This window comes from Hypomesus transpacificus, unplaced genomic scaffold (genome assembly GCF_021917145.1).
Source record: "Hypomesus transpacificus isolate Combined female unplaced genomic scaffold, fHypTra1 scaffold_61, whole genome shotgun sequence".
In the NCBI taxonomy this organism is placed as follows: domain Eukaryota; kingdom Metazoa; phylum Chordata; class Actinopteri; order Osmeriformes; family Osmeridae; genus Hypomesus; species Hypomesus transpacificus.
Window position 1 is genome coordinate 251,172 of NW_025814034.1, and position 140,265 is coordinate 391,436.

General features: G+C 44.3%; 10 protein-coding genes, 2 long non-coding RNA genes and 7 other non-coding genes across 25 annotated transcripts; 5 read left to right on the forward strand and 14 right to left on the reverse strand.

The window, feature by feature from the left end:
* Positions 1-1,979: 1,979 nt before the first annotated feature.
* LOC124465953 lies at positions 1,980-3,849 on the reverse strand. Of its 2 annotated transcripts, XR_006955863.1 has the most exons (4): positions 3,585-3,849; positions 3,113-3,429; positions 2,305-2,893; positions 1,980-2,106 (listed from the first exon to the last, which is right to left on the reverse strand). It is a non-coding gene; the product is annotated as an uncharacterized LOC124465953 (long non-coding RNA). The 2 variants fall into 2 exon arrangements; XR_006955862.1 differs by having other exon boundaries at positions 2,305-3,429.
* A 6,295-nt stretch (positions 3,850-10,144) lies between these two features.
* On the reverse strand, positions 10,145-14,036 carry LOC124465952. Of its 2 annotated transcripts, XR_006955860.1 has the most exons (5): positions 13,641-14,036; positions 12,895-13,501; positions 12,160-12,692; positions 11,863-11,961; positions 10,145-10,281 (listed from the first exon to the last, which is right to left on the reverse strand). It is a non-coding gene; the product is annotated as an uncharacterized LOC124465952 (long non-coding RNA). The 2 variants fall into 2 exon arrangements; XR_006955861.1 differs by lacking the exon at positions 11,863-11,961 and having other exon boundaries at positions 10,169-10,281.
* Positions 14,037-15,650: 1,614 nt separating this feature from the next.
* Positions 15,651-18,418, forward strand: si:ch1073-15f19.2 (T-cell surface protein tactile). The gene is made up of 5 exons (XM_047017497.1): positions 15,651-15,778; positions 16,053-16,394; positions 16,795-17,355; positions 17,666-17,768; positions 17,956-18,418. The coding sequence occupies exons 1-5, from the start codon at positions 15,721-15,723 to the stop codon at positions 18,047-18,049; spliced, it is 1,158 nt and encodes a 385-aa protein (XP_046873453.1). The 5' UTR covers positions 15,651-15,720; the 3' UTR covers positions 18,050-18,418.
* A 1,839-nt stretch (positions 18,419-20,257) lies between these two features.
* LOC124465871 lies at positions 20,258-25,687 on the forward strand. 2 transcript variants are annotated; one of them, XM_047017504.1, is made up of 6 exons: positions 20,258-20,477; positions 21,523-21,636; positions 22,101-22,146; positions 22,282-22,364; positions 22,909-22,979; positions 23,576-25,687. In XM_047017504.1, exons 1-6 carry the CDS (start codon positions 20,471-20,473, stop codon positions 24,122-24,124), a joined length of 870 nt encoding a protein of 289 aa, XP_046873460.1. In that variant the 5' UTR covers positions 20,258-20,470; the 3' UTR covers positions 24,125-25,687. The 2 variants fall into 2 exon arrangements, with proteins under 2 accessions (XP_046873460.1, XP_046873461.1); XM_047017505.1 differs by having other exon boundaries at positions 22,909-22,970.
* Positions 25,688-28,175: 2,488 nt separating this feature from the next.
* rabep1 (rabaptin, RAB GTPase binding effector protein 1) lies at positions 28,176-40,733 on the reverse strand. Of its 2 annotated transcripts, XM_047017507.1 has the most exons (19): positions 40,579-40,733; positions 38,995-39,123; positions 38,379-38,582; positions 37,856-38,016; positions 37,504-37,623; positions 37,196-37,331; positions 36,593-36,771; positions 36,154-36,261; positions 35,199-35,669; positions 34,734-34,838; positions 34,249-34,365; positions 33,954-34,052; positions 32,751-32,891; positions 31,945-32,134; positions 31,727-31,738; positions 30,812-30,867; positions 30,381-30,479; positions 29,906-30,022; positions 28,176-29,161 (listed from the first exon to the last, which is right to left on the reverse strand). In XM_047017507.1, exons 1-19 carry the CDS (start codon positions 40,622-40,624, stop codon positions 29,060-29,062), a joined length of 2,592 nt encoding a protein of 863 aa, XP_046873463.1. In that variant the 5' UTR covers positions 40,625-40,733; the 3' UTR covers positions 28,176-29,059. The 2 variants fall into 2 exon arrangements, with proteins under 2 accessions (XP_046873463.1, XP_046873464.1); XM_047017508.1 differs by lacking the exon at positions 31,727-31,738.
* Positions 40,734-44,874: 4,141 nt separating this feature from the next.
* LOC124465865 (SLP adapter and CSK-interacting membrane protein-like) lies at positions 44,875-48,713 on the forward strand. Its single transcript, XM_047017495.1, has 5 exons — positions 44,875-45,025; positions 45,894-46,009; positions 46,548-46,608; positions 46,992-47,071; positions 47,281-48,713. Exons 2-5 carry the CDS (start codon positions 45,898-45,900, stop codon positions 47,484-47,486), a joined length of 459 nt encoding a protein of 152 aa, XP_046873451.1. The 5' UTR covers positions 44,875-45,025; positions 45,894-45,897; the 3' UTR covers positions 47,487-48,713.
* Positions 48,714-48,953: 240 nt separating this feature from the next.
* Positions 48,954-54,072, reverse strand: derl2 (derlin 2). Its single transcript, XM_047017494.1, has 7 exons — positions 53,923-54,072; positions 53,323-53,388; positions 51,198-51,271; positions 50,533-50,626; positions 49,972-50,167; positions 49,749-49,839; positions 48,954-49,524 (listed from the first exon to the last, which is right to left on the reverse strand). The coding sequence occupies exons 1-7, from the start codon at positions 54,013-54,015 to the stop codon at positions 49,419-49,421; spliced, it is 720 nt and encodes a 239-aa protein (XP_046873450.1). The 5' UTR covers positions 54,016-54,072; the 3' UTR covers positions 48,954-49,418.
* On the forward strand, positions 54,070-58,590 carry mis12 (MIS12 kinetochore complex component). The gene is given in 4 exon segments (XM_047017456.1): positions 54,070-54,074; positions 54,577-54,647; positions 54,650-54,733; positions 57,833-58,590. Coding segments are annotated over 4 exon segments (792 nt in total). The 3' UTR covers positions 58,465-58,590.
* Positions 58,591-58,867: 277 nt separating this feature from the next.
* LOC124465862 (collagen alpha-1(XXIII) chain) lies at positions 58,868-99,936 on the reverse strand. The gene is made up of 29 exons (XM_047017493.1): positions 99,195-99,936; positions 98,838-98,907; positions 79,282-79,326; positions 76,232-76,239; positions 75,932-75,958; positions 75,197-75,223; positions 75,018-75,044; positions 74,860-74,886; positions 74,740-74,766; positions 74,176-74,235; positions 73,527-73,643; positions 72,634-72,669; positions 72,490-72,507; positions 72,328-72,381; positions 72,184-72,228; positions 71,924-71,989; positions 71,779-71,823; positions 71,529-71,564; positions 71,342-71,431; positions 71,031-71,084; positions 70,884-70,940; positions 70,748-70,774; positions 70,544-70,612; positions 70,297-70,350; positions 70,010-70,036; positions 69,867-69,920; positions 69,594-69,680; positions 64,108-64,146; positions 58,868-60,570 (listed from the first exon to the last, which is right to left on the reverse strand). Exons 1-29 carry the CDS (start codon positions 99,477-99,479, stop codon positions 60,568-60,570), a joined length of 1,581 nt encoding a protein of 526 aa, XP_046873449.1. The 5' UTR covers positions 99,480-99,936; the 3' UTR covers positions 58,868-60,567.
* trnav-aac lies at positions 59,205-59,277 on the reverse strand. Its single transcript has one exon. It is a non-coding gene; the product is annotated as a tRNA-Val (tRNA).
* Positions 60,780-60,852, reverse strand: trnav-cac. Its single transcript has one exon. It is a non-coding gene; the product is annotated as a tRNA-Val (tRNA).
* Positions 61,014-61,086, reverse strand: trnav-aac. The gene has a single exon. It is a non-coding gene; the product is annotated as a tRNA-Val (tRNA).
* trnav-aac lies at positions 62,242-62,314 on the reverse strand. Its single transcript has one exon. It is a non-coding gene; the product is annotated as a tRNA-Val (tRNA).
* trnav-cac lies at positions 62,838-62,910 on the reverse strand. Its single transcript has one exon. It is a non-coding gene; the product is annotated as a tRNA-Val (tRNA).
* Positions 63,929-64,001, reverse strand: trnav-aac. The gene has a single exon. It is a non-coding gene; the product is annotated as a tRNA-Val (tRNA).
* On the reverse strand, positions 64,855-64,927 carry trnav-cac. Its single transcript has one exon. It is a non-coding gene; the product is annotated as a tRNA-Val (tRNA).
* Positions 99,937-102,441: 2,505 nt separating the features above from the next.
* On the reverse strand, positions 102,442-109,595 carry LOC124465883 (dual specificity protein kinase CLK4-like). Of its 2 annotated transcripts, XM_047017518.1 has the most exons (13): positions 109,448-109,595; positions 108,488-108,648; positions 107,147-107,393; positions 106,341-106,431; positions 105,870-105,936; positions 105,626-105,742; positions 104,630-104,796; positions 104,100-104,194; positions 103,853-103,982; positions 103,634-103,716; positions 103,441-103,520; positions 103,085-103,175; positions 102,442-102,845 (listed from the first exon to the last, which is right to left on the reverse strand). In XM_047017518.1, the coding sequence occupies exons 2-13, from the start codon at positions 108,646-108,648 to the stop codon at positions 102,696-102,698; spliced, it is 1,479 nt and encodes a 492-aa protein (XP_046873474.1). In that variant the 5' UTR covers positions 109,448-109,595; the 3' UTR covers positions 102,442-102,695. The 2 variants fall into 2 exon arrangements, with proteins under 2 accessions (XP_046873474.1, XP_046873475.1); XM_047017519.1 differs by lacking the exons at positions 106,341-106,431; positions 108,488-108,648; positions 109,448-109,595 and having other exon boundaries at positions 107,147-107,229.
* An 11,258-nt stretch (positions 109,596-120,853) lies between these two features.
* Positions 120,854-126,952, forward strand: si:ch211-247j9.1 (rho GTPase-activating protein 24). 2 transcript variants are annotated; one of them, XM_047017500.1, is made up of 7 exons: positions 120,854-121,233; positions 121,525-121,732; positions 121,976-122,108; positions 122,283-122,356; positions 122,543-122,664; positions 123,146-124,208; positions 124,553-126,952. In XM_047017500.1, the coding sequence occupies exons 1-7, from the start codon at positions 121,140-121,142 to the stop codon at positions 124,788-124,790; spliced, it is 1,932 nt and encodes a 643-aa protein (XP_046873456.1). In that variant the 5' UTR covers positions 120,854-121,139; the 3' UTR covers positions 124,791-126,952. The 2 variants fall into 2 exon arrangements, with proteins under 2 accessions (XP_046873456.1, XP_046873457.1); XM_047017501.1 differs by having other exon boundaries at positions 121,979-122,108.
* Positions 126,886-136,499, reverse strand: LOC124465868 (glutamine--fructose-6-phosphate aminotransferase [isomerizing] 2-like). Its single transcript, XM_047017499.1, has 19 exons — positions 136,380-136,499; positions 135,745-135,852; positions 135,421-135,516; positions 135,136-135,261; positions 134,558-134,616; positions 133,977-134,111; positions 133,217-133,278; positions 131,713-131,792; positions 131,165-131,276; positions 130,624-130,787; positions 130,341-130,436; positions 130,090-130,187; positions 129,581-129,701; positions 129,294-129,451; positions 129,080-129,194; positions 128,650-128,777; positions 128,280-128,447; positions 127,819-127,980; positions 126,886-127,625 (listed from the first exon to the last, which is right to left on the reverse strand). Exons 1-19 carry the CDS (start codon positions 136,384-136,386, stop codon positions 127,581-127,583), a joined length of 2,040 nt encoding a protein of 679 aa, XP_046873455.1. The 5' UTR covers positions 136,387-136,499; the 3' UTR covers positions 126,886-127,580.
* Positions 136,500-140,265: the final 3,766 nt, after the last annotated feature.

Below are 140,265 nucleotides of genomic sequence, written 5' to 3' on the forward strand. Positions count from 1 at the left end.
ATTTCCCCCATACCGATTGACTGTCCCAAATACTAAACATGATAGCTACGTAAGAGCCGACATGAGCACAAAGCAGTAGTGATGTGTCGTTTGTGAACGATTCTTTCATTTGAACAAATCTTTAGTATGGGAGTAAGAGATTGATTCATTTTCTCGTGGCAAACAAACCTACAAGGTCCGATGTTAGGTTTGGGCTGAGTCCCGAATGTTAACGTCTGTCAACAACAGCATGATACATTTCCTGATATTATGGTATGGCTCTTGATTTTGGTGTGCTACCGGTCTGGCCACCCCTATGAAAGATTTCTGGAGATGCTACTGCATCTTCGGGTACTGAACACAGTCAGGAGGTGAACGAATCATTTCTGTTTCCCCTACCAGTACTGATTTCTATTTCTGTAAGGCATGCTTAACTCAAGTCTGAACTTTTAGTGGCGTTGTCCATATGGGGCATGCAGCAAGATCACAGTTGTTGCACTTCAACACCGGCTCCAGCCTTATTCGGCACCAACATGAAGTTGTGAAAGTATCACATTTGTTAGTTGGCCATTTTCAGGTATTATAATTCCTAAATATAAAATGTTATCAGTTTTACGAAGGTTTAAGTTTTACTGATAATCTTGGTAATACAAGTAAGTATAGTGCAGTACATGTGTAACCTGATCTCTCTTTTGGTGTGAACTACTGCATGCCTTCTTCCTATAGACAACACCACTCAAAGTTCAGACTTAAATAAGTGTCTTACAGAATTTTCCACATACTTTTTATATAATAATCTAAGACTATTTAGCTTCAATTGTAAATTTGTGTAGCAGATTATATTAAAAAAAAACTTTATTAAATACAGTACAAGACGGTTTGTATGATTTGAAATGGTCATAATCACACTGGCATTCAATTATCACGGCAAACAATTACACTGCACTAAACTGTAAGTAAAGTTAAAATAACTAAAACCAGTCATTATCACTTGTGAACTAACGAATATCATTCACGTCTTAACGGGCAGATTTATCTATGGGCGACATGGGCAGTCGCTGAGTGCAGCAGAGGGCACCCGCACAAAAAAAAAAAAAAAAACATCCGAATGATTACATTTGCGCGATCAGTGTATTGCCGGTCACGTAAATGACAGCCTATAATGTCACCACGTGGGACAATTCACCTCGCTGGGCGATGCAAATTTGTGTCTATTGCTTCAGTTGAACTTACCAGCACAAGATGGTTGACAGGACGCGTTGAGGCAAAAGTAATAATTTTGCCAGTAGTTCTGACATGAGGGGGCACCACATCAAAAACCCACTGGGCCTTCCATATACATTTCTCCCTTTAGCCGGCAACAGGGGCGGTGCTATACGGGGGCCTACAGGGGCCAGTGCCCCTGTACAAATGTCCCTGGCCCCCCCTGTGTCCCCCTTGAGCTGACTGATTTTGTATTAAAATCTTTTACACGTTTTTATTCTGGTAGTCATAATGAAATGAGGAAGGGACATTGCAGCTTTTTTGTGCCCGTAAATAAAGTGACAGAAACTATCAAGGTATTGAGAGCTGAGGAGATGGAATAGGGAGAGCCAGAGCAGTTTGTATGATTTTAATGTAAAGCAAAATTAAAGTATTATATGTTTAAATATCATTCGTTTCAGTTTTTGCCCTCTGATTAAACACTGGTCCCCCCTTGGCCCCCCCAGTAAAGTAGGTCTAGAACCGCCACTGGCCGGCAACTAAATAACCAGACATCCATTGGCCAAAAAACACTAATGTCCAATATGTTAAGAAATAACTTGCGTAGCAATTGTCATTTCAATTTAATGTCTTAGTAATAAAACTGTACCCGGCACAAAGCATTTTCTTACGGGTTCTAATTTTGAACCATGTCTTGGTTCAAACAAATCAGCAGCATTTGTTTATGGCCCAGTTAAATAGTAGTGAATGCTACGAACATCATGCTTCAAGAATGCCAACAGTTCAGAAATGGGGTGAATAGAGTAAACATTTATTCAGAATGTTTCAGTGTACTTCAATATAGAACACATGTTTAAGTATAGCTCTGTTAAAACCTAGCAAGTCTTGCCATCAGTGTGGCAGATAGAGCCCTCAGCCAACAGTCTGGAAAGCGAGAACGGAAAAAAGGTTAGTCAACAAGATAAGCCAAAGCCCTTAACCTCTTCTTAAAATTCACTCAGTTCAAGTGTAGAAAACATCATGAGGTACATGTCAAAATGCACTTCAGAGGTCTTGGGAAGTCATCATTGTGAAAAGACAGTTTTGGATCAAGTAATCATTTAGAAAAATGTCATTACTCACCTTATAAACGTCTTGCGAACTCTGCCTCATTCTTTAAACGTCTTGCGAACTCTGCCTCATTCTTTAGGACTTAAGATGGTGACAGAAAAGCAGACAATTAACGCAAGTATTCTGAAGCGTCAGATCTACCAATACTCAGTATGGGAGCAGTGACTCCCCTACAGGATATTCTGTCAGTAAAGCCAGTCAGCAGGAAACCTGCCACAAGAACTGTGACAGGATTATAATAATAACTCATGACCTTTCACACAGGATATCTATTGAAATGTAAGTCAGTGGCATTTTACAATGAAAGTCCAATATGGAAAGGTTCAGAGGTCAAATATGCATTTAACTGGGTTGCCAATATGCTGGTTAACTAACAAGCAAGTTGGCAACATTGGGTCATGGAGCAATTAAATAGCAGTGAGTTTGTGCAACAACATGAGCCATGATCATACAACATTCAGAAATACTGGGGAAAGGAGGGGGGGTGTGGATGGAGTCAACATTAACAGTGGTATTGTACACTGAAGTAAAGTAGAACTGCTGCAACCCAGCAAGTCCTGCCATCAGTGTGGCAAACAGCAGAGGCCTCATCCAACAGAGCCTACACAAAGGGAGAGAAAAGGTTAGTCAACACAAGATTAGTCAAAGCACTTAGCCTGTTCTTGACCTTCACTTGACCTTCACTCAGTTCAAGTGTAGAAATCATCATGAGGTACATGTCAAAATGCACTTCAGAGGTCTTGGGAAGTCATCATTGTGAAGATAAGAGACAAGTTTTGGATCAAGTGGGTCCATTAGAATATGTAAAATTACTCTTTACCTTATAAAACGTCTTGAGAACCCTGCCTCATTCTTTAGGACCCAAGAGGGTGACAGCAACCATGCCAGAAAGGCAACAAAAAACAGGCTGCTGCTTTCATAGGTCAAACCACTTCTGACTGATTTGCCTTTTAAATTAAAGTGATACACCTGTGTGAATAATCATAGAATGCAGAAGAGGCTTGTGGTAGTTGGGATACAAAAAGTGAGTTTCTAAACACCCATTGCACTTGACTGAAGAGACGCCCACACCGACTAGGGCGAGAAATGTCATCAGCCCACAGCAGTTCAGGACTCCTCAGTTTAACACTGGACATCCTGAGGTACATAAAAAAAAAGCACTTAACAGTGGTCTTGTAAAGACGAAAAGTGAACGTATGAGTCTTGGATTATGTGCTCATATGACAACTAGCAGGAGATTCAAATAAATACCTAAATGAATAGATTTCATTGGAACGTGAAGAATTGCTCACCTTGAAAGACATTCACAAAACAAATGCTGCACTATTCTTTCTTCAAAGCCAACCAAGTTAATAACGGCAGAGCAAATATACTTTTATTTGCTTCCCCTTACCAGCCTTGATAAGGAACCGACAACAGAACACTTAAAAGTGCCTCTTTCATAGAAGGTCACACCACTCTTTGCTGATTGGATAATTGGTGTCAATATTAAACTGATGCACCTGTGTGACCCATCATAGAATGATGCAGAACAGGTGCAGAGAGAGAGAGGAGAGAGAGAGGAGGGAGGGAGGGAGAGAGAGAGAGAGAGAGAGAGAGAGAGAGAGAGAGAGAGAGAGAGAGAGAGAGAGAGAGAGAGAGAGAGAGAGAGAGAGAGAGAGAGAGAGAGAGAGAGAGAGAGAGAGAGTGATAAACTCTTAATAGAGAAAAAAAGAGGATGTCTGTGTGCATACTTCTTTTTACGTTTCTACTTGACATTAACATTCATCATAACAAAATGTTTGACACAATATGATCTATGAGCTCAACCAAGCTGTCAGAAAAATAAAACTCACTGACAAATGAGAACATGATATGAGCATATCTCAAATTCACATGAATTCAACAAAGTTTTCAATGACGAACTCTACTATTGGTTACCAGTAGTTCCCAACTGACTACCCTACTTTAGAAAAAAAACAAAGACTACCAGAAGGTTGAATGCTTTTTCTGTTTGTGTTTATATAATGTTGGGAGACCTCAAAACATATTCTCTCTGGGATCAACTTTTTGGATGGGTTCCTACCCCAGACAGCCAAAGCAGGGCTGTAGAAGATGAGAAGGAAGGAGAAGATGACGAGCAGGGAGACGACGAGGAAACACACAAAAGAAAACTGTGTGTTGAGCAGACAACTGCGAAAAAGAAGAAAAAGAAAGGTATATTGGGAGAAACCGAAGGTAAGCAGGCGTCGCTTTAGCTAATTCTTGAATGGAATTGTTATAAGCAGGGACAAAAGTAATGCAGGGACTGACTCAGTGAGCATAGAAAGGCGAAAGGCTCTCTGCTGGTTTTCTCTAGATCAAAAAAATGGGCAGCTTGGGGAGAGCCAGGGTGAAGGAATCCGCTGGACTTCCTCTCTGGACAGGAATACCAAAGACCTCCGTAAGTCTGGGGCAGGAGAAGACCTCTCTAAAGAGAGTGAAGCAGCTGCAGGTGCAGGTACTCCCACCAAACACACGATCTGCACACACACTCGATATGAACACACACACACATAACATCTATTAAAAGACTCATGCATTCATAACTTATCCACACACACACATGACACAGTCATGGTAGGGTTATCTTATACTCTAATGCCACTGTCTCTTTGTCTCTGTTTGCATATCATTAGTCGAATGGAGTTTGACAGTCAACCTGTCCTGTCTGCTCTCTCAAGTGAAACGTGTACGTGCACAACACCGGATCAACGTGCACGGCAGTGACGTACCCGACCCGCTGTGCACGTTTGCGGAGTTGCAGTCGGAGTACCGTCTGAGCCGGGTGTCCTTCAGAACCTGCGAGAGGCGGGGCCCCTGTGCTTAAACCGCTGCTCCGTGTTCTTGAATGTGACAATGTTTGTCTCAGGGTTGTGAGATCCTGGCTTACGCTCCTACAGGTTCAGAGAAGAACCTGGCTTTCTGTCTCCCCCTGCTGGCCCACCTCCAGCAGCCAGCCAATCTGGGCTTTAGGGCTGTCATCATCTCCCCCACCAGAGAGCTTTCCAGCCAGGTACACACACACACACACTAACACAGATGCACACACCCAAACACACATGTGCACGCACACAATCATGCTTGCAGACACACAAACATACCCACAGACACACAAACTTATTCACAGACATTGCAGAGCTCCTGTAATGCTAGATGGTCGGTGGTGTACGACTGACTAACTGTTGTATTCATACCCACAGAGAGCTGGTTCGTCCGTCGGAGTGGACAGGTTTCAGGGTCCAAATCATCGACGAGGCTTCCATGGCCTCAGTCCAGCAAGAAATATGATACGCCATTACACCGCCATACTCGCACACTCTCTATCGCAGGCTTTCTCTTTCGCACTCTCTCCCTCACTCCCTACCTACTTCTGTCTATAGATATCCTGGTCAGTACTCCTTACAGAGTCGTCTTCCTCTTGAAACAAGATTCTCCAGCACTGGACCTTAGCAGGTAATTAACCACCTCAATATGTATGTAAGCATTTGTGTGTGTCATAAACAAGTTGTCCTTCAGTGCCTCGCAAGCTCTTGCACCTTGAAGTTATTTGTGTGTGTGTGTGTGTGTGTCAGTGTGGAGTGTCAGGTGGTGGATGAGTCCAACAAACTGTTTGAGGATGGCAAGAGTGGCTTCAGGGAGCAGCTGGCGGTCGTGTTCCTGGCGTGCTCTGGTCCCCGTGTCCGCCGGGCGCTCTACAGCGCCACCTGTGCTGTGGACGTGGAACAGTGGTGCCGCCTTAACCTCTGACGACAAGGGGTCAGATGGCTGAGCGGTTAGGGGGTTATTACAGTTTTTTACAGTCGCTAGGACCCATTTCTCAATACTTAAGTCACGTTTTAAAAACTCTTAAAGCAGTTGTCCTAACCAACTTTCAGCTCGGCACAGCAGTTAATTTCACATTCAAAATGCACTAAAACTACCAAATCACTTCATACATGTCTCAAATCAACTCATTTCTCCATAACACTAGCAAAGGATGACAGCCAGCAAACATACTTTGTCACCCACAAAACAATGACCTAAAAAACACTAACAACAAGTAGCATTATACAATGTTTTATACAATGTAAAACCAGGACAACTCTCTACTGTTTAGAATATACTGCAATATGTGTTACTGGAATTAATCAGACATGATGCAGTATGCTTCAATGTGTTGTATAGCTTTCTTTTTTTCCCCACTAGTAATTCCAGAATACAAGAATTTGTATACACACCATCCACTGATACAGATACAATAGGAATGCTACTGTAATATTCTGCATTTGGCCATAGGTTCTCATCCACACCACATCTTATGTCATCTAAGGCAATACACCTAGGAAAGAATCTTCTGGCATGCCTGATCCATCCCTGGCAATGTCCAGGCATCCAGCATTCATTGCGTCCAGGAGGGACATTTGATCATGTGGTGGTGGTCATACAGTAAACCTTCCACCTCCATGAGGAAAATAATGTATTCTATGGGGTTGAGGAATGGAGAGTAAGGTGGGAAGAAAAGTGAGACCATTCTGGAATGGGCTGCAAACCACTTGGTGACTGCACTGGAGTGGTGAAATGCCACATTGTCCCATACAAATGTTGGCTTTCTTCTCTCTGCATCCTTTTCCTCAACTAGCACAACCCTTTCTGGAGAGATCATTTTATAGCACAACCCTTTCTGGAGAGATCATTTTATAGCATTAAATTTTTTTATTCTAAATATATTTCATTACAATATTATTGTAGAAATGTAGCTAATTTCTGTCTTATTCAGTTTTGTATTATGTTATTGTTTTGAACTGAAGTTTAACAGTTTTGAAAACAGTATGTAAGCATGTGCAAATTGGCCTGTAGGTACATAGAGTTTTGGCAGCTGTTGTGTCGAAGTGAGAAAAGAATGAATGAAATTTGAAAGATGTAGTCATTGAATGCATTTTGTGCCAAAGCAATGATAAATGGTTCACAGTTTAGCCCACATGTACTTCTGTTATGCTCGCTGTGTGAAGAGTTCTGAAAACGTGACTTAAGTATTGAGAAATGTGTCCTAGCGACTGTAAAAAACTGTAATCAGAAGGTTGCCGGTTCGATTCCCGTCTGTGACAAATGACATTGTGTCGTTTGGCAAGGCACTTCACCCTACTTGCCTCGGGGGGAATGTCCCTGTACTTACTGTAAGTCGCTCTGGATAAGAGGGTCTGCTAAATGACTAAATGTAAATGTAACCTGGTCTCGGTCAACTTCGGGCACAGGTACGCCCCTACCTACAACTTATCCAGGACTACCGCTTGTTAAGCACTCCACAAGACCTCAAGACCTCAAGACCTCACGGCTACCAATTTGAAAAAAAGATGAGTCATTAACACCCCTTTCGACCATTTTGTTTCCTTACAGGAACATGGCAAGAGGTAAAACAGGACTTGCTTTTTGTGCGGACAGAGAATGGAAAACTACTGGCCATGAGGGACATCATCAAGAAAGTAGGCAGCACCAAGGAGGATGGAGCCAAAACATAAGCGAGGGAAGAAAGTTCCTTCAGCTTGGAGGAACGATATTTTCTACGCAATAGGTTGATGAGAGGATTTGACGGTGCTAAAGGAGCATTTCATCATTCTCCCTCTGTTTTTCGTGCTCTTCCACTTTCTTTCTCTCCTTTTGTCTCATGGACATGGGTTTCTGCCACCCATACTGGTGTTTGTGCAGTTGATAGAGCGAGAGCTCTTCCATGAGCTGGTGTACGAAGGCATCAACGTGGACATCATGCTGACAGTACACAGCAGCAGGTACGCACACAGGAAGGACCGCTCCTGCAGCCCTCTTCAGGGTTGAGCCATTGTAAAACATTTAATACCAAATGGTATTATCATACTTTGTCTTTTTCTCTCTTTTTGTATGTATCTCTTTACTTTTCTCTCATTATTTCTCTCCTTCTCTCTCCTTCGCCCTCTCAGAAAGAGAACTTTGTGAGTAGTTTCCGCTCAGGAAAGATCTGGGTGTTGATCTGCACAGCCCTGCTGGCCAGAGGGATCGACTTCAAGGGCGTCAACCTGGTGCTGAACTACGACTTCCCCACCAGCGCCGTGGAATACATCCACCGCATCGGTTAGTCCCTCTGTACGGCCTCAATATCCGGTCTAGTTTGGGCTCCTGTGTGTGTACATTACCCATGACACCTACGTGTACCCTTCAAAACTCCTCTCCTCATCTCTCTCCTCCGTCTCTCAGGGCGAACGGGCAGGGCCGGCCACACAGGGAAGGCAGTCACCTTCACGGAGAACGACAAGACGCCGTTGCGCAGGTGCAGCACAAGAGGGATTTAATCGCTGTCAACACAGACGTCTCCTTTTTTCGCTTTCTAATTTTCTCCCTCTCTCTCTCTCCTTCCCTTAAGCATTGCCTATGTAATTACGCAGGCCGGCCGGCCTGAACCAGACTACATGGTCGGCTTCAAGAAAATCCACAGGTGACCTTTAGACAGGAACACTTTAGTTTTTTGCTATCTAATTGAAGGTATAGGAACTAGGAGCATATACTGAATAATATATATTTTTTGATTGTCTGGAAGCCTAACAATATTGTCTGCATAATAAATGTCACAATGCTATTATAGTAATACAGGTTTAAACTAGGGCTGTGAAAGTTGACGCAAATTTGCTTTGAAAGCACACCCGTTGCGAAAATAAACATGACATTTCGAACAAAGTTGTGTTGCCCTAATACTTTAACTAGGATGGCAACTAGCAAGCAATGGATAAGGAAAAGGGTATTGGGAATGGCAGGTTCAGATACAAATCCCTGCCAGATGGATCTGTTGACAAGAACAGTTATAGTTGCAGTTACTGTCGATGTAAATTGAGTTACCTCCTAGTCCTACATCTAGTCTTAAGAACCATTTGCTGGCCAAGCACACAGCGTATACAGCTAGACCCATTAGCCCCAAAACATGGTTGATAGCATGTGAGGGAAATCCATTTGCAAATCTACCATCAGCAAGCTTTCAACAGCAACAGCTAGATGGGTAGTTACAGCTGGCAGGCCAATTAACATAATGGATAATGCGGGCCTGGTGAAATAATAGTTTAGTAATAGTTTGCATCCAACAACTGCACTTACAAATGACCTTCTAGGATGAGTAAGTGTGATTGATCTTTGATCTATACTGGTCTAATTTAGCTGACCATTTTACCTGTTGTACTACGAGCTGTTAGTAGTCGAGACCGTAGAGGGTCTGGTCCTGGTCCTGGGGAGCTACCTGCCAGTAAGTTTTTGCAAAAACCAACAGACGGGTAAAAAAAAATATATATATAATGATAACACCCCAAAAAGTTGTTGCATATCAAGTATTTTCAAGAACATCAAAGTTGCAGTACTAGAATAAACCGTGGGTGACTTAAAGCCACTGACGCATTATCAATTGTAATTTCCTCCCAAAATAAAAGCAATACTTTGAAGATTTTACAATAGCATTGCTCCTTAGTAGTTACTTTATGTTACAACATTTTATTTACCTACGATTGTCAACTTCTATAGAAGGATTGGCAAAATATTTATGCGCTAGCTAGCGTTTTTGAAAATCCATCGGCCATCTTGGAATTTAAAAAGTTTTGTTTCACTTAAAACAACTGGCCAATGGGTAGCAGTGTATGGGATGATGCAAAAGTGTCCACTACAGTGGCTGATGTGCAACTAAACCACCAAAAGCCATGCGTACAAAAGAAACTGAGTTTTGAATAGCTGTCCACTGTAGTGAGCACTATGCGTGAAAGGGATAATAATAATGATTTTATTTGTAATGCACTTTACATTGAGCTACATCTCAAAGTGCTACAGGTTAAAAACAAGAAAGGGCGCAAATGGTGACAGTTTTCCACTCCGCCGACTTTCTTTTGTCGCTAATACCCGATGAAAGGCCGCCAAACAGGACACATTTTCTCGCCTCCACCTCTGTTGTTGGGACTCTAAACTCTGTTCCGCCGACTTCTTCTTTGTCTGGAAACAAACTGAATGTCATTGATGAATGTAGGGTGAGTTCAGGTAATGTGAGACATCAGGTAAAGTGGAACAGTTATGCATTTTGATGATTTGATGTGTGCCAAACCGACATCCAATCACCAGAGCTGATCTTGACTCAAATACAAAACTTCTAGTCACTACGCAGTGGTTTTTATTTGTCTGACATTGTGATATGGGTGTGGCTCCAGAGGGTGTGACGGTAAGGCCACACCTAAGGCTTGTGCCAATATAACTGGGTGTGTGCTTGTAGGGTCACATCTGTACTTGAGGTCCACGCCGGCAGCATTGTTCGTCATCCGGGCTGATTGCAGCGAGTGTCGGGAAGCAGATTGTGTCGTCTTATCGGCTTTCTGTGTTTTGGATGTGGTCTGTCACTGTTTCCTTGAGCGGTTAAACGCTGTTGTTAAATACCCGATCTACTACTGAGCCTTATAATAAAATCTATATTTGTATACTAATTCTCAGTGCCTCTTTGGTGAGGGAACCCTGGGTGTACTGGGCATTACAACATCATCTGATTATGCGTGATCTGGCTTGACAGGAGTAGCCTGGTCCTAACCAGACCCTCGTACATTTCATTTGTACAGAGGGTCTGGGATGGCTCCATTGACGAGCGTTAATTTCCTTGAAGGGTAACCAATCGCTAGCGTTCGCCTTAGCCAGCTCCTTCACCACTACTGTAACGGAGCTAGCTGCCGTAGCTACGCCGCCATTACTGAAATACAACTCAAACTAGTGCACGACATTAACGTCATCGTTCTCAGCCACTCCCTCTGTTCGCTGATCTGTTCGCGGTTTCCGAAAACCGACTTCAAAGCCAAACTCCCAGACCTAGGACAGAAGCAAAATCCAAATTGAGTGGACGTACGTAGGAGGGCAGAGCCAGGCTATGAGAGGAAGTCCGTACAGAAAAAACGCATCGAAAGTTGCAGACTGACGCCAATTGGCAAAACCAGCGCACGATGGCAGCACCCCTATCCGGCAGATTTTTGCTTCTTTTGTGTAGCGGGAGGATACGGAAATGCGTCAGCCATTAATTATTCTGTGTTCACACCGAATGCAAAGCAAATGTTTTTGCCGAGCAAAGCAAATTTGCGTTTATCACTCCAGTTGAACATTTTCATCACCAGTTGACACACCCCATCTCCACAAGGTGGTTGACACGGGGTGAAATACGATTTTGGTATGCAAGTCAGCGGTTTTCACATGTGGTTGACATGAGGCACCATATCAAAAACCCACTGGTCCATACATATCTGCCTTTAGCCAGCAATTAAGTAACCAGACATCCATAGGCCAGAAAAAAATATTGTAACGGGTAATATCAACTGTCCTGCATGTTAAGAAATTACTTGTTTGTAGCAATTGTCAGTTTATTACTAAAGACACTAAATTAAAACCTCTTTTCCCTGTGTACCCGGCCCTCGGCATTTTCTTACAGGTTCTCATTTGGAACCATATTTTGGTTCAATCCTACAAGTCAGCAGCATTTGTTTATGGCCCAGTTAAAATAGCAGTGAATGCTACAAAACACACTCCAAGAAGAAAATAGTTAACCTTTTTTCAGAATGTTTCAGTGTACTTCAATATACAAGGTTGAAGAACGGCTCTACTAAAACCCAGCAAGGCCTCAGCATAGGCCTCATCCAACAGAGTCTACACAGAGAAAACGGAAGAAAGGTTAGGCAACAAGATAAGCCAAAGCCCTTAACCCGTTCTTGAAATTCACTCAGTAAGTGTAGAAAACATCATGAGGTACATGTCAAAATGCACTTCAGAGGTCTTGGGAAGTCATCATTGTGAAGAGCCAGTTTTGGATCAAGTAATAATTTAGAAAAATTTAACATTACCCACCTTATAAACATCTTGTGAACTCTGCCTCGTTCTTTAGGACCCAAGATGGTGACAGAAACCATGACAGAAAAGCAGACAATTAACGCAAGTATTCTGAAGCGCCAGATCTACCAATACTCAGTATGGGAGCAGTGACTCTCCCTACAGGATATTGTGTCAGTAAAGCCAGTCAGCAGGAAACCTGTCACAAGAACTGTGACAGGACTCCAATATTAACCCCATGGCCTTCACATAGGATATCACATATATAATTTAAGTCAGTGCCATTTTCCAATGAAAGTCCAATATGGAAAGGTTGAGAGGTCAAATATGCTGGCTAACTAACAGGCAAGTCAGCAACATTGGTTCATGGAACAATTAAATAGCAGAGTCAACCTGTGCAACATCATGCATCATACAAAAATTCTGAAATACTGGGGGTGGATGGAGTCAACATTAACCATGTATTGTACACTGAAGTAAAGTAGACCTGTTACAACCCAGCAAGTCTTGTCATCAGTGTGGCAGACAGCAGAGCCCTCATCCAACAGAGCCTGCATGGAGATAAGGGGAGAAAAAGTTAGTCAACACAAGATTAGCCCTTAACTTGTTCTTGATCTTCACTCAGTTCAAGTGTAGAAAACATCATGAGGTACATGTCAAAATGCACTTCAGAGGTCTTGGGAAGTCATCATTGTGAAGATAAGAGCCAGTTTCAGATGAAGTAGGTCAATTAGAAGTTGTAAAATGACTCACCTTATAAACATCTTGAAAACACTGCCTCATTCTTTAGGACCTAAGATGGTGACGGTAACCATGACAGAAAAGCAGAAAACCAAACAGCTGCTTTTATAAGTCAAACCACTTCTGTTGGAAAAATTGAAGATGTAACTGTTATTCTGTATACGAATGATTCTGTGTTCAGTATTACTTGGGTGCAAAGAAAGGCCTAACCCCAAATCTGAATGCTGAGTAAACATTTAAGACCCTTATCTTGGGGCTAAGGACTAAGAGGGGGGTTTTGTTGTTTTACGGAGATACTGTGTGACAAAGACTATAGGTGGAGACGCAAGGGCTTCCTTTTGTTGACACCTAATGTGACGGAGCTTTAACGACCCCAGGACCGGAGATCCTGTTGTTGTGTTTCAATCAGGGTTGATGTCGTAAACATGCACACAAACACGCGGGGGGTGATACACATGTGAACAATCATAAAATGCAGAAGAGGCATTTGCTAGATGGAATACAAAAAAGGAGTGCAAACACCCATTGCACTTGACTGAAGAGACGCCCACACCGACTAGGGCGAGAAATGTCATCAGCCCACAGCAGTTCAGGACTCCTCAGTTTAACACTGGACATCCTGAGGTACATAAAAATGCACATGAGACATTGTGGAGAAGTGGACGTACGAGTCTTAAGTCCTGTGCTTTGATGACAGCTAGCAGGTGATTCAAAACAGAATCTAATGAAAATATTTAATTGAAGCGAAGAACACTCACCTTGAAAGACAAATGCTGCACTGTTCTTTCTGTTAAGCCAACTCTGTTTTCCATACTGTCTACTCGTCGTCAGACGGGTGAAGCTGCACGGACGTGTATACTCGTTTCCTGCCCTCTTTTTCTTTTCCTACCGCTCGACACGCCACAGCTGTCAACACGCACGTGTGCACGCAACACACACCAAAACCCCAGCATGTCTTGTTATCTGTATTAAGTGACATCTCCTGGCCGTTTTAGAGTACTGTACCCTACGGTACAAAACCCCTTCATAAAATTGCTTGAATTTCTGTGTTACAAAAAGCCATCACAGATCTTGATGTTTATGATGCAACACTTTTCTCTGTCAGGACCAACCCTGACAGAATCAAGCCCCACCACCAGCCTTCCCAGTCACACAAAGACCAGAAGTTACACTGACACCAATACCAATGTGAGTATGACCTCTGGTCTACACACCAACCTCTCAAATCCCACAACCAAACTGTCTGACGTCACCACTGCAGCAATGAACCACAGCCTCTCTCTGGATGACATCACTTCCTCTTCTGAAGAAACAGACATGCCCACCACCACGCTCCCGGTCACCCAAACAGTCCTGACCCAGTCAGTCAATTCCTCTGATGACCCGTTAATCAGTTAATGACCGCTTTGAAAACATAATTTTTCCCTTCCAGCCTTGATAAGAAACCAACAACAGAACACTAGGAAGTAAAAGTGCCTCTTTTATAGAAGGTCACACCACTCTTTGCTGATTGGATAATTGGTGTCAATATTAAACTGATGCACCTGTGTGAGCCATCATAGAATGATGCAGAACAGGTGCAGCTCCCTTTTCTTTTGTTATCCCACACAATGGTCAATGAAGTGAGAAGATTTTCAATTATGTTGGATAAATTGATAATGGAAAAACCACACAAAATAACAGAGCTCCAAAAGATAAACTTCTATATAATGTGAATGTACAAAAGCTAATCCAGACAGTAATACTCTATGATCTTGTCCTGAATGGCAGGGACCCTAGGATAGACATTAGGAGCCGCTATGATGAGGGCAAAAATAAAATGCCAGCATGTCCCTCCAGCATCTTGAAATAAAAAAAAGGCAAAATGGCAAAAGCTTTTATTATGTTTTTGTGCATTTGTTTTTTTGTGTTTTCTTTCAATACGCAAACTGATCAGAAATTTTTGGGGAAATTATGATTAACTCAGACATCCCAAGTCACCCGGAAGTTCTGCATTCCCGCATTTCAATAGCGGCTCCCGGACACCCGCAAATGCTATACAATCTCCCGTAATTTGGGGATTTTATATTTAGAGCGAGCGCGAGTCTGTGCAATGGCCGAAACAAGTGCATATCGCGCGTCCTGAAAGTGTCCCGGGGGGGGGGGGGGGGGGGGGGGGGGGGGGGGGGGGGGGGGGTGTACGAGCTGGTTGAGGGGGTACATCATGCGTGCGGATTGCATTTCCTCCCGGAAATAAGTCTCTGCAGGTTGGGATGTCTGTTAATTTTCCTTACAGCAAACAAGCCATAATATGAATGGATGGTAGAGAATGGAGTACTGTCTACTGAGAGAGAGAGGACACTTAATAGAGAAAGAGAGAGGATGTCTGTGTGCATACTTCTTTTTCAATTCTACTTGCAAATGTGTTCTTATGGAAAGTCCCACAGACTGGCTGGTGTCTCAACATATCATTATGATGATGTTCATCGTAACAAAATGTTTGACACAAAATGATCTATGAGCTCAACCAAGCTGTCAGAAAACACTTCTGACAAATGACAATATGATATGGGCATATCTCAAATTCACATAAATTCAACCAAGTTTTCAATTACAAACTCTACTATCAGTCACCAGTAGTTCCTAACTGAAAGAAACGGAATACCTTACTTTATAAACCATTAAAGATTACCAGAATCCACACACATAAAGACACTCCTCCAATGTTCTGAGACTAGCTTTCTGTATGTCTTTGTGGCTTCCTGTGCAGTTAGGCTACAAAGCTCTGTTTTGACCTCAGTAGAGATTTGAACCAATCTTTCAGTTTAAGCTCAGCAGTTGAGTGCAGGAAGCTCAGACATGGCTGCCACTGTGACTGTGACCGCCGTCTCTCTGTTCCTCTTCGCCTCCATCCAAGGTAATCTAATGCTAGGGCTGGTGTAACTGGAAATATCAGGGCTGGCTTTTGCCCTGGACACACATTTGATGCGATGAAAAAGTATAATAAATTGAGCTTTAGGCACATAGTCTGTTATGGCCTGTGTTTGGTAAATGTTTTCTTACATTGCTTCTGGGTATTGTTTAGTATTGATCCACTTGGTAGTATTTTGACATTTTAAAAGTTTCTTATTTGGAGTTCTCATGCAACTCCTTTTATTTTGGGGATCTCCTCCTTCATATGTATTTGACAGGGTTTGCAGCTGATCCAGTTCTGCTGACAACAGCACTGGCAGGCGAGAACGTCTCTCTGCACTGCACCCTAGACAACCAGAGCCTTAACATCACCCAGATTGAGTGGAGTAGAAAAGAAGAATTTATAGACCACAAGATAATAATTTATCACCCCAATTTCGGAGTTTATCGGTTTTGGGCCAATGTGACGGTGGAGGCAGTAGAGGATCAGGGGGGGAGGCTGAGGGGAGCACATCTGCACCTGTCAGGGGTCCAGATATGGGACACCGGACTCTACAACTGTGACCTCAGCACGTACCCAAAAGGCTCCATGAGGTTGTCTAACAAGCTGGAAATCAGAGGTACTGTATACACCCTTGTCTCTATGTAAATGTGATGATGTATGTTTGTTACGTGTGTGTGTGTGGGGGGGGGTGGGTTCTCTCTGTCTGTTTTCCATCCTGTCTGCTTGTCGTCAGACTGATGAAGCTGCACGGACGTGTATACTCGTTTCCTGCCCCCTTTTACTTTCCTACCGCTCGACACACCACAGCTGTCAACACGCATGTCTGCACGCAACACACACACACACAACAAAACCCCAGCATGTCTTGTTATCTGTATTAAGTGACATCTCCTGGCCGTTGTAGAGTACTGTACCCTACGGTACAAAACCCCTTCATAAAATTGCTTGAATTTCTGTGTTACAAAAAGCCATCACAGATCTTGATGTTTATGATGCAACACTTTTTTCTCCGTCAGGACCAACCCTGGAGACCCCTCTCTCAAACAGTACAACAGACGAACACCGGAGCCAAAATGGGAGCCTGACAGAATCAAGCCCCACCACCAGCCTTCCCAGTCACACAAAGACCAGAAGTTACACTGACACCAATACCAATGTGAGCATGACCTCTGGTCTCTACACCAACCTCACAAAGCCCACAACCAAACTGTCTGACGTCACCACTGCAGCAATGAACCACAGCCTCTCTCTGGATGACATTACTTCCTCTTCTGAAGAACCAGACATGCCCACCACCACGCTCCCGGTCACCCAAACAGTCCTGGACCAGTCAGTCAACTCCTCTGATCAGTCAATCAAGACTGGCGAGGCAACGCAGGGGTCAACGTTCAGCTACCCCACCCACCGTCAGACCACCCACCGTCAGACCACAGCGCCGCCTCCGGTCCAATCAGAGTCCACCTATCCATCCACAAACCAATCAGACACCTCTCCGTGGAATATGAGTGTGTGGAGCACAGTGGGTTATACAGGGCAGAGCAGTGACCCTAACACCACAAGTGTCGTCATAGAGGATGGTATTGGAGCTAACCGTACTACAGCCACCTGATGCAGGATTGATGTTGTACAGTTTTTCAGATCAGAGAACCCCAGTTCTTTACTGTTACATTCTTTACTATTGTTTTTTTCAGCATTAATTCTGCCCCAGCAACACCGATGCACCTGGGGAAACAGTTCCTGTTTTGTATTAACTTCCTAACTCCTCTACCCCACCCTACCCCCCTCTACCCTACCTCAAACCTTTCTCTCTCTCTCTCCCTCCCCCTCTCTCTCTCTCTCTCTCTCTTTCTCTTTCACCCTCTCTCTGCCTCTCTCTCTCTCACTTAGCGTTGGATGGTCCTCAAAGGTATGCAGTGTTGGTCATCCTGCCTATCATCGCCCTCGTCATCCTGCTTGGAATTCTCTACAGAAGATACCAAGTCCAGAAAATGTGACTGTCTCAGCCCCATCCTAGTAAACATAAAATGACAACAGATTAAACAGCAATACCTGACTTCTCTCATGGCTTTCTATTCTTCTCTTTCCCCCTGCCTCTCTCTCCCTTTCTCTCTGTCACTTAATGTTTCATTATTTCTCTCTCTCTTTTTTTCTCTTTATGTCTCTCTCTTTCTCTCTAGGATGGACCTTCCTCCTCCTTTCAAGCCCCCTCCTCCTCCCATGAAGTATTCATCTGTGAGGAGTGAGATCCCAATGACTGACATCCTCACCTGAAGATGGAGCTAATGACTGTGGCACTACGGATCGTTCTCTTAATTTGTATCTCTCTCTTTCTCTCTCTCTCTCTCTCTCTCTCTCTCTCTCTCTCTCTCTCTCTCTCTCTCTCTCTCTCTCTCTCTCTCTCTCTCTCTCTCTCTCTCTCACCTGTATTCCATTTCTCATGTCCCACCTTTAAAGAATATTGAACATTCATTAATTTCATGTTTTTTTACATGGTACCCATTGACGTATGTTTTATCATGTATATTGCTTTGCACCAATTTATATCAATGTTAAATACAAGGGTTTAACTTTTACTTCATTAATTTGCATTCAAACATAAACTAACAAGTAACAAATTACTTGTATTAAATTAAACAAATCTGTTTATAAATATATATATTTATATATATTTAACAAACTCTAAAGTATCTGTACTTCATAACAAGCTGTAAATATTTATAATAAATAAATGCATTTTTACCATCAACTAAGAAAATGTGCTTGAGTATCACACAGTCATTGAGAAACTCTAAAGCTATCGTTGACTAGATAGCCATCAGTAAAGAGCAGCATGGTGGAACAGATAGGAGAGAGGTTTCTCCCACACTGGAACCATACAGTGGCACACCCCCCTGACCAGACAAAGGTCAGCCAGTGGCACAACGGTGATTAGTGCTCTGCTGACGGAATCTAACATTAAACAATTCCAGGTCATACTAACTGTCTCCACTGTCTGCCTTTATGTCTGTTCTTCACTCTCATAGTGCAGGTGGTTGATAGATGAGAGTTTATCAACATCTCTCTCTCTCTCTTCTCTCTCTATCTCTCTCTCTCTCTCTCGCTCTTTCTCTCTTGCTCTCTCTCTCTCGCTCTCTCTCTGTCTCTCTCTCTCGTTCTTTCTCTCATCTCTCTTTCTCTGTCTCTTCCTTAGTAGATTAGGAAGCTTTAACCAAATGGTTTGACCCACTAAATATCTTGTTTTATTTTTTACTATGATATAAGTATGACTATGATGATAAGTATAAATTAAAATGAAATTGTCCGGTAGATTCCAGAAGTGGTTTTGTATGACAACAAAATACAAAATGTAACAGATTTTAAAATGGAATATCTCTTTAAGGACTCCGATTTGTACCACTTCTCACCTTTTTGATTCAGTACTCATTGTTCCAGCCTGAGGGGTAGCCCTGGGGTCATATGCCTGACTGGATATATTTTACCCAGAGTCAACGTCTGTGTCCTTGCTGTACACACTATACCACAGTAAACGCTATTGGCAACGTGTTGCACATTGGTTGGGGTTGGTCGGCATCAAAGATGTTTACAGCAACCGCAGATTGTCATTGAATGTGTGAGAAGCCCTAGCAACAGGTCACAGCCACAAACCACAGGCATCTCGCTGACCAGCTGAGACCATCCAGGCTTCACCTGCACACACACACACATACAAAAAACACACACAAGCACACACACACACACACAGGCATGGATAACTTTTTTCTGTGGTTTTTGCAGTCAATCCAAATATTTATATATTTTTTATAGTTTTACCAGTAATGCAACATGAAAGGAATTACGACATGTTGTCGTGCCTGCTTGCGGTTTTTATAGAGTTTATGGTTTAACTAAACAGCGTGTTTCACTGGGACATCCTGCTCTGTACTGGTCGGAAATGGAAAATAGAAAAAAAGTGATTGATTGTGCGTGTGGTTTACCTGTGTGTGTGTGTGTGTATATGCGTGCATTCCTGCATGCATGCATGCATGCATACCTGATGTGCAACTGCCGTGTATGTGTGTTTATGAAATAAAGCAAACATTTTATTTTCACAATTACATGACATGACCATTGCAATTCAGACGGGTTATTGAATCACAATTACATGACATGACCAATTTGCGGGTTATTATTAATTATATTACATTACACAACGCAGACGAGAAATAATGACTGACTAACCTTTGCTACAGTTAAGCATTTATATTTTGGTATCTACACAGATCCAGGTGTGCATGTCCCAAACTATCCCTGAATTCCAAACTAATAGCTTTACATAATCTGTCTCAGTCTAAGAGAGAATGATATTTCTGTATTTTATTGTCTTGCCATCCATTGTATGCAAATTGTGCAAATGTGTGTACTCCCCATACAGTGTCTCTCATATCTGGTCTGCCTCATGTAATGTGAAATGAGGTTGACACATTTCCTGTTTGTAACAGAAAAAGATCTGGGAGGTTAGACTACGCAAGGTATCTATAGAGGAGAACAAGAAAAGCTAAATATAGACTGTGAAAGAGTGAAACCTTTCAGACAGCATTCGACAAAACCCCTCAGGATGCTCTTTGGCCTGTGAGACACATAAAGAAAAAAGAAGTGTGAGAGAGAGTCCGGGGGAAGGACAATACTCATCCCATATTTTAAATTGCTTGAAGAATGACAGGTAAGGTCATGAGGCTCAAACTAACCAAACATGCTTTTTCACATGATTAACACCTTACGTTCATGTAAATGTGCAAGGTAGTCTATTGTTTTTATTTTCTGCTGTTCAACACTGTGTGAGTGAAAACGTGTATTTTGCATTGATATTTCGATAGGAAACAATAACAATAATAGTCTTAAATTATAGCGTACATGAGCTCAGAGTCAGGTTTCCAAGTGAAGTGTTTTCATTGCTGCATCCTGTTTTAAAACCCTGCCATCTTGCTGCAGAATACGTCAACCTAACTTGTATAAATTATATCAATTCAATCAGAAACACCATTGCACTGTAAAATTGTTTTGTAATCTGAAACGTGCATGTCATATTCTGGTGTGGATGGGGAATACAGAAAGTTTGTACATTTTGAATGACTTCATGACATTTTTGTATATAGGCTACCGAGTATATATAGAGTAAGGGCACAAAATAAATTTTAGTTTGTACAAATGTACTATTATATTGTGTGAACAAAATGAAACATCCTTTCAAAATATTTTATTGATACTATTCATAAATGTTTCTGAGTCTGAACATGGGATGACAGTTCTCAAAAATGCTCGATTACCCTAACTTAGAAAAGTACAAAATACAGATCCAACCCTATCATTTGAAAATATTTTTATAAATTTGGATTACTAAGGAGTAAAACGTTACTGACTTTAATAGAACCAACATCTGACACATGAACAATTAATTTAGAAAAGTGTAGGCCTGTAATCATTCAATCAATGTGTCTGTCAATGTATCAGTAACAAACAAATGCACTCAACTACTATAGATTAAAATGTATATATATAAACCTTTATTTTTCAATACTCAACTTTTGAATTCTTGGGTTCTTCCCAATTAATAAAGGTATTTTCCTAGGATAATTTTTCAGGAAGGTATTAAATTTCAGATCTATAATTCTTATACACAATACGATTATTTGAAAAAGAGCCAGCTTTAGTTTGAAACAGGGATTAGCATGTGAGCGCTAACACATTTGTTTTGTGTGTTTCAACAGACTGTAAAATGTTTTGGGTGGGTCTGGCTCTGACCGCCACAGCTCTACTCATATCTTTGTGTCTGAACGTTGTCTTCTGCTATCTGAGATGCAGAGAGAGGTTTTACAGAAAAGGTACGTTACCATCATCCCTAGCTGGCTTTTGACACAGCCCCAGAATGTGTTATTCAATATAAAATAAGAATCAGACCTTGACATTTAGCAGACGCTCTTATCCAGAGACTTACAGTAAGTACAGGGATCTTCTTCCCGAAGCAAGCAGGGTGAAGTGCCTTGCCCAAGGACACAACTTCATTCCGCACGACCGGGAATCAAACCGGCAACCTTCTAATTAATAGCCCGACTCCCTAACCACTCAGCCATCTGACCCCTTGTTTTTCATTTTGCACCAAATCACTCAGTGTCTTACAAGGACTTATTAAGGTTTTTTCTTCATTTTCTTTCATAGTAAAATTATTTGAATCAAAGAAGCTACTAAAACTACAGGATACATGTTTATTCTTGGGCACATAGTGTGTTCTTACAAAGTGTACTAAATCATGTTGCTTAATGTTCAAATCTTTTTCTATTTTTCTTAGACACTGACGATGATCTTTTGTACCCAGAGTCCCCCCAAAGAGAAAGGTAAATGTGTGTGTTCATAAACATGTGAGCTCTCTCTTGGAAGTCGCTTTGGATAAAAGCGTCTGCTAAATGAATAAATGTAAATGTAATGTAAATGAATGGTGTACAAATGTAATGTGTATCTATATCTTTCAGTGGGTTCAGTCCCTTGTTTGTGGAGGACCAACATCAACAGCAGGAGAATCCCATTTATGGTAACATCAACACAGACAGAGGAGGTAAGACAATAGCCCTACGGTGTTATACCCTTCTGAGACCCAACAATTTATTCCCATCCACTTCAGTCGTCCACAATTATTTTGTGACATTTCTAATCCTTAAAATATGTTTACTGGTCAAACCAAAGACCCATGTTACAGTAAGTAAAATGTAAAAATGTAAAAAAAAACTTTTCATCTGGGTCTCTGGTATAATGTGAGTGTATTCAGAGCGGACACCAATTTCACCTGGTGGCTTCATACCGTCTGAAGCTTACTGTTCCAATCATGTTGTAAATGTCACAATATGAAGATATAATTAGAATGTTATGGTAAAATATGAGAACTCAACTACTTTCCATGAGCATGTTCAATGGCTACCGTGTGCAATCATTCCAGGTCAATTATGTTTGTTTCCAAATAATGTCTCTGCTGCTTTGTTAAAATGGCCAAAGGGGCTGAAATAATGAGCTTAAGATCCCAGCTCATTTTATGGTTTCATGCTTAAGTTACTCTAAAGGTAAAACAAGTGAAATCAAGAAGAGTGTCTCTGTTTTTTTCACAGTCCCAGAGGGCAACTTTGAAGAAGTATGCTACGAATCCATGACCATGCAACGTGTTCGAGAGGTGGGAGAGGTAGCTCTTTTTGTATCCATTGTGTTAGTAATGTTAGTTTTTGCTATACAAGGGGTATTAAAATATTATATAAAACATAAGACATCACTATATTTTAGATGTTCAGTCAACATCATCTATGAAAAGCATATACTTTATATAAGGAATTGCCAATAAATGTTTGTTTGCAATGAAATGATTCAATATACATAATATGAATGTTTCCAGGGTATTTGTCAATGCCACGATGGATTGAACAAAGTATCTAAGTATAGAGCTGTGGTCTGTACCACATTGTAAAACTTCAGCCCTAAATATAGGCCAAGCTCTGTTGACTTGTTTGAGAATGTACGGGACAGGATGTCAAAGCTAAAAGAGAAATGACTCTAGTTTTCTCAGCAATGTTTGATTGAATCTGCTTGACATATTTGCATTGTCCAGTAACCAGTAAACACAATTCTATCACACTGTTGCGAAATGGCATATTTTGTTATATCTGCTGGCAATTGTTAAAAAATAATTTGATTTGACAGTTTTAGCATGATACATGTCTGCTAACTGGCTAACTCATCACTCTCACGCCCATCGCCACTTCTTCATCCTGCCCTCCTTCATAGCCCATTACGCCAGTGGAACCTGATCTGAACTATGCCTCTCTGGACCTGAATATGGCTGCTCAGAAACGCAAGAAGCGTCGCCACCAGCAAGGCCAGAACCAGCACCAGGCCCAGGCTCGCCTCTCCCAGCCCCAGTCTCAAGCTTCAGCCCAGATGGGAGGCTTTCTAGAGGTGGAGGCCATTGTGGAGGCCACCCTCCCCTCCCGCAGCAGCAGTCCCATGGCCTCACGTCACAGTATCTACCTCAACAGCCAACAGATGGCACTGGAGACGGAGGAGAGGGAAAAGGAGAAACTAAGGGACGTGGAGAGGGAGAGAGTGAGGAACTTGTCAGATGAAGGTGGGATGCAGTGGGATGTGGATGCACAGTGGGAGAGAGCAAGAGAGAGTGAGTGGAACAGGGAATATGGAGTAAATGTGGGTGAGGCAGAGAGAGAGGCAGAGATTGATATGAAGACTATTCATGAGTGTTCAGATCATTTTTGCAGCAATTTGAACCATGAGCCGATCAGTGAACCTGATGAAATAGTTAAACGTTTGGCACATTAGGGAGTTGTTTGCTGTTAAACCCATGTAGACTCAACAGTATAATAAAAAAACTAAAAGTGTATCCAAAATATTTAAAATTTAAATATTTGTTATGTATGTGCCTCATTACCCCCCGTTAAGTACCGTATTTTTCGGAAAATAAGACATATTTTCTATAAACCGCACCCCACCAGAATGGGAGCTTTGTGTTTGTAAATCTGAGTATAACCACACTGGAATATAGTCCACACTTGACACGGGAACAATGAAACCAAGCAATGCACGAATAGGCGATCTTACAGCATGCCATTGTGTAACACACTTTGAAAACGAAAGTAAGTAAGTGCGTAATGTATGCATTAACTAATATTTAAATAGCATTCACAAAAAAAGTGTTTCTATTGTTGTTTTGTTATAAAAACTTGATATAAGCCATATTGAAATATAAGACGCACCACAACAAGAAAAATGTAAAATCGGGGTAAAAACCGTGGCTTTATTTCCCAAAAATACGTTATCTTAACATTGCAAAGTGTTGGAGTCACTCTTACTTGTTCTCACAATGGAGAATATAACACTTACACTGTAGTGTTTGTAGGTTAAAGGTCACCAAATGGAAGTTTTGAGTGATTTTGTTGCGAAAGAAAATGTTGAGGCAAACATCAAAGCTTATATCAGATACTGTTGTTGAGTGATTGTTTCTGTCGATGCTGCTGTTTTGAGGTTTTCCTCTATTATCACTTCACAAATGGAAAATAACTGAAATGGAGCAGATGGAAATTTGCACAAAGGTGTGATATTTATCTTATCTCTGACTTTCACCAATATTTTCCTATGCTATTTAGGACTGTATGTCCTTTTTCAGTTGCTTGTAAAGAAACATGAGATAATGTTTGTGCAAACTCTCACAGCAAATGGACAAAAAATAAACATTTACATGCACAGTCACAGTCAATGACTATGATCTACATCTATGCAAACTATTTTATAGATGAATTAGAGCTTGACTCAATCATAATTTCTTTTTTCATGTTCTTTGTCGATTATGACTAATCAAATGTATGGATATTCAGTATAATCAAAATTTTTGTCCAGTTGTACTTGAGCCAACACAATGGTATTTTGTATGCATTTTTTCTATTTATATACTCCACATACAGGTGAATTACAAACTGAATGTATTTTTTACTTGCCAGTGTAACCTTGATTATAACATGGGTATAACTACCAATGAGTTGAAGTCTTCTGAGTCAATGTCACAAGTCACATGGGTAGTAGTTTAATACAAAGCATTCCAGAACGGAGGAACAAAGCAGCAATAACTTAATAAATAAGTAAATAAATAATAAAATATATGAAAAAAGGAATTAAAACAAATATTGTTAGATGTCATGTTTATGTAGCAAATTAAGTACCATATTACTATGAAATGTAACTTTTCACAATAATATTAACATATTGTATTTCAAAATACAACATTTTATTTATGGTATATTTCATCATTGTATAAACTTACATTTAGTCATTTTTTTTACATTTAGTCATTTAGCAGACGCTCTTATCCAGAGCAACTTACAGTAAGTACAGGGACATTCCCCCCGAAGCAAGTAGGGTGAAGTGCCTTGCCCAAGGACACAACGTCATTTGGCACGGCGGGGAATCGATCAGGCAACCTTCTGATTACTAGCCCGACTCCCTCACCGCTCAGCCACCTGACTCCCGCAAACTTAACTTCATGATGTCCTTTTATCCTGTTATTTGTTTCTGAATTCCATATTTGGCGTAGGTGGGCATGGTCCATAGATACTTTTGTCTAATCATCCCAAGAAGACTACAGTTGAATCTGGACATGAATTCTGACAATATTAGCTGAGTCAGCAGTGGATGAAATAGCCATCGATGAAACAGTATGCCCCAGATAGCATGTGACTGAAACTGAAAATGTATGTTGAAAATGACCAGTGACCAACTAAACTAACCTTAGGCTCCTACTGTTATCATTTGTGACAGTGTAAGGTCAAGATTTTTTTTTTTTTAAGAAAATATTTAAAATGACAAAATAAAAAAAATCGATAAATAAAATTACTGTAAAGATAAATTGATGAATACATTATTTTGAAAAAGTGACTCTACATAAACAATTACCCAGGCCTGTAGTGGAGATTTTAAGTCTGGGGACATACAGTATTTGTTGTAATGAAAGTATATGTTAAGATAACTCTGGATCATTTGTCTTTTCTTTTTGGGGGGGGATTATGGTTAAGCGTGCTTTTCATTCACAAAAATTGCTTATCATACCTGAACATTGCCTTTACCAAGTGTATTTCCCTTAAGTGTTATCTTTCCCATCACAATATGACCATGCCTGCCATACTGAGGACACAAGTCCTTGTTGCTGTGCAAGTATATTTACATTTTGGTTTATTAGTTATATGCATAAATATGTACAAAGTACTGTACAGAAGTGTTGCAAAGCAAAAACATTAGACCATGCTAACAGACAGCTTGTGTCCTGTTTAAGATAAGATTCCTAACAATACAAAAGAATGACTGTGTCTTGCGGAACACATAACATATATAAATAATCAAAAACAAGCCAATTTAATGTTCATTCTAGTATTCCAATTACAGTTTGAGCCCTCAATAATCCAATATTACATTTTTACATTCGAATCACACACCGCTATCAAAAGGCACCTTTGCAGATATGATCAAGTGACGGTGGATGCAAAGCCTTTGTGTGCATTTATTGAAAAGCTCAATGTTTTGTAATTCAGTTGTAATTCGGTACAAGTGACCAAGGAAGGGGGACAACTGTCCAAAGCTCACAGCCTGAAGAGTCAAATTAGACATTTTAACATCCAAACTTCAAGCCATGACCAATCCTACATTGTATCTCAGTGTCAGTCTGACTGATTCACACCTTTGTGAATCAGACAAATAAAGACATAACATGTTTTATGGTCATATAACACAATAGATTTACAGTTCAAACGTATATGTTTGTTAGAGATGTTATACAAGCAAGATAAAGAATCTGTGATTCAAATATATCCTTAAAATCACATTGTCATGTGTTATGTATTTATATTCAGGAGAGATAAGCAGCAGCGTTAAAACACATTTCTTTATGGATAACTGAGTCATGCTTTATGGTTTTTCAGAGAGCCACCTCAAGCACTGAGTTTACCAGTTACCTCATTGGAGAACCAACGCATCTGCCCACAAGCCCACACTGAAGGACGTTCCCAGGTCTGACCACCACTTGCAATATAAGAAATAACTTTAAGAAATCATAGCTCAGCAGTACATATCCACTTTCTCAAAACTACTGTCCAACTTCCATCATCTAAGTAATTGTGGAGAACAAATGGGTTTTTCCAAAAAAAAAGGTGGTCCTATTCAATGAAATAAACAATTTTTTAACAAGCGATGCACTTGACTGATGGAGATTCTGATCAACACTGACGTCAAAATTAGATTTTCATGGAACACAAATTTCAATGAGTACATCTCTGAAGAAATCAGGTGATTTCAATTGTTTTTCTACTGGAGTTTAGTTAGGTTTGTGATCATGTGCTTAACTCTTCAATAACACGCAAAATTAACACAGAAAACAAAACATCAAACCCAGGTCAAGTCATTAGTATTTTATCTAACTAAATGAATGACTATAAAAACAAGAGCATCTCTCAATATTCAGCAGTCCTGTCACACACAAATTATAAACATGTCAATTTTATTATAAGGAATATTTGTATTTTTTTCTCAGGTGTATCCGTTATCTGTCTAAGAAATTAAGTCAACAGCATCAGTAGCTTTAGTTGTAAATAATCTTTACAAAAAAAAAATGCTCCCTATTTATCCCTATTTAAAAGGTCATTGTCCATGATCCTGTGTGTGAAAGTGTAGTCTTAAATAGTTTCCTTATCTCAGAAAACGTACAAGGGTCGTCGAGCAAAGTTGTTGCTTTATACTGCTGGTGGACCTGCCAGAGGTTGCAATGTGGGGGAAATGAAATGAGAGATGCCCCACTGCGCAGCTGTAATAAAGTCTTCCGCTTGAGACACAGTACAGTTCTGAAACCACAGGCTTTATTGAGGCAGATCATACCAACCAACCATCAGAGCTGGGGGTGTGGTGGGAGCAAACCATTAATCATGTAGCAGTAGTGGTAGATTATTAGTGAAATGGTTAACGTGGACTACAGAAGGAACACGGATCTGATTATTATGATGGGGGGGTAACAAATGACTTCATCAATGCAATAATATATATCCAGTATACATCGTTATGTACAAATATGTTCAGTAAATCTCCTTCATTAAGTCGTTGCTGTAGGCAAGTTGAAATTACGAAGAAGGAAAAAAAAAAAAAAAAAGTTAGAGAATGAAAGAGAAATAAGGAGAGAAAGATACATAGATGGTGAGATAGAAATAAAGAGGGAAATTCATCTGCTTGTTGCCAAAACAGCAGAGAAGAGTGCAGATCCTTTCGATCCCATTTTACCTGACAGAGAAGTTGTAGATGAAAAAGTGCCTCAGAAGACTACAAACTCCTCTTTGGTTTAGCTAACATGGACAGTCCCATATCTACAGTAGAAACCAGGGATAAACAGACACACACACACACACACACATACATACACACAGAGGAAGGAAGCTTCAATCCACCATAAACAATTATTTTGTTATTTACAATCTCTTAGTAGTAATGTTCCTTCACTTCTGAACAGACAAGCTCCAAATCCTCTTGTACAGAAAAAGGCCTTTCATCTCCTTACAGACTGATTTTTTTCGTCCTCCGTCTTGGACATTTTTCCCCATCCCCAAACCATTTCATCATACAATTCTGTGGTAGTGATGGTCAGGGGTTGGGCTTGGGAGAATGTCATTGGGCCAATGAGACAGGTGGAGACTGGAAGGCGGGCGGGGGATGCAGTGTCAACCAATAGTATCATGTCTCTGGAAGATGGCTGATGTCAGTCAAGTTGGTGTCATTAAGAATTGCTTTGATGCGTTCCAGAGAGTCGGCCTGCCGGATTCGCTCCAATTGGACCTGAGAGTATGAAGAGAACACCAATTGGTTTACTTTGTTGGTCAATATATAAACACACACAGAACTCTACTCTACTGAGAACTACTACACCAATTACTGCTACAACTACTGTGGTAAATCACTATATTCATATTGTCAATGGGTGACTACCATTTCAAAAGCGTTCACACTTACCAACCTTATTTTGGGAACTTTTAAGGAAAGCCATTAAGTACGCAATATAAGTTTGTATTTAAGTTAATGAATACTAGGATTTTCATTTAATCTGTAATTTCTGCATTTTAGCCCACATTACTGATAATGTTGGAATTTTTACAATTTATGCCCACTCTTTTTTTACCTGTGTTTTTTTGTTGAGAAATGGAGTAGACAGTGCCATACACTGAGCGTTCCAATCCCTTCTGATACACTATCTTTACCAGTGTATTACAGTTGTGGCTTGACAGATAAACCCATTTCAACTACAGTTAACAATACAAACATTTGCTTTTTCTTGGACACAAAGGTAGTAGCAGTCCACTAATAGCATCATAAACGGACGTAACAAATCTCAATATTAAAAACATTTCGGAAGAATTTCTCCAGCTATAAACTCCACCAGTCCACTAATAGCATCATAAACGGACGTAACAAATCTCAATATTAAAAACATTTCGGAAGAATTTCTCCAGCTATAAACTCCACCGGTACAAACGACATTTGGTTTCAGACCTGCAACCTTGCTAACTCTGACTCTGCCGTTACCTGCAGGGTCTGGGAAAGCTTGACAAAGTCCCGCTGCACCTGCTCACTGACGTCCAGTTCCGTCTGTAACCGCTGGGCCTTGTCCTTCTCATCCAGCGCCTGGCTCTCCAGGGCGGTCTGTTCACCAGCAACACACACACACGTACCAGACACCCACACACACGCAAAGGGAGTCAGTTGGCTGAGCGGTTATGGAATCAGGCTGGTAATCTGAAGGTCGCCAGTTTGATTTCCGGCCGTACCAAAATGACGTAGTGTCCTTGGGCAAGGCACTTCACCCTACTTGCCTCGGGGGAATGTCCCTGTACTTACTGTAAGTACATGACTAAATGTAAACCAATATGAGATGAGGTCAGGCAACCGTCGTCCCAGGGGAGTTAGGCGCCCTCTCACGTGTCAGGAGTTAACAAACGTGTGAGTCAGCAGGGGGAAAGATGGTTATACCCGTGTGTTTGTGTGCGTGTTGAACTCTGACCTTGGCTGTGGTGACCTCCTTGATCTGCTCCTCGAGGCTGGTCTTTAGGCTGTGTACGCTCTCCAACGTCCGGCTCCTCTCTGCCAGGTTTCTCTCCAGCTGAGGGGAGCGTCGACGTACTGTCACCAACTATCTATTTATCAGTGTCCAGTCCACAGTATTTATGAATAAGCATCGTCACTAAAACTTTCTGCTAGAGCCAATTCAACAGCATTCCCCGGGAAAAAAATTATGGTATGCATTAAAATGTCTTCTCCTACAAAACATGTGTTTGTCTACTTAGCCTTGATTCGACACACTGTCATTTATTCCCCTTTGTCCGAACTTATCAACGTCACAGTGGATCTTATTCACAGAGGTACACTCCCAGTTCCACAGTTGAGGGGAGTAAGTCTAACTGTAAGCTTCCCGCCTATGTTGGGAAAGTGTACCTGCTCTTTCTCTGCCTTCACTCGCTCCAGCTCAGTCTTCAGGCTGGAAAAGGACGCTGGGTACAAGAGGAGACGGTGATACAGACTTACTACAGAGCCATGACAAAGATAATGTGAATGTCAACCCCAGACATGCGTTCAGGCTTCTTAATGAGGTGCCTGGAAAACTGAGTCTGCAATTCATGAATAATTGATTGGAGAGGCGTGTTGAGGGTGGAGGGGGAGTGGTGTGTGTATGTCTTAGTAATCTACAAAGCAATACAAAACAAAACAGCCCTAAAAAGGTATAAGTATAAAAATACACCATTACTTTAGTGTAAATAACATCCTCCAAAACTAGATTAATTATGTAGATGTAAATATGAAGTATGTATATATTTGAAGCTACAAGTAAATGTAGAGGCAAATATAAAGGCATCACACACGAGTGCAATCACTCTTTGCAAAAATATCCAACTCACCAATGTTGATGTTTTTTGTTTACATGTGTAATTATTTAGCGTAAACAACAAACTATTAAAAAGCAGTGTCAATTAATTTACCTGTGAAAAGATAACTAACCTGTGAAAAGACAACTAATCAAGCCACTATGTTACATCCTATAGGTGGTATAATTAGTGGTATTATTAGCCGTGCACATCAATGGCACAATTTTACAAACCACATATGCCGCTATGTACCATGACAGTTTTTGGTCAATGCACCCTTCATACCCATAATGCACCCTTCATACCCATAATGCACCCTTCATACACATGCCATGTCCAAACATCAAAGTACAAAAGCAAACATGAAAAGCAGTGGATGAGTTTAACTTCCATTCCATCATTAGTCTATCGTGTCAAGGTACTAATGCGCACGCACACACACACACACACAGCCAGAGTGGGCTTGTTTCAGAGTGTGTTTTCATACCTTCCAGGATGTCTGAACAACAGTCACCAATGGGCGAAGAAAGGAGTGGAGGAAAGAGAGGGGACAAAGAATCTTCAGACTGTGTAAAAACCCAACCTCCCGGAATCCAGTTCAAAAAGGTCAAGAGAGGGACCCAAGTTGCACATAGGCCAAGAGCACTCTGCTCCCACTATAACACTGGCATGCCAAGTCCAGTGAATGAAGGCGTGATGGCTCACCTATCTCCTCCTTGCAGCCCTCTATCTCCAGCTGCAGCGTGTCCTCCAGGTTGTCCTTCAGACACTGCTCGGCCTGGATTTGCTCCTTCAGGAACAGGATCTCCGCCTTCAGCTTCTCCTCCAGGTGGTCTGCTGCCGTGCGCACCCCCACAATGTCCTCCCGCAGCTGTAGTACCAGGGGCTGGAGCTCCTGGTCAAAACAGATGGTGTTTGATGGCATACTTGAAAAATGTATATCATGTAACGAAACACAAATCACAAATCCGGTCTCTTAGATCTACCAAAATCTGCTGTCCACGCCACGCACTCGTCTGAAGACATGTGGGGATAGAGCTTTTGCCGCTGTGGCACCCAGACTCTGGAATGCTTTGCCAACCTGCATTAGGTTTGCTGAGAATGTTGAGAGTTTTAAGGGACGAGTGAAGACTCACTTGTTCAGGTTAGCTTTTGAGTAATCTCTGTCTCTGGTCTATTGATCATTTTTATCTGTTTTTATTTATTTGTATTATTAGACTTTTATGTTATATTGACAATGTACATTGTAAAGCACTTTGTGACCCTGTCTGTGAAAAGCGCTGTATCAATACATTTTACTTAGAGAGAAGAAAAACTCCACTCCTGCGAGATAGTAAAGAGAAGATTGGATGAGTGGCTGGCCCTTTGCCCCAAACATCTTTGCATGACTTAAGTCTCAGCCTTTATTCACAGCGCCGTGGCAATGACTCGTTCCACATTACATTCTCAAAGCCCTCCCTCTCCCCTCAACACACACACACACACACACACTGACAACACAGAGCTCGTACTTGCACGGTGTTGGGTAGTTTAAAGTCTTCTTGCTGCTGGAGGGATGAATGGAGACTGTGTTTGCCCTGTAGGCTGTCGTTGTCTTTCTGCAGCCTGCTCAGCTCCTCTGCCACCTGCTCTCTGGACTGCATCAGCACTGCCTGGGACACAGCAGACAAACAACATCGAAATCACGTGTCACTCTCGCTACAGTTGTCAAGTCTTTGGAATTTTCAGGAGGTGTAACATTTCTGTGGGAATATTCACAATGATTAGGGCATATTCAGAAACTTGTAAGAATTGTGGGGATTTAATGGAGAATATTGAGAAATAAACATGAAATGGGGATTTTTTTGAGACGCTAAGACCTGTGTGTACATGTGTTGCAAGAATGAACTGCTCATATGTTTATTGTATGCACCTTCCTACCAAAGCAAATTCCTTGTCTGTGCAAACTTTCATGGTGAATAAATCCCTTTCTGATTCAGATTCTTCTGATTTCTCATGTCATGGAAGCATGGAGAGGGCAAGCAGTGAAGTGCAATACCACTGAATTTGTACTAGATGGGGGTGTTCACGTGGCAAAGACTTTTCACAAAAAAATATATATAGTATATGTATATATAACTACAGTATATATATATATATATATACACACACACACACACACACACAGTATATACTGCAACTTAGTTTAATAAGGAGGTTAACATAGTTTTTGTGTTCATTATTATTTAGTCAAATAATATATTTAGCTTATTGAGTTAATGTACAACGGGAAATATGCAACCGTTTTATTTATTTTCAAGGAACATATTGCGAATGAAAATTCCTGGAAACTTTTCTGACATTTTCAACCTCTTAACAGTATTGTAACCTTAACCGTATCCCTATTCTTCCCCATAATTCTATAAAAAATTAAATAAAATTGTGATTCATTGGGGAAAAATAGGATGACCATGTGGTTGAGCCAGTCAACTGGCTTGATATGTGTCGGACTTGATTGTCTCTCTCTCTCTCTGGCAGGAGAGACATCATTTTCATTCAAGTTTCTTGCATCAGTAAATCCCATGCATATGCATAAGATGCGATGTCTTGGATAAATAACTAAATGTAATGTCCAAATGCTTTTGGCTGATAATGCGCCCTGGCTGGATAGGACTGTTCAGAGACATTATAAAAGCCTATATTGGGGCTGGTTGTGATATGGGATAGGTGCTCACCATCTGTTCCTGGGTGTGCCTCTTGGCTTGACTAAAGGCCTGTTGTAGTGTGGTTAGCAGCGTCTCAGATTCCTGCACTTTCTGTACGAGAGCCAAGACCTGGAACAAAACAACCAGTCAGCAATGAGGATCATCACAGTTACATGCAAATTCTTTGTCTATTCTCCAAAATTGAACATAGAAAGCCTGTTGGCTTGTTTTCAAGCAACTCATTCTGCGTAACAGGCGTAAAAAGCATTAAAAAAACGACACAAGCGACAAAAAGTGTGTGTCGGTTGTACAAGGGGGAACAGACCTTGACAGTGGTTTCCTCGTTGCCCTGTTTGACGGAGTCTTCCAGCTCCTGTTTCTCAGCCATGGTTCTCTCCAGCTGGTCGTTGGCTTGCCGCAGCATCACCTGTAGCTTCTTTACCTGACAAGACGCCAGACCACAGCTATGTGAATGGAACAGGCGGGCACAAGAACTGGCTGGCACAGGGACCAACTGTCACCAAGTTAGTCACCGTTAACAGCGCCAGGTCTATTCCACTCCGCCAAATTTGAGGCTGCTGGAATTTCCCAGACAACGAATGGTTTTTTGTCTGCAAACAGATGGCATGTTTTATCGGCCCAAAATGATTCCGGAACAAAGGTGATTCCTACTTTTCCCCCGACACACGCGGCCAATTTCATACTCAGTCGGAAGGCTGAAAGCAGCAATCAAAATGCTACAGTAGCTGAGGGAGGGAAAGAGAGAGACAGAAAGAGAGAGTAAGAGAGAGAGGGGGCAGGAGAGGTCACCTGATCTTTTGTCTCCGCCTCTTGGCCCTGAATGACCTGCAGCTGTTTCTCATAGTTGGAGCACATGTCGCAGCGTCTTCCCAGTTTCCTGCCCGCGTTCTTCACCTAGCAACAGACGGCCAAGAACGCTCTCAGGAATACGACAAAGGGAATCAAACCGACAAGAGCACCGACACCCATGAACAACTCACGGTAGTAAAGAAGTTGTTCCGCTAGCTAGCTTAAAAATGTCAATACTAAACACAGAATTAAGTCAATGATAGGAAAAACAGCAGTAGTAGACAGGGGAGATACACAGACACAGTACTCATATGGTAAACATTTGTGAACCCGTACACATCATATCCTGCACATTTCCAGAAGAATCTGACATTGGGATCCTTGGGTAATGGCACGCTAGCTGATGAGCAAAATAACATATAACGAGGAAAACACACGAGAGAACCCCAAACCCTTCTGACAGACCTCTTGCTGGAGCAGGTTCCACTCGCTGTCGCTGACCAGCCGGTACCCTGAGGGGGCTAGGTAAGCCGTGTCGGGGGCATGGGAAATACTGGAGAGCAGCGACGCCGTCTCTTCCTGCTCCGGCGTCATGGCCTTGATGGCCTTCTCCTGGTCCTTCGTCAACAGGAAGTGACCCGCCGTCAGCTGAATGGAGCTGACGGAAACCGTGTCCCCGAAGCCCTCGATAGCCCCGCTGTCCGCGCCCACCAGGGGCCCAAAGTCCGACTCGTCCAGGTGGCTGGCCGACTTGGCTTTGTGGTTGTGGCCCCCGAGGCCCTGCTGCATGCCCGGGAGGGCCCCGGAGGAGGAGCCCAGGCTGTCAGTGGACTGAGCCCGACGGAGGCTGTCCTTGTAGGGGTCCAGGGGCCCCCCGGCCACCACCTCGGTATCTAAGGAGTACATGGAGCCATGTCCGCTGTGGTTGGTGTGGGGCTAGAGGAGAGGAGAGACAGAACAATGGGTCACATATTCAGAACTGTGGTGATTTGCATGAGATTATGTGTAATTTAACTGTCTGTTTAAGAAGTGGGAGAGATAAAACAATGCCGTTGGGGAGTGCAATACAAGTGGGCAGGCTAACTTTTAAGTAGCTCTTTAAACTGAATCAATTTTAAGTTGAGGCACTTGTAACAATGCATGTGGTTGAGGTTAAAAACATAATTACAGCAGAAAGGCACTCGAGATTATGGCATTCCAGCATTTAACTACTAAGTTTTCAGTAGAACGGTTAGCCTTTAAGCATGTGTGTTTAGTCATTGCAAGCTTGTGGTATCACTTGAGGTGATTTTAAGACCCTCTCCTATTTGCCGTTCAAAAATCGGAGGTCAGAGGATGAAGATCTACTGTCCTGGAAGATCCCATATCGGGAGGGTGCGTATGCGAGGTCGGGGTATTCGGGGAACCCTATCTGCCTCACCTCTTCAATGCTGAGGCCGAGGAATGAGTCGTCTAAAGGCTCGGTGAAGTCGCCATCCTCTTCTTGCCTCTCCTTCGTCTGGCTGATCATTTCCTTCTCGTACTCCTCCTGGGGGGGAGGGGGGGATGACGACACACGATGTGTTAAACACACAACTGGAGCAGACTTGGTGTTTCGTAGCTGTGCACACACACAAACACTCACAATCCCACACCAACACACCCACAAAACATGTCTGGATCTGTGAAACATGCACTGAACCTCAAATGACCTCTGACAACAGCCACCCTATTTCCATGTGCCCCTATATCCCTACAAATGTAATTAACCCCATTACGCCCAACCACAACGGCAGCATTGGCTTCCCCAAAACCAAACCGCATGCTCCAATCAGAGCCCAGGGCCAGGGTTGCGACGGGCAGCGTGCCAGCATGGGTACCTGGTCCCTCTTCTTCATCTCCTCCACCTGGCGCAGCTGCTCCGAGGAGAGCACACTCTCGATGCGCTGCATGTCCCTCATGAGCAGCCTCTGCGACTCCAGGAACTGGTCGTTGGCCCGCTGCCAGGTGTGCTTCAGTTGGTTGTGCTGCTGGCGCTCCAGCTCCAACAGGTGACACACTGACCCCCAGGTGGAGAGAGTGGGAGGAGAGAGGGGGGGGGGAGTGAGAGAGGGCGAGGGGGGAGTGAGAGACAGGGGAGTGAGAGAGAGAGGGGAGAAAGAGTGGTGACGGAGAGAGAGAGGAGAGAGAAAAGGCAGAAAGGAAGGAGTGAAAGGGAGGGAGAGGAGAAAAACAAAATTTTAGACAGGGGATGAATATTAAGGGCTACTTAAGTATTTTTGTTGAATTATTGTGTCATGGTGAACAAAACTGTGAACTTTTATTTCTCGGATTATGTGCTGCACTGCTTAGCACTATTTGTTCATCCCTTTGGACAAAAGTGTCAAAAGTAAATAAAAAAGGATTAACTCTGAAATGTAAGAATTTCAAAGGCACTAAACTTCCCTCAATGTCATTGGACAAAACAGGGCATTATGAGTCACCTTCATGAAGTTCTTTGCGTAGTTTCTCAGCGTCCTCCTGCAGTACAGACTTCTGCGTGTTGAGCACAGCCACGTACATCTCCAGATCTGTGCGACACGACTTCTCAGCCTCCAGAACATGGTTCAGCTCCTTCACCTATAGAAAGAAACCACACTCTAACTGGTAGGTCTTCAGTCCCAAAACAATGGCCGTGTAAAGTCTCCTCTTCCAGCAATTTGGTAGATTTCAAAAACTGCTTTTATGACATTAGTCACACTGAAAAGTATAACCAATGTGTATACAAATGTATGTATGTACGTGTTTGCACCTTGGAAGCCTCCAGTTCCTTCACCCTGTCCTCTGTTGTGGTGAGCTTGGCTTTCAGAGCTGCTATCTCCTGCTCCATAGGCATCACGACTGACCTCAGCTTCTCAGCATCCTCCTGGGCCTGACAGGAGAAATGAAAGACTTTTAACAACTTTTAACAAAATAAAGTTATGAAACAAACCCAGTTTATAACCTTATGCTATGACTTATGACCTGAGTTAGCATGCTAGTGCTACATTGACATTTCAACAGGAAAAACAACATGAGAAGGGGATACGTGGTACTTTCTGTCTCAATGAGGAGGAGACCTCCATTTGAGAAACCCGGAAGCATCCGCAACTCGGCCAACGCACCTTTTTCATCTCGTTCTCCAGGTTCTCCTCCTCCTGGCCCTCTGAGAGGCGGCGTCTCAGCTCGGCCATCTCCCTCTCCACGGCCTCCCTGTACTGGGCCCACTGCGCCCTCTCCTGCTCCAAGCGCTGGTGGAACTGCACCTCGTACTCGGTCACGGTGTCTGACAGGATAGGGAGAGAGCCTTGACTGGACTGTTTGTTGTTGTTAGCACTGTTTGGTCGTGTCACCCTGCCTGTCCAGCTCGATCAAGTGTCAAGTGTTTTTTTCAGGCTTATTGCTGGCTCGCTAGAATGCCAGAACTCAAGCTCTGATGCTGTGTTAACCGCCAATGGTGTAACTCAGTGTAGAGTGAGATGATATTCTCGTTCAAATAACTTCCTTCAACAAACCTTAGTTACCTATGGCCCAATGGGAAACTATAACAGCAACCGAACTTCAGTCATAACAGTCCATAACATAATCAACTGCCAACGTGGGATGCCGCGATAGGGATAACCAGCCTTAGCTTCGTCGCTGGGCTACCTTTCATGATGGCCTGCAGCGATGCCACCTCCTCTTGCCACTGGCCTTTGACCTGGTCGATAGCCTCCTGCTTGGTGCTCTCCGACACGGTCGCCACTTCCTTGATGTTCTCCATCTCGGCCTGGGCCTGAGTGAGCTGTGTCTGAACACGACCCAGCTCCGCCTGCGCACCCTCCAGAGATGCCGCCTGCCTCTTCAGCTCCTCTGGGAGAGAGTGTAGAAGAAGAAAATAAAAAGGGGAGGAGGAGGAGGGGGGGAGACAGAAGTGGAAAAGAGGGAGGTGGGGAGGGAGAAAGAGGAAGAGGCATGGGATGGAACCAGAGAAGTGTGTTAAGTAAAACCGAGAACTGACTCAGTGGCCTGTCAAAGAAGGAATTCAGACATGATACACTGTCCAAACAAATACAAATATTTGAACTTCTCTACTCTGAAACGCAACAAAGGCTTTGCTATTTTTCATTCGTTTAGAAAAAATGCTCCACATTTCAGCTGTCTGAAAAATAAAACATCTTCTTAACTAGATACATTCTAAACACTGTATGAGGAAAAACTGTATGAATCTATAAGGCAGTTCCATTCCAGTAAATGAGCGAATAAAACCGTATGAAAGACTTACCTTCTTTTGACAGGTAGAGCTCCTTAAACTTGGCCCGTTTCTGGTTGAACTCCAACTCCAGCTGCTGTTTGAGTTTGATGAACTCGGCCCGCTCCTGCTCCAGTGCTGCAACACGCTTCTGGAGCCCCCCTGAAGAACAGTAAAAAGCTCACCTAAGGATACCCGTTTTGGTCTCCATGTTCCTTAACAAGGCTAGCTTAGCAAATGGTCGCTAACTTCGGTAGCTGACTTTGACCCAGGATTAAATAAAAGCAATGAAGGGTTTATTGCTGAGGAGTGAGGGCAATGCTTCACTCATGTGACCAAGTTTCAGGTGACTAGAAATAGTGTACTTCATGTAAAAACCACCTGTTTATTTCAGTCAATATTTTAACTAGTCCCCCCTTGGAAAGGGGAAGTGCATTTTATTTTGCAGTCAGTTTAATAGTTTTTTCAGTTCAGCATACTTGAGTTTAGTTAAGCATGTATGAGAAATAGACAATTGGTTTGAGGCTGTCAATATAACAATTCAGCCAATCAAACCAAATCCAGATTATCTTGTGCCAGACAGTTTTGCTGTCTGAAAATCACTTCTTTATTATAAGCCCTTTTCTAGCAGATTTCTAGTAGATCCCTCTGATGCGTCTTTTTCCCCTGTGTAAAATACAATGCCATTCAGAATCTATTATAAAGAAGTCTAGCAAATATACCATGTAGAAATTGTGAAAACCTAGACTTCCCAACTAAATCAATACATGTTATAATGTTACACGTACAGAGATCTTGTCCTGGACTAATAATTACACAAATGCTTTACATTGTTGAACATTGAGGCCAAGAAAAAAGAATATAACTACCTTGACAAGCAATCTTAAGAGGATAAGGCATCCAAATGAGCCATTTCTAAAATATCCCCATAGAAAATGAATAGGGCAAAGTGGATTGAAAGAATGATATGCTCACTGGAGTGATGACATGCAGATAATTGCAGAAACAAATATACGGTTGAGTCTAACAAACGAAATTATATGAACTGTTCAACATTACCAATTCACCCACACAATGCAAGCACACTGTATATCAAACTATATGGATAGACACAATTAAATGCATCTGGACTGACATTGCCTGCTAGGAAGCTAAACAACAAGGATGATCAATTGATCAGACTTCCCAGTAGTGCATGTGGTTAAAAGGGTCGATCAGAAGCTGGAAAATAATCGTTTTGGAGTTTCTCTTCACATCAACTGCATAGAGAAACTCCCTGACTGTCATTGTTGTTGTGTTTTGAACTTGACAATGACAGGTAGCTCTCTGGCTAGCGGTTAGCTATCCAACGGATAACAAACAATCCAAAGGTTACGACAGATCTCCAATCACGTCATAATATGTAGCTAAAAAGAACACTATGCGCATATTGTATGTGGTCTCCAAATGCATGATTTTGTCCACTGAGAACATAAAAAGAATATCCACACTACCACCTTTCAGGTAGCACAGCGAATGGGCTATTTTAGCTCGAGGATGCACAGGCCGCTGCCCTGGATTAGCTCGAGACCACGCGAGCTACATTACTAATACTTCCAAAAAGAGAACTATGTTTACCGTCATGCTGGGACGGCCGGGCGGATCCCGAGGCCTCCTCGGCCATGGTTTCCTTGGGGTGGATTGCAATAACCGGCGGGGTGAGAGAAAGCTAGGAGTGTCCAAGAAAACAGGCAACTACATGGAAGGCAACGTTATTGGAGATACAGAGCCAACCACGCATGTGCCAACGGGAATATAAGGGAGGAGTTGGGCAACATGGATTGTGCTGATGAGGGATGATGATGATAATGATGATGATTGTATGTATTATAAAGATAATACAATAGTGTAGGCAGGTACCCGATTAAGCTAAGAAGCTTTGTTCTTTCTCTCAGATAATCACACCCAAACACAGTGGCCAAATCGGGAGCGACATACATCATGTGTTTGCAAAGCTTGCTGGGCCTTGACATAAAATGACAGCGAACATAATTTCAGAAGCCTAAGTCATATCATCAGCACAGGGGGAAGTGTGAACTAGTTCTAGCGAGGTGAAATCACTCTATCATTCTGATTGGATTTTAGGACAGATTGACTGCTGTAAAAGAGGGGGATATTGACATTTAAAATGTTCACCCCAAAAAAGCTTTTACAAATATGAAATGTGCCTTATTGTGATTACAGTATAATTTTCTCAAATACTGTACCTGCAAACTTTGTAAAACACATGTGTCATTGCATTGGTGGCCACTGACCAGTGAACTATTTTGGGGTGGTAGTGGAACATATATAACTTACAAAAATCAGCACCATTGCAATAGAGTGGAACACATTTATATAACCGTTTTCACCCCACATATTTTAATATGTAACTAAACACTCCAACTTCAGCCATACATTACATTTATTTATTTAGCAGACGCTTTTATCCAAAGTGACTTCCAAGAGAGAGCTTTACAAAGTGCATAGGTCACTGATAATAACAACAAGATAGCCCCAAAAACATTGCGGGTAGCCAAAACACTTATTGCACAAGCACATATTGTGAACAACCAAAATAAGTGCCAAAAGGAAGAACCATAAGAACATGTACTTAAACAAGTTACAATTAAACAATATAAATCGCTGTAAGTGCAAAGTGTACTTGTAGAAAAGCAAGCAACAGTGAAAAAAAAAAAAAAATATTTCACAGCAAGAACAACAATTTAAATCAGTTACCACTAACCAACAAGAGCAACAAGTTTCTTAGCAAGAGTCATTGTGATCCTTGAGGAAACTAACATTGGGTCCAACAAACCATTCCTAAGTACCGTTGTACTCCCAACAAGTGCGTCTTGAGCCTTTTCTTGAAGGTGGGGAGACAGTCAGTGTCTCTGATGGAGGTGGGGAGTTTTCACCACTGGGGGCCAGAGAGGAGAAGAGCTTGTGATGGGACTGGGCGGTCTTGAGCGGTGGGACCAACAGGCGGTTGTTTGAAGAAGGCCGTAGGTGGCAGGTAGGGGTGTAAGGCTGCAGGAGAGACTTGATGTAGTTGGGTGCAGTCCCGTTCACTGCTTGGAAGGTCAGTACCAGGGTCTTGAATCTGATGCGGGCCGTGATGGGTAGTCAGTTGAGGGCGATGAGGAGCGGGGTAACATGGGAGCGTCTAGGTAGATTGTAGACCAGGCTGGCCGCTGCGTTCTGAATCCTCTGAAGAGGGCTGGTTGCGCATGCTGGGAGACCGGCGAGCAGCGAGTTGCAGTAGTCCAACTTGGAGAGGACAAGTGCTTGGACTAGCAGCTGGATGGAGTGCTCAGACAGGTATCTCCTGATCTTCTGGATGTTGTAGAGGGTGAATCTACACGACCGGCAGACTGCAGCAATGTGGGCTGTGGGGGAAAGCTTGTCATCCATGGTAACCCCAAGGTTCCTAGCAGAGGATGAAGTGGTCACCGTTGCAGATCCCAGGGTGATTGAGAGATTGTGGGAGATGGAGGGTTTGGCTGGGATGATGAGAAGTTCTGTTTTGGCAAGGTTCAGCTGGAGGTGGTGCTTGGTCATCCAGGCGGAGATGTCTGTTAGGCAGGCCTCAATCCTAGCTGAGATCCCCGGATCGGTCGGGGGGAACGACAGGTACAGCTGCGTGTCGTCAGCATAGCAGTGGTAGGAGAAGCCATGGGAGGTGATCATGATTGGTCCAAGTGAGGTGGTGTACAGAGAGAAGAGGAGGGGTCCAAGGATGGAGCCCTGTGGGACACCAGTGGAGAGCTGGCGAGGGCCTGACAGTTTGCCTCCCCAGGAGACCTGGTAGGATCTTCCCGACAGGCAGGATGAGATCCACTGGAGTGCAGTGTCAGTGATGTCCATCTCAGAAAGTCTGGAGAGCAGGATCCGGTGGTTAACCGTATCAAACGCTGCAGAAAGGTCCAGCAGAATGATGACGGATGACCTTGAAGCCGCTCTGGCAGACTGGAGGGCAGTTGATGAAGAAAATTACGATACCCTGCTGAAAATGATGGAGATGGGTTACATTTATGGAACTATCTAATTGAAAAGTGAATGTCTCAATTATTCCTTATATTATACTCTAAGTTGTATTATGGGAAATGTGATGCTAAGCTCTGACTAAGTAAAAACAATAGAGGTGTGAAACGTTGGTTTTAGCAAAGGAAGATAGGGAAGTACCACTCTAAGGAATGCAGAGGCCTAGTTGAAATTAGAACGTACACATAGGGCCAAGCTGCAGGAAAACTCCTCCAAACCAAGTCTGAAACTGTCACCCAGGTCAGGCCTAGGTCTGTGTCTAGGGGTTTTCTATGTTTATAAAGCACAAGCATCCCATACCAACTAGAAGAAAGTCTAAGATATGTGTGCACCCAACACAAGCCTGGACATGGTCAGATTTATGTAAGGACAGAGATGCCAACGTGACACAACTTCTGTAATCAGAAACCCTAGTATAGGGGCCAATTGGGTGACAAAGCGTAGAAATGGTCATCAACAGAAAGGTACCAATAATGTGAGGATGCATAATGTATCTGTGACCAACAGTGTTGTACCAATAGCAAAAAATGACACAAATAATAGGCAGAAAATACAGTATATAAGAGGACGTTTGGAGAGAACTTGCCAGTCTGCTCTTGGGAGCTTACTCACTTGGATACCTTTTTTTACCCTGTGTTGGAATAAACCTTTGCATCAATACTCTGAGTTTCAGTGCATCTGTTGGGACTTAGCCTGATTTTTGACTGGTTTGGACTTAGAATAATTTTCAACGTTGGGATTTAGCCTGATTTTTGACGGGTCAACACTTAGAATAACTTTCATCGTTTGGACTTAGTTTATTTTTCACTTGTCTACACTTGGAATCATTTTCAACCTTTGGACTTAGTTTATTTTTGACTTGTACGGACTTAGGATTTTCCTCACTTCGACACTCTGATTTATTTTCACTATACACGGGAACTGGAATAATTATTTACGACACAGTGGTGACTGCCATAGTCCATTCATTCTCATGGTGCATCCCCACATTTAAGCAGGGACGCAGCGAGGGGAGGCGGTGAGTTCCAATACATTATCAATCAAATGGAGATTGAGGGGAGCCATGGTGAGGAGAGTCAAGGCAATGACAAAATTCAAGAGAGTGAGATTCCATGTGGCGCAGAGAGGTTGAGAAACATTTTCGGGGTGTGGGGGATTCAACCAAAAGAACCCTATATGGAACACGTGGTGTCCACATTCTTGTCGTCTTTAATTCTCCCAGTGCTGTATAATTTGTTGTATGATTTAAGCCCCCCAAAAAACTAAGCCTTAAGCATCCAAGCCATCACCACCCTTTCATTTGTATATTTTAAAACAGACAATGCAAACAAGGACCTATTAGCTTGTCATTCAGTGAGGCAATGTCGGAGGAACAGGAGAACATTGATCAATGCTATATCTGCAATCAAGGCCTTACACAAGATCAACTCGCTTCATACCCCTTTGTTACAGATAACATACACCAGTGCAAAAATCAAGGAGAGTTATAACTTAGACAAACTCAGATATAGAGTTTTTCTCCTCTGGAACAGACTTTTTCTTTTGCAATCAGAGAGGCTGATGTTGTCCCTGTGTGAGGCCAAATTAAAAACCTTTAATTTGAGACACTTCTGGGTTTGATATGTCTGCTGATCTGTGGACATTTGTGAAGCGCTCTGTGGCATTGCTTGTAAAAAAAGGTGTTTTTTTCATTGTTTTTGTACTCCTAATTGGGAGCTAACACAGCAAATTGTACAATTTGTCCATCCTGCCTACGCCTAGGCCCAAATAGGGTGTGAAGACTGAATACAGGATGAATCAGTGAAGCAAATAGCCGGGTGGGGGCAGGGGTTATGGTAGTCTCATTTGGACTTCCTTAAAAAAGACTAAAGGGAAATGAGTTGGCTCAAGCAGACCAGACCTCGAGATTAATCATGACCTCAAGAAGAAGCTTCCTGTCATCTACATTTAGCTTTTAACAGCAATATCAACATATCCTTAGTTTTTCATTGGATTCCGTACGGTAAGAAAGCTTCTGTCAGTGTGAAGTCCCTTGTGTTTAGTGAAGAGAACACTGTAATGAGGACAAGCAAGCATTGTTATGTTGTAATGGAAATACATTGTTGTGACAATGGAATACATTTTGTGTTTGATGTCATAATATGATTTTTTTGTCACCCAGGTTCAGTAATGCCAACATAATTTTTGCCATTTCTTTCTTTCTTTCTTTTTTTTGAAAAAAGCTTGGGGTAGAACAGATAAGCACCTATGCAATCTAGATTTGGGGCATTGACTGGTGCCTTTCTTGCTTTGTACATGTACATGTCAGGAAGTCATTCACTTGACACTTCTAAAATAAGAGCTGCAGCTGTGAGAGGATGCAGTGTCCTCGATAAACATACAATTAGGATTTGCACAATACTCTGCTTAAAGAGTTGTTCTGTCACAATGGTAACAGTGAGTTCATGAGAAAAATTCAGATTAAAGTTCATGGGGGGTAAGATACAGGTAAAGGCTACTTTAGTGCTCAGGACTATCAGCAGTTATGAATAAAAAAGCAAGCGAGTGTGAGACTGTCGCTTGTAAGAAACTTGTCAGTTTACAGTAACAGTACAACCTAGCTTATGATACTAGTGAACTGGGAAGTGGTCCACCACAAACAACTATTCATCTTTTTTTTTCTACAGTTTTTCAAAAATGAAGCCATTGTTTCTTTCAATTCTTTCTGTTGAAAATCAGAAAGTGTATGTACCAATGTCTAAGTGTTTTACAAATGTGTAAGACAGTGTGATTGTGAAGCTTGGTTCACAAATGTATGTACAGTATTAAATATCCAAGTACACTGCATATAAACTCTTTCATGACTTTTGGTTCTTGTTTGGTTTGTGTAGATTGATGGATCTATTACGAGAATACTTCTGGCTATGGATAATCATTGGAATGATTTTTGTCTCTGTGGTGATTGGGCTCACCTTTTACTTTATCAATAGGTGGATCTCCAAAAAAGGTATTTAAACATTATATCCATATAAAAAATAATACTGCAGATACTTTAAAGGCAGGATAGGTAAGTTTTGCGAACCTAGCTATTTTAGCTTGAGTTTGAAAGGATTCAAACCAAAATATCTCACCCCTTCCCTGAAACCCACTTCTCAAAAACACATGAAAACTGCTGAGGTACAGTGGGTAAGTAGACAAACAAGGAGCCCGTCCATTCATTGCATTCGGTCCAAATGCTTTCCAATCATTAGTGCTGGTCCGACCTTAATGATTGGTCATGTTTATTACAGTCCTGCGATGCCCACAGATATAGGATTAATTTACTGTCAAACCTTTAGATTCATTGGTTATCAGGATGGGAAGTTTATTTCAGCAAATATGACAAAAAGTGCTTCTCAACATCAATACCTACTCTGCCTTTAAAGTCAATGTTACTTTCAATCAACACCTTAGCACTACAATCCATTACTATAACACTCTTAGCCTACATAGTTATATACTGTTGTATTAGTTGTTTTAACACACAGTGTTGCTCCTCTTTACAGCTGAGGTGTTCCGAACAAATTCACCAGATCATCCTTCAAATTCCCCCGAATTCTATGTCCAGTAAGTAATTAAAAATACTTTAAAAATAAAACTTTTTTCTTCATCAAAGTTAACACATGGAGGTAATAAAATAAAATGTAGAATAAAACACAGTGTATTCAAATGGTAAAGATTTGTTATTCTTAGCTCACACAAAAACGCTAGTCCAGCCACTTTTATGATGTTGGTTTAGGGGCTTTCCATGTAACAAAACGCTTATGGTGCCTTAGTACAAAGACTGTAGGCCTAGAGAAGTGACACAGCTCTTCAGTATCTATTTCCTTTTTCCAAAAATGGCTAATCCTACATGTCGCCTACATAGCATGAATCTAACTTCTAAGAATGAGACGCAGCACAGTTAGAGGAATATTTCTCTCCTTTCTTTTCTCTCCTTCCCTCGTCAGAAACAACTCATATCACCCAAGAGACATTGAAAACGATCTGCCTCCTTTACCACCAAGAACACAGTTCAAAACATGTCCTGGTAAGCATTTTCAATACAGGAAACTTGTATTTAGTTTGCAAGAAAAAAGACAAAGGGGTTGTGTTGTGCAATGTCCACTAATTGACCAAGGCCTGAAACAAATACAATTATTATATATATATATATTAACTGCCAACATATTTCCAGTACCACAATTGCAAACGCCAACCCAAATATTTTTGTTGTTGATGTGTCTCTGTGCTCCACAGAAGCAGACTGCTACGAGAACCTTGCTGAGCCACCTGATTATGTGTCCTTGGATGACCAGATTGTGCCTCCTCCGTACATAAAAAATTTGAGTCAGGAGTGTTGCTATGACAAACACAGCGTGTCCTCAGAAGACTACGATGATATCGGGAAGAACGATTGTAACGAGGGTAGACAGAGTGAGGAAGACTATGATGATGTAGGATAAACCTTGGTGGACCTAATGGCCAGGCTAAACCCAGAAACCAGGGAAGTGTCCTGATACAGGTACAGATGTCTACAGTTTTCTTTTCCCAATTAAAATGGAAAGGGTTTAGTGTAGGCGTCCAAATCATGTTATTTAAAGACATATCTCTTTCTAGGAATTGAGGGGAAAAAAGGATGCTAACATTATTATATCCATCATCTGCTTAACTTAATAGTTCATATTAGCTATACTTAATAGCTAGCTATACTTACTATTATAATATGTTGTGAGCCTATAGTATAAGAATAATATTTAGTATGATCTGTTCATCATATAGCATTGATTGCATTTGTTTTCAGTATTTCCTCAATGTTTAGGATATGTGAAGTCCTATCAGTTAAAGATGCAGTTATTAATATATTGGTTCTTTGTTGAGGCACTGCACATCAGCTACAGTTGGCAGATCAGCCAACTGTCAAAATAACTCAGTAAAACTGTAAGCTAACTGTATATGTAGTAATACACATCAGCACAAAATGTTTCCTGTAGATAGTGGAAAATGACAAATGATAATTTGGTCTAGTGATGTAGTTGCACTGTAGTTATTTCAACAAAACTTGGAAGCAGCACAGAACGGCAGGAGGAAATTACTGTCAACTCGCAATGCTGTACCCTTTTAAGCATGTTGTGCCTCTGCTTAAAACCAGTTTCCAAGAAATGACAACAGCAGGAATATATTTTCCTTGAATATTGTTTTTTTTCTTGGCTTAGCCATACATACCATTATGGAAACCATACTTACAAGATTTAAGTGACACTAAGGTTGTTGTCTTACAATTTTTGCAAGAGTGGAACTGTTACTGCTTAGAGTCTTTAGCCAATATAAACATTGACAATATTATTTTGTTTTAATGACTGAATACAAATTTTGAGATACAAACAAGAGGGAGTGGCACCAGTGGGCAACTGATCATTGACTTGGGTGGAGAACACTTCTGTCTGTTCAGAAGAGGCCCTGTTTCTCTTCAGATATGCTGTTGGATGTTGAAGTCAGCGTAGGTAGAATGAGCCCATCAACCTGATGTCATTAGTACTAGGAGCATGTTGGTGTATGATGGAGTGGATGTTCAAAAATGTCTAAAGCCCTGTTTTACTTTTGCTTTGTCATTATGGTTGAGAGTATGTAGGTTGAAAGGATAAAATAAAAATAATCTATTTCAGAATAAAAGCTTGTAATGTGCCCTGTGACAATTCAGTCTTTTTGTTTTTCAAATATAGACACTGTACTTCACCCAGTGTTATTTTAGCAACAAAACATACACAAGCTAAATGTTAAACACTTAAAACACATGCGTGTTTGACAGTGCCAGAAGGAATATACGTTCACAAGTATTAAGTGATTAAGAATTCAATTAATAACTGTGCATCTTTGATGTAATTTCCACAATTGATATGCTAAATTAGACCAATTGAAATTATACCAAAAATATACTCCACAATTATTCTTGCTTGCCACACATTTATTCTTAAAAAAAAAAAAAAGAAGAAAAAAGTAAAATGGAAAAACACGAGATCTGACCGGAATTCATCAATTCAATCAAATATCCTTGTCCTCTTGTTTCTGCTCATCTGATTATATTTTCAGAGATAAAGACATACGCCAACAATACAGCCAAAGGTTTGCCCTTCAAAGTCCCCTCTCCCTGTTGTTGCCTCGTCACAGATGGTCTTATGGCAACAGTCCGGCTTTTAGAACAGTCTTTGAGGGGGATGTAAGCCACATACAGTACACAGACAACTGACGAATCTCCGGTAAGCTCAGGTAGGAGATTGGCCTTTTTCATCCAGAACTATAGTGAAACAAGTTGAATAAAGACCACATAATTTGTCCCCCTAGCCATCCTTTGAGGGAATGTCCATGAAAGTGATCCTGTAATGATGACAGGTGCTATGTTAACCCCCGAGGCGCTGACCTTCGCCCCATCCAAACCCTCCAGGGCGTTCCTCTGGGAGAGGGTTGTAGTTGGCGTCGTCTTCTGGCGTGTCAAACAGCATCTTACTGTGTGGAGGACAAAATAAAGAAGGATACATTCATATCCCAATACAAATGTGAAAGGTGGTATGCTATGTCATCTGATTCCTAGGCTATAAGCAACACATTACAAATACATTCTAATGTTTCTTGGGGAAAAAAACTGGAACTACAAATATCACAATTAAAATCACTTGATTTTTCCATCAGCGCAAACGGATAGACTGCAACAGAGAAGAACACAAACTCACAGAAATGAAGGAGTCTTGAGCCATCTTCCACCGCCTGGTTGGTTAGGGAACACGTCTTCCAGGAAAAAGTATACATGACCTACAGCAATACCTTAAGGAGGAGGGTAAGCTAAAGTCAACCATCCTCAACACAAACAGAGGCATTTTATCACATTGAATAGACAGTACAATTGGTTTGCAATGATGCGAGGCCAATGGGAGGGATGTAAATTGCAACCGGTACCTAGTAGATCCACAATGATGGAGTTGCCCAGTAACAAAGAGAATCCCATCAGAACCCAGGGGAGGAAAGGTGCCTGGAAGTTCAGCAGGCCAAAGAAGTTCATGCGGACATTGGGATTACGTCTGCTCCACACGTACACTAGCATGATGGTAAAGGCTTGACCCAAGAACACAAGACTCACAAAAGTGCCAAATATCTGTGATGAAATTAAGAAGATTAATGTGAATAGATTATGATGTGGAGAAAAAGGCTATATTGGCTGTCTAAATGTAATGTGTTAATTATACAACAAAGGAAAACACATACATGGATCACTACCAAAATTACAGCAGGTGACTTGGTCATAATCACATATTTTACTCGTATTTGTAATAAAACAGGAAATAACATTTCCTAACATTTGACATTTCTCCTTTTAAAATCAATCAATAAATTACATAGCCTAAACCCAGTATATAAACCCATCTGTCAATCTATAGAAAGCCTATCTAATTGAATTTAATTGAATTCACTTACAGTGACAATTAATTATATTGAAACAAGATTAGGGTAAAAGGATACAGTCATCAGAAGGCCACCAAAGAGGAACATGAAGACGAAGTCAGCAGTGCGACCCCTGAAAGAACCCTCTTCCAGCATACGACAGTATCGATATCTGAAAGTCACGCTTAAGGACATCTCTCCACCATAAAGCAGCTGGTAGTTCATCTACCAAAACAGGGGCCTAATTCAAAGCAAATACAGTATTCCATTTCCTTGTGAAAATGGAGGACCTGTGACAGCAAGTCTGTGTGGATAACTTTGTATACATGTCTACAACTAGTTCAAGTTCAAGTCTTTTATTTGTCAGGTACACAGAACAACACAAGGTTAGACTGGGCACTGAAATTCTTAAGACAAGACAACGCAAGCACCTGGCATACCATAACATATAAGTACACGGAACAAATTTACATCTATGCTGAGCTTAAATAAGTGAAACTTCCTAAATATACAGATAGCAATAAATAGTACACTATACTAACCCTAAATGCACATAAAACCTATTTCAACCCTATAACCTATTCTAACCTAAGTGGAGTACAGTACAATAGTGCAGATTTGCAGATCAGTGACTATGTCAATGACCATACAGGAGCCTGGTGGCGAGGTAACTACCACAAAACAAACAACAAACAACATATGCAAATGCCGGTTTTCAAAGAGGCATGTGACTGAAAGGATACAAAAATATCATATTGAAAAGGAAGTTGAAGCCAACTGGGCCAAAAAATAGAAAGTTGGTTATGATTCGCCATACCTTGGAGAGAGAAGAGAGAGAAGTCAAGTCTTGGAACTGCATGTAGAAAATCTGTAAACCTAGCCTAACATCTGAAGACGTATAGTGAAGGAGGGAGTATAGATCAAGTATTACAAATGTAGGCTATACTTCATTAAGTTGGTTCTGTTTTTGGGCACAAAATTAGTCATGTTAGTGATTAGTCATTTCTATGGACCTCATTGACTACTGTAATATATATATATATATATATATTAGTGCTGTCAGTTTAACGCGTTATTAACGGCGTTAACGCAAACCCAAATTAACGGCGTCAATTTTTTTATCGCGCGATTAACGCTCTTTTTGACCTAGCAAACTTTGTAGTTTTTTTTCACATTCTGTTGCAACAACCACTGACGTTAGAAAAACTACAATACCACACCGGATCTAGCTAGACCGGAAACAAAACAACAGGCACGCCACAACCACTTGTTTGGGCTTGCGAGCCGGCTAAACAGTCGTAGCAGAGCCCGTTTACGGATATTAGACATTCTCTGGTAGTAGGCTAACGTTATGTTTTGAGTTTATTGCCAGCGCCAGACGCCGAAATGGATGCCAATAAGATTCTGAATGGAAAGTTTACTTTTAAAAGGTTGCCAAATGGTTCCATTGACAAGACCAAAGTGATCAGTGTGTTCTGTCGTTGTGAACTGAGCCGGAGGGAATGAGCTATCATCGCAGCACGTCGTGGAGTCGAAAATATAATTTTGATGGCACACAGCCAAGCACACAGCTGATGCGAATTCTCCGCCTGCTCGTCAAAGCCAGGCGATTGCAATGTTGTTTTCAATTAAAAAAAAAAACATTTGCACGAAGCAATCCAAACCACTTTTCCATGTCGATAAGAGCATTACAATTTGAAAAAAGAATGGATGAAAAAGAAATCAAGGGACATTTAAAATAGATACAAATGTGCGATTAATTGAGATTAATCGCGAGTTAACTATGACATTAATGCGATTAATCGCGATTAAATATTTTAATCGTTTGACAGCTCTAATATATATATATTAGCTACTAATATGTCAAAATGACATTAAATTCTGATTGAGCACATTTGTCCAAACTGAAACCACAAGACATTCTAAACAAAAATTCTAAACTGAAAATCAACTACCTCCATCAAAACAGACAACTTACTCCAACAACATATGTTTTCAATTAATCATTATAAAGTGGCCTAATAAATATTAACAAGAAGTGTATTCATACTTTAACACAATAAACTTGAATACATGTTGCCATTTGCTGATACTATAATTATAATGTGTACCAATAAAATCTAAAACACATAACTACATGGGCTGTGTTCATTATTTCCTAAAACTAAGATAACTTAAGTAGAATGTCACTGAAGGCCATGAATTATATGGAGATGTTTTCTAATTGCATCCCTGTTTCAAATATCCCAGCAACAGGGGATATATATATATTCCCTAATATATATATATATATTAGCTACTAATATGTCAAAATGACATTAAATTCTGATTGAGCACATTTGTCCAAACTGAAACCACAAGACATTCTAAACAAAAATTCTAAACTGAAAATCAACTACCTCCATCAAAACAGACAACTTACTCCAACAACATATGTTTTCAATTAATCATTATAAAGTGGCCTAATAAATATTAACAAGAAGTGTATTCATACTTTAACACAATAAACTTGAATACATGTTGCCATTTGCTGATACTATAATTATAATGTGTACCAATAAAATCTAAAACACATAACTACATGGGCTGTGTTCATTATTTCCTAAAACTAAGATAACTTAAGTAGAATGTCACTGAAGGCCATGAATTATATGGAGATGTTTTCTAATTGCATCCCTGTTTCAAATATCCCAGCAACAGGGGAATACTGTAATTCAGACTAATGACAACATTATCTCCGAAGAAACTGCCCATGAAATGTATAATGTCTTAGGACTTTCATGGAACCTCAAGTTTTCGAAAAAGCTTTTCATTTCCTTAAAACGATTCAACTCGTTTGTGTCACCAATTTGAGTATTGCTTACTCACCTGATAATTCCTTAGTATCAAATCTGGATTGAAGTATAGTTGGAAAGGTGTGATGAGTTCTAGTTGCTACGGGAGAAAGAGCAGCATAATAAAGAAAATAACTTAAGATATATTTTTGCCCATATTCAAAAAATGGTTACAGTCTTACCCTTTTCGAATAAAACAGAAACTAGAATCATCTGCACAACATTTGTACAGTACGTAGTTAGTTCTAGCTTGATAACTTGCTGAACTGCTGCCGGGTGAGACTCTAGATAACAAGACTGAGCCAACAACCAAGAGACTTGGCTAACTAGCAAGTCTGTCAATCAAGACGCAAATGTGATGCACTACGAGGTTGTGACAGCTCACCATTAATTACCCTGACTAGCTAGTTGTCTCCATGAATGATTCGAAATCGGTTCGCCGATATAAATAGAGCTAGTTGTTAAGATAGACTAGCAAACCATTAGCCTAACTAGCAATACCTAGCTGCTGTGCTGTTTTGCTGAGCTGACAGCTACTAGCAAACTAACATGAAGGAGACTGTCACTAGCGGCTTGTCATCAGTGACATAAACATGACTAGTGAGATAAATATATTCTAGAAAGTGTTTCTTACCACTGCAGCGGTTGTGAGAACACATGCGGTTGTGTATGCCCTAGTAACAACAGGAATCTGTAAATATTCCTGCTGAAATGTCTGGTAAGCCATCTTGGAACAACTCAGACGCTTCCGGCACTTGCTTGACACGTCACCACAAGAGTAATGGCGTAGCATGGAGTGATCTGTTATTGGCTAGATAGCTTTTGTTTATGTTTAGTGAGCGAACCAGATATATGTCACTCAAAGGCCCAAACTGACTGTGAAAGGATGTCAGAATTCGATTGGTCCGCGTCAATATTTTCAGCGAATAATAATAAGGGGCGGGTCATCTGTTTGTTCCATCTATAACTATTCATTTTTGTTTACTGTAGTGGACCTTGGTTTTAGTATATTCTTTTTTTATTTTTTTTTACTTGTAACTATAATTTGGAGTTTACTAACAGAAATAAACAGGTTTCGTTAAAAAGTATAATGTATTTTAGATACCAGAGGTTTATAAGGATCCCAACCAATCCTTTACAGCCTTCTCAGTTGTTTCCAGATGTGTTCCTTCTCAGGCAAGAAACTTTATCAGGTCCATGTCTTAACATGGGTTATCTTTTACGTTTTAGTATACCTCTTAATATGCTTGCAGTTTTATAATTTGTAGTGTTACTTTTTTCCTTTTAGTGTTAGCATACGTCCTCCTGAACAGTTGGTGGCGCAAGCGCGTAGAGTCGCAATTAATTTACTTTTACAGCAAACAATAAAACATGGCGCGGGAATTTCAATAGCTCCGACCCTCGGAATTTTGAGTTGATGATGGACGAGAACCGAGTTGGTGAAGGTAAAGGCACGTGTTCATAGATTTTCAAGAACCATTAAAAAAAATTAAATGTGATATATGTTAAATGTTTCCATATTATCCCGTATGTAGCAGTATTTAACACTAGGGATGGGCGAACGATGCCTTGTGAAGCTTTGGTGGTTTCTTCCGGATTGTGCCGGCCCAAAGCGCCGAACTATCGGCGCTTTGAAAATGAACAGCGTCATCTAGCAGCCGTTTAAACTATGGAAGCAAATCGTGACCAAAATTCAAATGAAAATGCATTTCCAGAAATGCATTTTCATTTTAAGAATGTGGCTGCATTATTTGACTCATAAATCAAATTAGTATTCAATCATCCTATTTGCATTTTCATTTTCTTCTTTAAGACTGCTCATTCTTTCCCTTAATTAAAATGAAAACGAAAAAGACATTTGAAATTTAATTTTCAAAATATGCCCCAGCAAATAGATACCAAAATTCAATTTGAAATGTAAAATTTGAAAATGAAAATGCATTTCCAGAAATGCATTTTCATTTTAAGAACGTGGCTGCAAAATCGTGACCACAATTCAAATTCAAATGCATTTCCAGAAATGCATTTTCATTTTCAAGAACGTGGCTGCAAAATCGTGACCACAATTCAAATTCAAATGCATGCGGAAATTCAGATTTTGTCTGAACCAGGCCAAAGGTGAAACAGCTTGCTTTCACAGGAAAAAGTAGACCATTTAATAAATAGTTCTCGATGGACTCGAACGGGATGTGGATGGTTGGTCGTCCCCGTCCCATTTGAGGCTCCACAGCATCCAGCCGTTCCAGGACTGAAGAGAGGTTTACTATGGCAACCTCATTAATGTGTACGTCTGTGACGGCAGAGTATGCAGCCAAGCTCTCTGTGACTTGTTCTACTCGGTCACGGGCATCAGACTCAGATATATTATTAGTTTCTACCAGCTCAGCTAATTCTATCAGTGTCTGCACAATTTGAGGGAGCGCCATGATCTGTGATGCGTCCTCTAAAGACCCGGCAATTCAATCAATTTCCCGGCACATTTGCCATGTAATGCAATGGGTATGTGCACACCGCCCCCTACCGAACAAGATGGGTAGCTCGGTCAGCAGGGAGCTGAAGAAGAGCGGCTACTGACGTCACTCAACTGCGCCGCTCAGAATGCATTTTCGTTTTCGAATTATGGGCAGTTCTTTGCGGGCAGAACATGAAAATGAAAATGCAATGTCCGCTCAGTACTAATCAGTACTAATTTGATTTATGAGTCAAATAATGCAGCCACATTCTTAAAATGAAAATGCATTTCTGGAAATACATTTGAATTTGAATTGTGGTCACGATTTTGCAGCCACGTTCTTAAAATGAAAATGCATTTCTGAAAATGCATTTGAATTTGAATTGTGGTCACGATTTTGCAGCCACGTTCTTGAAAATGAAAATGCATTTCTGGAAATGCATTTGAATTTGAATTGTGGTCACGATTTTGCAGCCACGTTCTTAAAATGAAAATGCATTTCTGGAAATGCATGTTCATTTTCAAATTTTACATTTCAAATTGAATTTTGGTATCTATTTGCTGGGGCATATTTTGAAAATTAAATTTCAAATGTCTTTTTCGTTTTCATTTTAATTAAGGGAAAGAATGAGCAGTCTTAAAGAAGAAAATGAAAATGCAAATAGGATGATTGAATACTAATTTGATTTATGAGTCAAATAATGCAGCCACATTCTTAAAATGAAAATGCATTTCTGGAAATGCATTTTCATTTGAATTTTGGTCACGATTTGCTTCCATATTAAACTGGCTGAATGAGGCGTAGTGGTTGTCTCCGACGGTAGACTACCCTACGTTATTCAATATTGAATTAAGGCTACATGTGTTCATTTTGATCTGATATTAGTGCTCACACATTAAAATGTTGTGATACATCCGTAGGCCTTTAGAATTATGTCATTTTCTCACAGTAAAAGTTAAAGAATATCGTACAAAATTCACTAGACTGGGGCGCGAACTTGGGATCCCAGATTCGCATTAACAATATGTAGTCGTATAACGCTTTAACCAACTACACCACCGAAGAGATCATTACTTGTTAAAGCGTTTGGACGGACTTTATACGATATGGTCTTTATATCAATTAAACTAGATAACACAGATTTTTTTCTTAACATTTGTTATATGTAGGTCTATTGTGAACTGGGGGAACTTTATTTTTACAAATTATTATTACTGTTGACAATGTTGACGAATCATCAACATTTGTTTTCTGGGCACTGTATAGACCTACCTAGTCCTATCATGTTACGTTTCATTTCAATAAAATAACACAACACAAATGCACGGATTTATAATTATTACTATACGGATTTGGCTAAATAATAATGACTGATGGAAGAAACTCTAGCGATGCCTGGTGCTGCTTCTCTGACAATGTGAGATTTGTCTTTAACAAGAAACGGTGGCTTCGTTCCTTCCATGGCTCTGGTTCAGAAGAGCGGCAAAACTTCGAACCAGTTCGTGACGTTTGAAGCATTGAACGTCATCTGTCACGTGGTTTCGTAATTTGATACAAGCTCCAAAACACTTTTTCGAAACTGTGCGTATTGGTTTTGCGACACAAGCATCGATGCGTCAGTGCCATACGTCCCATCCCTATTTAACACTCCGTAACCCACTATGAATCGTTCCTGCCTGGAGCTGGCTTCCTACTAATAGTCATGCCAAGATTGCAATGCTAGCGAGTCAACTACTGTGGAGACCGCATCAGCATCATTGCACTCAAAACAAGTTGGTATAGCAACAACAACAAAAAAAGAAAGTTGGCTGGCTGGCCGACTAACTAGTCTCTAGTTAACTAGCTAGTACACAATACTACAGCTCTTTGTAAAATAATAACTAATAACAGCAGGGACTACAGTAGAATGACTACCGGAACAATAGCTCCAAGTTTGCTGAAGTGAAGTTTGCATGGCCGACTGTCCATCAATTTAGTAATGTTGTTGACTTTTCAATAGTTGACAAATGTTAACTTATGTAGATTGTAATATATTCATATTGATGCTGATGATAACAAGAAAATGTAACATTTTGCGTCGGGTTTTTTCAGAGGGGGTTGTGTCTCCCCCATCTCTTCGTCTGTATGAAGCACAGTTCTTTGGATTCACCCCTCAAACCTGCATGTTCAGAATCTACAGTGCATTTCGAGACTGCCTATGCGAAGTGCTGCTTGTCGTTGAGGAAGTGTGTGTAAGAAATGTAAGTGGAACTGAACCCAATGAAGATCTTCGTTTAAGGGCGAGGAAATGCACCCAAAAGCTGCAACTGTTCCTCCAAAAGCGTTTCGAACGCTTATCAGGTCGCATGGAAACTCAATTGCTCACTAACGTCTTTTCAGTTCCGCCTAATGTGTTGTTACCAGATGACAAGCCACATCAAAGATTCACTGAAGGTTTGCCAGAGGTTCTGAAGCTAGAGTCGTGACTGGCTGAACTGCACCATTCATATCAAGCAGAGGTTTGTGCCCAGCAGGCCTTGTTAGCTGAGCTGGAGGAGCAGAGAGAGGTTCAGGAGCAGCTGGATGGAATACTGAGGTGGATTGGGGAGCTGCAGGCTACTTGGCTGAAAGAAGGAATGGGCAGCTTTCATGACAGTTTCCGGGTCATGGTGCAGTCGGTCAAGAAACTGCAGGATGTCATTGGAGAGATAAGTAAGAAAAGCAGAGAATTGGATGAAGACTAATACATGGGATGGGACCTCTTTGGCATAAAGAAAATAACTATTGTCAGGTCCTTCTCAAATCTGAATAGTAGTAACAATTGTTCTGGTCAAATTGAATTGTGGCTTGTAACCTAATTAATGGAAAAACACAATGACCTGATTTTTGTTGGTATGAGTAGGCCTTTGATGTGTACATTTTTAAAGGTGCTTTGTATACATTTATGGACTGGATCTAATCACCACAAGGGGAAAGCATTGTATTATAATTGAAAATAAAGGCAGGCTGTCTGTGCTGTTGGACCACTATGCATTTGTAATTAAACATGTCCTTTGATATATATAAATTTATTTTTTTCATTGTACCATAATACTTCCTATACTACATTGAACGTATATATTTGCAGTAATTGTCATTAAACCTTTCTTCAAGTGTTATCATTAAAAATATTTTATTAAAAAATGTCATACATTCCTATAGTTGAAAGTATAGTATGTTATATATTTAAAAGCATTTTCAAACATGTACAGTGCTTCTGTAGTATGTTTACAGATTTTATAAATTTCACACAGAAAACAAGCCTCTTCCTAAATCATATCTGATACAGACAAAGATACAGTTGAGATGTATTTCACCGGTGTATTCATTTCCATAACACTACAAAATCATAACCTATTATAACCGAGGCTCTAAAAGTTGAAAGAAAAACTTTCAGTATTTATTTTCCTTTGAGGGGAAAGAGCTAGAGTGAAATTGAAAAGCATGTTTCCGCCCGGTCTCGAACCGGGGACCTTTCGCGTGTTAGGCGAACGTGATAACCACTACACTACGGAAACTGTGAGAGAGAGCACTCATACTACAAAGTATACTTGTACAAATATGTTAATTTAAAACTTACAGTTTCTATAGTGTAGTGGATACATAAAATGGTAACATTAGAAAACATACTAATACATTTCATGAATAGGTCTGTAATGCTGTTATTGTATTGAAATGCTTACACTTGAAATAACAACATCCAACTGAACAATCAATCACATTTTGGTGTAAAAAGAAAAAAAAATATATATATTATCGAGGATATGCCACCAGGAAATAAAGACAAAAACCAATATATTGGTATCATACAACTTAACATTATTAAAAATATTCCTGCCCATACAGTACAGTTTAACATGTTGAATATCTTGGTATATGATAAGGTACACATTTCTCATATTAAAAGTAGCATGAAGGAAAGCCAGATAGATTATGCTACTGTCTCTATGTTTATCTGTTTTAGTGCTTCCTATTCCAAACATTAATAACAGTACTTGATGAACTAACTATTACAATAACCAATAACCTACTTGTTAATGTAAATATGGAGCATACATTAATCTTTGATTTAATTAAATGACACTGTCAACCAAAACAAATGTAAATATCTTTCTACATTTTAAGTACTTTCACATCTCATCACATTTGATTCAATGCAAACAATTTGTTGAAAGTAAAAAGCCTTTCATAATGGTACAATGCTAGTTTCCCAAGATATTTGTTGAGAAAAGTGCCATTTCCAAAGTATTACCAAAATATATATTTTTAGCCAATATTTGTGAAACTGTTAATGGAACTAGTTTATCTCTGTTGCTGATCTGTTTAATGACAGATCAATTATAACTGAAGCAGCTCCTTGTCAAGACATTTAATTTACTCAACATTTAATAAACTTGAATGATTCTGGTAAATGAATGCCCTTGAGACCCCCCTAACCATGACAATCATGATTATCAAAACTCATCAAAATTCCCGGACTTTCTAGATTATCTGATGCTCAGGAAACTTTAGACCATGGGGATTGAACATGTGATTCCTGTCAGTGATATTTTGAGTCAAAACATATTTCCCATTCCATTTCTTATGTTCATGAGTTCTGGAGTTTACCGCTTTCAAATAAGTTTCCGTATACTATCCTTATTATTCTTGGTACTCCTTCCCATATGCAAATGTTTTAAGCATAAAAATGTCCAACAAAAAAAACTCAATATATTAAATAGGAACTAACAAAAAAAACTACAATTTTGTAGTTGAAAAAATATATATCGATATATACAAATTCCTCTTCTCTTCTGGGTTGTTCATCATCACTGAAAGAAGATGAGAAACGTTAGATGCACATTGACCAAATATATTGTAGCAAAATGTTAAAAAGAACTAGTGGAATATTTGATGTATAGTTTTTGTCTATCTTAACATAATTATATTGACAGCGATCAAGTAACATACCAGGCCCTAAAAGAATGCCAATGCCAAAAATGACAACACGTGAATGAATGCTTTCTTCCAGAAGAAAACATGTTTCCGCCCGGTTTCGAACCGGGGACCTTTCGCGTGTGAGGCGAACGTGATAACCACTACACTACGGAAACTGATGATTTTCATTGACCAATATTTCTGTTTTTAAATATGTATCTATGAATATGTATCTATGAACAATACCATTTACTTGATTTCAATAGTAGACTTTTCAGCACTCTTATATTGCTTAAGACTCAAGAAAGAGGGAGGGGTGGGTGAAATGGAAAAAACCTGTTTCCGCCCGGTCTCGAACCGGGGACCTTTCGCGTGTTAGGCGAACGTGATAACCACTACACTACGGAAACTGCTGAAACTCAGTGGTCAATATTTCTGTTCACAAAGGTATAGCCAAACAAACACAGCTAAACAACCACATTTTAAAGTCTGAAAATGTCATGTTTTGGATATAGTACCCATTTGTTATCAATATTTAAGCAATTAGTGCTTTGAATAAGAAATATGGTAGAATATTACTACTAATATTATAAACCATATGCTGCATCAATACAGTAGCTTCACTGTTACAATTATATAAAGCCATGATAAGCATGTATAGTTTAAATCTTTGAATGCGGTTTATATTATACTGTTTAATACACAGTACGTGTGTACATTTACCTTTATTTTGTAGTGGGCTTAAAGGGGACAGAATAAAGGGAAAAAATCACTGTCTAAGGTGAATGTTAATGAGTATAGCTAATTACTCCTCTGCTTGACTAATTTATACTTTTCACGTCATGTTAGTGCACCATATAAGGATTTTGAAATTGAAATTTTTTAAGTAATGTTCGTAGAATAATCAAAAAATATTGTTTTATATATTTGTTTATCAATACATGATGAAGTGGGCTTACTTGGAACCCCCATCTTACGGTAAAAGGTACGTTAGGTACCCATTAAGCCCATGCCTGACTTTTGACATATGTTAACAAATTAGACAATAAAAACATTAGAAACAGCTGTAGATAAAGTATTGATGTTTCAAACATGAGATTAGACCTTCATTTGAACTGAAATGTTCTCCCTTAAATTGTGGCACGGTATATACAACATTTCTGAAAGCGGATTTGGTGGGCTTAATAGGGACGTTTACCAAAGTTAGTGTATGAAATGTAATGATCTGTTCTGTCATCAAAACACAATTTGAGATCTAACAATACTGTGAAATTTGAGATCATAATATTTGTACTTAAAAATTATTTGGCAATAATTAGAAAACCCTAGTTTTAATTAGTACCATTCCCAGGACAGAAGTGGAAAGAGGCAGTGGTGACCTAAAAAAACATGTTAAATCATATCTGATACAAAGATACAGTTGAGATGTATTCACCGGTTGTATTCATTTCCACAACACTACAGAATCATAACTTATTATAATAACAGAGGCTGTAAAAGTTGAAATAAAAACTGTTCCAGTTTTTTCTCTACGGGGGAAAGAGCAAGAGTGAAAATGAAAAGCATGTTTCCGCCCGGTATCGAACCGGGGACCTTTCGCGTGTTAGGCGAACGTGATAACCACTACACTACGGAAACTGATGAAACTCAATTGTCAAAAATTCTGTTCAAATATCGACAAATATTGTTTAGGTACTTACAGTTTAATTTGTTATACTCTCTAATATCTTACATAGCACTAAAGAGGGGGGGGGGGGAGAAGTAACAAGTAACAACAGAAGACGGAGGGATGAAATAAGAAAAACATGTTTCTGCCCGGTTTCGAGCCAGGGCCCTGCGCGCAGGAGCCAAATATGGTTTGTCTTAAATTTCCTTAACTTTTCCAATCCATTCTCTATGGTAGTCCTTAACTCTACGGATGTACTATTCAAACAGCCTCTGGTGGTGCTGTTCTGACTTTCCCATAGACACCCATTGAAAAAGAAAGAGGCACTGTGTCATCAGTCAGTTTATCTCACGTAAGCAAAAACGACACCTAGAAGAGCGAAGATCACCGTTTCTTCAGATCTGACCCCTCCTATAAATCCAATCCCCGACCCATTCCGTGGTCCGTGTCGAGGTGCCTCTCGAGGAAAAGGAATGGGATGAAATAAGAAAAACATGTTTCCGCCCGGTTTCGAACCGGGGACCTTTCGCGTGTGAGGCGAACGTGATAACCACTACACTACGGAAACTGATGACTGATATGTCGATATTAGTGCATCAATAGGTATTTTAACACATTAACACAACTTTTCGATATCAACATTATTGTATTAAATTACACAGTTTGTGACATTATAAGTGACATATTTTGAATATGCTGGATCAAAATATCTATGGGGAAATATTTCTCACTCTTTTAACTACATATTGATTTATTTATATGACCTCACCCTCTGTTGCACTTATTTATTTGGTTGAGTGTCAATAAAAGGACTTGATTTCATATAAGTGGTACTATCAATTTATGTTTTAAATGTGTTAATTAACTTGTCAATCAAAGTATTCGTTAAGTTGTAAATGTATTAACATATTAAACTGTTTATTTTTTATTTTTTAAATACATCATTCATTTCAATATAATATATTTTTTCTTAAGAATTTTAATCTGGACAGGGCCTTTTGATACACACTCAATAGGGGTCAGCATCTGTACTACATGTACTACAAAAAAAAAACGATATAACTAAATAACCCATTACAGTTGGGTATGACTTTTCCAACAAGCTGTACGATTCCCAAATCCCAAATATCACATAGTAAGAGAAATTAGATCAATTTTGACGCAACTAGATTTTTATTATTATTATTTTGCTACATGAGCGTGTTAACCACTACACTACGGAAACTGATTATATTTCTCTCTTCAAATATTTTTCTATGAACGATACCATTAAGTGCATGTCAATAGTGGACTTTTCAACATTGTCTTATCTTGCTTAATGCTGGGGACACAACACAGGATAATCGGGTCGATTATGTCCCGATTATCTTGATGGTTCCGCAGATTTTATCAGATGATCCCTTGGTGTGAGGTGTGTTAAGAGTGACCACTCACTGTAGGAGCAAAACGGCTAAATCTAGGATCTTTTGTCCTCATGTTTGTGGTCTCTCACAGTTTGAATATCTTATAAAATTAATACAATCGTATAGTGTGTCCCCAGCATTAGACTCAGGAAAGAGGGAGGCGTAGGTGAAACGGAAAAAACATGTTTCCGCCCGGTCTCGAACCGGGGACCTTTCGCGTGTTAGGCGAACGTGATAACCACTACACTACGGAAACTGATGATCATGATGGGTCGATATTAGTGTTTTAATATGTATTTGAATATACTATAGATTAGATCTATTTTAACACAACTAGATTGTAATTATTTAGCTATACACACCTTGTGCCAGCATCCTGGTATCGGCAACCCATCCCGACCCTGTGGAGACAGAAAATAAATGTTATCAAATTAACTTACCTAACTAATCACATATTCATAACCATCCAGTTACAAGAAAAGTAGGGAGGGTAGTACAACCGGACAACTAAAACGAAAAGTCGTACAAGATTACCAAAGACCAAAACATACAAAACACACAACAGTTTAAATACCACTGTCACTGACAAAATCACAAACAAGGTTGTTGTCTAATCATTAATGCACAATTTATCCAAGCAGGGTTAACACAGGAGTGAGGGAGAGGCATAAAGTCAGGAAGCAGTAATACTATACCAATGGGCAAGGGGTGCCAGAGGGTGGCCCCGCCTCCCCGAGGAGCTCTTTACCTCCACTGGTTTCCTGAAAACCATTCCAAGTGGTTTTGAGTCACTTCTATTTAAAAATCAATCAACGTACACCTATAATCAAGCACACAAACTAGGACTGGGATGGGAATGGCTAAAATGGCACTTGCTAAAGCTACCTACAAAATACTCTTGTCGACACAAACCGGTACTAAAAAGACAGCAACAAAGGTTATAGTAAAATAGAAATTAAAAAATGTCTATTTTCTATTAGAAGAGAATGGTAGTCCAATCAGAAGTGTTACAGCGCAGGGTTGGACATCCTACCCCTCCTACATAGCAAACCCTGCCCCATGTCGAGGTGCCTTTCGAGGAAAAGGAAAGGGATGAAATACAAAAAACGTGTTTCCGCCCGGTTTCGAACCGGGGACCTTTCGCGTGTGAGGCGAACGTGATAACCACTACACTACGGAAACTGATGACCCTGAACATCCCCGACAGCTTTACAACTGTGACGAGTTGGGGTTTCAGATGGACAAGAGCAGGAACATGGTGCTGGTGAAGAAGGGGTGCCAACTACCCTACAAACAGGCAGTCTGCACCAGGGACCACATCACAGTGCTGGTGTGCCTGAACACGGCTGTCCTACACCACAGGAGTACCCCGAGGGACCTTATTTGGCATGAGTCCCTCGGGGTACATAGACTCCATTTTATTCAGGCATTGGTTCCAGGAACACTTCTTAAAGCATGTTGTGAGGGAGCGCCCCCTGCTCCCGATCTTCTATGGACACAAGAGCCACCTGGACCTGGAGGTGATCAACACCGCCAGAAGGAAAGCTGTAGTGCTCCTGTGCCTGCCACCACATCTCTCCCATGTCCTGCCCTTTACATTTTTATTCCGACATTTTCGTAAAATTACTGACGAGCCTTGAGATGGACGTTAGCTAGACAGCTTTTCTAGTTGCGAATGCCTTTGTTAATCGCATTAGTTCAATCGCGGTATACTTAAGCAGTAAACACATTCATTTAAGTAACAAAATTCACTTATCTATACTGAAAGTATAGCCCTTGAAAACAGCGGAATATCGCAATTTTCCTTACTACGCTCACGCTTGTTTCATTAAAAGAAAATGGCGCTTGTAGAACTGTTGTATAAAAACACCACAAGAACAGCGTTTTTGCTGAACATTAGTAGGGAGGACAAACCCGTTTGAGCGTTTTTCCTGAAATACGTTTTTATTAGTTATTCCTGGTGAAATTATGGAATTAAATGACATATTTACGATATTAAAATACGTGTGCACAATAATATCAACAATATTTGCTAAATGTAGACGTTTTTAAAGGTTTTGAATTTTACCTCGAAGCTACTTCCGTTAATCAGCAGTTTGTGAAAAAGAGGCTAGTTTTACAACAGCGACTTTGGATGTAAACTACTTTAACATGTTAGCTGATTAGCCAATATGAGTGAGATATGTATACAGTTACATTAACAAACCTCTTGCTTGTGAAGTATTTTGTCTTAAATACGAAGGGAACACATCACATTAACAATTCTAAAATGCTTGACACGCCAAATGTTGTCTTTTTTTGACAAGCGTCCCTGAAGCTCAGATTCCGAGTCGAGTTCCATGAAGCGTTGCAGTGAATGGTTGCAGGCACTCATCGGACTTAAACTCAAATAACTCAAATGTCCCAACTGGAAAAATGTTGCGGTTTCACAGTCCTGTAGAGGACATTTTTCTGAACAGATTGACATCAAGTTAAGGTTGTGGCATTAAAGTTCAGGTTAGTAGCCAAGGGTGTAAAGACCACTCGGCTAATTACAGACGTCTTAAACTGTTAAAACGCCAGTGCCACATTCGGGACGGTATTCACACAGGCATTGGATCAATCCTAGTTTTCGGGCCTACTAGCTCGAATGTTTTTAGATGTTTATCTGCTACAAATGAATGAGTTGTCTAAAAAATGAGTTGGAACAAAATACCACTATTAAGTGTGCCCTTTGCGCCCCTCCCCCCACCTGTCTGGGCCAGGCTGCTGCTGTAAGTTGCTAGCCAACCTTTACTGAGGGGACTGTTTGAACGCGCTGGAATAAAAAAATGTTCATCTTTATGTATATTTGAGACCACAGATTCGTAGATGTACGTTTCCACTATATGTTAACCGATTTTAAGGGCGATCGGATTAAATGAGCGAAAACAAGGCACATCTGTCCATATTTTGTTAGTGAAGCAGGGAGAGGAATGCTCGTGGCAAGCTAACTGGCTGGGTAGAGCGATAGGGAGTTTGTTAGCACTCAAAATGTAGCTCTTAAACAGGGGCACTCCTAGGACATAAGCTTGATTATAAAAAATCCCCCAGCTGGGAAATGTTCGCGGTTTTCACAGTCCTGTAGAGGAGACCTTCATGAACACAATGACATCAAATTGAGGCTGTGGCATTGAAGTTCAGGTTAGTAGGCAATGGCTCAAAGTGCTCTCAGCCATTTACAGACCTCTTAAAATGGGAAAACCTCTGTGCCACATACGGGATGGTATTCACACAGGGATTGGCTCTAATTTGAGTGACAGGTTGATTCACCAATTGAAAAACTCATCTGGGAATTTTGATTTTTGTAAGGGGAGTGCCGAGATTTTACTGTCGCCGTTTGGCTTCCTAAACAGCAGTAGAATTACAAGTTTTTCTAAACCGCGTCGCGTACAGCATTACAGTGAGCTACACTGGTTTAAAACTACAGGTATATAAGGACAATTGTACCCATGAATTGTTTACTAGTAATATAATGTCATAATAAATCATAAAAGGTTCATCGATATGTGTATTATTTTAACGATCGAAAACGGATGTATCACAGACCGCTATCGTATATGTCGTTAAACAGAGGCTAATTACGCTAACGACTCAGTCATCAAACGAAAATTGACTACTGTTTTCGAAAGTAAATGTACTGATAATATCAGCGTACATCGTACTGTACATTAAATATCACAATTGTGTTTTTTATCACAATGTTAAATGAGGAGTAAGTTCAGTTTGGCATTTGTTGACGCTTGGAACTCTCCGTTGTGATTACATTGAGAGCAGAACGTTTGATAACCACTACACTACGGAAACTGATGACCCTGAACATCCCCGACAGCTTTACAACTGTGACGAGTTGGGGTTTCAGATGGACAAGAGCAGGAACATGGTGCTGGTGAAGAAGGGGTGCCAACTACCCTACAAACAGGCAGTCTGCACCAGGGACCACATCACAGTGCTGGTGTGCCTGAACACGGCTGTCCTACACCACAGGAGTACCCCGAGGGACCTTATTTGGCATGAGTCCCTCGGGGTACATAGACTCCATTTTATTCAGGCATTGGTTCCAGGAACACTTCTTAAAGCATGTTGTGAGGGAGCGCCCCCTGCTCCCGATCTTCTATGGACACAAGAGCCACCTGGACCTGGAGGTGATCAACACCGCCAGAAGGAAAGCTGTAGTGCTCCTGTGCCTGCCACCACATCTCTCCCATGTCCTGCCCTTTACATTTTTATTCCGACATTTTCGTAAAATTACTGACGAGCCTTGAGATGGACGTTAGCTAGACAGCTTTTCTAGTTGCGAATGCCTTTGTTAATCGCATTAGTTCAATCGCGGTATACTTAAGCAGTAAACACATTCATTTAAGTAACAAAATTCACTTATCTATACTGAAAGTATAGCCCTTGAAAACAGCGGAATATCGCAATTTTCCTTACTACGCTCACGCTTGTTTCATTAAAAGAAAATGGCGCTTGTAGAACTGTTGTATAAAAACACCACAAGAACAGCGTTTTTGCTGAACATTAGCACGTCTGTGCCTACCTTCGACTTCGGGCATGCGGCCTTGTACCTGACCGAATAACAGCCGTGCTGTGATATATTTTGCAGCAAACTACCTCCGGTGACATTGTCTGAATAGTTTTTGTTATTTTACATGCCAATCAAATTAAACAGACAAAAATATACTGTCGTTCTTATGGTTTTTGACATTTTTCTTATTTCACTACCGCAACAAAATGGTTGCTGCTAACCAGCTAATTTCGCAAGCATGGCTAGCTGGACACTGTAGCTAGCTAGCTACGGTCGGCTAACTCAGAGCAAGGAGTTTATCACAGAATAAATAACGAACTAATTAAAACCCGGGGCAGCCTATGTAATTCTGCAATAATCGTCTGTCTAGGTGACTAGACGAGCTGGTCAATAATGCGCTGGCGCGAGTTCATCTTAATCGGCTCTCATACTACTGATCAGACATAATACTTGTCCTACCATTCTCTCCCGATCTTTTCTCTCTTGACGCTGCCCGCTCTACTCTCACTTAGTACCTGTACCCATGCAGCCATCTGATTGGTTGACACCTGACGCACGCTCTCATGATCATGCACATTGAATTGCCATTTGTCAACTGCTTTCCATTTGAATTGCGGATTGCATTGTCACTTTGCGCATTGAATTGCCATTTAACAAATGCATTTTCATTTGAATAAAGAGTCGAAAAAACCTTGTCAACCTGAAATTCAATGCAATTAGCGTTCATTCAAATTTGTATTCAAAGTAATACTAACTGAATTGCGGATTGCATTGTCATTTGCACATTGAATTGCCATTTGACAACTGCTTCCTATTTGAATTGCAGATTGCATTGTCACTTTGCGCATTGAATTGCCATTTGACAAATGCATTTCCATTTGAATAAAGAGTCTAATACACTTCCATCCTTGAGCTATTGAAAATGAGAACTTACGTTTAAACTTAATTTACTTTTCAGTGGCTGTGGGACTAAATACACACCGATAAAGAAAACATTGTCAAGCTTTCTCAAACGCAGGAAATGATACATTAACGTACGCAACCCCTACCTGTGATAGATCATAGAAGAAAGGTGATTAATTGCACAGTCCTAACACACAGCACCAGTTTCATAAGACACACATTTAAGAATACACACACACACTTTGGTGTGTAAAACATCTTTCTTAGCTTATTCATCCCCCATCAACAAGCTCCAGTCAGTTAAAGGATGGTTCATGGAATGGTAGCCTATCTCAGGACAAAGGGGACTTTGGTGTGGTAAAAGAAGGGAAGTGAAGTTGTAAAGGCGACGTCACATACCACAGGACAGGGTTGGTCCAATCCTGGGGGTCCCTGCTCGCCCTTCTGGCCCTTCATAGCCCTCTTACCCCCCAGGCCCCGGTCACCCTGGGATAGACCAGAGGAGGGCCACAAACAACTCATTATATGTAACTGAATTTTATTTTTGAAGCCAATGAGGACATCAGAAATGTATAGTTAAAGATAAATTGCCGTAGAGGGTATGTGAATTCTAATGATCTTGGTGGAGAATATGATGCTATGATTTGGTAAGGGGAAGGTGTTGTCACTTACCTTCTCCCCTCTATCTCCTCTGACCCCCTTCTCACCCATCAGTCCAGGGAAGCCCTGTCAAGGATAGAGGGAGGTTAAGACCTGCAGAATTTACAGAATTTAAGGCTTGCAATTAAATTCAGCCTGTAAATGAAAGTACTTACATCTAACCCTGGCTGTCCTTGTTCTCCCTGACAAGGAAATTACACAGAATCTCAAATTTACACTAAATTCTGTTTAATACTTATTGGTACAGTGTAATGTTGTAGGGCATACTGTATGATACGTGACTTTTTTTGGTATGCAAATAAAGTCAAAAAGCAGCTATTTCCAATGTCAAATCAAAGTGTGTTGTTGTGCATTCATTTGGTAAAAGGTGGTCTGAGGTCTTTTGAAACAGGCACCTATAGCTTTGATAGCTTTGATGTACTGAATGTAAAATGTGTCTGACCTTTCCACCTTTGGTGCCAGGGAGACCAACCAATCCAGTTGAACCAGGAACTCCCTGTGCGAGGGAGCGGTGGGTGATAAGGCACTTGAGGTATGTGGTAGCAGACATGTACCACCACCCACATTCACGACAGTCAGCCGAGCAAGACTTTGTGTGGGCCATAACTGCTGTTCAGCCAACACCACACAAAGCCATTGTTGGTCTTTCTCTCTGGAAACAGATAGTAACTATAAAGGGAAAGACTCACCCTCAAACCAGGGGGTCCTATGTGTCCAGCATCCCCCTTCTCTCCCGTTACCATCTCCCCAGGTTCACCCTATTTGATACAGAGCACACAACCTAGAATCCTCCGCAAAGCTTTTCTATTCTAAAATGTTTGCTCCGAATCAGAGAATGACGTGATTAGTGTTCGTGATCCTATTCAAGAGCAGGAGATCTGGATTCATCTCACCTTGGACCCAGGTACTCCGTGAGGTCCCTGCAAAACAGCAGATAAAATATGAGATTGGTTTCCTCATTAAAACACTGAAAACTGTGAGGCTGTGGTTGTGCTGTTCTGAAAGGGCTGCGGCCGTCAGGTCACCCACCGTGAACCCTGGGGGTCCGGGGGGCCCTGGAGGGCCGGGTATGGAGATCAGCTGAGCCTGGGGGAGGGAGAGAGTCGCTGGTCAGAGGATCCTAATCACTTAACGTACAACATCATGATGGGACCATTCCAGTAAACCATCACTGACCAGATTCTCCTCAAAGCGAAAGTCTCTTCGCTCTCCTTTTTGTCCCGCTGTCCCCTGATAACGTAATGCACAACAAAGAGAACAGACACTGTATGAGAGGTTGTTCTGTATCACACTGAGAACAGCAGTGCTATGAGATAAGAGATATTATGTATCCTGTCTTACGATTGATACATGATCCTTCTCAAATGTCTCTGCTTTGGATTAATAATCTATTTCTGCACTGTCTCAGCAATACCAGCTTGATTACAGTTGCTGCTGTTCGTTCTACGGTTTGACTCAGTTTGACAGAGCTAGTTCCCCCCACCTACCTGAAGACCAGGCTGGCCATACTGTCCTTTATCCCCCTTCTCGCCTGATGCTCCTGGGGTCCCTGGCTCACCCCTTTCCCCTTTATGACCCTACAAACACGGAAGAGAACACTTGAACACCACAGAACCCAATATACTCAGGTGACTGTCCCCCTTGGAATTCTTGATCATTCTTTTCTGTAGCTACCTTTTCCCCATCAGTTCCAGGTAAGCCAGCGTCTCCCTGTTGAGACACAAACCAAAATACAAGATTAAGTCTTAAGTGTCTTTCCTGGCAGGGACAATCACTCTAACAGTCCAGTGTTGCTGTCAGCACAGCTAAAAGACAGTGGACAAGACAGGGGCCTGGGAGTTCAGGAAATAATACATTATTTTAAGGTTAAGGACAAGTTAATTTAGTTGATGTATGCCAGTGTTGTATTTGGGACTGCTCTGACCTTCAGCCCTGGCTCCCCAGGGGGCCCCGGTGGTCCGGCAGGGCCCTGAGGAAACAGAAAAGGATCAAACTCAATCAGGCAAGAGATTTCTACATTACGTTTTTCAGTCAGTATGTGAGACTGCAAATGTTTGCTCAGGGCTTACCTGAATATGTGTCTGGCTGAGAGCAGTGTCAAAGGAACCTGGGATGCCCTTCTCTCCTGGGAAACCCTGTATAAGTAGAGAGATGGGGAGAGACAGAGAAAAGTAAGGAACTAGGTACTGGCACAACTTCCTTCAGTGGATGTATCTCTTAAGCTTTAAAAGGGTATTCAATGTCGAGTCACATATTCAAAGTCGTGTGCAAAATACACAGTGCAGCCATAACTGTGTAAGATGCCAGGAAGGAAAGGTTATTCACTCACCATGACCCCACGAGGTCCAGTCTTTCCCACCTCCCCCTTCTCCCCCTGACCAAGGACAGGACAGAACGTCAGCCTTGACTGAGTCCCAGATTTCATAACAGAAGACCAGTGAGTTTGTCGTTCAAACAAACTGAGCACCCTCACCTTCAATCCCGAAGGCCCCTCTGGCCCTGACATGCCTTGCTGTCCATTCTCACCCTGCACAAAACAAGAGAGGATACTGGATGAGAGCTGGAGACTGGTTGTGTGTGTCTACCTGTGTGTGTGTGTGTGTTTGTTTGTCTTTGTGTGCATAAGAACCTTTACCTGTGGTCCTTTAGGCCCCTGTGAGTAGACAGATAATAAACACATTATAAACCAGGAGTAAGATAAATAAAAAGTATCTATTATAAAAATAATAAAAAAACAATAATTTATACTTTAAAAAACATGGCATAAAGCATAGACTACCTCCTTTCCATCCAATCCATTTAGACCAGGTGGGCCCTGTAAATGATAGTGGAGGCAAACACAACACAGGTTCAATTAGAATCCGATAAAATAAAAAAGAATTCACTCAGATTAAATTCTGCTGGTTCTCCACTAGGGGAGCAGCATTTCATTACAATCTAGTCTCTGCTGTCTGATTAGTGAGAGACTCAACATCTGGTGTCCCAGATTTACAGTCTTGATGACATCTTCTACCACAGGAAATTATGAAGTCATTAGGACTCTCAAAACACTTCTGGCACTGACAAGAGATTGGCTAGCAAACTTTCAGACTTGTGGAAGGTAGGGTGTATATACTGATGAGTCATGATTAGTGAACAACCTTGGCGGTCTCATTAGCGAAATGATTTGGTGTTGGCGTTAAGGCTATCATGATGACAGCCACCCCATGTGGCGAGGAGGGTGACGAGTGAGAAGGGGAACCAGAATCCACCCACCCTCCCGCACTCCCCCCCCCCCGCCAAACCGCAGCAGTTACAGGAAGCAAAGGTAAACATTGTTGAGAGAGAGACAGCGACGAGTAGCGGAGAGGCGCCTCAGAGAGACATCTGTTGGCAAGATGGAGGCTGTGAGCCTACTCTACCAAGTACGTTCCCACACTCACTACGGACTAATCATTGCGTTGAACCTCAATGGGGCACATTTCACCTGCACAGGGAAGAGCAGAACATAGGGAGGGAGATGGAGAGAGCAGAGGGGGGGGGGAGGAGAGGACAGTGGAGGAGATGTAGTTTGGGCTTGGTGTCAGGGACAGAAACAATGGATGGTTTTGAAGGAGGAGAGAGGAAAGGGAAGAGGAGAGTGTAGAGATTGGACGGACGTTTGGTCGAAGAAAGGCCGGAGGAGCATCTTACCGGCTCACCCTGTTCTCCGCGGGGCCCATCCCTCCCCGTGTTCCCTGGAGGGCCCCTGGGGCCATGCGGTCCCGGAGGACCGGGCGGGCCAGGGGACCCAGCCTGGCCCTGGTCACCCTGCAAAAAAAGAGGCACAGGAGAGGCGGCATGTGAATGACGGCCACCATTTGTAAAACAAAGGTGACACAGGAGGAGAGCAGAACAAGGTCAAACGCTCTAAGGGACAGAAGGTGAGAGAGAGGTTGAGACAACGATTTTTCTCAGGCTTTTGGACAGGACAGGTGCAGGTGTGAAAGATCAGGTCAGTGCTTAGTTGAGGAGGAGGGAAGGGAAGCACAGTTCAGCCCGTCTGTACCTTGACGAGCCGTCTGTGGAAGGTGTGCTGGTCGCCGGACAGAAAGCTGTGATCAAAACGAGGAAAGACCATCTCCAGTCCAGAAGAAAGGACCGAGCAGACACAGGCATAGAGAAACACGAACAAAGAGATATATATAAATAGAAGCTTCAGGGACAAGTTGTCTCTCTTGCCCCTTGAAGGAAAAAGGGAAAAGGTCAAGGAGAGGGGGAGGGATGGAGCGACATGGCGGAGCTGAAAGTGAAACCGACCGTTAAAAAGAGAGCGCGAGAGATGGTCGAAAGGAGGACAAACCTTGACAGTGAGAATCTGATTACTGAGTAAACCTGCTGACCCATGTAATGCAGGGGGACCCTGGAGGAGAAGGGAGAGACACAGGGAGACAGGAGGAGGAGAGGATGAGGAGGGGCTAGTAGACCTCTTCAGCGATGCACAATAACACGCCGGTAATCATTCACAAAGGCTTCTGCCGAAGTCTGACCCAGGCCATCTGTTTCTGATGCAGCCGGGCCAAGCCGGATCAAGCCAGGCCAGGCTAGTCTAGGTGCTAAGGGAGTAGTCTAAGGTGATGGATGGACTTGTGAGCAGAAGACAAGTGTTAGAGAGAATCAAACATCCTTCTCTTCCACATTCCGGATTCTTTACAGGCCGTAAGTCTTCCTACTGTTGCGGAGAGTTGCGGAGACAAACAATGGACTTGGAACGTGTGTGAGTGTGTCTGTCTGTGCAGGTTTACATAGTATCCAGCAAAGGTCGGACTGCCAGGTGAATCTAATTGATCATAGCCTGTTCATTCATTCTTTTAACAAAGTCACTGGAGTGTGTCTATGTGTGTGTGTATGTTTGTGTGTGTCTCACCCTGGGTCCTATGTCTCCTTGATCCCCCTGAAGATATTGAAAACAACAAAAGACATCAGAATAACTTTATTCATTGGTCAACTGATGGTATGTTTGTGTGAGTAAAATATGCTTTTCTACCTTGTCTCCTTTGGGGCCAGCCAATCCCTGTGAAAAGGAAAAAAAGATTGAAGGTCATCTTGCCATCAGCGTACTCTCTTTCCTTCTCAAGTGTGGTGCCATCAGAAGACATGACACTCCCCACATCATGTGGTCATGTGATGAGGATGGAGACCTACCTCACTTCCCTTCTGACCAGGAAGACCCTGTAAATGGTGACACAGATTTGTTGATTTTAACTCTTGAACAAATGTATACACATAAATAAACCCAACATATTCTAGGAGACAAGAGTACTGGGACAACTGACTGTTGTCAGGCAATCTCTAGAAACTCTAAAGATGGCTGCCATACTTACAGGCAGTCCATCCATACCGAGAGGACCCTGGAACACAAGACAGAATAAGCTAAAAGTTAACATTGGGGCTTTTGTGGGGAAAATCTTTTGTTTGTGTGTGTGTGTTAGAGCACACATGTGGCTGATCTGTCCACTCACAGTATAGACTAACATCTCTGTTTTGTTTGAACTGGAACAGCTTCACAGACCTGTGTATGTTTCCCTGTTGGCTAGTTGGCCCTGAACCCCAAATGCTAGCTGCCAACACACACACACACACACACATACACACACACACACACACACACACACACACAACCAGCCTCAATACATCCCAAAGCATCAAGCAGAACAGACAGACATGATCACTCAAGCACAGTTCTTTGTCTGAGGTCAGTTCATAAAAGTAACACACGAAGACCTCAACAACAACAGTACATGGCATCTTGGTGCCAAAAAGACCGGAAACATCCTTTGTCAGCGTCTAAATGTGAGATGAGAGCTGAGTCCACTAGGTGACACTATATTTGTGAAGAACATGAATGGGACACAGGTTCAACCAAATAGCTGTGTATACCGAGATAGCTGTGTAGGCTAGGTACTGTAGGTGTAACATACCTACAGTATAGTTTATATATTCTGTCTGTCAGTACACATAGATTGATTGGAAAAATGGAGAGCACTTATTTTATGGACAACAGATTCAGTTGGGTAGTACTGTAGTCAGTGACAGAGCAAAGTTGCAGTGACACGTACCGGGTAACCATCACGTCCAGGCGTGCCCTGTAGGGATTAACCATCAAAAATGAGGATTAGGATTAAAATTAGGATACATTTCAGAGATCCGTTAAACCACCAAAAGCTCACTATCTTGAGCCACAGTGAAAACGGAAAACGATCAATTATTGCGCCAGCTAGAAATGTACTTCTCAAGTGTCTGTTGCCTTAAACATTCCCTGAATGTTAACGTACCTCCTCCCAGTCCACAATACTATAGACTCAGCACCTGTAACTATTCAGCACCACCTACCACAGCACCCTCATGGAGATACTTACAGGAGAACCTGCAAGAGAGACAGACAACAGACAGGGAGAGACACACTTGTGTTAAGATCTGGTCTGGTTTGATCGGGTCTGGTCTGGCATGCTCTGGATTGATCTGATCTGGTCTGGTTTGGTCTGGCCTGGTTTGTTCTGGTTTGATCTGGTCGGGTTTGGTTTAGTCTGGTCTGGTTGCTCTTCTGAGTTATCTCAGAGCTGATCTACAGAGGGATGACCGACGGATGTAAACAAAATAACCTGGTAATGTGTTCCAAGTCACAACAAAGGCTTTTTATGGGCTCCTTCTATCATCTTCGGCTTATGCTTCAGCAGCTGCTGTCGTAACACAACTACATTTCCTATGACGCTTTGTTTGCGGCGTCGATCATTCAATCAGGAGGCATATTAATGGTTTGATTACAGAATGTTCTAGGCACTCAATCAAGGCTTTGTTGCATGTTCTGTTCATCAAACCTAGTACTGCTATAGCTAGAAGAGCCTTCAGGAACATTCCTCCAGGAGCGAGTGTTTAAAACTTGACCCCTCCTGGAGAGAGAAAGTTTGGATGGATGAGGCCGGATTGGATGTAGCATTGAGGGGTTAGATGTAGCAATCCAAGAGGATTGGAGGGGTTGCAAAGTGATGCAAAACTGTTAAACACGCATACTAAAATCCCTCATCTAACCTCTCGGTGGTATCATGGAACTTGTAGCTTATACATGTTTTAGTTATCCTTTCGTTGCAATAGATAAAGCCAGCATTACTGTAAGAGGGGAGAAAGTTCAAATCTGTCAGTCTCTGTCTATTTCTCTCTTTGATGCTCTTTCTTTTGCCCTAGCAGGGAAGGACATCTCTCGGTGCAGAAACGAGTACAGTATATGGCGAACATACGCTAGATTTGTTTCTACGCTCAGTGATTACGGGGAAAGGATATCCGCCTGAGCCCTGTCAGCCAGCTGTTCGACTTTCCTCCTACTCGCACAGCACTCTGCTGTGCTTGACACTGTCCACAGCCCTGACCTCGGTGACACGGCTCACTAGGAAGCCTGCTATCAGGGACACTCCAGCCAGTGGTGATGCTCTTAAGAGATTTTCTAGCGCTAATGGAATGTGACACAGCATGTGGAAGGATCCAGAAGTAAGAGCTACAGCAGCTTAGAGAGACAAACCCTGGCCCTTTCTACCCAGCCTGGCCCAGCCCGGCCCCTGTACAGTGTCAAATCGACTCGCATGTAAACAGATGATGCGTTTCCGAGGGCAGATTCGTAGGGGGGACAAGAGGAGGGGGAGGGAATTGAAGAGAGAGATGGATTAGGATGACCTTCCCAGGTCTTCTGTCACAGAAACTGTCAAAGTTGGAATTCCTCCTCCCTTTTTTTTGTCACGGGGCGAGTGAAGGGAGAAAACCACAAAGAGAAGATAAAGAGATAGAGAGTGAGTGAGAGAGAGGGAAAACAAGAAAAAGAAAGAATGACCGAGAGAAAGAGATATAGAGGGGGGATGTGCCCATCCTGAGGGGAACGAGGACCTGGGTCAGGTCGGGTCAGGATGACGGACACAAACCAGAGGGGGCTGCTTTTCATGTCCACATCTTTTTGGAGTCGGGGGGGGGGGGTACACTGAACCAAACCAGTTCCCTTCCCCCATCAACCCCAACAGGGAAGCCGAAATCCTTCCCACAGAGACACTCGTCTATGGACATATCATACATTACACAGCAGAATAAAGTCGAGAAGAGTGAAGGGAAAGAAGAGAGGCAAAAAAGAGAATAGAAGGAAAGAATGGGCGGTAGTGTGTCAGGAAGGACTTTTGGCTACGGACGCAGTGGACGAAACGAATGTTTTTACCCTGACCGGACCACCTGGGAGTTCACTAACGGCACACACAGTTGTGCAGACACACACACAGTGATTTAGCACCAGCATCAATACACCGAGGCATAAATCAGTGTTTGGCCCTGTAACATTTGGCCCCCAGACACAGCTTAAAGGCTACTGTACAGATGAAAGACCAGGGCTCTCATAAGGCCATGCCTCTATACTCTGGGTATTTAGTTTCTCTGGAGGGCAAAGACACGACGGGATAGGAGGAGACGATACAGGGGACCTTATAACATGAGAGTCTTGCTTTTGTGTTTGACATGGTGATCACGTTGACCCAAAGAACCTAACGTATATTGTACATTACATTCAAGACAGGTTGCCACATCTGTTTACAATAGCAAAGCTATTATCAAGGAAATTGACTATATTTATCAGAGTACGTTCTTAACATTTAAACAGAGGACAAAATGGCCCCTGGGGGTCAGAGAAATTAGAGCGTTTTCTGATAAAGGACTCAACCATTGACTTGAACTCTGGCCACATGCCGGCTTGACTCCCTCTCAGAGTCTGTATTAGTCAACCAATACAGGATGGCTTGAAGAAAAACGTTTTCTAGCGTTCTTCTATTCTTTCCTAAATATTTCCAACTCCTTTTCCAAGCTCTAAAGACTGATAACTCCTTTTAAATCATCTACTGGACGTTATGAAGACTAACAAATGACCTGCTAGCAGTGCAATTATTTTATTTTTTTGTGATGAAGTTGAACATTTTGTCTCTAAAGGAAAGATTAAAGGTATAAATATAAAAAGTTGTTGAGTGTGCGCAATGAGACTAATAACTAATGACCTGCTAGAGCTGGCATGGAATCCATGTGCTCTGTGATGCTAAAATAATGGGCTTGAATTATGTGTTTCTGGTAAAGGGGTTTAAACTGTAAACATATTTCCCCATCATTTTGGAACAAGAAGAATTTAATGTCTGCCTCCTGATAAATGCACATGATAAAAATCTACTTGAGAGGGTATCTTCTGTTTTTTAATGGCCAACCTGCTTTGTGCATCTTTGATATCTATATGTTGGACAGGGTTACACGCACACACAAACAAGCAAAAAATATCACACATACCTTGGATGGGAAGTGAAAAGAATAATGAGGGAAGGTAAGCTCGCTAATACACACAAACCCACTTCCACAGAGCCACTGACAAACACTTGAGAAAGAGAGCGATTGGAGCAGTTACCAGGGTCGCCTTTTCTGCCCATCCTTCCTCGTTTTCCTGGGGGGCCTGGATGGAAAGAGAGAAAAAGAGAGAAATAGGATTATATATAACATAGGTAGGTTATAATCTATTCATCAATGAGGCACTAATCCCTTATCTTCTGATATCTTAAAAATCACAATCATGCAGTTTCTCAAAAGGGTGCTGTTGAAGTCTTTGATTGGTCACAACCTTATTCTTCAGACAGTGGGAATGACATTCTACGTACAAAAATGAGCGGCTTCCCTGACTTATAGCAAGGTTAAGCAATCCAGACTAGTCCTAGGAAATATGCTCTCTTTAAAGTTTATAACATGATTTAATACTAAACAGGACTGTCTGGCTTTTTATCTGACTGAAAAGCAGCCAGCACAGTTTACATTTAGCAGACGCTCTTATCCAGAGCGACTCACAGTAAGTACAGGGACATTCCCCTGTAATGTGAAGTGCCTTGCCCAAGGACACAACGTAATTTGGCTCAACCGGGAATTGAACCAGCGACCTTCTAATTACTAGCCTGATTTCCTAACCGCTCAGCCATCTGACTCCCACAGTTCCTTTATACTATGAGTTTGGGGGACCAACTTCAATCAGCCCCAACTTCACACTGCTTAGCAGACAGTTGACGGCCAGGGGAGGACCTGCTTACGGCTCCAATAGGAACCCTGCGTGGGAAGTCGCGTCTTTGGACAGACGATAAGATTCCTCCGCCGCTGAGCGTCAAGGGGGAGGGGCACCAGCCGTGTCACTGCGGCCGGCTGGGCTGGGCTACGGAGGTTGGGGGTCGGAAAGGAAGGATCTAGACCAGGGGCTCTATCGCTATCAGACGCGCGGCGTGAGAAATACGGCCTGTCCGTTTCCCACTGCGGTCAGCCTGCCTTCGCCGTCCAATCTGGAGACATCCCCCTGAGGGCGTCCAGCCTGAAGATAAGGATTCTGGGAAAAAGGCTATGACAGCATCCAAGATGCATTCCATTTCCTTTGAGGTGGACACACACTGATTCTGAAGCTTCTTCAGGTTATGAAGAACATCCTGGGAGATAGATAAGAGAGTGAATGAGTGTGTGCACAAGTGTTGAAGACTGGTAGAGCGAAAATGGTAGTGAGTGAGAAAGAGAGAGAGAGAAAGATAGATAGATAAAGAGAAAGAGAGAGCGAGAGAGAGAGAAAGAGTTAGAGACACACACAAGCCAGGTATAGTGGCACATATATCTTTTCAAACCACTTAGCTGAATAGTTTGTTCGTTTTGACGCGCCTGTCCAATAATATTCTTACGTATTTTCTATATTGCTATTGAAGTTAGCAGCAGGCTGCTCACGACTCCAACACAGGTGAACGGTACCTGGCAGTTGATTGATTTCCACATTTCTTGTCAAGTACGAGTCTTAATCCAAAAGAAAAAATGATGTCCAAGACAATCCTAAACATAAAATCCTTGCTTCAATGCTTGTATTTATCAACCGAATGGCGGTCAAAAAACATTTTGCTTCCAACTAATAACAGCTTCCATTGATCCCTAAAAATGTTACTAAAAATATTCTCATATTCTCAATAATGATATACAATGAATCTGGCTCTTGCACCAGGTATCATCAGGTGTGCCCAACAGCCAACCCTTAAAATACAACCAAAGTCAGAATAGGATTAAGAGGATCAACAGAGAGGGATTTTTTTCCTGGAAAGGGTATCAATCCTATAATGAAAGCCATTGACTTCTCAATAATCCTACAGGTGGTTCTGGTTAGCTCATTTTAATTTGTTGCGCTGCGAAAAAAGACGCCTTTGTGCTGAGTGTGAAAACAGTAAGGAATGACTGCCTCCCTGTCAAATTCATGCCAGATCAGTTATGCTGATTTTCACATAGCAGAGCTGTTGTTAATAGACACAATGAGGGCCTAGCGTAGACCTCATTTTGCCCTAGGCCTATTTTAGGCCTAGTTTAGTACCTTCATTTATCACCTTAATACGTGAATTGAGCCAAATCCACTCATCCGCATAGTGAGGTTGAATGGAGAATTGTACTTTGCCACATCTGGTAGTCGAGTCCACAGAGATAAAACAGGAGACATCCCTATCTTCACTACACTGCGAAAGCTATGTTGTTTTATTAGTGACCAGGATGAGCATCTACACAGTTGAGGGATGGAATGATCATGCATTCTGTGTGGCCACTTTACATTTTATATTGAAATGACATTTTTGAGTACCTCCATTGTGTTGCCTTGATGTGAACTATTTTCTTCCAACCCATTTACCCCTATAAATATCTCTCATTATCTCTTTACATGTCGTAGTAATCACTCTTTTTAATGGCTCGCGTGGTGACTGATTGAATGCTGCTGCTCTGCTCTCTCGGTGACACCAACAGGCCTCCGTCTTTCACATTTCTCCACCAACCCGGCGTGAGAAACGTCCTCCCGATTTGCTGTGGTATGTGAATATTAAACTGCACGTGGACTACAATGAATCAGGCGGGTGAGGCGAAATTGCTTTACATCCTTCTACTGTAACTGACAGTTCCAGGTGACAGTCGCTAGGAGTGTTGACCCAGGGCCACGGTGTGGGGGAAACGTGATATTGTGTTATGACTAGAGAGAAGTGGTGGAGAGGAGGAGGATGTGACTTATTACACCTCCTTCCTAGAAGACATAGGGAGTGAGGGAGAGGAGGGAGGGAAGGGGGTTAAGCATGTCAAAAGGTTAAACTGCAGATGAAGTTGTCATTGCACGAGCTGGAGAATATTTTGACACGGATCTGGGATTTAGAGTGTGTGTGTGTGCTTCAGAGCCTGTGCGGTGTGGGTGATAGATGTTTGAACGACGTTGTAACCATTTCAATCAGAAGTTCATAAAGATGTCGTTATCATGTTGATCTCAAATTTGAAAATATTGCATAACCCTGTTCCAAGGTGTCAAGGTTTTTGCTTTGCTCAAGTCCTGAACCACCCAGTAATCCTCACTTTCCCCAAATCCTACACACGCCCCCCCTCCCCCCCCTCCCCCCCCAGGCAATGTGGACCGGATTATTAAACGTTTGAAGAAAGGTGTACTACCCAAATACTTCCTTTCATAAATGATCTGTGGCTTCTTAATCAGGAACATTTTTCCCGCTGGCTTCACCAGAACAGCCTTTTTCAGTGTGTGTCTCAGTTCTATAAGTTATTTTCACAAAGTAAACATGTTTAATCCTATTCAAGTAACTCGAAGGCTGTAGGAGGATTTTTTGAATATCTCCTTCATGACCTGATTGATATGTATTGTAATCACGTCGTATGGAGCGAGCTACAGTGCTGCAGTCAGTGTTCCTGTCACCCTCCCTTGTAGAAGCAGTCTGTGTAGAGCGGTAGCCTCGCCCGGCCGTCCCCCTCCCTCGCTGTGGACCAGATGGTCTTGCGGCAGAAACCTGGAGAGCGTCTCGCAGTCTTTCATGTCCCCCACTGCGGCGAACGCTACCCTAAACAACGGCTTTGGTTACCGGGGTTAGACCAATCCATTTCACCCGTTTGTTTTTGTTTTCCTTTCCAATTTCTAATGGAGTGACCTAAGAATGGGGGCCCTCCAATCACATGCTGGCCCCGGCACATCCAGGAAGTCTGTCAGGACGTACTGTGTGTTTTGTTGAGTGATGTGAATGATCGCATTAACCAAAGGCACTGTGGGTTTCAAAGCCTTACAGATTGACAAAATGCATTGTACATCATGTGGTTATTAACATAGAGATACAATGTGAAAGCTGCTGTGCGCCTGCCATGAGTGTGTGTGTGTGTGTGTGTTTGTGTGTGTGTGTGTGTGTGTGTGCACATGAGTTTTCTCTGACTAGAAGCTAGAAGAAGTTTTTGTGCCGGTCTGTTTTCATTCATACAGCAGGTCAGAGAAACAGTCATGATAGTGATCATAGACGAAATATCTGCAAGGTGGAATTCTGTGTTTCTACCGAGTTGATTTTAAATTCCTGTTTCAACAAGGTGGATTCTCAGGGGATCTCTGGGTGCTGAAGCTGTTGTCTTAACCCCTAATTGTGGATCCTTTTACTTCAACAGAGATTAGGCTGATCAGCAAAACTACGCTTAGAACATTTTCTGACAAGAAATGAACAAGAATGCCAAGGGATATGTGCAGGGCCGGCCTAAGGCATAAGTGAATTAAGCGGCTGCTTAGGGGCCCCTGTGGCTACCAGAGGGCCTCCAAGAGCAAATTAAATTAAAGTTTAATGTATTATGTAAAAATATATATATATTTTTTTAATCGGCAACGATAAGCAATGCCGAGGGGCCCCCAAATCAATTTTGCTTAAGGCCCCATAAAGGCTTGGGCCGGCCGTGGATATGTGTGTCAGAGAGTTCAGCACAGTAGCAGGTTTTCTCCTCAATACAGAGATTCAGTTGATTTGGAAAACGACCTCTATAACACATCCTCTACAATCCTAACATTAAATAATTACTTACAAGTAATAAACATGATGATTGGGAAAGGGATTGGCAGACTCAATAAAAGAATACCAAAAGTCAAAGTCATGTAAAATGCACAGCAAGGGCATCCGTAGACCTGAGTGGGCCAGAATCTACTAGAACCTCTTACTATCAAGCAGGACAGTGCTGAATGACGGACCTACCTGACCTGTCTACTGTGGGTCCCCTCTGGGGTCCACTGGGACTGACACTGCCCCCCCCCCCACACACACACACACACACACACACTTTGGTAGGAGGAAGTATCAATATCACACTTTGTGCCTGAGGGGGAAAAAGTTGGTTTGAGACATGGTGAACCACCCTTGTTATGAAAGGAGGACAAAGGGTCGGGAATGTGTGTGTGTGAGTGTATGGGGTAAAATGCTAAGCATATAAGGGATTTCCTCTGTAACTAAGAGCAGACATATGTTTTCCTCCTTGGTAGTTTTCCTGGACAATAAAATGGGTCCTGTGAGAGTGGAGGTGGGTTCCTGCTTCAGGTTTGGTCTGACGCACCCCAGTGTCTTGACATGGTCTGTGGGAGATTGGGTAGAATCAACCGTGACTTGAGAAGGGATTCAAACCACCGTTCTCTTCCCCGTAAAAGCCCACAGGGGGGCCAGGGAGGAACGAATCACTGTCATTGTCACCAAACCACTTCTACAGCATAATCCTAGGGCATGGATAATCTGTAGTCAGTATACTGAAAGAGTAGTTTACACTGACTGGTGTAACATATGGATGAATATTTTCTAACTTTGTATTATTCATTTCAATTTAGTGTATGTCTGTGTAGTGTGTGTCTATAGGTTGGATATTTTTTTGTACCAAGCCTTGTCCAAGACAATAAAACATCTGGTGTATTTTAGGCCTTATTAACTTCCTCCAGAATCCAAATCTGCCTGGTAGTGGCTGGACAAAGCAGCACACTGAAACAGGCTAGAATGCCTTTAAGTTTATAACCTAAAGGATCAGACAACTGAGAAAGAAATATGATGTGTATTTTCACCAATTAATGGTGCTCAAACATAACCTGACTCGCCAGAGGGGTTTGTTAAACACATCCATCTGGGAAGTCGTCCTTGGAACCTGTTTGGAAAAGGGCAGGCACTTTCAAAAATACTTGGCAGGTGATTGGATAAACCATCTGTCTGTCATCGTCCGTCACAGGCTAACTTCAACCACACCTGCAGCTGCCAGTAGTTCCTCATAGGACGCTGATTGGTCCGAACCACTGTGGTTCGGACACAAACTAATAACCTAGTAAACTTGATTCTCATGTGGTCGTGGTCTCGTCAATCCAGCTGTCTTGCCAGGTTAGCTCAAACAAGCATGCGCTAGTGAGCTGTGGGAGAAGAAGTAAGACTACGCTCCTCGCTGACAGGCCAGAATATTTCTTGTTCTTTGCAGCATCATGTAGAGAGTGTGCTTTGTTTCCTTAGTGATGGGCACTGTCAGCTCCACCACCGCGCGCCAGGCCCACGGGTGACGTCCACATCAGAAGAACGATGGGAGGCTGCGAGATGAGAAGCGGGCTCTCTGTGAGGTTTACTCAGAGAGACACTGATACAATGAGAACAGATGGGACCCATTTTCTCCAGTCACACAGGATCAGAACGGTCCGGTCCTGTTCAGTCGTTTTCTAGAACTCTAGACTGCCTGGATAGCCTCTGGCATGGACGACAGAAAGTTCTACTGAACGTTTGGTTTGCTGGATTGTCAAAACAACGCAGTTGGGGTTCCAGGTCATGCGGAGAGAGAGTATGTTACCCTACACACATTGAACAAACACCACCATGATAGTTCGACATAGATCTGTTGACGTTCAAAACTCTATTAATGTAGACGAACGATACCCTGGGTCAAGGTGGTCGGGGACCTCTGTCTTCTTGACCCGATGACTAAGTCGACACTGACGCGCAGATGTGAATGGTGAGTCTTTCCACACCTTATCTATCATCTTAGGAGAAGATGGGCAAACGCGAACCAGACCTCTACGATTGATGAATGTACACGTGTGTGCATACGGACGGACGTACAGAACACGGAGACAGGGTCAGCGAAGACAGGTCCTAATAACACGTGTCGTTGTTGAAGGATGGGAACAGCGCTTTAGGTGGGTGGTAAGCAGGCAGTGGCAGTCTGTCATCTGTAAGAGATTCTGTTGAAAAGCAAAGACTGAAAAGACACCTGGGCGGACACAAAGTGCAAGGGTTTCGGAGTTCCCATCCTCTCTGCTTGCCAAACCTGAGTGCCAGAGAGAGTAATCCCCTTCTGACCACTGGGTGTGTTTATCTGTCTCATTTGACCTTTCACCCCTCACGCCAGCAAGAGTGAAACCTCCCATCTGACCCACTCGACAGAAGATTGCACCCTGCCCTTCGTCAAGGACAATGGTCCGCTGAAGTCTCTAGCGTCCATCGAAACAATCTCATTGGTTCCATGTGGGTTTTGCCAGTGTAGACGGGACATTTTCCTGAATTTTCTGTGGGAAACCAATACGGTGATACGCTGTATGCAAGTGAGAGACACTTGGCAGATTATCAGCTCAAACAAACCGCTAAACGACATTTGGTCTGGTCTCAATTGAATTCAAATGCGGGACACAAAGTGATGTGGCCTTGTTCTTATTTGCGCAAGGGTTTTTGAAGTTGTTTAATGAATGAAACCTGTTGGGGAGAGTACTCTGTGTGGTTGGTCCAGGCAGAATTAAAGGAAGCAGAAAAGGAAAGAGGGAAAAAGAAAGAGACCGAAAGAAAGAAATATAGAGAGGCAGGGAGAGAAACACGGGGCCCAACCACTTCCTGGGTCCTGGGTCTTGTTAGGGTGTTACTGGGTGGCATCGGGCCAATCCTTGGGCTGGGTCCTCGCTGATCTGAAGCATGTGTGTGTGTATGTGTGTGTGTATGTGTGTGGGTGTGTGTGTGTGTGTATGTGTGAAAGTTTGCATGTTTCATTCAACAATATTGTCAAATAGTGGAGAAACACATAAGATTTGAAAACAAGCTGTAATCAACAACCTAGTAGATTACTGATCTCGATGCCATCTTGGTGCTCTCTGATTTATCTCTGTAGGGCCCTCCTGCCCTCCTATACACACACAAACACGCACGCTCATACACACGTTTAACACTTGATTGCCCCTACCAGACTTTCCCAATGATGTTGTATGTCTCTCATCAACTCCAGCTCTCCTGGCGAATGCTCCTGCTAGACCTCATATATTCTTCTCCATATTGTCTGTCAAACTGTGTTTCAACTCGACTGCTCTATGTCAGCTCTACCTTGTCTGACCTCCCACCTCTCTTTCGGTTCTCACCTCTCCCCGTCTTCTTATACGACTCATACAGCCAACGACTCTGTCTCCACTCAGCATTTCACAACAATGATTGTCCTTTTCGACAATGTTTGCTCGCTACCAGAAAGCAATGGTGTTTTGTGAGAACAGGCTATTAGCCAGTGGCATACTGTTCCTATTTTGGCACAGTCGTGTTTCGACACATATCGGGGGGGACACCAAAAGCCCTTTGCGAACGCCGCCATCGTGGTACAACGGCGAGGCTCACTCGAGGCGTGATTAACTGCGCTCAGATGACGGCCGTGTAGAAACACATCAGTCGGGGCGGGGGGGGGGGGATTGAGAGGCGCTGATCTCGTTGTGTGCTGCATGCTGACACGTTTATGGGTTTACATGAGCCTACTGGCATGCTAACGCCACAAAAGTTACAGTTTGTTTAGCTCCATTGCTGTTTACGGAGATTGCCTCGCAGCTGCTTAGCTTGGGTGATCCTCAAAGAGTTGTACACATTTGTGATTGATGTGGTTTGATGCTTGCGGTGGAACGGGTCAGAAAGACGGGTCGTAAATCAGCCTGCGCTAATGCAGACAAACAGTCTACATGTGTTGCATCTCAGTGTCTGCTGATATACGGCAGATAGGTTATCCCACACGCACACACACTCACACACACCCTCCTACTCCTACACATGTACAAGAATTCCCAGGAGGAGTGTGTGTGGGGTGTCCTGGAGAGGTGATGGCTGGAGACAGCAAGGATCGGGTCGCAGAGGCGTGTCGTGTTGACGGGGTCAATGAGAGGTTGTGACCAAAGCGGTCATGTTTGGCGACTCCACGACAATTGGCTTTGATCCGACAGATTCACCCGGCAGTCTGACGCTGGGGGTCCCTGAGCACGCACGCACTCACTCACGCACTCACGCACTCACACACACGGAGGCGAGGAGAGACATGCGAGACCCAGATCAAACTCAATCCCAAACCAAGCGTCTTCTCGCTAAGGGTCCAGGGTCAAGTTCACGACAATTTGACAACGTCAGCTGTCACCCTTGACACAACACACACACACACACCATGTACACTTATTCCTTTGGTGAGGGTAATTTCTCAGTGAGTGTTCGACTTCTGATCCTGTGTTTCCTTTTCCTCAAACTCCTGACACTTACGGATACTATCTTCAGATATGTGCGAGTGCGACCCACCAGCAACCAGTGCAAAACACAAACAACAAAGCCTAGATTAGAACAATCTGTTTGTGCCGGATACCTCTGTTTTGTCCCACAATCCTGACAATGTTCAAACTGAAGGAGGGAGAGAGGGGTTGGAGCTAAGTGAAGTGCAGGCCACACATGGGCTTGGTTAGCTGTTGGGTTAGCTCACTACCTCTCCAACTCTCTTGCTCTCGCCTGGTAGGAACAGGATGGTTGGTGTTAGTGTTTACTCTGCTTCAGTTCTCCAGAGAACACGCTAGAAGCTTCTTCTGAGGTCACTGCGGCCGTGAGGCCCGTACATGCCATACAGACAGATTAGAGTATGTTCTCGACCTCTCACTCTCTCTACCTCCTCTCTTTCGCTTTCAAACTCTCTCTTCTCGTCTCCTCCTGTCACGTCCGCAGGGTGAGAGAAATGGAGAAGTGTGCCACAAAATACCTGGGCTTTGAGAGTGAGGTGGTGGGTAAAGGTTATGGTGAGGAGAGTAAGACAGGCGGCGGACCAGCATATCAGCGAACAGACAGACATGCAGACAGATGGGCAGGGACAGTCACAGACAGGCGAGCAGGCAGGCAGCCAAACAGGCATAATGTTATTCTTAATTGAATCCAGCGAAGACATGAATCCACTAATAAAACATTGCAGAACAGGATATGAAAAATGGAGTTCAAGTCCACATTCAAATGTATCGACGGTTTCGACCGAGAGGGCAAATGATGTCTTTGGCTTCCAGTGGAATCACAATTATGAGCGGGTCAGCATTTTGTGATGCTGTATGTATGTTGCCAGTGTTTGGGTGACCTACCACGAGACCACCATCAAGATGACTAAGTGTTGCGGTGGAGCACTTCCACCACAACCTTCCAGCAGCAAGACAAATAAACACCAGCATGCAGAACAATAACAACAGTCAGGACACACACAAACACAAACACACAACCCCCCCCCAGCAAACAGCAACTTTAACACCAACAGACCCTAACAATGGCAACACACCACCCTCCTCAGCTCCCCCCTCCCCCCAGGCCATTACAATCCTATCAGACAAGGAGGAAATGCTTGGTCTGACCTCCCCCATGCTCCACCCGTTAGCCTAGCCGCACCACCCCTCTAATCGGCTGGGCCGCATCTGCGGCGCTCTAATGCGCGACAATGCTCTGCAGCTGTACGCACGGCGGAGGGAGGTCATGACGCCACATTGTCTAATCTCCCTCTGTTCACTTTGTGTTTAGGAGCTGTGAATATAAACACTCGTTAATCACGCGCTCGGGGTGTGTGAGGGGAGTGCGGGCCTAAAAGGGGAGCTCTGCATTTCATCACCCGGCTCTACATTTACGCTGCACGTGCGAGCGCCCGGATAGGATTTCTGTTATTCGCTGCTATCCTCCTCCTAATTATTTGGCCTCCGTTTAACTTGCACTCTCAACGTTTTCATAATTAAAAGCACTCAAGACGAAACCTAAAGCATGCAAGTCAAATGAACATATTTTTTTTAACAGACAATCCTTTGAATCAGAATACTGGGGTGAATTAGAGGGAAATTAGACGGAAACAAATGCCCCAAGGTACGTTTATGGTGCATTGCTTTAATCACATGCTCTTTAGCCTTTCTCCAGCAGAGCTAAAGAAAAGGCCAGCCATCCCTCCTTAGCTGTGGCTAATTTCATTGGCCCGTGCAAGGGTCCAAACACACACCCCTGAGGCACTCCACAATCCAATAAAGCGCTTCATGATATTTTAACCACAAACATTAGGCCAATCAAAAGCAGGTGTTGCTTTGCTGACCGCTCCATCTCCAGTTATTCTTAAGATTATGATGCCAGAGGCTGTGTGTGTGTGTGTGTGCGTACGAGTGTGTGTGTCCCTCAAAACCTGAAAACGTTCATATTAAAAGTGAAAACCACCATACAGTACCCAGAGTGGAAAGTTTTACATTTGAGTTCGGAGGTCGAGAATGATTATGCTTGAAGAAAAAAAGCCTATTCATTTTTTTACTGCAGCATTGCTACAATAAATATACTTTTGGAGAATTCCAAGAAGTTATTGTCGAGAAAAAAAGAGCAGAGAAGTATTTAAAACATGCACTTGAAACACTGTAGAAACTGTCATGGCTGCCTCTAATGGACAGCAGGTGCTTGTGTCTTAAACATGTGCAGCTCTGAAAGCCCCACACCCCCAAACACTCATAGTCAGGAAACGGGAAACAAATAGGCTTTTAAAATAACTCCTAATGGCATGGTACTTTCTGTGGCCTTATTTAAATCCATAACTGCTACTAAATGGTAAATTGGCTTTGTTTAATTGGGACTAGTGAACGTTTCCTCTGAGATGAAAGCGCCCAAATATGTGGGTAACTGGAAAGGGCTTGTTGACAGTGTGCTGACAGAGAGAGGGACAGACACAGATGTTCGCACGCGTAGATGCCATTGAGGCCATGCATTCGCAGGACGTACAGTATGTACAGTATGTGCAGATCCATACTAGGGGCAACATTCCCCCTCACCCCCCCCCCCCCCCCCCCGTCACACCCATGCTCTGTAATGACACGGCACATTTGCCCGCGCCGTGGTCACCGCCTCCGGTGACGGCGGTGAACGCGAGCAGACGAGACGTCTGTGCGGGGCGCGGGGAACATTCCAGACATTCTGCCGAGGCCGACAACGCAGTCCTCCAATCTGCTCCACCTCTCACCCCCCACGCCCCTGCGCCCCGACCTGAAGCCGTCCCTGGGATTAATGAAAGGGGTGATCTGGGATACCACAAGCCCCGTCCTGTTCTGCCCTCCATCCTCACCCCACAACCCAGGAAGGTGTTCCTGGTCCTCCAGTCTGCTGAATGCTGGAGGCACCTGAGAGATGCATAGAGGACCATCCTCATAAAGGGATTATCGGCCATAACCATCTCTAGTAAACACAACCATCTACCGCGAACATCATTAATTGGAATAACATCCCTATTTGAGATGGTGAGGTTGGTAGAAGGGGAATGAACAGGCTGTGGGAAGACAAGATACAGTCATGACTGTCCACTATGCAGGTTCTTTAGTATACTGGTCCTCACACACACACACACACACACACAAACACACACACTCTGCTCTAAAGGGGTGAGAATTCCAACGACACCATACGGTCTATGACAGAGTTCCTGGTCTTACTGTCGCCCCTCTCCTGTCACCACCTGTTCCTTTGAGTGTCAGAGGCTATCTAGGGCTTAACACAGCACGCAAGAATGTCTTCTATAACCTACTACACACAGCGGGCTCACACACACACATACACGCACATACAGTACTCATCTGTGACTCAACTCCAGAGGGGTGATAATCCTAACTATTTCACACGCATGTGCGCATGTGCCACGACTCGACTCCATGGAGGTGAAAATTCAGTGTAAATCCCCCTCGCCATGCACACACATTCATGCAGTCACACATTATCGCACATAGGCACATCGTCAATGAGTCTAGCAGGGTGACCATTTTACCACGGTCACGCCAGGTCAGGAATGTCCTCATAAGTCATATTGCCGACCCCAGTCCCTTCAGTCATGTGACAGTGGGGAAGTCACAAAACCCAACCATGAACAAAGATGGGGTCTCCAAACTGACAGAGGTCGGGTGGTATTGTATATGAAAATCCAAATCTGTGAAGTTCTTTTACTAACCTGTTAAAAGACATCAGACCACACACACAACCTCTGTACTCAGTACTCAGCCTCGACCTCTTCTCCCTCTGAGGGCTAGATTATTATGGGCTGCTTTATGAGGTCACCTGGGTGACAAACACAGGTAGGTGTTATTCCCATGACCAAGGGGGAAAGTTAACAAAGGTCGCAGGTCACGCACACACAGGAAGGATCCGGTTTTACACTTAGTTTACTGGATGGGTTTACGGCATCCAGAGTTTCTAATGGAAGATCCGTTCTGGGGTGTCCCAGCCACCTGTTTGGTCGAGCCAGATGGAGCTGCACATGAGTACTGCTTCCTTTTCCTTGGGCTTAAAACAGACAATCTGTGAAACCATCTATTGTTCCAAAGACATCAACGATAGTTTTGAGCGGCAATGCCGTAGTGATCGAGAAGGTCGTCGACAATGGCTACCGTGAAGACTGACAGTCCGCAAGCTTGAGTTCTTAAGGTTGGACACGCGTCAGCCAGCGACAAAATCGCCTGAGGTGAAGAGCGCGGTGGCAGAAGTACTTACTGTCCAGCTAAAAGGTCAGTGTGTAGACTGGATCCTTCACCGGCCTTCACGGCCCTGACTAATTCAGCCCATAAAGCCAATGACAGGCACCATGCTGGGATGATGAGAAACACAGCCCAAGATCACACCAGGCGTCAGGTAGCGCCCGGAAACATTTTTAAAAGGCTGAAACTACAAGTGTCATCTAAGTGAAGGTATCGTGTAAATGTCGAATTTTCATCATGTGAGGATTTGGTCCAAATCCGTTTACTGCGCCCTGCACAGCCAATTCAATGCTGATGCGGTTTGGTGGCTGATGAAAAAAAGAAAAACGATGACGTAGAAGAGCATGTAGAATCCCATCGCAGCTGTGCTTCCAGTTTAGACGACATTCATTCGCAGTGACAAGGACGATGTGGATGTGTCGGATCCACTCGCGCGCGACAGAGGAGAAATCTGTCTAGAGCCGGGTCCCCTTCTGGAGCGTTCTACACAGCTGTCGTGCTGTTGATCCACTTGATTCTGTCAACGCTAACTCGCCCACGACACTGTCCCAAAGAGCTGTGTGCGAAAAGGTTTGACGGAAAACCTGCTTTCAACGAGTAGAGGGGGGTTGGGAAGGGAGGGGGAGGAGAGGGAGAGAAAAGAGAGGGTGAAAAACTCCATTGGAAGTTGAAGGATCAACAAGGGCCAAAAAAACAACAGACAAATCACATCTGCTCATCCGTATCAAGCAAAGGAGGGATGGGCACGTGTGTTTATTGTGCGGATGGACTGTGTGTATGTGCAGACACACTGTGTGTGTGTGTGGATTGTGTGTGTGTCTGTGCTGTGCGTGTGTGTGGCTGAGTGTGTGTGTGTGCAGACAGAGTGTGTGTGTGTGTACCGTGCCTCTCTCAGGTTGGCAGCTCCATCAGCGAGGTCATTATGTAACACACACCTAGCCTAGCTCCGCGTCGAGAAGATGACTAGAGAGTAAACACCGGAGACAAAACGTCCTCGTCAAGCGTTCACAGTCAACACCACCTGCGTGTGACGACCCTTTATGAACAATGGTGGGTGTTGGAGTTAGGGCGTGCACAACATTCTGGTGCATATCTCCGTGTGTGTGTGTTTGCGCGCGTGCGATAGACAAGCAAGTAAATATGTGCGCAAGCGAGCGATGAGGCCCTCCAATGGAGTTAGGGAGCGGGAAGAAGGGGGATTACTGCCCAACCACTGTATCTCCCAATCACAGCCGACAACAGTAGGGCTCATTAGCAGATTGTCATCAGGGAACCAGCGCTGCACGCAAAGCAGGCTCAACAGTCCATACTCGGCAGTCTGATTCACTTGTAGGCTGCGCCAGAATCGACAAAAACAACAAACAAGCTGGATATCAGTGGGACTGCTTCTTCTTTCCAGCTGAACAAATGTTCAGTTCATATAATAGGCTAGGTCCAGAAACTGGATGAAGTTTCCTAATATTATGAGCGTTTGTAACATGTGACATGATAGTATTATCCATGTTATAATTTGATGGTGTGCAGCCATGTAGGCTACTTCTGTTGTGACAAGGAAGTTCAGATCAGCTTGCCCTTTTCCAGAACATTCCCTGTGGAACATTTACAGTTCAACCAATACATGGACCTAATACCAGAGTCAACGATCCACTTCCCCCCAGTCCTCATGGGACACACACGACCTTGATATGGAAGTATGTGAGAAAGCACACACACAAACCCGCACGCACACAGGGTGAAAGCAGTCCTGGCTTCTCTGGCTCACTGGAGTTACTGGAGAGATCAGCTATTAAGATTGGCTCTGGCTGTGAAAAAAGGGTCAGGTCAGCTACCTTCTCTCTGTCTCTCTCAAACACACACATACACACACACACACACACAATCACATGCTAGCACGCATGCAGACACACACTTCTACAATAACAAACCCTACCCTAACAGGGTTGATGTGGGTCAAATGCCAGTTGACTTCTTTTCCCCCTCAAATACTTTAAATACTTCCCTGTCTGGAGAACCAGAATGTAGCCAGATCCGGGACTAAATCAAGCCTGAGCTACGAAGACGTCTAGCAATTGTTACCACACTCCAAATACCAAGTTTTACAACATCAGATCTCTACAGGGTGTGTGTGTGTGTGTGTGGGGGGGGGGGGGGTGTAAGGAGGCTGATTTGGAGCTGGGCATTGGGATTAGGGCGAGAACAAGATACCCTAGCCTGAAAACGAGACTCCCTTTAAGACAAACGGGCGTGGACGATCCAACTCAGTCCCAGTCTGTCGTCAGTCGCTGAATAGCTGTCAAGGGGTTATGCGACACTTAAAAGAAAGGTGAGGGAGCTGAGGGTGTGAGCGTTCGCTAAGGGGTCTTGTTTGACTCGTTCAAATGCACGCCCTCACACAAACACACACACACACGCCCATAGATCAGAGAACATAGGGATACCATCCCCAAATGACCCCTAAGACTCGGTCTGGGTGATATTGTTGTTGGAAGAGACATGAGGAGTGTCTGTGTTGACGGACGAGAACAAGAACAGATGATTTTCAAAAGGGGAGCGCCGTCGTAGACATAATAGACAGATGCAGTACGCAAGCGCGGACTCACAAGCAGAACACAAATACACACGCCACTGAAGGCCAAGAACACCGTCTTCAAGAAAAAAAACCCTGTTCAAGGAAGTCAGAGTTGTTTCAGTCGAGCGAAGGCACAACGGTAGAAACATCCACGCATCAGTGGCGATGAAGGGTGGTGCGTTGTGAGAAGCCCTCCCACTCTCTCTCTCTCTCTCTCTCTCTCTCTTTCTCACTCTCTCTCCTTCTCTCTCTCTCTCTCTCTCTTTCTCTCTCTCTCTCTCTCTCTCTCTCTCCTTCTCTCCCTCTCCATCTCTCTCTCTCACTTTCACCATCCTCCACTCCAATCACCTCAGATTCTGGGTAATTAGACTCAACATGCCATAATGGTTTCCATACCCCCGCTTCCATCTCGGGAGTTAAGAGGCCTCACGTTTATTCACTGGAATTGTGAAATGCCGACATAGGAGAGAGGGGTGGGAGGGGAAGAGTGAGAGGTGGGGAGATAAGAGAAGACGCGAGGCGTGGCGAAGAAAGCCAAGGTGTGCAGAGGAAGAGGCTAGCAACGGAGGGTAGAGTACAGTGGAAGGAGAAGAGATGAGGAGAGGGAGAGGACAGAGGAGAGACAAAGGAGAGGAGAGGGAGAGGAGAGAAAGGAGGGGAAATGAGAGGAGAGCGAGAGAAGAGAAGAAGAGAGAGAGGAGCGAGAGGAGAGGAGAGACTTTTTCACAGCAAAGCTGAACAGCAGCCAACATGCCCTCCCACAGGCCCAAGGACAGATGCTTCCAATAAATGGCATTTCAGGACCAAACTTTCATTGTTGCTTTTTAGCTCATATTTTGGACCAAATATGTACAGACTGGTTATTTAAATAAACATTTGGACCCCTGTATCCAATCTCAACCACAAAGTTCACAACAAAATGCAGATGTACTGTAGATTTGCCTAAACCTGTCGTTGTATTCAATGAGACTAAACATACTAAAGTTGATCTTTCTTTCTCTAAAAGAACATTGTTCAGTTCCTCTATCATTTTTGCATCACTTTCTCCCCTCCCTGCTATCTATGTTGTCATTCCTTCTAGAATACTTTTTTAATACTTTTAATAGGATTTGAGCTTCACTCTTTTGGGTCAAATGCATGCGGTGTTAACACACACACACAACTCTCCAGCTTGTCTGCTCCGGCCATCTCTACAGCTCACAGGACGTGCACCACTAAACGCTTTAACATCCGTCCCATGAAGCCTTGAGGCAGGTCCCACAGCTTACATGCTGCCAAACGTCTCTCTGTCTCTCTTTACCTTCACCTTCACCTTCTCTCTCTTTCAGATTCTCTTACTTCCTCCCTTTCCCTCTACCTCCAGAAGGTCATATCAAGCGCCAGCTATGAAATACAAGAGGCCCGAGAGAGCATGTTGCGCGACATGGAATGGGTTTCTAGTCATTTCAGGGCCTGTGTGACTGCGAGCTTTGAAGAGCCAAACACAGCCAGATGAGGGATACCTGACCTCTGGTCTAGACATGAGATGTACTATTGGAGCATGCCAGAGGTGTTTATAATACCCTGACTGTGGTCCACTTTGTGTGCATTGCTCATACAGTGTTCACTGTTCACACGTGAGCCGATATTCAGTGATTTAGACAGCGATTCTCCAGCAGCCCTATCATGATAGATTCATGTATTTTCATCGTCAACATGGCGGAGCCAGAAAAAAGAGCGGATTCTGGAAAGTTCAACAGTTACAGAAGTGATCTATTGTGACACATTGGCTTAGGCATTTAGTACACTGAAACATGATGTTTTCTTTAGACTAGAAAACCGGAAACTACCCTTCAATATACTTGAGGGTCAGCCTGCTGCCTGTGAGTACTGATGGAGCACTAAACTCCATTACTCAACACTACACGACACAGACCCAAAACACCCAGAGTGGTTCATCTATTTACTTCGCCCCAGAAGGCTGTTGGTGCACCAAAAAAAGCAAGTATCAGAGGAGGCCTGTCTGGTCACACCCCCCGGGAGCCCTCTGCTCTATTGAAACCCTCCTTACGTCTCTTTGACTAAGCACAATGGAGATGCTTGAGCTGAGACAAGCTAAGTCCCAGGGCTCCTTGGGGGTGAATGGCTTCATAAATCCCAGGGCGGAGACCAGAGAGATTGGCCCGGGGACCACCTGCATCGCTGGGAGACCCTGGCGTGTGAGGAGCATAGGCTGCGTTACAAAGATTTCCTTCCTTCAAACAGCTTAAAGGGATATCGCCAGAAATAGATGTGATTTGGCTGGAGGAAACCAATGTGATTTGGGTCGTTTGAGTCAACAATCCCTTTAAGTAGGAATGTAGTGTATGTGGTGATGCAGGGCAAGAGCTGTCTTAAGAAACAGCTGTCATTACATTTAGTCATTTAGCAGACACTCTTATCCAGAGCGTCTTACAGTAAGTACAGGGACATTCCCCCGAGGCAAGTAGGGTAAAGTGCCTTGCCCAAGGACACAGCGTCATTGGCACGGCCGGGAATCGAACCAGCAACCTTCAGATTACTAGCCCAATTCCCTAACTACTCAGCCACCTGACTCATTAACAAGTAGATTGCAGGGCCTTTGGGTGTGTGCTGCAGGGGCATATGAACAAGCTTTGTCATCGTTATTAGATCATGTTCCGGTCTCTTCTATCATGTTTTGGAGTTTTGGAGGCTCCATGGACTGAGTCTAAGTGGACACTCTTGAATTTCCCAAGGCAATTCACCAATCCCTGTTCCAGAACTTTTAGATTGGTCACAAGAACCCTGAAAAGGTTCAAGAACTTCTCTGGCTCAGCTCCATCTTCTAGCTCAGGCACGCCAGGAAATAAAACCGTCATCTCCGACGATCAGCAAACGTGACCATGAATTTATTCACCACCCCCCAACTACCAGCAACGTGAAAGGTGGAAGACCAGATGCGCTCAAGGGGAAGTGAGGTAGCATGGGACCAAAACATAGAGGTGAGCTGTGTCACTGTGGGCTCATGCGTAGCGCATGGCTAAATGCCTGACAGCAGCCCAGGGCACGTCCATGCAGTAACTCTGCCTCACACTGCTTATCTCTGACATCAAATACCAAATGGCGTTAAGACAAGAGTGAAAACATGAGAGCGTATATGAAAGTGTACCAATTCAGACATGGTTCAGCGCACGCCTGTGCGCTCCGTTTTCGTTCAGAAGGTGGTTGTAAATCGGAATGTTCTACGCTCGAGGTTGCACAATAAATCCATTCTGTCAAGCAGCAGTCTCCGTGGATGTGAGAGACCACATTTTGGAGTCTTTATAACTTCCACATGTGGGATATGAGAGAGGCATTTTTTCGTTCTTTCTTTTTTTGCTGCATCAACTGTATAAACTGCGTTGTGCCTCTGGGCCAGAGTGGACCTCGGTGTCACTCAATCCAGTTTGCTATTGTTCTGCTAGTTTCCACACACAAACACACAAGCTCTGATAAATGGGCTACTCGAACACTTATCATGCACAGCAGGGACGGATCAAGACATTTTCACCTGGAGTGGCAGGAGGTAGTTGTAGGGTGGCATGAAGGCATGGAGGAACAGTCTGACCCGACGCCACCATAAATTATATTCACATTGTAGTTTAAATAATGCTACCAATAACATTACTGAATAAAATGTACTATAATATTGCTTTTTTGCCACTTCCACACCTTGGTTCCACCAGTGACGCACAGTATTCATCTGGTGCATTCTATTCTGTATATTATATAAACACTTTAACATTGTATCAGCATCTTTGAGGTGGTAGGAGCCACCACTCAGAGGAGAGTAGAGATTTACCTGGGGGACAGGTGCACTCTGGAACAACTTCCCTGGCCAGGCGAAGTTTAGGAAGCAGGAGATTCAGCCTCTGGGAGAGGATAAAGGTGGGAAAGGCTTCAGTGTGCGATGTGGATGATTAAATGGTATTTCGTTATCAATTGTATCATTAAAGATTTATTACGAATCAGTTGACAAGAGAAGACAGTCAACACTAACCATCTCCAAACGAATGATTTATCTACGTGAAGCACTTTCTGTTCCACATTGGTGTGAAAATCGTGCTCCTCAATATTTTATATCACTGTGTCTCTATTAAGAACACATAAATGTGTCCCCGCGCATTTAGAAATAATTAAAACATTAAATAGCACTAACCTCTTGCACAAGCTTTTCAATAATAACTTGAAGATTAGGTACAGTCCCGTTCTCATCCAGCACAGTAGCGTCGGGATGCTGCAGAGCAGTTTTCTCAGTTTCCAGCTTGAGCACTCTGTATTCCAGGTGAGACGTTTTGAAGTTAACCAGTAAACAAAATACCACGGAACATACCCACAACACAATAAACAACACCGTGGGCAAACTGCCCTTACAGTGTTTAGTTTTAAATGTCTCTGTTATCGACTTCGTCGTTTTTTCCTCTGAGTTTGATGGACTTCCCATTTTGAAGACGGCAAAATGGTTTAAACACTTTTAATATAATTTATGTTGCTGCTTTGCCGCGGTTAGAGGTGCTGATGTCAGATAGCGACTTTGTTAAAGTAGTCGAGTCATCAGTAGAATGACCGTTTCATAGCCGAGCATCTTCGAAAGACATCCACAAGCTGGCTTACAACAGCTGCACAACTGTGGTGATTGGTTACGCGCAGTCAGGACCGTCCAGCCAGTCCCACACAGGATGGAGATAATGTACACTTCGAAAGAGAAAGTAGCCTCCCCAGTTAATTTACGGTGCAAGAGTAATATACCTAACGTTAAATCGAGCACCCCTCTCCCTTTTTGTAAAGGTGAATGATATTCTAAGCGTTCGACTTACTCACGGATAAGAAAAAGTTTTTGGCCTTCGCATACTTCCATACGAAGTACATTAACACATTATCACTGTCAAGCGAATGATTTGCCAATTGATCACTAAGACATGGATAGGTCAATCTCCATGCCCTGACATCCTTGTCTGAATCTAGTCAGTTTGGGTCATTGTTGCCATCACCTGGCTGAAAAATACCATTACAATCACTTATCTACATCCTCAAACATTATGAAGTGTTTACCAAACTTAATCAAATGAGTCTACCCAGGCAAATTGGCTTGTATCAACCAGGGGTGCGTTTCCCGATAACGATGGATCGTAGCTGTTACGAGGGTTCTCTACGATGAAAATAACGATCCATCGTTATTTCTTACGTGCGTTTCCCGAACATGCTCGTAAGGAGAACCATCGTACGTATCTCTTAAGTTGCACTTAACAAGACGCTGTCCATTGTACTGAAATGTGATTCTTCTGACGCAACTTGAAGACTTTAAAATTAAAACGTTAACCAAAATATTTGACGAATTACGGTACACAAAAAAATATTTTCTGTAGCTACAGAAAACTTTACATTTATTATAGGCTACTTATTTGAGTACTTTTCAATGTGATGCTACATGAAGGTAAAGACAATAAGGTGAACGTGCAAACTATGCTGCATCTGAGTTTTACACCGGTGTTAGGACCTTGCAATCAGCGACACAGGATGCTAAATACCAATAGGAGGTATTGGAAATTAAGTGGGCTCGTCTCCAAATTGAGGTGAGGAAGCTTTTGTTTGAAGAGATGAAGTTCACAAGGCCCTCCATTTCTGTGCCTATTCTTCTGCCCAATCAACAAGGTAGTGTCACATTTAGGTTACCTTATAGCCTAAAGCATACAATGTTTATTTAAAGTAAAGGCTGAATTGTGTATTGTATCATATATTCAGTGTTGCCTGTCCAATCCTTACATGTTTACCTTATAGATCCATGTGAGGAGCAGGAGCAGGGAGAAAAAACTCCCATAAAACAACTATTTCTCAAATTACTTGTGCCTTGGTTTTTAACTCTTCTTGGTACTCCACTTTCCATAGGCATATATATATGAGTCCCATATTTACTACTTGATTGAACTACAAGGTTAAAAACAATGCATATGAATGGTATCACACATGGCATGTCCCAGCTAGCATCCTAAACAATTCAATGTACAAATACAAGCATCTCAATCCAACATGTTTACTGTCTTATTTTCTAGTGCTGACTATATCTACAATCTTGCATAGGCCAACAGCTTCCCAAGACCATGTTTGCAATCTCATAATTATCACATATTGGCCACAAATGACATTGTGACAAATGACAAACACATAAGTAATGAATACCCCATGTCTTCAACATGGAATCATTGTTTCTGACATGAATAATCAACTCTACTTTAATTGATGGTTGATCAATTATACTCATTATGAGTGTAAGATATTTCAGATGACATCATGATATCATGATGCTCCTGAACCACATAGAAGCAGACCTGCAGAGGCTAACAAGGAGGTCCTTTGCACTGACCCCTGTAACCCAACTACTGGCAGTGTTAAGGTTCTATGCCATTGGCAGTTTTCTGGAGGTTATTGGAGATGGACATGGGCTCGCCAAGGCCTCAGTGTCAAGATCTGTGCAGGCTGTCACAACTGGATTACTTTGCCACATCCCAGACCACATCTAATTCCCCATATCAGAGGGACAAGTCTGCAGTGCAGGACTTAGGCTATCTTCAATGGCTTTTATGATTTTCGTACGAGTTTTCACTCCCTCCCAGCCCCTTCACCCTGTGTGACTTCGTAGTCAACCCTGTGGAGTCTTTCCATTTCCTGGGCGCCACCATCTCCTAACATCAGGCTCGGCTCTGCCACCGGCCTCTTCATCCACCGGGCTTGGCGTGCTACCAGCCCTATAATTCTAATAAACATCTTCAATGTTCAATTGTTGTTGTGTTATTGTACTCGTAAAAGCGTTACGTTAATGCATTTCTAGTTTCTATTGCACATTACAACAGCCATATTTCAATGTTATAGTATTTTGAATAAGACTGACATTTGTTTTTTAAATACCTTCATTGCATGCGCCAAACCCACTAAATCAAATTATTTTGTGTAACCTAAATTTACTTGAGGATAAACCGGATTCTGATATTTTTTCGGCAGTTAAACTTGTATGGTTCACTAAGAAATATTCCAGTTCCAGCGTAACTGGCGTAAAAAGAGAATCAGAAAAATCTTATTTTCCATCGGAAGTAACTTTCAGCATGAGTTTAATGTAGTTTTCATGGTCGGCCTACGCGTGTCTCCACTGAGTCTCTGTGCTACGATGCACTTAGCGATCTACGACTGGTCTGGAGCTCTCGTTGATCTACGACGATTTTCAAGTGCCTCTTTAGCTACGATGGTTTCGGGAAACGGCCCGTACAACTAAGATCCATCGTACGATGGACTCTACGATCAACTTAGGCTTACGATGCTTTCGGGAAACGCACCCCAGATAGATATATTTTTTATGTAGACTTCATGGTTGTTATAGGGTTTTGTCATGGATAGAAAGCACGCCACTTCTTGGATCAAGTTTGAGAACATGAACAGGTTTATTAAACAAATCACAAATCATCAAAACAGCGCTCATCAAAAAGAAAATAAGTACATAAATAGAAGCTTAGAAAACAGTCACACACACAGCCGCAAGTCAACAGACAAGTAATCTCGTAGGAGGACTGATGCAGTCTATACGAATCTCCTTTGGAGAGCAGAAATTGCAGTGTGTCTGCGTACGCGTGTACGCGCCTCGGTTCCCCTCTGTACAGCGTGTAGGCCAGGGTCATTTCCGACGGTCTTTCCTGAGAGGATCGAAGAAGGGGTGCCAGATGGCCTCCTCCAGGGTGAGACGCCTGGACACGTCGTACTCCATCATCCCGTGGATGAGGTCGAACAGCTGCTCGTCGTCCCAGCTCTTCGACAACATGTATTGCTGGGGGGGGGGGGGGGGGAACCGGGGGGGGGGGGGGGGAACCGGGAGCGAAGGGGTTAACACCCGTATAGTTTTTGTGCATCTATACAGCAGGCAAAGGCTGAGCCAGTTGGCTCGGTAAACCTGGTTTGGCTTTCACATACGGCGGAGAGGGCCATTTCCCTCTTGACTCGTTTCTGAATTGACTTGATTTCAACAACAGGATTCACATTTCTGAGGGAAAAAGAAATGGTTTGTACCTTGAGGGGTTTGCAGTGCTTCCGCACGTATCGTCCTGAGGAGCTGTGTTCGTCCCAGTCCAGACGCTCGTGATGCACGTAGCGGCGCTTTCTGGGGACGTAAAATGTAAACGTCATTCAAACCGGCTCTCCCAAAGGGCATCCAAAGCAGAGCGCCAAGCAAACAGCAACTACCAGGGAGCCTATGACTCTCATTGGGGGAATTCAACACCTCCGAGATCCCATTTGGCAGTCTTGGAACAGAACAAATGACGTGGGAAGCACGACGAGGCTATTTCAGAAGGTAAACCCGAATGCTCCCCCCTGCATGATCATTGACTACCGTTTACACAAGGGTCCAGGATGTGAGGACCTACTTGGTTTTCTGCAGCAGGTGGGCTGGTATGGGGCCCAGAACCCTTTCCATCATGGCCAGGTGCTCCTTGCTGTCATGGGTCTGAAACGCAGCAGAGAGAAGGGTCAGTCCACATTGGACCTAAAGGGTGTTGCTACTCATACAATTGTGAGGCGAGGGGGTCGGCTGGGTTCTCTTTATCGTCCCCTGGCTACCTGGAAGAGGGTGAGCCCCAGGTAGTATTCGATCAGGATGCAGCCCAGGCTCCACACGTCGCACGCCTGGTTCCAGCCCAGCTCTGAGCAGGGGAACACAAAACACTTCAACAGATATACATGTGTAAAATACATTGATATATACCCTTACACCCACCTTAGGAGAGTATTTTGTGTGAGTGTGAGAGATTGAGAGTGTGTGTGTGTGTCTGTACACACCCAGGATGACCTCTGGCGCGCGGTAGTGCCTCGTGGAGACCACCGAGGTGTGGTGCTCGTGGTCGAACGTGGCGTTGCCAAAGTCCACCACCTTCACGTCCAAACACTTCAGCGTCCTCTCGTCGCGCTTCTGGAACGCGCACGCACACACACACACACACGTGCCATGGGTAACAGGTTCGGACGTTAGAACACACACCACCACATAGCGCACAATCTTTGGTGTACATGTCGCAATACAACTGACCATTTTGGAGTTGTACTTGATGTCGTAGTCCGATCTGACAAACAGGATATTCTCGGGCTTCAGGTCAGTGTGGGTCAGCTTGTTCCTATGGAGGACTGGAATACACCCAATGAAACGCAGTGTGACTTTCAGCTTGTCAAGTACACCACATTTGCTGCCAGAACTAACCTAGACTTCCAACTCCCCCAAATAGCTAAAGAGACAACAGAACATACATAGATATGTAACCATATGAAGTATTTTGAGAAAACGTTTCTACGAGAAAATCAGCCACATGTTTCTTGAATAGACCAGGTATTTATCTGGGGCTTTGTAGTTCTGTGTGGTGATGTTAGCATCAGAACCAGAACCAGCATTATTGGCAAAGTACACACACATTCAAGGAATATGGCTCTGGTACTGGCACAGAAACGGACACAAAAGAACAAGGTCAAGTAGACTGAGCAAAACAAAGATGAAAATAACACCGCTAAAATCGAATCATCCGTCCACAAAGGCGCGCGTGCGATAAGAAAGGGGGCGGAGCTCACAGCAGACGGCTCGGATGATCTGGTAGGCCATGTGACGGATCTGGTGGACGGAGAAGGGCAGGAATCCGTTCTCCTTGATGAAGTCGAAGGTGCTCAAGCCGAGCAGCTCGAACACGATGCAGACGTGACCGTGGTAGTCGAACCAGTCCAGCATACGCACGCACGCGCTGGGGGAAGAGGAGAGCGAGAGAGAGAGAGAGAGAGAGAGAGAGAGAGAGGAGAGAGAGGCTGGTTCAATCCGTGACAGTTGACTTGGCTCGTTGCTCTCGGGGGAGCGCTGGACGTCAGCTCACATTACTCCCATCGCGTCTGTACTCCACTGGCTACCGGTTTTTCTTGTAGGCATCACATACAAAATAACCCTGCTAACATTGACAGTTAGCGGACATTACATTTAGTCATTTCGCAGACGCTCTTATCCAGAGCGACTTACAGTAATTACAGGGACATTCCCCCCGAGGCAAGTAGGGTGAAGTGCCTTGCCCAACAACGTAATTTAGCACGGCCAAGAATTGAACCAGCAACCTTCTGATTAACAGCCCGATTCCCTAACCGCTCAGCCATCCGACCCAACATTTAAAAGCACTACACGGTTTGGCACCTTTCTACCTCAGTGAACTGCTTCTCCCCTTCAACCAGACTCGCTCTCTCAGGTCCTCTGGGCTCGGACTCCTCTCTGTCCCTAGAGGTGTTTTAGTGTAACTGCTCCCAAAATCTGGAAATCACTCCCCTGTCTCTTCGCAGCATCACATACATCTCCGAATTCTAAACGTATCCGTTTTCTCAATGTTATTTGTCCTAATCTGTTGCTATGTATTTTCTCTGTGTCATGTTTCATTTTCTGTGTCTGATTGCTTGATGCTTTTCACTTTTTGTGTTTGTCCATGTTTTTGTACTGCATTACCCTTGACAAGTGTACTTGAGCTCGGGAAAAATGTCACTCATTATTATTATCAAGTGTTAAGTGTCGGTTTGGGGAAGTCTCGGTCGACTCACAATCTGCCTTCGTTGTCCAGCGAGTTCATCTCCTCCAGGACTTCCACCTCCGACATGGCCGCCTCGCGGTAGCGGTCAATGTTCTTTATGATTTTCAGCGCCACACGGAACTCGTCTCTGGAACAGGGAGTGGAGACCGGGACAACACAGGGATAAGGAGGCATTTTACGATGACAAGAATCCCATTTTTAAGGTCAGTGAAAAATAATAGGAATGCTATGGCGTGGGCACTGGTGTCGCTCACTTCATCATGTCTTTGCACTCCACCACCTTCCCAAAGGCTCCTTCTCCGAGCGTGGACACAATCTCGTCTGCGGAGGGCGAGAGCACACAGTCAGCACGGCAGAATGGAGTCGCTGAACATACAGCCTGACTAGACTAGCTGTTGCCTTGATGTAGCAAGATACACACACACACACACACAGGTTAAAGTTGGTTTTAGTCAATCCTGAAACTAGACAACTAGCTGATCTCGCGAGCTAAACTAGCTGATCTTTCTGACCTGGCCTCGTTTAAAGAACTCAACAGATGGAGTCAAACAAAGAGCGTTGAAAGCTCAACCGTTTGACAACATACAGTTCACTAAAGAGGGGGGGGGCCCGAATTTTGCCTCTCCCCCCCGTAACGCCCCAAAGCTAGCCTACACTCTGGCGAAACATGAAACGAGAAGGGTTATATACAGAGACAGAGAGAAAAAGAGGTGGGTGTGCTGTACATCTTGCTTTCAGTACGAGTCCATTGTGATAGATCAGGTGACCCTCCTCGTCATCCTCAAAACTCCGGGACTTTTTCCTTCTCTGGTTCCTCTGAAGTACGGAGGGGGGGTGGCAGCGACAAGGGGGGGGGCGCCGAACGGGGCAGGCGGCGGAGGAGGGGGGGGGTGGCAACGGGCACCGTCATCGTCATCAACAAGCCGCCGAGACCAGGGACAGGAGGAGGAGGCGTTTCGTCGGCCCGGGAGGGTGCGTCGGCGGAGAGGGGGAGGAGGGTTTTCGTCGGCGTGCAGTTGGGACGCCCCCAAGGGAAGGGCGGGGCCACAGCGGCGGCGGCGGCAGCAGCAGACAATTCAAACGCATCCCGAGAAACGCACAGCGTGGCACCACATGGTGTGTGTTACAGAAGAAAAACATGGCGACAACATTTTCAGACATGAAACAATGCAGGAAGTTTGTTGTTTGTTTTCAAACGAGAGAAGAAGTAGTGACATTATATTAAGAGTGACAATTACATCATCCTGGGTTCTGATGGCTCAGCTAAATGACACAGGTCCAAAACCTGTCCATTTGATCCAGTAAAGCCCAATTCTTACTTTGGGTCAAACTATAAAGCCATTTGAAATTACATGAAATTTTCTTTTGTAAGGTTACAAATTAAATAATGAAACTGTTCACAATAAGCCAACAACCGAAGATGATAGTTGTCCTACTGCCTAGAGCAGGCCTACATCCTAGCACCTAGGGACGGAGCAGGCAGTGCAGCTGGAGAGGGAGCAGGAGGAGGAGGAGGAGGGGGGGGGCATACCGAGTCCGACTGAGTACGGCTGTGGCGCCTGGACCGGTGGCGAGTGTGGCTGCTCCTGTGGCTCCGGCCGCTGCGTGCTGACGACTTGCTGTAATGATGCCACTCCCTGTTCTTCTCGTCCCTGGCCGGTTCGGCCCTGGCCGGGTCCCCCTGGGGGTCGCTGTGGGCCCCCTGGCTTGCGGGGGCACCGTTGGGCTCCCTGGCCCGCTGGTCCCTGCCCTCCAGCCTCCCGGGGTCCACACGACACCTGCGGACACAGGGGGGAGGAGGGTCTGGTTAGCGCACGCGACAATCCAAGCGCGCGCAGAACCGTGGCTCGATATCACAGCTTTTAAATAACCACGGGTAATCGAGACAAGCATCAGACTCTGCTCTGCATAGCTCTACCATATCACCCTGCAAACAGACATGCTGTGACCCAGCACCCACTGCAGGTGCCAGTACTGACTAGGGGAGCACCGCTAGGGTCAACCCAGAGGATGCAGGATCAAGACGGGGTCGGGGGGTGGTGACACGCTGGTGGCAGAAGTTACTCAGTTCCTCATCGGCCCCTTTCAGCACGAATGCCGGGTGGCACTTTGCGTGTTCACCTCGGAGGCATCATGGGCATCGGGTGTCTTCCAGAAGGGGTCTCCCTTAGTGCGGGGGCCTAGGCTTGGTCGACCCTCTCCTCTCACAACATGCCTGACTGGGATGCCTGCACCTGTCAATGTTTTAGTGGTAAATCCATCCACAGAATATCCCACTACCTCACAGCGTACTCTTGCCACTCACTTAAGATTCAATCCTTCACAGGAAAGCAGTGGAGATGACATCGTGTTCCATATGTCCTGAGGCAGCAAACAATTATAGCAGGAATTATGATGTTGTTGCTGTGCGTGTTAAATGTATCTTGTTGCATTTGTGGATTGCATTTGAAAATGACACAATCCTGGGGATCACACAATACTGGGACCTTACAAAGGCCCGTTAGTGCACACAGCTGGAAAGAAGCTTCAAATAAATGTTTGCCAAACATTTGAAAGATTGAAACAAACATGGAGGCACCAATCACTTCTTATATAAGTGGTAGCTGAGATGCAGTTACATTTAAGTACTTTCTACTGGAACTACTTATACTTCACTGTGGACAAAAGTATCTGCTAAATGATTAACGCAATGTTCCTTCACAACACAATTAATTCACAGACTTTGACAATGTCCACCAGACATTATATATTGAGTTGAACATTGATGTAACGTAGGAACACATTTTTTTCTGTCCACTTTACCAGCCTCTACACCACACAGAATAACATCACAAAAACATAATATTGGCTTGTTAAACAAAACACACTTTACCTTTCGTAAGTTTTGAAGTGGTGATACTGCCTGAGGGGTTTCTTGTCCCTGTCACCGCTTTGGGAGCTTCGCCGCAGACGTTTGCGAACCTCCACCTTCTCCTCCCAGCTGTATTCCTGGACCCAGGCATCGGGCGAGCGTAGCCGCTTCGACCGCCGCATCTGCCAAACAAGGAGTCCCACACATTGAATGCAATAAAATGTTACGATGCAGAAAGCTTATCCCCAAGCATTCCTATAGATATAGCTACGCTGTTGATACGAAGCCCGCTGAAATGAAAGGTGGCCGTGTCCCAAGCCTCGGATAGAGGAGTTCCTATTTCCTTAATGAGAAGATGGCTCGTCTATCATAGAGATTGACACCCTCTTAGATGTGAGCGTAAACACCGCTGTGGACACAGCCAAAAAGCTATTCAATTACGTGTGATTTAATTTAATAAAGTGCATTTTAGCAACTTATACTTAATAAATGTTGACCCATGGAAAAGCTATAGTCACCGCCAGGTCGCTCCAGTAAATCAATAGCTTGTCTTAAACAATCTAGCCCTAAGCCAACAATCTAGCCCTAAGCCTAACTAAACTACGTGATGTCGCAAACATTTAGTTAAGATAAGAAGTCTCATTGGCTACTAATGTGTAGCTAGTAGCTAAGCTGTTGCTTGCGTGATATTGGGATTTGAAGTAGAAAATGCTATAGTGTGGCAAAATGCAAATAGACAAAACACTGGAGTCCATGGTTAGCTGTCTTGCTAATAAGTACTCTCTAGCCTTCAGAGCTTGCCATCATCGGGCTGGCTAGCTACATACAGTAGCGAAGCTGTAGCCAATACAGTGTCAATGGCGACGTCAAATCTATGCCAGCTGGGCAATGTTACTGTACGGTGTGTTGTTTAGGTAGCGAGCGAGTTTGACGTAACGTAGAGCGATTACATTTCTCTCTTAAATATAAAAATATCCCCACCTTAACAACTGGTTATTTCAGGTTCTGTAATAAGACACTGTACTCTCCAGATAGATGATATTTGAAGTCAGCTTGCTCTGCTAGATTGCTAGCTCGGTGTGTTTACGACGCCAACGAGCAAAATGGCGACTGTCGTTCAGGAACAAAAGCAAGATGTGTCTTCACGACACTGTTGGCAGATGCACAGAAAATTGAGTTTATAAGTAAGTTGTGTTTTAGCCAATTTGAAAGATTACAAAAATACGAATATTACCCAATTTAGAAATATATTATAATTATTAATTTTTGGTTTCCAACTCTGAATTGGAGACCATTTTGCCCCTCCCAGTCAAAGGGCAGTCACTGGCCAAAGGTCAAAATGGAGTTAAAACTGTGGGGTTTTTTTTGGGGGGGGGGGGGGGGGGGGGGTAATACTTGCTTTGACTCGTTGCTGATCTTATTTTGTTGAGTGTTAATTACTGTGTTTGACAGAAAATAGGGGGTCTTATCAGCAGTAACTTCGAAACAAAAGTCAATTGAATGAACCACCTTGAAGCACTTTCGTGAGGTTGGAAGTTCTTGCAGCCCATTTTCACCGTTCCACTCAAAGACCAGTAACTGCCAGTGGGATTTCAGTGTCAATTTTTGACTAGGGCCCTTTGCAGATTACATAGTACATACAGTGTGTGTGTGTGTGTATATATGAACTCATGTTTTTCAGCCACAAGAACATCAGCACCGCACATATCTTGCATTCATTTTCTTCTTCTTTGATTGATGGATCACAGCCAACTTAAAGGTGCATACACCCACCATCATACTGTGCAGGAGTGTGTGGTCAGTCAGGGCCAATACCGTACAGTACACCATATTCCACTACTGTGTTTTTAAGAAGTCGACCCACCTCGCTCCTCCCCCCACCCCCAACCACCACCCCAATCACACCCCAGCCCTCTTCCACCGCCCTGACCATCTAAACCAACTTCTCCTTGTCTAAATCATATAGCTCGTAATGCAACAATACATGTTCTACTGTCCTCCACCAATCGCAAGCCGTCATGACCTTTCCCATGACATTTGCATTCAATGCTGTGTTCCCAAAACGCCTATTCCACACCACATCCTCACTCCCGCTCCCCATTACACACACCACGCTCCTAACACACCTGTTCGATGATAGAATAACCTTTCTTTCCAGCTACCATCCCACCGCCTTTTCCAGACTCCAGTCCCCACCACCTTTATTGATGCCCTACCAATGGTATCTTCGTACCCTCCTTCTCTCTTGTCCTGGCCTCCTTCGCAAACCTCATCTGCCCTTTCTTTCCCCACCACACCTGTGTGAACAGGCACCCAGCAAAACTGCACTACCACCTCTACCCTCTCCAAAATCAACACCACCACCATCAACTCCACCAACAGGTCACTTCTGTCTGACTCACCCATCTTTGTACTAACTAAGGGCAGCAGCCGATTCTGAACACATCACCACCCAGAGGGGCATCACCCCCTCCTCCACCCACCTCAACCTCACCATAACGTCCACCATCTCTGCTGTGTAAGCTGTTATGCAATAAATCAGCCTCACCAGAATGCATGCCCCAAATTCTGCCATCCACACGCCTGCACCCATCCTTCCCCCGTCCTTTAAACCACCCGTAAACACCTGCTCACTGACCTGACTCCAAGTGGACATTGCTGTCTGAATGTCTATTTAGATGTTAAGTGAGCAGTGCAGTACGTGAACAATGCCGTTTGCGTATCGTATGGACAAATGTACATGTATGAAACTGGAGAATATTGAATATTGTTCACCCATGCACATGACCCATGGTGACATATGGGTATTAGAATTGCAAAAAAAAATCTCTACCTTTTTTTTTGTGAAGAGTTTAAGACTCCAGATGGTGTTGACACAAACTAATGCCCTGCCCTGACCCGACCCTGCTGAAGGCATAGTCAATTCTCAGACATGCAAGACTCTAATGTTTATGACCACTGATTTAGCTGACATTAGCCCTCTATTTTATAAATAAGTTTGCCATTAAATGTGGCCTTTGAGAAGAAAGACACAAAGTCTGTCAACAAAGCTGGTTTCACGTAAACAAGGTGTCATTCTTCGAAGGCAAGTAACGTTTAAATGATTTGTTAGATTGCTCTCCGACAGCCTTGTGGTAAAGACTGCCCCGTTAAGGAATGCTTTTATTGTGTTGTTGTGTGGGTTAACAGACAACCACCACCCACCTGGCTACTGTCTATCACAAATTAAATGAGGTTTTTAACTGACAAATTGTTGTTTCTTTATTGAGGGAGACCTGTCTGATTCCCAAACTCAGCAAACGTATTCACTATTCAGACTCAGTAATGTTGAATTGGACCATACAGTTTCATCAACTGACTTATCTTGTCTGTCAACAGGAGGTAGAATAGCTTCAAAAACCACAACAGGTACAGTCATTTGATTCCACAAAGCACACATCCAGTATCAGCCTAATCCTGACCAAGGAAAGAAAAACCAACTGGATACAAACGACCACAACCAGCATGAGCCACTTTAGCCTATTACACAGTACACCAAGGTTCAGCCAGAAAAGTGTGATGCTGCCCTCTAGAGGAAAATTGCGGGAAAACAGATGGACCACGTCGCAATCAGACAAATCTCAAAGATCAAGATTTATGAGATGGTGAAAAGGGAATACACTCATCCAGAGGTTATATTGAGGTTTTAACATTTGACAGTAAGTACATCAGACAGTGAGCTAAATCCAATCAATGCATCTGTCATAAAGTAAATCCCCCAGTTGACCACTAACTCTCCAAGCGTGGTGAGATGGACTAAGCTGGATCGCAGGGAGATTAGGGATAAAGACCTTAATGCAGGCTGATGAAAAAGGAAAATGAAACCAGTAGGTGCTGCTAGTTTATTATAGTGAAAGGTCGAGCGGCAAAACACAGAGAGAATGAAGAATGTGTGTGTGTGTGCTTGTGTGAGTATGTGTGACACTGAAAGAGTCGGTGGTTTTGGAGTGGGGCGGGAGTGAGGGGGTCAGGGTAGATTGACTGGTTTCATTTTCTGAAGAGCATCCTCATACACACACACACACACACACCAACACACACACACACAAACCCCCTTGATGAAAAGTGTATCGGGTTCTCTTGGGTTTATTGACACAGCAGGAGGTGAAAGCTCTCAGTGGTAATTGGAATTGTCCCATGTTGTAACCAAAGCAGAAACTGGAATACCTCTTATATCACCCAGAAGCGTGGGAGAGACAAAAGGCTCTCCCTCAGTAGAGGTTCGTACCAGGCCTGGACTTACAGAGAAAGAACGTCTGATAGCTGGGATCATGTGTGGCACATTGCACGAACCCAGAAAAACACTCATCCTCCTACCCATTCAAACATAGGTGTCATCACCGTCTAAAATGGTGGTTTCCTGGTGCCACTCTCATCCAATGACATGCCCAGTCTGGTGTGGGCCCCACGTCCCTCTGGCCCAGGACTAGCCACAGGCAGAGGAGCACCAGGAGGAGCCTGCCTCTGCCTCCACTGTGCAGAAGCACTCGCCACGCCACCCAAACCCAAGTCAAGCTCTCTTCTCCGTTCTCCGGATCGACAATTCCCTGAGAATCTGCCAGGCAAGGACTGTAAATCTACCGCGATGGTGGGGTGTGTGTGTGTGGTGTGGACGGGGGGTTGGGATGGAGGGTGGAAAGGATGGGTAGGGGGGGAGGAAGAGAGAGTGAGAGAGAGAGAGAGAGAGAGAGAGAGAGAGAGAGAGAGAAAGGGAGAGAGACTCCTTATAACATAATGGACGACGGTTCAAAAGTTGAACGCGCTGGCTGTCTGTTCTCCTCTTTACTGCCTCCTCAGTCATCGTGCGCGCGTGTGTGTATGTGAAGGAGACTCACGTCGATGGCTATTATACTAAATGCAAGGAATGGAGAGGGGGGGTGGTGGGGGTCTGGGGGGTGGGGGAGGTCGAGGGGAGTGGGGTGGAGGGGGGGGGAAGGTACATTAGGGAAATTGCCTCTGCCCAGCGACTCGGTGCAGAAGTAATCACAGCTGGCGGTGGAGAAGGGAGAGAGACGGATGAGGAGAGGCGAGGGGGAGAGGAGGAGGAAGGGATGCTGAGGCCACGTTTTGGCTCCGTATGTGTGCGGCCGAGCAGGATCTCGTCTGCTGCAGAGCCCCACTTCCCCCCCCCCCCCCCCCCCCCCCCCCCCCCCCCCCCCCCCCCCCCCCCCCCCCCCCCCAACTGTACGTCCGACTACCCCCCCCCCACCCCCCACCCCCCACCCCACATACACACACCACAACTCTTATGGGACGGGGGGGTTTTAATGAGGCGGCGGGGGGAGGAGCGGGGTTGGGAGTAACGGACATGAACGAGGCAAGGAGACAGAAGGAGTGGGAGATGGCAGAGTGAGGAAGGTGAGGAGAACGGGACAAGATTCAAAAACCGAGCGAGAGAGAGAGAGAGAGAGAGAGAGAGAGAGAGAGAGAGAGAGAGAGAGAGAGAGAGAGAGCGAGAGAGAGAGAGAGGGGGGACGGGACGGTTAAAGTGAGCGAGCGAAAGAGCGGAGAAGGAGAATGAGCTGGGACAGCCGACGTTGGTTCCACAAGGACGTCTTCACCCGGGGAGTCGACGACAACGGGATGGTAGGAGCAGGGGGTAGGAGGTCCGTCGACAGGAAGTAGAGGAGTGTGAATCCACGCCAATTCGCACTTGGATGGCTCCCATGGACGATCTGAGTGTGGCTACTGGAGGAGAGCGTTGGCTAGGCTAGGCTGGGCTGGTAGGGGAGATCTCTGGAGCTGGACCCACACACCTGCAGTATGGGGCTCACCTGCTTCAAGTCCTGGAAGTACGACGGAGCAGCACAGAAAGGTGAGTGCTGGAGCCCGAGCTTGACCAACCAGCCATCTTCCTCATCCGCGGCGGAACCTTCGTCCTCAGCATCATCAGCAATGACTCATCAACAATTCCCCTGTTATCATGATCCTCATGATCCTCATGATCCTCATCATCATCATCATCATCATCCTCTTCTCCAATACCATCCGCATCTTTAGAGAGACTCAACCATGGACACGTTCGAGCAACCCCAGCATCAGTCATCGTCAATTTCACTGTCACCAAGCGACTATAAGCGTTTATGAATCGCTTGTAGAACAAGTTGGAGCAGTGGCTACTGCAACTTAAGAACCATCTCCAACATCTCCAACATCATTTAAATCGTGAGAGATGAACCAGATGCTTTGTGTACTAGTGTTTCCCGTGGTCCTCCAGACAGAAGATACTTTTCAGAGTTCCCTACACGAGTGGGATGGAAGTTTCCTGTGCATCCAGAACATTGAGGACTGTGCTGGATTGATCCAGTGACTGTATGGGCTAGTGGGGACACAAAGAAGGCAACACAAAAGAGTTAGATCACATCTCGGGGTTAGTGGGTCATACGAAAATCTCTCTCTCTCTCTCTCTCTCTCTCTCTCTCTCTCTCTCTCTCTCTCTCTCTCTCTCATCCCTCTCTCACTCACTCACACATACACACACACACACATATATCAGCAGACCTGTCGTGTGCATGCAGACAGACACACACATGTATTCATGCACCGCTCGTTCCCTCCCCAACACGCACAGAACAAGCTTTGAGGGGTCCCCAGGGGATTAACACGTAGTGTAAAGGATTAGGATGTCATGGTGCCCTTGAATGACATCAGTGCATGATGACTATATTAGAGGGGTGACAGGAAGGTGTGAGGGGTGTAGGGGAAGTGTTGGGGGGGGGGAAAGGGGTCAGGATGGAGACGAGTGTCTTGTTAGGAGGTGACGGGTCAACCGGGGTTTGTAGGTAGGGATGAGGGGGGATTGGAGTAACCGATAGGGAAGGGGGCAGGGGAGGGATAAAGGGAGAGAGGGAGGGAGGGCGAGGAGATCAAAGGCTGTGCTAACGAATCATGTGATTTACACCGGCAACTTGACGGATGTCGGACAAGGGGCGGGGGTGGGGGGCACTCCAAATAATGAACACGGAAAAAAAGAGAGCCGAGGAGAGGACAGGAGAGGGAAAAAAGGAGAATGAGGTCGTCGGAGAACCAGTCGGACAGACGCGGTTTCATCCAATTGGGTTGACGGGCTGCAGCAGATGCTGTCGGTAAAGGAGGCTGTTCTCTTGTGCGGGCCAGAGACCACGGTGGAGAACAGCAACAGACTCGGCCTTCAGCACTGTCCCTAATGTAAAGACTGGACACTGACAGAGTGTAGCTACAGATAAGCTAATTATCTAGACTGTTTTTACAACTCTGGCAGGTGCTGACAAAAATGCCTCTACTCAAATTATTAATGACCTCTCTCTCTCTCTCTTCCTCTTGTGTGGACTGTGAGGAAGAGAGTGGAGAGCATAGTTTAATTGCTGCAGGAAGTGAGCCATAACATGATTAATAACCCCGGAGGGGGGAGAAAAATGGAGGGAAAAAAGGCTCAGACGTGAGTGTCTTTTTTAATTAAATGATGAAAATCGATGAGGTTGTCTCCCCCTTGGTGGACCCTGAAAGTGCTTGGAGATGAGATGGGGCTTAGATTCCCACCGGGCTGGTGTCCAGCCGATGCTTAACACACACACACACACACACACACACACACACACACACACGAAGGAGGACATGACCGTGACCAGCCTCCCTCACATGACAGAGAAGTTATATTAGATTACAGTAACATCAGTTGTGGAGTTACGTTCCCTGTCTTCCTCATTGTTCCCAGATTTTTCCATGGATTTCCATGACAAGCCCCCGTAGACGGGCCTGGGCTTTAAGACTGACAGGTGTTTGTGTCCGGGTGCGTTTGTGAGGAGGAAAGAAAGAGAGAGAGAGCACGTTCAAAGGGAAGATGTTAGTTTGTCCATGTGTGATTGTTTGTGGGTGTGGTTGTGTGTATGTGCATGCATGTGTGTGTGTCTGTATGCCATTCAAGTGTGTGTGTACGATTGTGGGTCAGTCATATCGGGCTGTTTTGCCCAGCAGAGGGAGTCTGGACTCAGTTATGGTCATTTCTGAGAACTCACACGTGCGTGCGCACACACACAAAACCACAAATACCTCCTGGCTGCTATGACAGGCACAGATATATCTCCAGGCTAATCAAGTCTTTGAACCATACCAATGCATGCAGACCTTGTTTGGTTCTCTATGATAGAGCCTAGAGCCATATGTCTATTTACTCTTATTGCTGAGGATACTTCTCTCCCTCCCCTCTCTCCCTCTCCTTCTCTCCCTCCCCTCTCTCCATCTTCTTACCGTACCCTCCATAACCCCCCTTTCCTTCTCCCCCTCCCTCCCTCTCTCTTTCTCTCTCTCTCTCGCTATTTCTCTCTCTTTCTCTCTCTCTTTCCCCTTCCCTCCCTCCCTCCCCTTCCCTCCCTCCCTCCCTCTCTCCCTCTCTCCTTCTCTCTCTCTCTCTCTCTCTCTCTCTCTCTCTCTCTCTCTCTCTCTCTCTCTCTCTCTCTCTCTCTCTCTCTTTCCCCCTCCCTCCCTCCCTCCCTCCCTCCCTCCCCCTCTAACTTTCTCCCACTCTCTCTCCCCTTCCCCAACCCTCCCTGACCCCTCTCCCCTTTCTCTCCCTCCCTACCTTCCCCAGGTGGGAACAGGGATGTTCTGGTCAGTCCTGGATCCTACTTCTTCTTGTCCAACAGCTGTGGCCAGGGGGAGGAATGGCTGAAGACCCTCAACAAGGGGGTCTGGATACCTTTCACAGGTAACACCAGCCACACACGTTCGCTCAAATGAAAACGTACACAAACACGTTTTCACTCACGTGCACACACGCACGTTGCCTCATCCTATGCTTTCAATACAAACATTCCCACAGACATGACATGGCTAGACGTATGTGGATGCTTGACCATCACAACTGTATGAGCTTATTGGACATCCCATTCCAAAGCCAATGGCATTCAAATGGACTTGGTCCCCTTTTTGTGACTATAACAGCTGCCACTCTTCTGGGAAGGCTGCCCATAGTATTATGGAGTGTCTGTGGTACTTTCTGCCCAGTCATGGAAGCAAATCAGTGTTCCAACGCCTGTAAAAGCCTTCCTAGAAAAATGAAATCAGTTGTAGAAACAAAGTGGAAAATATCCGAATTTTTCGGAAAACAAGCCGCATTTTCTATAACCCGCACTTTTTTTCAGTTTCAGACTTATGGCCCGGATTTTGCGTAGGGCTTCAACTCAGAGGCGGGAATTATGAGTGACAGCCTAACAAAAGGTGTGTCCGACTTCATGCAGCACCGGCGGCGCCGACAGCCGGCTGCCTTGAAGCTGAGAATGCCATTGGCTGCTTCAAGTCAGCCAGGCTGCAGGCAGCTGCAGGCGACGCCGGCGCTGCATGAAGTCAAACGCACCTAAAGAGGGAGAAGACTCGGCAGTCGGCAAGGCGTCCACTCTGCCAAGGCAACACGCTGGGGCCAGCGCACAGGTAAGACATGTCCTGGTGGTGTGTGTTGATGACAGAGAAATGCCTTGGCGGAGCGGACGCCATGCCGACTGCCTTCTTTTTTAGGCTGTCATTCATAATTCCCGCCTCTGAGTTGAAGCCACGCCCCCTAGGCCAAAAGTCTGAAACTGAAAAACAGATCCAAACGAAAAAAATATATCTGAAACTGAAAAGAAACAACCTGAAACTCCCCAAAAATATTTGAAGCGGTATAAAAAAAAAGTTTACATGAAATGTGAAACTATGTAAAAATATTAAAGTGAAAATTCATAATATAGTCAAAAGAATTCCAGAATTTTATCAAAATGTAATTCAACCTGAAAAAAAAAAGTTTTAAAAACAAAACAAAACTTTTCAATGTCAAGCTTTAGTTTTTTAACTATAGATTTTTTTTCGAATTAACAAAACATTTGGCCCTAATTTAGCTCCATAAGTGTTGAGCATTAAAATAGTTGCATGGTCTGTAGAGACCATGCAACACCTTTTTAGTTCTAAAACCGGTCTATACGCCGCTTCGAAATATAAGCCATAAAACAACATTATTTTAACGTTTTTTTTTTCTCGAAAAATATGGTAACTCCATATGAATTCCCACAAGTTTGGATCGAGAGGTTCAACAAGTATGTGTCTGTACACTGAGATGTGTCAACATTCTATTGGTCTCAAGGTGTATGAACGTAGACTCACATCGGCAGACACAAACACATGCTGGTACACACACACAAGACTCACAACTGTTGTGCTAAGTAACTCGTCCCTCAGATAAGCATCTGACTTGTGAGCATGGTGAATTCCGGGCCGAACATTTCACAGTGAGATTAACATTCCAAGTGAATTCTCCAAAACGCCTCGTTCCAGTTAACGAGTCAGTAACTCCTGTTCCCACCTTAGGGGTTTCTCCCCGCCTTTCTCCACTCGCCCACACACTTTGCACTCTTCTAGAACATGGCAGAAACATGTCATGGAGATATCTTACTGCCGGATTAGAGGGTAAAGCTGTAGAACTGGAGTGTGGGGTTACGAACTAGCGTTGAACCTGGGTCGCCCTGCTCACAACACACCACGTTTCTGCCACTACACCAAGAGGATATCCGTGTGGTCATTGGGAGATATTAAGGCTGAATGGATATCAGACAAGGGTAAGTCCAAATCATGAGCAGGTGAGGTTCCAAACCACCTCTGCTATAGCCTTGGGGTCCAGACAGGTGCCAGGGTCGGAATGTGTGCGAGGACAAGGGGGAGTCTCAATACATTTTATTTTTGGTCCATCTGTTACACTGTTCTGGTGTGGTAATGATTATCAGGAGTTTCAGGAGTTAGGGCGGTGTAACACACACACACAGACACACATGCAGTGTGGCGAAGTGTGGCAACAACTTGGACATGCTCCAGTGAGCGGTATCGGAGGTGGGGGGTAGGTTTGTTGAGAAGAGGTGAAAGGGGGAAGTGGCCGAGGGGGAAAGAGGGGAAAAAAGAGCGGGAGGGGGGGTGTGACTCGAAGGGTGAGAGGGAGAGAGAGTGCAGAACACCACGCTCCGCTGCTTTCACTGCTAGTTAGCCGGCGTTCAGGAATAACAAACCACATTTTGGGCAAGAAAGAACGGAAGCGCGGAGGAGAGGGAGGACGGAGAGAGACAGAGAGACACAACGTAGAGCGCTTCTGTGCGCGTGCTGCGGGAGGCTCCGGAGGGAGGCGGCAAACCACGAGCCCCGAGAAGCAAACACTTGACTGGAGGCCGTGTGTGTGTGAGAGAGAGAGTGTGTGGGAGATATGTGACACTGGCAGAGGAAAACAATGGCACATTCCTGAGACAAGGCGATGTGAAGAGGCCTGAGAGAGGGAGCTGGAGAAGGCTCGCTGCAGAGATACGGACAGCCCTCGCCCCGCGGGACAGACGCCCAGCCGACGACAATAGCGAACCATTATCACAGGGCAACAAGGGAACGTAAACAACCTCCTTCTCCTCAGAGAGAGAGAGAGAGAGAGAGAGAGAGCGAGGGAGAGAGCGAGAGAAGGAGAGAGAGGGAGAGACAGAGTGATCAACACTTTCCCTGTGGATGTCAGCTGCCCTCGTCAACACCATAACCACCTCAAACACGAGTCCCACCCTTCCACAGGAGAACCACAGGAGCAGTAGGGAGCCCAGAGCCAAGCGAACCCAGGCAGAGTCCACCCCCCTTCCCCCACCCCCCAGCTGGACGTTTCACTTGTTTGCTCCCCCCTGGGCGTGAGTTCAGCTGGCAGGCACAGACGTCCCTGGCAAGTCTTTTTTGAAACAGTCGAAGGAGCCAAGCAGACAGCACCCACTCAAAACCCCATATCAGAAATCCGCTGCATCACACAGGACAAGCCTTCTCAGGCGTTCCCCCTGCTCATGTTGGAAAAGATAGACTGGCTATATCTTTTGCGTCGCTACAAGAAGAACCACTTCATTTTCTTCCCCTGACCGAACCGTCGAAAGAATTTCAATGTGGATATTTCAACCTTTGGAGTAACTTCATTGGCAGAGCTCACATTTCCATTATGGACTTTGCCGATATGATTGTTCCGTGGTATGCCTGACTGTGAGAGAGGATGTGTGATAGCTTGAGCATTCCACTATGCTGCCTCTTGTAGGATGAACCCTCCCATAGGAATGTTCCTTCATCAGATTAGGTCACATTGACAGGCCAGAGAAAGAGGGAAGGTAGGAGGGGAGAGAGAGAGATAGAGAAAGGAAGAGAGAGAGAGGGTGATAGAGAGGGAGACAGCCTACCCTCATTTCCAGTCATCGGAGCAAGAAGACAACTCATCTGTTCACCTGGCGAGAGGACGAGAGAAGAGGAGGAGGGAGATCACAGAGCCTCAAACCGCTAGAGAGTTTCCTAAACAGAGGTAGACAGGGGTGGGGGGGTGGGGGGAGCGACTTACAGTGAGAACACACACACACACACATAATCCTGTGACTGGGCTCGGGGGGGGAAAAAAGACAGCCCGGAGCGTTGAGCTGTCACACACACCGTTTGAACTCGGCGACGACCTCAGCACCACCAGACTGGTCCGTGGGGCGAGAGACCACGCAAGAACCAAAGAGAGCGAGAACAAAAGGAGTCAACAAAAGAAGCACGGAACAAGTAGAACTGAAACGGGGACCTTGAACCTTTACGGAGAGGAGTGCGAGCAGGAGAGGACAGGAGAGGGGGAGGACAGGAGAGGACAGGAGAGGGGAGGATGCCTGAGATTAAGTCGAGCGTCGGTCGGACGGGCAGCTACCTGTCCCACTCTGCCTACAGGAAGATCAAGAGGGTGCTGAGCTTCAGACGCAGTGAGTATCCCCCCAGAAGAGACCACACACGCCACACACCTGCAACCCATGTCGGATTTAGATGGCGGCCATTTTGAGAGTCCCCCGTCCATTCATCCATCTCTCTCCAAACGTCTCAAGTGTCCGGAAGGGCAAAAGGCCATCTAGCTGGATTGTGGGAGATGCTTGAGTGTACGACTCCAAGATAGGGCTCATACTTCGATCCCTTCTCCATCCTGGCCTTTCTCACCTCCTCCTCACTGACTCCTCTACCCCTCCCCCTCTCCTCCCCACTCCCCCTCTCCTCTCCAGGGGTGTTCGGCCAGCGTCTGGAGGAGACAGTGCTGTACGAGCGGCGCTACGGCGTTCACATGGCGCCCTTGGTGGTGGAGCAGTGTGTCGACTTCATCCGGGAGCGGGGGCTGCTGGAGGTGGGCTTGTTTCGTCAGCCGGGCCAGGCCACGCTGGTCAGGGAGCTGCAGGAAGCCTTTGACGCGGGCGAGAAGCCCTCCTTCGACAGGTAGGTCACCTGCACTACTGGCTGCGAGTCCGTGGTTTACCAAACTAAGAAGCACTGAAGGCCGAGGTAGAATGGGTGTTTGTCAATGACTGGCCTCCCTGAAGAAGAGCGTTTGGACTATTAAGCGTTTTAAGTGGAGAATCTCGAGTGTCATGTCTTAAGTCTCAGACTCCGGAGGTCAGGGAGGGGTCAGGGAGGGGTGTGTGTGTGTGTGTGTGTGTAATTGTGTTTTTTCCATCCTAGCAGTACAGACGTCCATACCGTAGCGTCCCTCCTAAAGCTCTACCTTAGAGAGCTGCCCGAGCCACTGGTGCCTTTCTCCCGCTACCAGGACTTCCTCCTGTGTGGCAAGAAGCTATCCTCCGAGAGGACACAGGTATGGAATATACATATCCCATCCGGCATGATGGAGGGATGGCGATAAAAGTTCATTTTATAAAGTGATTCACCGCTGTAAGATCTAAGATGAACCATACTTCTCTTCTGATCTCTTCCTCCCTCCCTGACCCTTCTCTTCCTCCACGTTCCCTCCCTTCTCGCTGCCATCCAGGGGTTGGTCGAGCTCAGGTGTCTTCTTCATGAACTTCCAGTGGCCAACTTCAACCTGCTCCACTACATCTGCCAGTAAGTCTCCAACCTGTCACCCGGAACTTCCACCTCATACCGAAAAAAATTCTTCTTGTCATCGTTGGTGTAGAATACATAGTATAATCAGCGGGAACAGCCCTTATTGTGTTATATGCAATATAGCCACGGAAGCTGGTTCCCCACTGTCAGGGTGATCTAGAAGGTTCTTCTGGTTCTCCTCAGGTTCTTGAACGAGGTCCAGACCTTCTCCTGCAGCAACAAGATGAGCACCCAGAACCTGGCCACCGTATTTGGACCGAACATCCTCCGGCCTAAAGCTGAGGACCCAGAGAGTATCATAGGAGGTGTGTGTGTGTGGTCTGTGAAAACCAAGCGCTCGTTCCTGAGAAGTTAGCTCTAGGTTCGAATGTTGTGTTGCTCAGGACTTTGTTGATGTCTCCTTTGGGTATTGAACGCTAAAACAGGAGGGCCAGTAAAGAGGAGTTGGAAACATTGCTGTGTGTGTGTGTGTTGGTGCTATTCAGTCAGTCAGATGGTGAAAAGCAGACAGAGCCAAACACCTGGTCAGAGAGACCGATTTAGAGAAGTTTCCAGACAGAACAGGCCAGATATAACAGAGGATACTGCAAGGACGGACACAGATATAGACAGATATAGTCTGCCTCTGTATTATTTTGTTTTCTGTCAACAGACTTTTGTAACTAGGTGTGTGCCTTCTGCTGTTATCTTGCTGTGTCTTTAAACTGTGTGCGTGTGTGTTCTTTGGTATGTGTTACTGTTGCTCTAACCGTGTGTGTTCTACCATGTGTGTGTGTCTTCGATCAGGCGCGGCTGTAGTGCAGCAGCTGATGTTGGAGCTGATCAGGGAACACCAGTGTCTTTTCTCCAAGGAGGGGGGCGCGTCCGGGACCCCGCCTGGCCCCTCGCGTCCAGACTCCTACCCCTGCCGGAGGAGGGGTACAGGGGAATCCTGGCCCCCCCAGCCCTGTCCTGCCACCCACCAGCAGCGAGCCCCACGGTCCTCCCCCTGCTCACGCCAGCTCTCCCTCCCTCTCATTGCCGAGAGAAGGGGCTCTGGTCTGAGCCCCATGTTCCCCTTCCCCTCCAACGCAGACCCGCCACATTGTGAGGCTCTCTCCCCTGTCAGCCCTGCTGGAGCTCTGTGCCACAGATACCCCCCCTCCCACCCAGACTACCACCCCCAGCCCGGCCACCCAGCCTCCACCCTCCCCACCTCAGCCTCCACGGTCACTCTCCAGGCCGACCTGGAGCCGGCACCAGGCCCCAGCAGGAACACCAGGCTCGGGTCCGGGGGCTGGCCAGGCCTGGAGGGCCCTCACTGGGGGGCAGAGAGAGCCAACGAGGGGGGCCTAGCTGGCAACACGAGCGGCAGCAGCGAGACTCAGGAGGACAGCACTCTTTCGGTCTACGACAACCTGGACATTCGGTCGGTCGAGCTTAAGGGCGAGGTGGGGGAGAGGGGGGAAGACCACGCCGGTGGCCTCGCCGTCACCAAGCAAGAGGTGGAGCCCGAACCGGAAGCAGACTCCACCAGTTCCTGGTCGTCCTGTGAAGGCCTGCCATTGGACGGCGGCGGTGCCGTGGGCGCTGAAGGCGGAGCCATTCCTGAACAGCGCCCAGCCAGGTTCACCTCCTTCAGATCCCACACGGAGGAAGATGACGAGGACCCCCACCCCAATTCCCCCGCCTCCTCCTCCGTCCCCACCGACCCCCTGCTGAGCACGGGGAGCTCAGAGGTGTTCCTGCCCTCCGGGCCCCTGGAACCCCTGGCCCCGGCCCCTCATGTCCAGGCTATCCACTGCCTGCTGGCTGGCCTGAGACAGCAGATGGCCCGGCAAAGGGCCGAGTACGAGACTAAGATCCAGAGGTGGGTGGAGGTTGGCTTACGTAACTTTGCAATGCCTTCCTCAGCTGATTTCTCCATTGCTGTTCTTCGGCAAAGAGAAGGTTTAGGCATGCGATTACCAATCTTGATCAAAATTCGACCTCATGCACATTCAGTGTACCAGCTTGTGCGTGTAGCTCCGAAAGAACTCTTTCAATTAAATTCAATGTGTTTTAATGGCGTGAGTGTTTGGGTAAAAGAATGACACCAAAGCAGTCCACCGTAAAGGGACAACACGTTCTCTTTCAACATCTCTCTCTCACTCTTAACCCCCCTCCTCTCGTTCTCCCCTTCCCTCTTCTTCTCTCCCCCTCTCCTCACCTCAGGTTGGAGCAGCGCAACGAGGCCCTCCAGGGGGAGATGGCGGTACTGCGGGCCAACCTGACACAGCAGCGACGCTGGCACAGCGTGGCCGAGATCAAGATTCGCAACGTGGAGCGCGCCCGCTCCGACGCCGACCGGCGCAACGCCACGCTGCAGCGCGAGATGGAGCAGTTCTTCGAGACCTTCGGAGACCTGAGCGCCGAGGCCAGGAAGGCAGAACGCATCGTCCAGAGCTTCTGAAGGCCGGTGCTAAGGAGGACGGAGAGATGGACGGAGATGTATACGTCTTTTATCCATCGTGAAGCCGCCTTTTGACGTGGTTACGAAACGGACAGGGAGGGTTTAAGACGCTGACTCAGGGGTCATCATTCAAGACCCTTTCTCAACACCTTAACGGTTAGTGAGAACATCCTCACTAATGCACCAGCTTGCAAGGAAGAGAAACAAGACAATTATTCGAGGAGAGGACCTAAACGAAAAAATACTTTTACCAAGAGATGGCTAATGGTGGTAAATCTTGACGGCCTCGCTCGACAGAACTCTCTGGCAACTTTGAGATAGATGCAACCTCTGGTTGAAACAGAGAAGCCAGGATTTGTTTTGTCTCACCCATAGCTCCAAGCTCACTTCAGACCAGACTACACGCAAACAGAGCGGACCAGGTAGGGGATCCAGACCAGAGCAATCGACTATTTCCAGATAGAGCACCACAGGAAGGACAGTGTGAGCCTGACAGTGTGAACTCAATGACCCGGCCGCATGATGGTGACAAACAAAGGTTGACGTCCAAAGGTTGACATGGTTAATACTCTTGTCAGAAATAGACCAGGATTCACTACCCCTGAGTGTTGAGGTCATTTTCTATTTGTGTGTTTAGTGACAGACTAGGGGTCTTTAATCATCAAGTATTTTCCTGACGATGGAAATATAGATATGGATAATTCTGGAACGGTTGAAAGACCCGGTCACCTTCTCATCGAAGAGCAAGGTGACTGGCTGTGCGTTGTAGAGAAAGACTGAGTCTGATGTACCAGTGAGTGTAGTCCAACGTTTGTATGCTGCATTAGTATCGTTCAGTGTGCTAACTACACACAAGCAACTTTATTCCAGTTTTCCATGGGATGCGAGTCCCTCTTTTGTCCTCTATCTCTCTCTCTCTCTCTCTCTCTCTCTCTCTCTCAAACACACAGTCAATCATTTGTATAAAATAAAACTACCAAAGACTTAACCACACTCGTATTTAAGCAATTTATATTTGCATTCTGCCTGCATTTCTCAATGACATTTTTGCCGTCCTGATGACAGTATTTGGGTTTGTGAACCAGTAAAGAAACAGTAATGCCACTTTTAAACAATCCCTTTTATGTTGTCCTTGAGAGGGAAGTACACACATTTTTAAGGACTCGGATCTTTGAATCTTGTTCAATGAAATGAACAAATATTTTCCGGATCTTTTTGTTCATTTGAGTCACTATGGCAGTCTTGTCCTGCTCTAAACGACAACTGTTCAATGATGAACATCATCAGATAACACAACTCCGCCTTGATATCAGTACCTCCAAAATAAAACCAAATGGCCCACTCCCTGTTGCACAGGTTTGCAGTGCGACAATTCATTCCATCAACAGTACTGTTCAAAAGACTAAAGATCCATGGTCTTATCTTCCTAGAGTCCTTAGAATGATTTTTCTTTTACTCGCTTGTCAGATCACGGAGCTGTTTTCTTGTTTTGAATGGGAAAGATTGAGATCTCCATATCCTTCACGGATCCTTTGAGCGATTCGTTTACCCGCATAGTGAGTGCAGTGCAAGCCAAGCACTGGGGTGGAAAACAAACAAATCACTCACATGGGGGTGAATCATGATTTGTAATCCAGTCAACTGACTGGTTCATAAGAATGAATTGTTCATGAACACCCATCACCTTCAGAGTTAGCCTAAGGGCTTTAGTCAGATGCTGTGGGACTTTTTATGAAATTGCCACTACAGGGAACCCATACACATCTTGTTCAGATGACAGATTTTCAACCTCAAGAGCTGAGGTAAAAAGATAAGACTTGAACAGATCTACAGAACAATAATTATTGTTGGGACTTTTTCTTTCTTTAAACACTGAAAGATAGTTATTTTATCGTACTTATAGATTGACAGACGCATCAACATCAAAATCTAATACAAAGAACGGATTTTCATTACCTGCATGCAGACAGCATTGTACTCAAGGCAACTCAACACATTGTCATGACACAAAAAACATTAAGGAACAGATCATCTCTGGCCTTGAAAATGACACGAAAATCTTAAATAATTTGATATAAAAGACAAAGAACTTCTCTACATTTAAAATATATATTTATATTTGGAATGCATATATTTGGTATAGAAAATAGGTTGAACGAAAATAGATTTCCAGAAAAAAGTTTGTCTATCAAACGTCAAATGACTTCATAGAAAACACGGCTCAGACCTTCCCAGCACTGAGAGAAGTAGAGCACAGCGAGTGTACCACGGGGAACCGATGTCTTTCTTTTAAATTCCACAAATCAGAGCTCGACTGCACTGCCTGTCACATACTGTTCCTCCCTACTCTAAGTCTTTGGCTCAAACACGAGGAGGGAACACAGTTCCCGGCACATCAACCAGAGACGTACGAGTGAACCGTTGTCTAAGGGAACGCTGTCAGCTGTTCTAGTACCTGTGGGACTAGGCTGCACCTTCATCAACACTCGTTCATCGTGTGTTCCGTTATCACCGAGGCGATACGACTTATCGTTCACAGACACAAAGGAGCCCTCGTTGTTCGGTTCCTCTGTGTATTGCACACCTGTTCACTGTTCTACGTTAGAAGTGAAATAAGAAGACGGTTATGAGTCTCTTTGGCTCAGCACCTGCTGGTAAACAGAAGGGGTCTTGACATTGTACACACGCGCACACACACACACACACAAACACACACACAGACAAGCACAGTCACACACAAAATGACACGGACAATTGCACTGTCTTTGTTGTCGTCGGACGATCCAGTAGTTACTCCACAGTTACAGATTTGGCCAGGTTCCTTGGACAGTCAACCTAGAGTACGGAGCGAGAGTAAAACAATCAACAACTTTCCCAACTCTCTATCTCTCCCTCCCTCCCTCCCTCCCTCCCTCCCTCCCTCCCTCCCTCCCTCCCTCCCTCCCTCCCTCCCTCCCTCCCTCCCTCCCTCTCTCCCTCTCTCCCTCTCTCTCTCTCTCTCTCTCTCTCTCTGTGTCTGTCTCCTTACGTCGTAGCCGCGCAGCACAGCCAGGTGGAAGGAGAGCAGCTGCAGGGGTATGACGCTGAGGACGCCCTGGAGACAGTCCACCGTCTGGGGCAGCTGGATGGTCTGGTACGCCTTCCTGCTCACCTCCGGGTCGCCACGGCTACACAGGATGATGGGACGCCCCTGGGAGGAGAGGAATTGGGGTGGGGGGGGGGGGGGGTGGACATGGGTGTGACTACATGGAGATGACGAAGTCATGTGGGAGGGAGGTGTTTTTCTTTTTTAAACAAAGGGTGTGAGAGAACGTGTAGAGAGTGTGAGAAAACGAGGGATGAGAGACATAGACGGGTTAAAGAGAGAGGACAACACAGAGAGGGAGAGATGAAGACTGAGAGAGAGAGAGAGAGAGAGAGAGAGAGAGAGACAGAGCGAGGGAGAGACAGAGTGAGAGAGAGAGAGAGAGTCATAGAGTGAGGCGTCACCTGTCTGGCGGTGACCTGCTGCAGGGCGTTGTGACACTTGGTGTAGCAGGCGTCCCTCATGATGATCATGATGACGGGCATGTGTTTGTCGATGAGGGCCAGCGGGCCGTGTTTCAGCTCCCCCGCCAGGATCCCCTCCGAGTGCATGTAGGTGATCTCCTTGATCTTCTGCAGAAAGAAGACAGCACCAATCACGTATCAGACACACAGCACCAATCAGGTATCAGACACACAGCACCAATCACGTATCAGATACACAGCACCAATCCCATGTATGTGGGTGTGTATATGTGTGAGTATGCATGTGTGTGTATGCATGTGTGTGTATGCATGCGTGTGTATGCGTGAGTAGATGTCGCTCCCAGCTCACCAGCGCCCCCTCCAGGCAGGTGGCGTAGTTGTAGCCTCGGCCCATGACCAGCAGAGACCTCTGCTGGTACAGCTCGTCTGCTATGGACCGGATCTGCTCATCCACACTCAGAACCTCCTGGATCAGGTCTGCGGAGGAAAACAGGGAACTGGGGGTGAGAACCGGAGCCCCTTCACACCCAGGAGAGGAGGGGAGGGAGATTAGAGAGGAGGGGCGGGAGGTTAGAGAGGAGGGGAGGGCTGGAAAAGAGGGGGAAAGGAGGGGGAGGAGCTAGAGGAGAAGAGAGCCAAGAAAAAGAGGGGAGGGAATGGAAGGAGGAGAGGAGAAGCGAGGAGAGGAAAGGAGGGGAGAGGTGAAGAGGGAAGGGGAGAGGAATGGAGAAGAGAGGAAGGGGAGGGGACAGGACAGGAGTGGAGGAGGTATGACTGACCTGGCAGTGTCCTGAGCCCGTCGATGATCTCCAGCCTCCTGTTCTGCAGGGACAGCCTGTCCTCACTCATCATCAGCCCAAACATGATGAGAGACACAAACTGACTGGTGTATGCCTGGACACACACACACACACACATAAGCACAGTATGACAATGGATACAGCCACGGCCACAACCACACACAAAGCACTTGTCGACACCCGTGCAGCCTACCTTGGTGCTGGCCACGCCGATCTCCGGCCCAGCGTTGATGTGGACGCCACAGTCCGTCTCCCTGGAGATGGAGCTGCCCACCGTATTGGTCACGCCCACAGTCAGGGCGCCACGCTCCCGGCAGTACCGCAACGCCATCAGAGTGTCGGCCGTCTCGCCTGGGGCCGTAAAGGGGAAGTTTCACTCAAAACACGCCCGCCCACACACGACCGGGAACTACTCTGGTGGGGGGGGGGGGGGGTTAGGGTAGGGGTGCCTGGGCGGGGCCTGTCAACCCTCCCTCTTACCGGATTGGCTGATGAAGAAGCAGACGTCGTCTCTGAAGACGGGCGTGTTGCGGTCCAGGAAGTCGCTGGCCAGCTCCACCATGACAGGAAGTTCCGTCAGCTCCTCCAGGATCTGCCTGGTCTGGGAACACGAAGCGACAACATTTCAGTTCTGCCGTTGGAGCTCCTCCCACGTGTTCAATTCCACATTTACAATTTATTGTCAAGTGTCAAGTATCGGTTTAGGGCTATGAAATCCAAGTCAATATTATTTGTAACAGTTATAAGATAAGGAGTGTGAAGGTATAGCAGAAGATGAGGTAGACACTCTTAAAGCGTATATATAACACAAAATAATTAGACACATTGAATTTTATACATCTTTTTAGGATGGTCATCCAATCAGCCAAGCCTACAAATCATACGTTCCGCCCAGATTCGTCCTTATAAGGACAGGGGAGGGGTTAGCCAGAAGATGGGAGGGGGTTTAGCTAGAAGGGGAGTGGTCCTTTCATCTCCAGGCAACGTACCGCCAGTCCAGCGTGGAAACTGGTGCCGCAGCCAATCACAATGAGGCGCCTGCAGCGGCGGATCTCCTTAAGGTGGTCCTTCAGCCCCCCGAGGACCACTGGGTTGAAAGCACACACACACAAACACACACGTTATGATTTCACCTAAACACCATGCACACAAACAAAAACTGAGATCTAAACACGCAAAGACACACACCTACCCACCCACCTACCTCAGACCCCTTTCAATGGATGGTTGTGAATATTACCTGTGTTGGTGTCGAAACAGATTCGTCCTCTCATAGTGTTGAAAACCGACTCTGGCTGCTCAAAAATCTCCTTCTGCATGAAGGCCTTGAAGTTCCCTGAGCAACACACACACACACGTACAACACACAAACACACACATCAACACAGAGCAATCCTCAAGAGATCATTATTGGTATGGGTCATTTATTTCCTGCCTAGAAAACTCGACACGCAATCTGTATCTGCCGTTGAAAGCATGACGCTCAGCTGACAGGCAAGAGGGTCTTCCCCCTGACCCCTGACCTTTCATGATCTCCTGCAGCTCCATCTGCAGCGTCTGGATGGCCCTGGGGGGGTAGTCCCCGGCCACGCCCCTCCCACGGTGCAGCGACAGCTTCCCCTCGGCCACCGCCGCAATGTCATCGTCCTCCAGGTACACCACCTTCTTGGTGTGCTCAATGATGGCACTGGAGGAGGGGTGAGGGGTGAGAAGGAGGGAGGACGGGAGAGGAAGTGGGTGAAAAAGAGGAGAGATAAGGAGGAAGGGGAAAAAAGGAGGGGGGGGGCGGGTAGTGGCGGGGTAGAGGGAGAAGGACAAAGAGTGAGGGAGACACAAAGAGAAGGAGAGAATATCGTTTCGAAAGGCAATGCTTGCTTTGTTTTTTTACAATGCAAAATGTGTGTATTCACTCCTTCAAGATTTAGGATTTAGAATACTTGGTTGCCAGGTCAACTCTACTACGTCCACCCGCCAGGTAGGTGTCTGAAACCCCCCAGAAGTGGAACTGACGGTTTCTAACTTCCACAGAGAGTCGGGGGATGAAGGCCATCCTGGCGCCCTTACCTGGCGTCCGAGGCAAAGTAGAACTCCACTGCCTTCCTGTCGTTGACAGAATGCAGGGCGGTACAACTGTCCACCCTGTTCCGGAAGTTTCTCTGCTGAACGCCCAGATGACCTGGACACATAAACATCACGTGAATGCTTACCAGCGAGTAAACACACACGCAGCCCTTACAGAGACAATGCTACGATCATGAACTGGTTTGTGGTGGCGACAATGTAAACAGCAGGGTTAGGTGACAGTGACATAGAACCCGTTATCACCAGTGTTGACATTCCAGAGAGGCTGAGCTGTTTGTCTATGGAAAACGGAATATCGTTGTTCTTACATTGAGGTGTGTGTGTGTTTATGACTGAGTGACCCTGACCCCACCTTGCACAAGTATCAAGCGAGCAATCTCCACAAAGCAGTTTGTCTCGACCAACAACTGCCAAGATGGGTTTTTCACACGGGTTTACTAGTTACTTAGATAAGCGTTTCTGCTCGATCGTTTGTATCTTATCTAGTCATTTCGTAAGTGAACAAGTTAATTTGTCTCTCGGCTACTCACCAGTGTTATACTGTATAGGGATTTCTTCCATTGACAGCTCGTACATGCTCCTCACACCAATCAGAAGAGGACTGCCTCTCCTACAAGGGGGAGAGGATGAGGGGGTGAGGACAGGAGGGATGAGGGGGTGAGGAGAGGAGGGATGAGGGGGTGAGGACAGGAGGGATTAGGGGGTGAGGACAGGAGGGATGAGGGGGTGAGGACAGGACGGATGAGGGGGTGAGGACAGGAGGGATGAGGGGGTGAGGACAGGAGGGATGAGGGGGTGAGGACAGGAGGGATGAGGGGGTGAGGACAGGAGGGATGAAGGGGAAAAGGAGGGATGAGGGGGTGAGGACAGGAGGGATGAAGGGGAAAAGGAGGGATCAGGGAATGGAGAGACGGCGAGATAAAATAGAGAGACTGTGAGACCACAATGGAAACTGAGAACTGTTGCGAAAGGCTGCGAGTCCACACGCACGCACGCACGTACACACACACACACACACACACAAACACACCCACACACACACACACAGTTCAACACTTCCTGGGATGTGGCATTGAAACGTCTCTGAATCACAATGGTGCCTCTTCACCTAAATAACCACCTTCTCAAGAACCCCTATTTTCTTCATGACTCATGACAGGGCACAACAACAGGGTGTATGTGTGTACGTGTGCGTGCTTGCGGTGAGAACTGTTTTCTCTGGCCCTGCTCAGCTTCTGCGAAGGACCCCCACACACAACCACCAAAGCGATGAAGTACACCATTGTTCTGTCCGGGGGGAGGGGGGGAGAACAGGATGACCCAAGAAGACAAACGCACACACGCACAAGCAGGCCCCGCAGCCAGCCACATCACTGTCCAGCACACACTTTTCTGGAAAGCAACTCACATCATGGATACTGCTTAAGTGTCTGTGTGTGTGTGTGTGTGTGTGTGAGTGTGGATAGCATGTGTCAATGATTATACCGCCTCCCCCCCCCCCCCCCGCCCCCCACACACACACACACACACACACCCCCCAACCTACCCCGGCTGTCCTCGGATGATCTAGAACAATCTTTACCGTGCCTCGCTTACCCTCACTGGTCGAGATGTTATTAGCTAGCGCGACTAGGATGAAAAGTATACGTCTGGACTTCCATCCTACTGTGGGGGAGTTTAAATTCAAAGCATAAAAACATGATTGGACTCCGGACTGAATATTCATAAAATGAAGACTGACCCCCATTGCCCTGTGTCCAAGACACGGACCCATCTAAGCGCTGTACAGATTCCAGAAGACCGTCTCAGACCTGAGCTATAGTGGTGAATGTGTTATTCACTGCTATTCTGTTAAGAAGATGACCTGCTTCTTTAAACTTAGATCAGGTTTCCTTCCACACTACGACAAGCCTGACCTCTGACAGTTTTATAGGTCATCGTGAGGGGAGAGGCGGAGGCCATAAATGAGGCTTGCGCTTCAGAAACGCATGTGCGTGCGCACGCGTGCAAACAAGAAAGAGACGTCGTACAAACCTGGTGGCTATGGCTTCGCCTGGGAAATGGCTGCTTTTGAAAACAAGAGCGAAAGACCCTTCCTAGGAGAGAAAGAAGACAGGGGAGGCGTGAAAAAAGGTAACCGTCGCCAATCGAAGCACAGAACTGATCCGTACGTTCTAGTATGGTCACCGTCAAACACCACACACATCGGCCGCCCCCAAAAAAAGAAATAGAACAATCCATTTACACCAAAAAAAAGAAAATCATGTCTGGTTTGAATCAACTGTCTAGGCTTTCCTCCTCTGAGGTTTTCTGGGGTGGAGACGAGGGGAGGGGTGGGTTATGGGAAATGATGTCATCACCTAGGACCTGCGCCAGACCCTCCCCACACAACAACAATAAGAAAAAACACATTGCCCAACACTCCCTGATGTCTAAGTTACGGGGCCAGAGGGTTAGCTAGCTGCAACGCTAAGAGCACCGCTTTTTATTGTGTAACCGGGGCAACGGGGCAAAACAATATCCCGGTCCAAAACGTGATGATGTCAGAGGGGAGGGGAGAGGCGTTCTCCGCGGTGGAGAACCAACTGGACCATAAACAAGCCCCCACGTCATCTCATGCGTCAAAGTCTGGGTGGGGGCTGTCAACTGTGGTCAAAGGAGAAGGGTGGGAATGGTGGGGACACACCAACCTCCCCCCTCTCCGATCCTCACCCTTGCACAAACAACCACACCAGACTTCCACACCCTGAATCACCCCCTGCCCACACACACACACACACACACACAGGCTCACCAGTTGCTGGATGACTCGCTCCACCAGGGTGGAGAAGGAGACATAGTCGTTCTCCCGGTTGTCGTAGACGTACTTGATGAGCTTGGGAATCACCTCGGTGTCTGTCTCCGACTCAAACTCGTAGCCCTTGGAGTTCTGACCGGAGGAAACATCATTGCTTAGTCCCAGACTGGGCATATGAAGAGGCAAACAAAAGCCAAATAAAGTGAGTTTCTTCCCAAAAATGTACAACAGTCACCCTTACGGATAAAACCTAACGTTTAACTATACTGATCAGTCACCGCCCAATGACTTGAGTCACTTGAATTTAACGTCCACAACCCTCAGAGGTGCAGCGGGGATAGGAGATGGATGCGTTTGTTAGGCGGCTTTGGAACACCTTCTCTCATACAAGGCCCTGCCTTCAGAAGTTAGCGATCAGAAACGCCGCGTCACGACCTTGTCGCGACCTTGACGCTCGCCAGCCGTAAATCACAAGACAAGAGAACCCTCGACCCACGGCGTCAACCTCCGCAGGTAGACCTAGGGGTGAGCGCGTTCGACGGGTCCTCCGCTGCACCTTCTCAGACCTTCTGACTCACCAGGTACTTCCTCAGCTCCTTGTAGTTTGTGATGATGCCGTTGTGGATCACGATGAACTCTGGGGGAGAGCAGACGGAAGGGTAAAGAGAGTATCTTTGACGTTTGAGGTCAGAGGAACAACAGAAGGAGAACTCTTGGGACGAGTACCCCCTGAGGTCCAGGTGGGGAGCTGAGCATCTCTGGTGGTTCTTCTCCATCAGCGCAGATGGAGACTTACACCCTGTCATTACCTGTCACCGTTGACCTACGACCCTATCTCTTTCATGTTGCCATTTTAGCCTTCACTGTGGCCCCCACCCCCCTCCAGGAGAGTGGGGCCCATTATGGGGGAGATTGGATGGGGGAGGGGGGTCAAAAACAGATGTTTTAAAGTGTCTCCCAGAAAAACACTTCATTGCCAAACCTGGACACACAAAGGTTCGAGCTTGCATAAGAAAGAGGTATAAGAATGTTTTACTGTTATTACAAATGGGCTGATTCGGATGCTATAGGTCATAAAACACACGTGAATGCCGGGAAGAGCATGCACGGTTATTAGTAACACGAGTGCAACACGTCTCTGCGTGTGTGTCCTCACCGTTGTTCTTGTCGGAGCGATGTGGGTGGCTGTTGAGAGCGCTGGGTTCCCCATGGGTAGCCCAGCGCGTGTGGGCAATACCAAAATGGGTATCCAACTCTGTGTCCAGGTCAATAGAATCGCTCTCTGTTCACGCACGCATACATACACACACACACACGCCAATAGAAATGAGCGTCAACAGTGTGAATTTCAATGAGATGAGCTGTTGTGGGCTGAGCCGGAGACTAGAATAACATGCAAGTTGGTACTCTCAAGTAATATTCTTTATGTAGTCACACTTACTATGTAGTTCTTCATCCAGAGCTTTCACCTTCCCTTTCTTCTTGAACAGGCAGATGCTGCCATTGTCGTTTTTTCTGGGGCCATCAACTCCAATGCCTGGCAGAGACAATGCCAAGTCAGATATGAGACTTGACAAAACAAGTCTGGTTACCTATTTACTAAACTGTCGTGACTCTGTCATGTACACTAACATTGTTCAGTTAACATATCTTTAGAGTTCTAGCGAAGATTGGTTTAGTGTTCTAGGAAACTTGCTTTGATTTCACTTAAAAGCCAGACACAACACAAAGCAGTTCAACACAAGGTTATTTATGGAGTATTTACCTGCGGAGTCATATCCCCTGTACTCCAGTCTCTGAAGTCCTTTGACCAAAGTCTCAAAAATCTCCTTTCTGGTCCGTGGGACTCTGTAGTTCAAGTAGGCAAAAATTCCTACAACATACATAAACACGTTTTATTGAATCGGATATAGGATATAGTGATGACTACACAGAAAGTGAGACATAATCGCATGTTACACTTTCATTGCAGCCTAGCCTACTGAGGGTCCCAGCATAGAAGATGAATACTACAATTTCCCAACGTTTGTGTGACATTGCAGCTGGTTTGATAGTTTGACAGCTCAGCTGTGTGAGAGCGCAGTCACATCCAGATGTACGGAGGTGGTGTACAGCGGATTGCGGGTGGTGATGTAGCTGGCCCAACTGCATTTTACAAGCTTTTGCTGTGACCGTAAACGCAATCTACTGAACAGTTTTACGGAAAAGACATCCATGTGCCTGCAGTCCACCAGTTATGGTCGACAGTAGGCTACTAGTACAGGATCAAGTAAGTCTCTCAAGCCAGCAAGGTATGCTTGCTCGTCTGGCTAACCTACAGATGCAATGCTAATAATGCGTTAGCGAGTCAATTCATTCAGCAATAACAAGGAGATACTGTACAGACGCACTGTTACTTACCACACATATCTAGTTTTCTTGTATTCAAAATGGAGAAAGTTCCTCGCAGCTAAGAGCCAAATGGAAAATGAGCCGTCATCAGCCTCCGGTCTGGAGAAAAGAAACGAGGCGCTATCATTTCCTCCTCCCACTGCGTGTCCCCATGCCAACTAGCTCTATCGTAGGACCTCCCACTCGCATCACCTCGCTCTGACCCTAACATAACAGGGCTTGACTTGGGCCGGGGAGTTGAGTATTCTACCGGCACATTTTCCACAGCTTTATCTTTGGGACCTTTTGCCAGTTTAAAGGTTTTGTAGAGCTTCTCACTTAATAAAAACGAGGTAGACTTAGACTTAACACCATTCAGTCGGTGGAAACTGGATCCTAACAGACAACTATAGAATCGGAAGCTGAATTATTTGAATTATGTGTGCCTGGCTAATTTGTATGGCTTGGACCACAGTAACCAATTCAAATGATCTAATGTCTGTACATTGTTGTTATTCACTTGCAATTACTCAGTTACCATTCCCACTAGCGCAACAATGGGAACTAGAGAGAATACAATTTCTGGGGAAATTGAGGGTGTGCTTGCGGCTGCCCCAGCTGCCCATAGTCTCCTGGTGTTTACTGATATCAACCATTCAGTGTGTCTTTACATTGGTTTTAGAAAGTAAAGAAAAATGACGTAGGTTGTTGGTCAACTAGTCCCGTTATTACTAGGATTATAATTCCTGGAGAGCAACCATTAGTTGACATGTGTTTTTTAATTACATTTGTAATAAGCCATACAACCAACATTTCTTCCAGTTGATAGGCAACATATATTTACAAATTACTCATCCAAGCGACAGAAAGATGGAGTAACCTATGGGAAAGTTATTCAAAGAACACGTTTTACCTTATTACAAGACAATTTCTCAAAATAAAATTCCATCAAAACTTATATCCAGTTTTCCATGTTTGGATTTTCCAGCAACAAGTCTAAGTGGATATATGATTTCATATTTCAAAATTTCAAAATTATTTCAAGCATCATATAGATTAGTTGGTTAAGTGTCTTGCCCAAAATGTATCAGATTTAGACAAACAGACAACAAGTATTTAAAAAAGCACACATTAAATCCCTTCTGGACAAGTTCAGGTTTATTTTGTAACAACTACAGGTACATTTAAATTAGTTTATTACAAATACTGTCCTAAATGTTTATTATTGATGCCCTTGTAGCACCTGTATCTCAAATTCAATGTGAATGGAATCACAAGAACATTGAGAACTGGTGCACTTTAATTTCTCTGGATAACTGAGACTTGTACACACTTTTCCAGAATGACCAGTGGTGAGAATTAGAAATGAATCTGTAGTTGGTCTCCAGTCCAGTCAATGCTCTGCAGCTGCTCACTGCTCCTAGTGTTCAAGATGGATACAAAATATATACACATTCATAACATTTACACAAACTGTAACTAAATGAACATAAGCTAAAAATGGGATCTGAAGGTGGTGCCTGATCACTCCTCTACAGCTGCCCACCACACCTACTAAATAGAATGAGTGACAAAACAACAGACGTTAAAACATGAAACGTACCACAATAAACATCAATGCATAGCTAAAGGTTTATTTATTTAGGAGGGGTAAAAAACATGAATAACAAAGTGAACATTAACAGATTTTTTTTTTGTGGGGTGGGGGTGGGGGGGGGTGGTGTTAGGGGAACTGTAACACTACCAACACAGAGAAGCCAAGTCAAGTCAAACTTATTTTTATAAAGCATATTTAAAAACAACTTATGTTGACCAAAGTGCTGTACAGTCAGAACTAAACATTTATAGGACATGACTAACATATTTGTTAGTCATGTGACAACAAGATGTCACTAAAAAATACACTAGAGTCGAGTGGCTGGTCGGTTGTTGTGGGGTGACTTTTTGCTGCTATGCTGATGGGATCCTGCTTGAACTGTTGGCTTCTAAATCCCGCTCAACGGCCAAGGTGGAACGGGCGATCCTGTGAAGCTAAAGGGTGCCCAGACACTGTCATGTATGGGCGGCATGAATCATAACAGTAACCTTTTCCATTGGAAGGAAGGGCACCCAGTTTAGACCATTGGAAGGGCACCTTAAAGGGCACTGTATCACGCTGGCACCCCTTGCTAACCCGCCCCCCCCCCCCCCCCCCCCCCCCCCCCCCCCGAGTCCACCAGTGTATCCCTATATGGACTGTGTGTACAGTTTATCCTGGCAACACGAAAAAGTATCTGAAAGGGGAAAAAAGACTTCTCTAATCGGGTGGTTGGCGGTTCAGGACAGCTATCAGAAAACGTTACCCACCCTCTGTGAAGATACGGGGGGTCCAAGGAGAAGGACTTCCTAAATCCTGTTGAAGATTAAACTCCATCTTTTGCATTGAACATGCCCTGCCTCTTATAAACTCTCTGTTAAGATTACAACTGGAGTTCCCACAGGAAATGGGTCATCTTGGTAGAAAAGGCATCATCTGAGCCACCCTCCAAAAAGCCTGGCATCCGCATAGGGCCGGAAAACAAGCTCAGAAGCATAGAGTCATCAACATCTCTCTCTCTCTCTCTCTCTCTCTCTCTCTCTCTCTCTCTCTCTCTCTCTCTCTCTCTCTCTCTCTCTCTCTCTCTCTCTGTTGTTCTGTGAATAGAGCTGGATTCAACATTTGCAAAGTAGGACAACATTGGAGTGTTGTGTAATGTGTACATTTTCTGTGACATTATGTGCATCTGGTGTCCAGGACTTGGAGTCGATATGTCCTCGAATGGAATAACACTTTATCCTCAAAGGTATAATATCTTACTGGACAAATACAGCTTTGCTGACTACAACTAGCTTTTTTTTGCTGAAAAATCAATTGTGAAAATGTTATTCACACAATCTGCTTTGGCTAAGTGTAATGATATGGCTGATTTTAGCTCAAGCCCAGTTGCAGGTTTGTAACCCCTGGATGAATGTGTCACATAAACACCCCGAGCACTTCTACACATTCAATGTGAGCAAATACGGTATTTAGAATGATTGCAAATGTGTGTTTGCATAGTATTTAGGTTCTGTAATTCTAGTCAGCACTAAGCAGCAGTATAAACAAGCATATTGTTCCACCTACAATGTAAAAGCATACTGTGTTTACAGTTTTACTTTACTTGCTTCTGCATTTGTATACAAATGTTTCACTGAGTTACCCAAGGATCCTGAAGTCATTTTGTCAGTAATGAATCCCTGTGTGTGCTTAAAGGAATCCTTGTCTGTTCTATCTACTCTATGCACTGCCTGCTAATGTTACCTGTCAATGACAAAAGTACCTGCTGTTTTATGCCGAGTGGTTTACTCAACTTTACTTGTGAAATAGAGTTATGTTATATTAGCCCGAATGCTTATTGTGACTTTGTCACCTCGTCTTATCACATCAGTGCTATGTTAAGCATGATGATGAGTTTATCTTGTGTGGTTTGAACAACATAATCCATTTCTGGGGAACTCATTTCTTCCCTGAGCTGATAACAAGATCTTTGGAAATGAAATCCCCAAATACAGGAAATGAAGAATATGGTAGATAAACAGTGTGGCTACAATGAAGGTTGCAACACTGACACTGTGGTCCACACTGTGCTAATAAAACCCTGCTATTTTCTCAACCTCACTGTTGGGAATAAGGTTAGAGAGCAAAGCAGAGAGCCAGGAAGATCAGAATGTTGTTTTTTGTCCTTAATAGCCTCACAACTGTCCAATATTTCAGTCACAATTTTTCCTAAGTAAAGGGTGAGTGTAACAACTAGAATAGGAAATCTGCCCTTGAGGACACAATCTGTGTTGCCGTGTTTTTTGTGTGTTGCCAGCAGTTCTACAGATTGCTAGGATGTTCTATTGGTTTGCCTGTCAG

Bases quoted from the DNA above. Each gene is read 5' to 3' on its own strand.
- rabep1 (XM_047017507.1), bottom strand. From the start codon at position 40,624: ATGGCCGAGGAGGCCTCGGGATCCGCCCGGCCGTCCCAGCATGACG. The intron at 37,332-37,503 runs GTGCAAACACGT...TTCTTTCTATAG, and splicing joins AGGAACTGGAGGCTTCCAAG to GTGAAGGAGCTGAACCATGT. The intron at 34,366-34,733 runs GTGACCTCTCCT...GCGTCTTGTCAG, and splicing joins AGGCGGAGACAAAAGATCAG to GTAAAGAAGCTACAGGTGAT.
- derl2 (XM_047017494.1), bottom strand. From the start codon at position 54,015: ATGGCTTACCAGACATTTCAGCAGGAATATTTACAGATTCCTGTTGTT. The intron at 50,168-50,532 runs GTATCCTTTTAC...ATTTCATCACAG, and splicing joins TTGGTGGCCTTCTGATGACT to ATATTTGGCACTTTTGTGAG. The intron at 49,840-49,971 runs GTACCGGTTGCA...CTCCTCCTTAAG, and splicing joins CATCATTGTGGATCTACTAG to GTATTGCTGTAGGTCATGTA.
- si:ch211-247j9.1 (XM_047017500.1), top strand. From the start codon at position 121,140: ATGCCTGAGATTAAGTCGAGCGTCGGTCGGACGGGCAGCTACCTGTCC. The intron at 121,733-121,975 runs GTAGGTCACCTG...TTTCCATCCTAG, and splicing joins GAGAAGCCCTCCTTCGACAG to CAGTACAGACGTCCATACCG. The intron at 122,357-122,542 runs GTAAGTCTCCAA...GGTTCTCCTCAG, and splicing joins CTGCTCCACTACATCTGCCA to GTTCTTGAACGAGGTCCAGA.
- LOC124465883 (XM_047017518.1), bottom strand. From the start codon at position 108,648: ATGCGGCGGTCGAAGCGGCTACGCTCGCCCGATGCCTGGGTCCAGGAA. The intron at 105,743-105,869 runs GTGAGCGACACC...TCCCTGTTCCAG, and splicing joins GAGTGCAAAGACATGATGAA to AGACGAGTTCCGTGTGGCGC. The intron at 104,797-105,625 runs GTGAGTCGACCG...CTCTTCCCCCAG, and splicing joins CTGGACAACGAAGGCAGATT to CGCGTGCGTGCGTATGCTGG.
- si:ch1073-15f19.2 (XM_047017497.1), top strand. From the start codon at position 15,721: ATGGCTGCCACTGTGACTGTGACCGCCGTCTCTCTGTTCCTCTTCGCC. The intron at 16,395-16,794 runs GTACTGTATACA...TTTCTCCGTCAG, and splicing joins TAACAAGCTGGAAATCAGAG to GACCAACCCTGGAGACCCCT. The intron at 17,769-17,955 runs GTGACTGTCTCA...CTTTCTCTCTAG, and splicing joins AGATACCAAGTCCAGAAAAT to GATGGACCTTCCTCCTCCTT.
- LOC124465868 (XM_047017499.1), bottom strand. The intron at 129,195-129,293 runs GTAGGCTGCACG...GTGTGTGTCCAG, and splicing joins TCGGCGTGGCCAGCACCAAG to GCATACACCAGTCAGTTTGT. The intron at 127,626-127,818 runs GTAAGGAGACAG...TCCGTACTCTAG, and splicing joins CTGTGCTGCGCGGCTACGAC to GTTGACTGTCCAAGGAACCT.
- LOC124465871 (XM_047017504.1), top strand. The intron at 22,147-22,281 runs GTAAATGTGTGT...TATATCTTTCAG, and splicing joins GAGTCCCCCCAAAGAGAAAG to TGGGTTCAGTCCCTTGTTTG. The intron at 22,980-23,575 runs GTAGCTCTTTTT...CCTCCTTCATAG, and splicing joins GTGTTCGAGAGGTGGGAGAG to CCCATTACGCCAGTGGAACC.
- LOC124465865 (XM_047017495.1), top strand. From the start codon at position 45,898: ATGGATCTATTACGAGAATACTTCTGGCTATGGATAATCATTGGAATG. The intron at 46,010-46,547 runs GTATTTAAACAT...TCCTCTTTACAG, and splicing joins TAGGTGGATCTCCAAAAAAG to CTGAGGTGTTCCGAACAAAT. The intron at 47,072-47,280 runs GTAAGCATTTTC...TGTGCTCCACAG, and splicing joins ACAGTTCAAAACATGTCCTG to AAGCAGACTGCTACGAGAAC.
- LOC124465862 (XM_047017493.1), bottom strand. From the start codon at position 99,479: ATGGGAAGTCCATCAAACTCAGAGGAAAAAACGACGAAGTCGATAACA. The intron at 71,824-71,923 runs GTAAGCCCTGAG...CTGTTTCCTCAG, and splicing joins TCAGCCAGACACATATTCAG to GGCCCTGCCGGACCACCGGG. The intron at 70,037-70,296 runs GTCAGACACATT...TTTCCTTGTCAG, and splicing joins CTGGCACCAAAGGTGGAAAG to GGAGAACAAGGACAGCCAGG.